Genomic DNA, 144,179 nt, shown 5'->3' on the forward strand with positions numbered 1-144,179 from the left:
CTTTCCTGAATTTGCTGTGAATAAAATATCCTCATCGTTCTAGAGAAATGACGCCATTTTGAACTGATTCTTTTTCTGCAAGAAAAATCAACTCCCCCACCCTCCCCAAAAAACTGCGTTTGTTCTCTGAGGGAAAATGATGAAAAATCTGGTGCAACCACGGGTTATTTCTTGTCAGTGGCGTGGATATTTTCCTGCCACAGCTTAGGCTGTAATGGATCATTCATATAGACCAGTACAATATAAAGCTGTGTGCTGTGGTCTCTTGGTTGAGTAACACATGTTATAAAACTTTAAAAACAGAGCATTTACAACCAGGGACATAAAGACGTGCTTTTAAAATTGTAAATACATATTTACAGGCTTGTGTGGTAAACCAGAACTTCTCTGGGAAAAATGTTCATATATCACAACAATTTACACACTTCTCTCCTTGAGTTTGTCAGTTATTATAGTTAATACCACTCTAAAAAAAGCAGCAAAAATAAATTGCACAAAAGTGACCTCTAATAACCTCATTGGTATGCCTTAAAGGCACTAAACTCAGCAGCATCTGTGCCAGAAACTCCGTACTTAATTTAACTTACTGTTGCTGGAAGTCGAGTGGGTCTCAGAAGAACTGATTGTTTAAAGCAGGATTTGGGCTGCGTGGCAAGAAAGCTCTTCCTCAGCAACAATCCTCAAGTGACCAGTGAAAATTCATACAGTAAGTGTGAGCTTCGACAAAATGCCTAACAAAGCTGCACTGGGAAAATCAAGGGCATATCATATTGGTGCTTTAAGACAGAGTACATTGGAGCTGGGTTTTATTAGCACTGTATATGCATTTTTCAAATGATCTAGATGCTGTCCAGACACACAGGAAGATAATTCCTGTTTGAAAGAACCGGGTTTACCATACTAATACTGGATGATGAGAGGAAGGAGAAAATGCGGAGAGAAAATAAAAAGAAAGATAACGTGCAAAACTAAAGTGAGACAAACTGATTAGAGAGCTGTATGTGCACGCCAGCTTCTTTGAGATACACGTTAAGGCCAGGAATCTTAATTGCTGTGCTATTTGACCAAGATTTACCAAGCTGCCTAGCAGATTTGGATACTCACTTCCGACTAGTTTTAATGACTAATGAGAATCTCAGTCTTCCAAGGCTGCTGTGAAAAATTTCAGCCTTCGTTTGGAATTAGTACATCACATATTTCAAGGGGAAATTATTGCTAGCAAAAAGCTCAAGAGGGGACAAATCCTAGAGACTCTCCACAATGGCACAAGCTCTCCCCACAAAGCCTGCATCTCAATGGTCTCACAGTCTTGAACTGGAAGCATCACTTCCAACATGGGAGGGGATGTAGCTTTTTATGGCTCATCTAGTTCTTGGCATCTCAGCCTTCCCCCAAACCACAATTGCACTTAGAAAGCCTCCAATAGGGGTTTATCAAAAAAATCTGTAGCTAGATAATTCAAGATCCTGAAGACCTTTTCTTTCCAACTCAAACAACATGTAGCTAAAACATTTTTACGGTGACTAAAACCAGTGTTTCTTGTTTAAAGCTTTTGTATTCGTTTTGAATAGTTTTTCATCAAAACTATAAAAAAATCAACTGTTTTCAGCAATGTCATACATATATATTAATATATATGTCATATATTATATGAAGATATATATAAAATTGATCCTCTTTTTTTGACTTTTTCAGGGTGGTGGGAAGGAGTATCAACCGGGCACTTGTTTTTTCCTAACTAATGTGTGCATACACAGACGTGTGCTTATCTGTGTGGAGTGCAAAGGCAAGGAGAAGAATAAATTGACTGAAATAAGGGGGAAAATAGGACAATCAACCCCCTTGGCCTCCTTGAAAAATCCCAAACCCAGACGCTACATTACCAGGGATCCTGCAAAAACTTGTCTTGATGTAAGGAACCCTTCACCTCAGAGGTGAACCCTGCGGGGGCGCGGAGAAGCACCCCTGCCAGATGATGCACCTGTGTGTGATTGTCACCATTTTGGAGCAAGAGGTAAGAGACCTTTTTGCACTGCCTTTTACCAGCTGACCTGTATGGTTCTGCACTTGTCTTTACTGGCTGCCAGCTACCCTCATGGACGCCCTCTCTACAGGACCATGGAAACTAAACTTGCTTGTATTGAGGGTCGCAAACACCAGCGCCATATTTAAGGAAAAGCGTTGCTTGACGCTGCGCAGCAACACGTGCGTTTGATACTCTCACTAAGTAAATAAATCCTGACCATAACAAGAGTACCAGACTGGCAACAAATGTAATGGCAGCTTTCGAGAAATGGATGCTTGTCCCTTTAGGAAACTGGGCCATCAGTGCATTTCACAGAGATCACTTAACGGGTGGTCTTCCAATAAAAATGTGGGTCCTGACGCGCTTTGAAAGCAATGGCATCGTGCCCATTAAAGCTAATGGTACAAAGTCAAGAGACTGGGGTGCCCACGGACTTCAGACATGGAAACCTCAGCAAAACCTACCACTCCCTTCAGTGGATTTCTGTGGGATGCCCAGTTCTTTACCCGTTGGGATGTGAAGTGGAAACTAAAATGATGTAACAGTCTTTTCAGAATTTAATTGCATAGTATGTTAAACCCCTCTGTGCTCTACCAGAAAGAGGAGACTCATCCAGACCCATCAACTCTCTGAACACAGTTAATCTGCCTGCAAATGTCTGAACATCTCTCCACGCTATTCCACTGGCTGTTGATGCGTGGGCTCCACGCGGCAGGGGACCTGGAGATCACCCTCTCACCAGCATCCACAGTTCATCACTCTCTGGAGAAGGCAGGAGCCCTGCTCTGTGCTCTCTCCCTCTCCCTCTGGAAGGAAGGACAACATGACAGAAGCACGCCATTGCTTCCAGTAGAAGAAACCGCTGTCCCTGTTACCTACTGAGGAACCGGTCTCACCTCATCTGAGAAAAAGCAGGAGAGGACAATGCTTGAGGATTACTTCACCTCACCTTTTCCAGTCAAAAGTTCCTAGTACCTGAAAATACAGAGAGTTGCATTTAATCAGAGTCAGCTTTAAGATTAAGTAGTCAGAGTAACTGCCCTCTTATGCTGAGCTGGAAGCAGGACAAGTCAACCAGCGAGTGCTGCACAGGAAAGAGATGCCCATGATTTAACTTTTGTTCGTGTTTCCCACAACTAAATGGTCTATGCTGCAGTTAGGGATGTTAACATTCCATTAGCAACCACTCCCATTATTTGGGAGGTAGTAAACTTCATCATTTTACTAACTTTTCCCCCAAATGTTATTTTTTTTTAAACACATTTAACAAAGAATAAATTTCAGGCTGCAGCATCTTGATTTCACTGGCACTCATTCTCACCTTTAGCTTTACACATACCAGTATAATGTTCCTTAGCTATTACACCACTATAAAGGAGGTGATTATCTGCATGTTACAGGTGGGGAAATGAAGGAGCAGAAGACAGTGTCGTGTTAAAAGTCAGTCAAGAGGGAAGCAATTCAGCTTCACCAGTAACACCAGACCAGATCATCACTTTGTCCAAGCCCATATAGCTTCATCATGCCGTTTACCTCGCCACAACCCCAACTAATGCTTTTTGTATGTTATCATGGCACTGCAACTTTGCATTGGAATACTGGTCTTTGGGCTTCTGGCATCCAACCAAAGCAGCCAGCCAGAACGCACATTCCCAGGCGTACTTTTTTGGTCAGAGCTCATATTTGTTCAGCATTTACCCATTCAGCCTAAAAGATCTCCAAGCACTTTGCCCACTACTATGATGAGACACAAACACCAGCTGGAGACAAACCCCATCCTTTCAAAAACTACCCCCACCTTCAAGCTCCCCACAGGATCCAGAGGAGCAACGCCCCAGTCTGAAAAGGTCATAATCAAAAGCAAACTCTCCTTCCATCTCCCATGAGGGTAAAGAGCTGACTCTGTCCTAACAGAGCCTTTTGATCCAGAGGAAGTAGCACACATCACTAGAGAAGACCTTGTCCCTTGGGCTTGATTTAACCGACGGCCCCGTTTCCGACACAGCTCTCCCGCTTCGTGCCTGCGTTCTGATGGGTGACCAGTTACAACACCAGTAGCGAGGCTGGGGTAGGGTCTGCAAGGGGCTTGGCACCCCTTGCCCGCAGAAACGCGAGGCAGGTGAGCCCTGCGCGTCCCCCCGCGGCAGCGCGGTCCCCGCACGGCTGTACCTGCTGTGGGTGCCGTGCAGAAGAGCCTAGTCCTTGAAGAAGTGGGATGCGGTGCAGCTGGATTTCTTGCCTTGCCTGGCGCTGGGCGCAGAGGAGGAGGGACATCTAGAGGCCATGCGGAGCCTGTAACTGTACAAAGAGGCAGAAGAAACTCATACACAAGCATGAGGGTACTAGGGGGGAAGCGGGGGTAGAAAAACCGCAGACACATGCTTTAGGGCCCCATAGGGGCTTTAGAAAACTATGAGGAAAAAACCCTACACTCCACCCACACTGCAAGTACTGAGAGTCATTTCTGAAGGCAAGAGGGGGTTTTTGGGCTTGTTCTGAACTTACCCTGTTAGTTTATTTAAGTAGGAAACAGACAACGTCAACTGGAAGCAGGGTCCAGCCTCCCACTCCATGTCCCAGGCTCACCAACTGGGACAGACAAATCCACAGTGATGTAAAGAACAATTAAAAGAGTCACAGTCTATTTTCTCAGGACAGTTCGTATCAGGTTTTAAAATACATATTTATGGAAAAAGAATTTTACTTTACATAAGCATCTGGTCATTCTTCCCCAAGGTCAAAGCCTACAGTACACTTCTGCCACTAGAGCACCGGCAGATGTGACAACGGCATATACAGGCCGGTACAGCCAACACTGCTACAGCGCCTTTATTGCAGATGAGACTTTATTTCACTTCAAATTTTAAATTGACTCCAAGAATCCCAAAGCAAAGCTGGAAATCAGAAATTTTAACTCACAGTTTTAATGGTGATTTCAAGAACCAAGCCTGCAAACATGAGCCAAAGCAAGGGAAGCAGCAAGGCTTATGCCCTATTCTAAACATGCAATCCCAGTTCAAAAGTATAGCCAGGCTAAATTTCCTTACACTAAAAGATAAAAAAAAAATTAAAAATCCCCTCTTTGTTTTTAAACTCGTCATCTTTTGCTATCTTGCACATACTTGTACCTCCTCGGTGCAGGCAGATGCATGTCTGCTCCTCCTCGCACCTGAGCACCCCCATACTTGTGGTAACTACATACCTACCTTGTATATGCAAATTCCTCAGCCAAAACCAACTACTTATGTTCTTCCAAGGGAACATCTTTTGAAATATCAATTTATTACGTAACATGTCTAAGAAAAGTTAAAAGCCAGGTTTTTCTCCAGGTTATTTTTAGAGTTCAATATACACCCTTTAATGGAGATTTAGCTGATTGTTTGTCCTTACATACAGATGCTGTAGTGCAGTGTAACTGCGAGTCAGACATAAAGAAGTGCAAAATTTTCCATTGCAATAGAAAAACAAAACCACAGAAATTTTGAAAAGTAAGCAATTCAATTATTTCCAAATTAAAATGTGTGGTTAAAAGCGTCTGCCAAAGTTTTGTTATTGTTACATGTAAATCATACTCTCCAGCCTTTGTGAATTTAACACTGAAGCATTCATCTAGTGTGTAAGAATCAGAAAGTGGTAATGAGGAAGTCAACAAAAGCCAGATTTTGTTGTCCCATATAAGGACTGTTACCAAGGGAAACAGCAGAATATCCTAACTAAGTTTAGTTTGTTTGGCTTTAGTTCTTTACTGTAACTACAAGAGAGAAATTTTAGGGTTTTTTTATTTAGAACATTTCCATTTAAGTAATGCTTAATGTAAAAAAATTAATTATACGTAAAAGTTCTTCTACAATCAGTAACATCTGTGTGTTACTGCACGCAATGAGCCAATGCCTAGATCCTGTGGGAAACCTAAAAACCAAAAGCCTCAAATACAAAAAGACACAAGTATCTGGGCAAATCTGACTTGCACTTTCAAATGCACACCCCTTGTCCTCCCCCAGGAACAATAGGCTAAAGGGATCTTTCACTCCCTCACCTCATCTGCCTTTAAAGCTAAGAGATCATTGGCTTAGTATTCAGAAGCTAAGAATTAGAGGAACAAGATAAAAAGGGATTGTTTTTCTAGATAAAAATTGAAATTGAGTTCTTAATGGAGTTCTTACTGTTGCCTTTCCATCCTGCACTCAGCCAGCGGACACAGAAACCACAGGGCAAGGCACTGACAGCCGCAGAGCAGCGATGCTGGCTCTACCAAAGCGGTGAGGAAACCAGTGTCCTCCTCTGTACAGATATTAACCAAAGCAAATCGGTAACTCAACTCTTAAAGAGCCTGTTCAAAGAAACGTGGGGATGTCTGGATGTTTTGGGCGTAACTCCCCGGGTTTGCAAGGCAAGCTAACCTCAGAGGGGGAGGGGAGCGGCAATACCCCCATCGCATGTAGGCACAGTTATTGAGACTGGTATTTATAGCACTGTCACTTTGCACCTGCTTTCACCATCACCCGTGCTGGGGTAACTGGAGACAGGCGAAAGGAAAGGAATTCTTCGACACCCTGTGCCCGTCAGCCGAGCAATAAGGAGTTTGTTGGGAAGGGATGAGGGGCTGTACCCCAGCCCCATCCCACCACTGCGCACAGTCCACGCCCCGGGCCAACCAACAGCGCAGACACAGCACACCCCACGCTACAGCCCTCTCAAACCCATTGTTTAGGAACAGTCCTAGCTGGAAAAAGGAAAAAGAAATAAGGAATAGCATCAGAAAACATGCTACGCTTGCAAGACAAAGGGCACAGAAACTAAATGTTAGGCAGCGGGAAGGACTCATCTACACTGAGTTTTCTCTGTCAACTTCAACTTTCAAATCAGGATAACCAGTTTTGGTAAATGTGCTAGCTATACCATAAATTAAAGCTAAACCAAAAGTTAAATGGTGCTCTTTTTTAACATGTAGACAGGGTCTAAACCTCTCTCTCTCAACTGAAAGCATACCCTAACTAAACGGAGACAAATCACTGACTTTGGTGAGACTCGCTACAATAAAAATGCGCTAAATCCCAGGTCTTACAGTCTTTCATCCTTGGATCTGAAAGTGTTTTGCAGTATGAGTCAGTACCATAATTCCCATTTTTCAGATGCAGAACTGAGTCAGAAGGGAAGCGATTTGCCAAGGTCGACCAGAAAATCTGCAGTCCTAAAGCGGAGGCAGGAACAAAGGCAAAGGTTCCCCCATCACACTGCATTACTATTCCCCAAGGTAAACTGTCTCCTTAAGAATACTTAAGAGGTTTCATCTTATTTGTCTAAATCAAATTCCTACTGCCATATAGCCTCCTAGGCCACTGAGCCTTGAAACAAGCAGCACACACAAACTAGGCAGCTAGTAAAAATGCCAGATCCTGGCACACCCCCTTCCATCAAACATTCTCAAAATACATTTGGTATTTTTAATGCAAATTACCTTGTCTTCTACCACACTTGTGCAATTACCATTCTTCCAAGTTGCTGGTTTAGTTCAAGTAGAAACATCCCAGGAAAATAAACCGCGTTACTTGTGGGAATGAAGACTGGGGTGATCTGATATGGTTGCTGGTCACAGCAGTGAAATCCAGTGAACAGAGCAAAGTCATCACAGTATGTGATAAAACATTTAAGTAATCCAGGTTCACATTTTTACCTCAATTAAGGTGTTTTTCTGGCAGGGCTTATAATTCTACGCTCCTAATCTAAAAAAATCCCCTGCATACGGTCCAAAATTTCAGACACGCACACTCCACAACATATCTCCAACAACAGACATGTCAGGGACAGACTATCAAAAGTGTTTCCTACTCTTAAATAAAACAATGTCTAAGCTGACACAGACTGGCTTCTGAAATAATTGACTGCCTAGGAAAAACAAGATAAAGAGGTGTGGATTTTTAAGCCTAAATTCTTGGCTTTGCAGTCTTAGGCTAGGCAATTTTACAGGCCAGAAGGCAAGCACGGGGGGTTCTGGGGTGGATAAATGAGATTTCTGGGCCTTCTGCTCTCAGTAAGTACTAAAGCATCGTGTTCCTAAGCTAAGTGGCATGTACTCTCTTGCACTAGCATATTGCTTAATGGGAAAGTAAATAGATGAAACAAGGACTTGGAAAAACATCAAAGACAATTACATGAACAATTTTTTTTTTAGTTGTTGTTGTTTTGGTTTTGGGGTTTTTTAAGTGAGACAAAGTATTTAGCAGGACAGAAACGTGCGGATAAATTTAGTTGAGGAGAACATCTGTCTTCTGCAGAAGAGTCCTGCCTGTGCACAAAACCCAGGGAGCAGCAGAAAGCAAAAAGGATCTCAATGTGCTGTATTGCGGCTATTTTGAGACTTATGTGCATTTACTCATGAAAGTGGTGAAAAAGCTGGAACATGTCAGGATTTTATCTTACAATCATGTGATGCTAAAGGACATAAGATGACTATTATGATTTTATGGTCAGACCTGCCACAAATCCGAACTGGAAAAACCTGTTACTGAGATCCTTTGCATTCTCAACTTCCAAGAAGATACCCAGCAGCACTCTGTAACCACAGGGGTTCAAAGAACTTAATACCTTTACAGCAGCATTGCTCCCCCACAGTAACTCCAAACTGGTTTTGTTTCACGCGTGTGCTCTAGAGTTCAAGATTCTTCATTGTTGGCTTAGTTCCACTCCCAGTGGAATCCTGCTGCAAACCGCTAATAACTTCAGTGACGAACACCAAACCAGCATTGAGAACTGCTGAAAAACGTCTCACACCACGCCTACAGCCCACCTGGGGGACCACCTAACATTAAAGCATCAATACCATTTTACTTAAACATAACTCGATTTTCACAAGCAACTAGTGATCTAAAGTAGCCACTTTACAGGGATTCAGCACTGCAGATGGCTAGTGAGCTTCTCTGGAAAATCAGTCTCCTTGGTGGTACTTCAAATTGAGCTCAAAGAAATTCTTAAGTCACTTTAAGAAATCTTGGTCTAGGTCTATAAATTTAGAAGAACAGTATCACGCCAGCAATTTATCTTCCTGCCCTTTTAAAGCAGCACCGAGCATTGTGTGAGCCAAAAGGTGAAGAACATCGGCTTAAAAATAGCCGTACTCAAATATGACTTATACACTGTCAAGTAATCTAATCCGATAATTTAATAAAAAGTTTGTATCTACTGAATTACACTCATGACAGTAGAAAAGAATGATAAAACTTTATAGGAAAGACTGTAGTTGATTTTTATTTAGCTTTATACAGAAATGGTTACTCCAAATGAGTTCAAAATGATCACTGAAGGCTAGCAGAACTCGTATGACCCCTCAGTCCTGCACACCTCATTACAAAAAAGGAAACCACAGAACAAAATGTACTTTTGATTTAAAAAGATGAATGTGTGAAAGCATTTGCCATAATGAATGAGGACTACAACTTCAGCCAAACTCCAGCGACAACGGAGTGTGGAACTCTTCAAAGCAGCTCAATGATGGAAGAATTATTTCTCATCTTCCTACACTGCAATGTTTTGCAGAAATCACAGTAGCTAAATTAGGTGTTCAATAAACTCTACCATCAAGTCGCAGGTGGAACACGACTACCTGCTACGTACACACCATCTGTACAAGAAAGCGAGTTTCCTTGGTCTGCCTGAGCACTTCCAAAGCAAACTCCCCCCAAGAGCAACACCGGCGCTCACCATTCACCACCCAACAGCAGTCAGGGCAATGGCTGAGCTCTCTTCTGTTCCCACATGCTGCCAGGCCTCCAAACGCCCTCAGCAGGTACCACATCCTCTGCGATCTCAACAAAATCACTTCCCTGAAAATCACCATTGTGTCTACGTTACCGCAGGCATTTAACTGCCTAAACTACAGAAGGAACTGAGGCAGGCTCTGCTGAAACAGGCCCAGAGAGGACATTCTTCTTTTTTGACTGACACAGGGCATTGTAAGTAGTGTAAGTCTTGATGTTGCCGTTCATCCGAAAAGCAGCACACCTCTGGCGTTTAACACCACCTTGCACCATACAGACTGAAATGCTGAGCCTGTATTTCTGAAAAATGGAACATCACCCGCTGAATAATCAAAGCTGTTTCTCACAACCCTGTGGCAGTTTCTGGGAGTGCTGTCATCCAAAACATGACTCAGAGACCCTGTTTGGCTTGTGAAACATCAGTCTTACAAAAAATAACCAGAAATATATAGACAAACAAAGTGCGTGTTGCTGATTATGTTCCAAAACGCACTCGAGCTTTGAATAAATTAGGAAAACGAAGCAGCTACCTATCTCTTAAGAAAAAGCCTCCCTCCAACTTGATGCCTGCTCAAGCTTCCCTTTTTCAGTGTTTTACTGCCTTGTAACTGAAAAAAAAAAAAAGCGGTATATCAATGCTCTGTTTCAACTACATGCTACCAAAAGCATTTTTAGAGATTAAGAGAAGTAAGTGTGCAGGATCGGGAAAATAAGAATGAAAAGTGACGAGGTAGGCACGGGAAGCAGTAGTAAGAGGTGCCTCAGTAACAGTAAGGCTTCCTCAACTAAGGAAGAGGTTCAGAAGCAGTCAGTGGCTGAAGAGACTGTGGTCCAGAGACAGAGCAGGACTCCAGTACCTCCTGTTCCTTTGAGTTCCACCAGTGATCTCATGTTAAGACACTGGACGCTTTACACCAACAGCTTCCTTTCCCACTCTTGGTCTTATTATCTATTTGCATTTTAAACATTTGGGAGGGGACCCTTGCCTGACCCTGTAAGTGATGAGCCCAAAGTAGCATCAACTTCAGCTACAGCCTGAGTGTACCTTGGTATTAATTTCACTCAAAAACTACCTGTAAGACATTACTTAAATTGCAAAGTCAAGATGCCAAAGAAAGTTTAGGAAATGGCATCAAGTCATTCATACATACGGAATAAAGACCCACTCTTAATAACACGAACATTTTTCATTGTCTCCTTTGGTGTGCAAGATGGACTAGTAACCGTACTCTTAATATATCATGCCTTTCTTATAGTGTTTTAGTTGCATCTTGTTCTGAAATAGAATTATTTTCCTCACCTTCCCACTCTTCCAAAAAATACTGGAAAGTCCTACACCCACTCTCTTCCGGCAGAGCTGCTATTCACTTTTGGAGCAGCTCTTCACTTTTGGAGCAGCTCTCCACTTTTGGAGCAGCTCCACCCTATGAATTAAGTGACGTGGTCTCTATCAAAAAAACCCAAGAGTATGAAACAGTATCATTACAATGCATCAGATGTTATGCATAAACAGGAAACTATGGATTTTTACTGCAATCTGAGTAACTTTTTTGAAATCTCTTGAGCATTTGAATCCGTGCTTTATTCCCAAGTGTTTTCTAAAGCATCTCTTGAGTAGCCTTTAGCTTTCAGTTCACTAGACATCAGGTAACTGTCCATTCATAAAGTTCAGATGAAGCAATCCACTTTGAAAAGTAATTCAGATTATTGTACCTCTGTAAGTGAAGACCTAAAAGAATTCACATTAAAGTTCTCTAAGATTTGTGTAGCCAACAGTTGAGCGCTTTTCAAAACTCCAGCTACGGCTTAAAGACACCAAACACAATACGGTATTAATTCTGCAAGTATTTATATTCTATTTTAAATAGTGTATAGGGGTGACCCAAAATCAGCCTTGCTCTACTGGTATCAAAGCATCTTCTGTTACAACTACAAAATTTCATGCTAGTTCCAAGAGTTTCTTTCTAATTCTTTACCACTCTAATTAAAAAGAAGATGTGGAAGTTTACCTCTTTTTCGTAATTCACTTACCACAAAAGCTCAGATCCAAACCAGCATGCACTTCTTGTTCAGAACCTACCCTTTAGCTCATTTTCATCACAAATAGAGGTACAGTATCATGTGATTCATACAGACCACACATTCAGTGAATAAAAGCTGGAACTAGTATGTAAGGTCTTCTTTTAAGTCATCTTTTCAAGGTCATTCACAAGCTATTTCTCTGTCACAGGTTATCACTTGCAACTCAGCTTCTTAGCTGAACTTAACTCCAGTAAAACCTGGAACTGGCCCCATAGTTTTGGGAATGAAGTCACAAACCTCAGTAAGTGGAGTGCTGCTCATTTCTACATTTGAAATTGAAAATTTACACATCAAACTGACAGGATCTAGTTTTCTATGACATCTCCCTGAAGAAAACCATCAGGAACCAAACTAGAACTTTAAATAAAAGGCTTACAATACAAAATGCCGACAAAACGCAGCACCAGAAGTACACAAGCCCAGACCAACTACAGGTAGCTTACACAAAGGGTCAGGAGCTTGCAGAGCAAGGCAGGAAACACCACATGCAGGGGGCCCAGCGGCATCACCTGGAATGTCTTGTAAGGCCTGGGACTGAAGACATTTCAGACATTCTCTGATACGAGCTGGGTTTAACTCCTAGCTGGGGGGACGGGGACAAGAGAGGCAAACACGTGTTAGATCTCCCACCTCCATACACGCTTCAGCATGACTGTTTTTATTAAACTGACACTGCATTTGATCTCGCCCAGTGTGTCAGTTGGCCTCTGTAAACAGGACAAGCTTAATTGTTTTCACTGCCTCTTTGGATGCATTTCAAGAAATGTCAGCACTTTGTGGGCATCGTTACAGCTTTATTGTTGCATTCGGATCATAGAGAGGCCGTTATAAAAGCCATAGAAATTCAATTATGCAGATGAGAGGCAATGGTAATAGTAACCATAAAAGTTGTACATTTCCTATCTGTGATGAGTTGCCTATTCAGGAATGAAACTTCTTCCTTGAGGATCAGATCTCACTGTGGAATACAGATTTCCATCATACAGCACTTCACTGGAGAACTGCTGTGTACGAACCTGTGTGAGCACCTCAGCGCGGCAACATCCTTGGGACACAAGAAGATTTAATATCACAGCAGAGCAACAGTAAAGACAATGGCAACAGGATTTCTGCCATAATATTAAGGGATGAGAGAAGGAAGCCGGTTTATTTATGATCAGTTCACTGCTAGACATCCCTAACCAATCCTTACAATTAGCAAGACTGCAGTAAGACCAAACAGCAACTGGTATTTCAGTTGTCAGTAACAGGAGATGTGAAAGGACTAGTTAAGGGTAAGTTTATGTCCCACCCCAAGTAACTTCAAACCTATAGGAGAGTTTTCACCTTTTTTTCACGTTTCCTAATTCTTACAAAATATCCAAATACAGCTATGGGTATGCAAAACAAAATGTTTTCACTTAGGTAAATACAGTAAAAACTCATCAATAATAAAAATCTTCACTGTGACTGTCCTACCACCTAACTGGTGCTGTAAACTAGACTAAGAATCCACGTCTCTAACTGTGGGGCAGCTACCAAACTGCAGCGTGTACTCTCACAATGCAGATGTGCCTGCAAAAACACTCCATGAACAATGTTAGAACTTCTGCATCATTGTACCAGATCTTCCCTGCCAGTTAAAATTCAGGGAAAACTTTGTTATGGAGAGGAGAACACATTCAAGGAGTGACATATCACATGAGAAAACAAACAGGGAGCTCTGGCCAAAGAATCTTACTGAAACAGAAGTATTAATTTGAATAGACAACTACATAAAATATTAACTTACTACTGGATTAGTAAAGAGGCTAACAAATTGGCTACTGTAATACTATTAGTCTTAACGATGTGACATTGTTTCACCCAACTGCCACACTAATACGGACACAGATGCTTCCAGCTCCACTGCAGGAGGCAGAATGCAAATCTTGGTTGTGGAATAAAACACTCCAAAATTCTCAGTGCCAAAACTCTACATGTATTTTTTTAAATTAAACTCTCTCACCAGTTTAAAGCATATAAAAATAACACATTATAACACCAGAAGAAGTTGAAATGGTGTGTATCATTTTAATTAAAATAGTTTAGCTTTATTAACTGTGTCCACAGTTAAAAAAACTAATCTAAGACTAACTCAGAAGTCTCAAATTGCCATAAATCTGGTTCAGTGAAGTGGGTGTAGCCAACTAGAGGACGCAAGCACGCTTAATTCCTTCTAGATGTACATGTTTTGTTTTTCCTGGTACATCTGGTTTCCATACAAAAGGCAAGTTTCCCACAAGCTTTTACAAAATTGACTTTATTGGTTACAGTTATATAAAATGTGCCATGATAGTCCCATCTAGCTGGCCATTAAGTGCTTGCCCTTAACGCCACAGAGACTCTTTAATACATCTGCAACTTCCATCACGTATTGCATGCTGGAGGAGAATAATCCCTCTTCGGTTGCTTACCTGCATTTACAGTATCTTCAGCAAGGCTACAGCGTTCAAAAGCAATGACAACCCCACTTTTATGTCAAATTGTAATTTTTAATGTTTCCATTAGAATAGTCTTTATATCACTCTCCAATAGAATAAACAATTTAACTAACAGCAAACTTTAATACAGGAACATGCGCCAAGATTAACAACCCAAAATGAAAACAAAATGAAATTAATGTAAAATGTAAATCACATATAGTACAATTGAAGTGTCCAAAACAATTTAAATAATTTTAAATATTTTATTTTTTTAAACTTGCTACAAATGCTTTATACAATATTTCAACATAAAGTCCCCATAACAGAAATGTAACAAAATGGGAATGATAGTGAAAGTGAAAGTTAAAGTGGCACAAATTCACCAAACAAGTATTAAACTACAAATTTTAAGAGGTAGATTACTTTTTAAGTCAAGAACAAAAAATAAGAGGGGTGGATGCATAAAGAAACTAGTCACTTTCCATCAATTCTGTCATTAATCTTGAAAGCTACATGAACACATGACAAATGGTATTTCCATAAAAAGCTGTTATGAACAACAGACCAATTTGTTGTCTTAAGTTATCAGAGTAATTATATATTTAACTTTCAAAATATACAGGTATGTAGTCCTGGTCTAGCCTTCTTATCGATAAAAAGATACACTGCATTCATTATATATACGGTATTTAGAAATTGGTATCAGTATTTCATTGCTATATAAAGTTTCATTTGCATGTATAAATAGGAATTTGGAAAATCCATAAAACATCCAAATCAGGCTTTTTCCCATTGTCTGCTGGACATCTAAAAGACTCAGAAAGTGAGGAGAAGGTAGGAAGAAAAGGAAATTCTGTCGTGCTAGGCTAGCCTCTACTGATTAGTTTAGACAAAAGGATTTAAGAAACTTAATACATGACAAAAATACTTTGAGTGCAGCAACATTTGTTGTCCCTGAATCTACACTGCATTATTGACAAAACTAAGGAACCTGCTTTGCCAAGTATACAACTGAGCTGCCTGTATGCCAGTCACGAAGGTACGGACAAATCCAGGATCTAAGCAAACACGAGAGCAAAAGATTTGGTTTAGTTATTCCCACTATTTCACTTGATGGTTTCGTGTGGGTTTTGTTTTGTTTTTAATAGTACCCTTCTTTCTTATCTGAATCATCCTGTAGCCCAGCATGTGTGTCAGGCACGAAATAAGAAAATCTATGCCTGCCACTGAATATTAGCAAGAAGCCTGCAGGCAATTTTATGATTGAGAGTCAGCTTCAGCTGGTTTCGCAAGCTTGGTGGATTTCACATCCATTGTCGTAGTGCTTATCCTAAGTTGAGCATGCAACAGCTCTACCATGTCATTAAGGGGTTTTTTTGTTTGTTTTGTTTTTACAGGAGATTCCTAGAAAATAAAAAACACAAAACTGAAGATAAATGACAAAACAAACTATTGTGAACGGAGTATGTTTACACAGAAAAACTGAAAGGTGAAAAACAAGTTTGGAGACAAATATTACATGAAGTCTTGAAAAAATATTAAGAATTAAGATTTCCCGGGGGGGGGAAAAAAAACCCTACAGTGCCTACACAGAGTAGAATCAAAGTTAGCCTGTGCTGACATTAGTGTATGAAGGCAAAAGTCTTCATACTATACACTTGATATAAAAAAATTAAGAAAAGAGTTTACTAGACAATCTAGATTTATGAACATTATTTCAGAAACAAAAAGCAAGAATTCTTCTAGCATAACTATTAATTAAAGACTGCAAGCTGCCAAAGTAAACTAACAGTATTTGAGACAGTCAAGGAAATCTTACCCCCAGGTAAATTGTTATTTACCCCAAATAATATTAAACAATTTCCATGTGCGCAGATTTCCAAGTACTCTTTATTTTGCTTAAGGTCAAATGATTAATTTAGATGGAAAGATGTGTCATTCTGGCTTGAAATTCTACTGATCTGTTCTGGCATCATGTAACATAGTTTCACACATAACATTGAGAGAGCAGCTGATGAGAACTAAGTAACATGAAGATCTTTATGTCCCAAGAGAACAGGCCTAGAAGACATTTCTTGTTCTTTAAAGGCATTTTTTACACCATTAGTCTCCAAGTAACATTCTTCTCCTTCAACACATCCTAATTTGGGTATTGACTATTTTAAGTCAAATTCCCCTCTAGGCACTTGGAAATAATTCTGTTATATTGAATCTTTACTCTACAAAGTATTTCCTCAAAATTTCCACCTAGGAGGTCTTCACTGTAAGACAAAAGCTGCAAACAGTTTGGATTTTGACACTTCTTAAACTCTGCTAGGGGACACTTCTTCTGAAGGAGGCTCCCAGTTCCTGCCCCTCCTCCACTATCAATTATTTTGATAAAGAAATACTACATTCAGCCATAAATCTGGTGTGAAGCACAGCCATGCGCTGCAGTTACCAAACCCAAAAGAACTCTTCATGACCAGTGAGCTTTGTGAAAGTTACTCAGCAAATCAGACACTTGTTTCCAAGAACAGCAGGGCAGGAGCACGCTAATAAAGGTTATAAACACTTTGCAAAATATCCTATTGATTTGAGAGACTACATGAAGACATAAGTCGGGACTCAGGCACGTAGATTAAGATTTTATTTATTTATTGAAGTATTACCCTTTCTTGTGATTAAAATGCTTCTTCTCAAAAACAAATAGAACTTTAATTATAAAATTTGTTTATACTGAAACATAAAGGCATGATACTTCTAACAAATGTACATATTCGTGTAACTTCTTACACGTCTATTTCCCTTATATTAAGTATTTAATGATCTGACTCAGTTAGTATGAACATACATTTTTGAAGTATTTGGTCATGGTTTGGGTTTTTTTTTTTAATATAATAGGCAGAGAATGCTTTTTATTAAAAAACAACAATGCAAGTTATTTTAGTGAGTAAAAAATGCAGTCACGATTTTTAGCTTAGCGAACCGCCATAAACTAAATCTAGAATGATTTCGGGCCACCATATCTGGTAGACAGCAAATACAAGGTCAATGTCTCCAATAACATTAAGTTTAATGACGTTAAGTTTATTTGCACTCAGATACTGACATTTTTTTCCAGAGTTTTCAGTTCAGTTTATAATTAAAGACATTCTCTATACAAATTACGTATTATTTCATGACAACATGACAAAATGCATCAAGTATGTACATCATACCTCAGCACGACTGAGCTACTTAACCGTGTTGCGGGAAATGCAACCTTTGTTTTATTTAAGTATGAGAAACTCAAAAAAGACCAAGAAAAATTGGCAAAACAGCAAGCAACGTGTTCCTGTGTTGTTTCAACTTCAAATTAAATGCTTACCTGAAATCTTTTAGTTCTTGCTTTGTACTGCTTTCATCTCTTTTGTTTTCTGCTGCCTCTGCATTTGCTGCCTGCTGCAGGCTTCGTGTAATAGGTCCTCCAATTCTCTCTCTACATTTTACAGTGAATCTGTCTGCCTTTTTCTTACTCGCCACAGCAGACCTACTTGGCAAAACAGCTTTATTATTCCTTTGTATTCTGACGTGCAATTTCCGGGACGCTTTGCTTGAGATTCCAGAGGAACTGTTCTTAGCGACCACCTTAGTTTTTTTCCCATCAACATGAGACATTTTGGACACTCTTACAGGACTAGAGTTCCTTAATGACGAAGATGAATTTGGCTTTTTAGACCGAATGGGAGGTACAAATTTAACGTTTTGTTTTGATTTGAAGGATGCCGAGGGAAGCTGGATTTGTGAAGGTCCTGAGGTTCGTGCTCTTGTCTTGCCCAAGTGAGGCTGCATGCTTTGCATTTTGATTTCTGCATCTGCTGTTCGCCTACGCTGGCTGCCGCCTTTTTCACTGCTTGCAGGTGAAGAACTTGCACTTTTTTTTGAAGAATTCTTTTTAGAGGAGGGAGAGATGGGTTTTTTGGGACAGCTGTATGATGCATGTTTGTTCAAACTTCCAATGTAAGTAAACTCTCTATTACAGTAGGGGCAGATGTGAGAGTCTGACTCGGATGGATTATTTTTCAGTTCTGCCTTCTGCTGGGCAGATTTCTTTTTTTGCAAGATAGCTTTCTGGACAAGTTGGTTTTTCTTTTTCAATGCACTTATTTTTAGTTTATTTGAGGACATTTTACTAAGCTCAACATTGAAATTAAGTCTTTTAGGCTGACCCATTCGTCTGAAGGCATTCTTTCCAGGGCCAGCTATAACAACCATGCCATTCTTAGGCTGCACTGTCTGTTTCAGTGGTACAGGATTTTTTTTAGGTGTGTATCTCTTTTTATCACTGGCAGACGCACAGGCCAATATGTGTTTGTGTAACTCAGGCATGTTATCAACACTTTTTCCACATTTTGTGCATCGAATGGCAGTAGTAAAAGTCTGTGGAATATTGTGGGTCGTGAAGTTTGTTGCAGTAACTCCAATACCCATAGGATTACGATGGTGATACTGAAACGGAGGGGGTTTAAAGCTTGGGTAGTGTTGATTGAGGCCCATACGAACATCTGGATCTTTAGATTTTACTCCAGAAGCCATTATTTTTATAGTAGTATAAAGCTCCTCAGAAGAATCATTTAGATCTTCATCTTCCTCCTCTTTAGAAGGTTCCAAAGAATCTTCTGGCAGGCTCTGCATGTGCTCCACGTTCGCCTTACTGGGGTCAGTAAAATTCTGGGGTCTCAAAGTCCCACTTTCAAACTCATGATGTGTGCACTCTTTGTCTGGATGGAGATCCCGCTGATGCTGTTGCAAATTGCACAAAAAAGCAAATTCCTTTTTACAGACCGAGCAAACAAAGATATTTCCTACTCCATGAAGCAGAAAGCGATGTTCTGACAAGTCTGTTTTATCCCTAAAAAGCTGTACACAGAATTCACATTTGAAGGGCCATTCTTCAGCATGAATGGATAAATGCTTCGTTAGGTCTTTAATGGAAAGGAAAGGTGATTCACAGACATTGCACACAAAGCTTTTATTGAATGTTTCCTGCACTACTCCTGATTCACTTGAAGTATGAGGATCTTCTCTTGCCTTCTCTTGTTCATTTTCAGCTTCTTCCTGTTTTATTATTGGGAGAGTGTTCTCAAGATTATCAGCAGAGGAAACAACAGAAGAAACTACAGAAAGAGGAGGTGGAGATGGAGACGATGAAGATGAAGAGGAGGAGAAAGAGGAGGACGAGGAGGAGGAAGATGAGGAAGAGAGCGTAGGAGGACCAGGCGAAGCTGCAGAAATAAGAGGTTCGACAGAAGGAACAGGAGATGGAGAAGGAGAAACTGTAGGTGAAAGAACTGGTAGAGGGGACTGGGTAGTAGTGTTAGAAAGTGGCGACGGACAAGAAGAAGTGTTAGTGGCGCTGGCAGAGACGTCTGGAATTGGTAACGGCATTGTTGGAAGAAGGGGAGGAGGTGACGTAGCAACCGTTAACACGGGCGGGCAGGGCGGTGGGGAAGGAGGATTGGTTGGTGTTAGCAAAGGAGGCAGCTGGCACATGGAAGGTACAGCAGGTGCCTGTGGCGCAGGGGAAACAGAGGAACTAAGGGTCTGAGTGTCAACAGAAGACGATGCAGCTAGACTGGGATCCATGTCAGGTTCTGCCTGAGGCTCCAGGGATTTGCTTGGGCTCGCACTCCTGTTTACGCCGAGTGTGCTGTCGGTGGCTGCATCCGTCCCGTTATACTCATTCAGCAGAACCTTCTGTAACATGCAAGTGGTTGGTTTCTTCTTTTTAACACCACTACAGGTTGGCTGTAGGGAATTTTCTTTATATTCCCTAATTTCAGCATCGCTGCAAGGCTTCTTATGCACACTTAAATCTAAAACAGATTCCCAGGGAACCTGATTCTTATTTTTGACATCAGACCTTTGTTTCACACCACTAGATAAATCCAGTGGCTGCTGGTTGCACACACTGCCAAAAGTCGGAGCTGCTGTCCAGTCTTTTGATATTTTATAGTCTTCAAAGCAAAGAGGGCTCGAAGTCTCTTTTTCCTCCCTTCCAGTCAAGCTCCAAGCAGGTGAGTTGCTGTGGCTTTCTAACTTTGGCATTTTTGAACTCCGAATATTATCATTCCACACAGTTTTTCCCTCACTTGATTTGACAAAGTCTCGAAGTACTGGACTGTGCTGTGGAGAACTGGGAGGAGAGCTGGTCCTTCTTTTAAATCTACTGGATACCGGAGGCAAAATAGGCGATGATGTAACAGAAGGTCCTAGTTTAGGGATTTCACTTGATGGAGTTATCTTCTTACTGTCCTGTGTCTGAAGAAGCTGTTTTAATTTTGATGACAAATAAACACCTTTTTCTTTATGAAAAGGTAAGCTTTCTGTTGAAATGCTAAGAGGAAGATTTAAAGAACTAGTAGGAGTTATAGGTTCTGGGTCTATTTCAGTTTTTATTTTTGGTACAAGAGGAGGGCTGGCAGTTCTCCTCTTTTTGGATTCATTGCTCCCACTGCTAGAGGGCTCCTTAGGAGGTTCGTTCACATGTGCTTGCGTAACCTTTAAATTCGGGGAAATTTCCACCGTGACTGGACTGATTATACAATTTAGTCCATATAAATCTGCAGAGTTGGACTCCATCTGAATCACATCACAATTGCTAGTGCTGCTGTTGGACTGAATTTTACCATCAATGTAATAATTTAAGTTTTCAGAAATATTGCTGGAAATATCCATAATATAGACATCATCTACTTCACCTTCCTCTTCTATTTCTGTACTTGCAATATACACGCTCTGGACTGGCGGCGCCTGCTCTGTCTGAAGTGGTGGCTCTTCAGTAAAGAATCCTTTTCTTCTGACACCTTTGGGAATAAGATGACGCTCATGAACCCTACGCTGGTGCCTCCGCATGTTGGTGTGAGTTCCAAAAACCTTTTTGCAGTATTTGCATGGATGCAATTCTTTGGGCTCCTTGTTTTCCTCAGCAAAAGCTGAGTTAGACATTTCTTGGGAAACTTTCTCAGAATCCAAGACAACCGTCTCTTGCACAAGACTAGAAACGTTCAGGTCATCTTTAAGACCATCATCCACAATCACTTGGTTATCAGCAACATTATCCAAATGTTGTGATGACGTCAGTGTTAAGAACGGTTTCCTTTTTGGCCCTGCCTCATGGCGTCGCTCATGTCTTCGCCTGTTAATTTGAGTACCAAAGGCTTTCCCACAGTATCGACACTTGAAAGCATGGTTAACAGTAGATATGTGGATGTGCATGTGGCGTTCAAGTCCTTGCTTTGTTGTAAACTTCCTCTCACAATGCTGACAGGGAAACATGAAGGTTTCCTGAACATCACCATTTGAGTCACCTCTTGCTTTCGGAATTTTCACAACAAGTTTCTTCTTTGGAGAGCTTTCTGGAGATTCTTCTGATGTACTCTTTTGTTCTTCCAGAGAGTCCAACTTTTCTTCACATATCAAAGGCATTTCAGCGTTTTCTTTAGAAAAACTGGTATCTTCTATCTCCTCCTCATCTTCCTCTTCATCATCATCCTCCTCTTCATCATCATCTAAATCATCTGATGCACAGTTTATTACTTCTCCTTGTTTGTCTTCGGTTATCATTTGTGGTTCACTGGTGGGACTAGGGATCATCAGCTTTGGAAGAACATCTTGATTTACCATTTCCTGAATCACGGCTGTTTGTTCCAGGGACAGTACAGCGGAAACCGAAGGCGTTTCATCTTCCTCTTTGTGACCTGATACACGAAGTATGAAAAGCAAAGCATGAGACATTTTTACCAAACACTTCAAAGTACGCTACACCTTTCTTCTACCTTCTCCTCTAACACAACATATCCAACATTTATGACCCAACACAATACCACTGCTTCTCACTGTTGCAATTCAGTACTGAGAGTAAAACTCTGTTTAGAAATTTCTTTTCTGGAACTTCAGCAAAAAGTAGGCAACAGCCTGTACATAACAGAGAATCTTTGGATTCACACTGTGTTGCAGAAGTGGTTACATGCATAGAGCAAGAAGTTCCTCTCCATTCTCTAGCTGGGGCACAGTCACCTGGAACAGTGGTGCACGTGTTGTGCAAGCAGAAAGGACCACATGGTGAAGGAATGGAAGAGTCATGGGTCCAAAGAAGTTCAAGGAAAGAAGCTTGAAAGAAACCAGTACCTATTCAGGGCTTTAAACATTATCCATTACACAGCAGTGGCAAATTTTACATTCTTGTAAAAACAGACAAAAACCTACGTATTTAAAATATATCTTTCAGGCATTTTTTACATAGATACTATGTGAAAAAAGCCAAGCCAATTTATAAACAACCTTTGTGGATAATCTTTAGGACAAACAGCATGCTTAGCAAGCTGGTGCATTAATACTGCATTTTTTCCCCATGACACTGACTTCTGTTAAATAGCAATAAATAAAGACTGCACAACTAAGCTCCACAGACGTTATTTTAGAATAAGCACTCTGCTCTACTCTTCTATTCTAAGGAGTTTGTATTCATGTCTAAATTTTACAGTACATTAGAGTTGCAGATTTAATGACATACTTCTGATATCCATGTTCCTTACTAAGAAAAAAGTTTCAGCAAACAACATAAACATGTTCACTTCACTACACTAACATATCATGCTGACACACTAAACACAACACAGTGTCCCTTGATTTAAAAAGACAGAAGGAAAAAAATGATATACTTGAGAACTCACTCTCTTTAGAATCCCTCATATCTGCAGAAGCAGAATCCAAATCAGCCTTTTTCTGCTTTGTATCCACTGCCTTCTTTCCCTTGTTTTTACCTTCCTGAGTCTTTTTCTTTCCTGAGAAATAAAAAACGAACAGTTATTACTCCTGCTCAACCATTTTTGTTTTTCATATTTCAGTGGCAGAATTAAAACACCCAGCTTTGGAATATAACACACTTCTGTAGAAACCCTGTTTTCCTGAGGAATACAAATGACAGATCAGTAAAAAGGACAGCATTCAGATAAAGCAGTAAGTCTCCAGAGCCCAGAAGAAATTAAAAGTAAAGATAACGAGTTTCTAAAAACCTAAGACTCCAAAGACACTTTCAAAGCAAGAATAGACTGTAACAGAAATGCATTGTCCAGAGTTAACCAGCTCAGATCATACAGTTGCCCAAAACCTTCATATAGCTGTTAAATTACTGTACCTCCTACAAATATATGGAAAATATTAAATTTCTTCATATACTATTAATCCTTAATGTTAATTGGAAGACCTTATGAAGTATAAACCCATAGGAGCTTCTCTACTTGTATGAACATTCTGAATAACAACTTGAAGAGAGTTACAATAAAAGCAATGAAGGAATAACACTAGGAATAAAAGCAGCACAATCTCGATCAACAAGGCAAAGACAGTAAAATCAAATTAGATGGAACTGGGTAACAGTAAAATATAAAGATATTTCATCGTGTTCACTAACAAACAAGTTTGCTAACGCCTTCTGTCAGCAAAAGTAAGAAGCACGTATTAGTTTCACAGGATGATGAACACACCAAAGATTAGGGCCAAACGGCATTATGTGAAGACCTAATTAGTGACGCAAGATGTAAAGACATTGAAAACTTCATTTACCAGTGTAACACAAAGTTATACTGCTAATTTTTCCCATTAATCTTTAAGATTCGGTCCTATAATATATAAAAATTATGGACTATGTAATAACAAATGCACCTTCAAGGTCTTCCAATTCAATTCACTGCAGAGACCATATCCTCCATACAGACTGGTTACTTCACATACAACACCGTGGTCTAGACACCAATCTCCTCTGAAACTTTGCACGCTACCTCTTAGGAATGGGAATCGTCCAGAAGCAGCAACCCAAATTCCTCCTTTGCTTCCTCTGACACACAAAATGCTACTTCTTAACACACTGACCTTTCCACCATAGCCCTAAATCTATCTGTTACTTAGAAGCACGTTCTTCCAACTCACAATCCTGTCAACAAGTTCCTCCCTTCTTCCCTTGAAAACGTTCTTCACATCTTGAGCCAAGAAACTGAAAAGCCTTTAAAAAAAATGTTCCTCTATTAAAAATGGAAATTTCCCAGTATGCACCCCCTCCATTAGAACAGATCAGAGACGGGTCAGCTTTAAAAGGAAACGCTTGTTTTTATTTGAACATTCTATTCTACCCAAATCACTATCTATATTTCCTCTCAGGGCACTCAGTTTTCACAGGCTCTCCCCAAATTCCAGTATGTTTCAGTTTCAAGTACGTAATTATCTTTTTTTTTTTTTTTTTTCCATTTTCTTATTCCAATTTAACAGTTTTTAGTCTGAGAAACCAACAACAGTCACTCCAAACGAAGTTCTGTTACCTTTGGAAAATACACATGCATCCTTCCTACAATGAACTAGCCAGTATCTCATAATATCCTCAAATATTCTAACATCCCAGTGTCTAAACCTGCCACAATGAACAATATTCAATTGTATTTTATACCAAACACCTGCAAGTTGCCAGAAGATTTAGCACTATCTTAGTGTTCACACAGGCATAAGGAGTTTAAGCGCATCTTTACCCAATAGGCTACTGAATGTCCAGTTTGAACGTAATTTTTTCTTATCAGCACCTCTAATGTTTGTAATTACAACCGGTAGCACCAAGACCCAAGCAGGAAGAATTTCAAATCACTTTCCAGAAATATCTGCCAAGTCACCTGAAATCGGTCTTGGAATGTACAGTAACACAATCAACAGTTCCATTTCTAGGTAAAAGGTCTAAATGTAAAATTTCAACACAGTCCTAGGGAAACAAACATGCATCACAACACACCTTAGGAGCGATGTAACAAAACGTATTTAACAGCTAAAACTTCACGAGCCATCAGCTTTTTTGAAGACCACTTATCATTTGAAGACCAACATCAGTATCTTGACTTCAATGACAAAATTCTAGATTCATTTCTCATCTCTACAGGTAAGACTGGAAACAAGAAGGAAAAGATTGGTCCACAGGCCCCTCTCATCTATGCCAAACTCGGCCACGGCTAGAGACAACTGTTTACTAGATGGTGTAGCATATAATGGTATTGCAGATGAAGTCATTGGGCAATTCTACATCTAATTCTGCAGCAGCACTGAATTTCAGCATAATGACAGGTTACTGTAAAAGCCCTCAAACCAAGACCCAATTACTTCTTTCCTATAACAAGATTAGAAATATACTGCACTCTTTAAAGTGCGAGGTAAAGCATGTAAAAGCAACAACAAAAATCACTCACAAGTGCTAAAGTGTGCATTGGTTGTCCAAAGTGTCGTCTGTTTATAGAATATAATATTTATAGTACCTCAAATCCAATTATAACCTGGGAAATCACTAGAATAGCAGGATTTGTACACAAAATTGAGTTACTTAAGTCACATACTTCCTTACGTTACTGATGGAAAGGAGCTAAGTTGCAAGTTCTCCTGCCACACTCCTAAGGAAAAAAAAAGAAAGAAAAAAAAAAATGCAACCTGCTCACTGATACAGCTGGAAATGCTTCCAGTTCTTGTGGCCTTTAAGCATAAACGCATTGAAGAGAAGATTTATCTAGCACCTACTTGCCCCTGCTCAGAACAGCAAGCAAAATTGCTTGCGTACTTACATAATTTCAGACGCGTCAGATGGATTTCTGACAAATACCAACTAGAGACACCAACCAATTTTTAACATTTTCCTTTTACCAGCTTTAGTTTGTTCATTGTCTAGGTTGCAGCTTTTTTTGTAAAGGTTAGAAGAATCCACTACACTGAAGCATGGCAACGGCTGTCCCAGATGCATCCATGTCATGGCCCTGAATGTTCAACAGAAGATGCCCAGGAAAAGAATTTAAGAATCAAGGAATACCAAAGCAATACTTCCCTGGTATGCTCTCCCAGCTTCCACATACCTGGAATTCAGGAACTTTTGAAGATACTTACTAGCTTTTGATAGACTTTCCTCCATGTGTTCTCAAAGCGCTTTTTAAATCCATATAAAACTGAAAGTTTGCATCATTTTCTTCATGTAGATTTTCAGTGAAAAACACAACCTACTATTCTGATATAAAGGGTATCAATGAGTAGCCCGAGGTCTGTCCCTTCATTTTCTTACAATTTTAAGACGTCAAGAACTAACATGTGTCTGCAGGAAGGGGAAAATTCCTCAGAATACAGAACCTGGTGGAAGCCTGAGTATAAGTACACACGTGCACTTACCATCAGGTTCCTGAAGGGTCCTACATGGCTGCTACTGCCAGCTGGATCCTCCACTTGGTCTAAACAAGAAAGATACAGGAATGAAACACAGGGAAAGTGAAATGGAAACAATGACAAAAGAATAATGAAGGGCAGAACTAAATATATGTGTACGTGCATTAGAAGAATTGCAAAGAAAGATGCAAAGGAAAATGAAAGAACAGATGGAAAGCCGCTACTTGTCTATAGTGACAAAGATCAAAAGAGGAATGCATCGATTTGCCTTCCAACTTTATTTTTAAACACAGTGCTTATTCCTTCCCTTTCCTTCACTTAAGTTGTAGACAGGTCAGCACAAGCATTATCTCCCCTCACACCTTTACAATACCTGTATGACACTTAGCACAAACGCTGCAATAGGCAGAGGAGCTCTCGTGCTACTGCCAATATCCAGACAATCAGCTGGTACTTGTGCTGCACTCCCACTTACTTCAGAGGGACTTAGGACAACAGAGTTAAGAATTTAAGAGAGAGAAATAATCTTTATTTGCCCATACTTCATTTCATTGATCAAACCAAGACATCTCAAACCAGCCTATAGTTATCTGTGCTTGTATTTTTGCTGTTAAATAAAATATGAACGGAACTGTAAAGACACCGAGTTATTTCTGGTACGATGTGATACACATACTCAGATGCCAGGAGAGAAGAAGTTAAACAGAGTCTTTCCATACACTTGGAGCTGAATTCTATAATTAAATATTGCTAAATTGTACAAGATGCTACTACCTTTAATAACCTTTAAACGCAGCATAAAACGCGTTCACAGTTAAGATCATCAAGTAAGAAGGACACACATCTGCTCTCCAACACTGTTCTGATCACTTACAAGAAATACGAAAGACAGACATTTGCCTCCCCCAGAATCCTGGGTTAATAAGGGAAAAGAATTACTGGTATGAGTTTCCAGTATTCCTTTGAAATCTGTAGTAAACAACTAACTGCAGCCCAATAACACAGCTACCTCGTACCATCTCTGCACTGTTGCTTAAAAGTACCACAGGTACCTGCCAGATCTCAAGTCTCCTGCACCAGCAGAGAAGCCACCTCAGAGACCACCTGGAAAGTGCGTGTAGCCACCTTGAAGGGGTATGGCTAAAGGGAAAAGCACCAATTTGCATGTTATACTCTGACAAACAGTGACCATCTCACGCACTACACAGTGTAGTAACATAAACTCACTAGTCAAATCCCTTTGGGACTGGTTTAGATTAGGGAAAGTTTGCATCAATCCCATGCAGTAGCTGCTATTATTCTATAAATCAATTTTTAATTTTTTTTCCTCCTATTGAAAAAAAAAAAAAAATCAGTATTTTGTCACTGGAGAGAATGAAATAAAAATTAAGTGTATATACAAGCTAAAAAAATCCTGAAGTAAAATCAGCAGAATATAACTGCATGACCATTTCCACATTATTCTGATTAATCAATTCTAAAATGCTAATGCAACTTGATTTTTAATTTGAGAAACAGTTTGCTGTGCACCAGAATGCCTCTTTTCCTGCATCCAGAATACTGGTAGTTGTCATGCTTTTCAAAGTAAATTCCTTCAACCTTCAGGCATCTGTAAAAATCTGACTAGTTGTTTGTTCCAGAAGACAGGCTAGAAAAAAATTAATGCCTCTTACACACAAAAAAGCCATATCCAAAATAGCAGCATAAATTACTCCCAAAAAATTAAATCCAAATTCTGTTAGCTGGAGGAGCATGAAAAAAATACAGAAACATGTTGCAGGGATTTCTTAGAATCTTGCCCAACTGTGACTGTTACAGCATATAAATGTTAAAGACCTTACATATTTAATAAATGGAATTGATTGAAGAGTAAAGGAACTAAACACCAAAATAAAAACAGAAGTATTGAATTCAAAATGCCCATTATGAAGATGTGAATACTAAGGCTGTTCTTTTAACACATTTTCCTCTGTTAGCATGTAAGTGTCTTCATTTTGCCTTTTTTTTTTTTTAATTCTACCATTAGCCATGGTTCATTACATAGAGAAATCTTGTTTACAAAACCTTTCATTATTATCTACCAGCACCTGCTCAGACAGCAAAGCCAAATCATAAACCACTTGGCTAACTAAACAGCAAGATACCTGCATGTTAAGAGCTGCTTACAGTCACTGAGAACAGCTAAGAACTCTTGTCATTTAGGGAAAGCTGGTAGGTATGACATGTCTCATATATATAAATATATATATGAGGACTATTCATATAATCATGAGGATTACAGAAATTTGCTGAAAACATGACCTCAAACCCACAAGGTTCTGCAAATATTTTATTTAACGATCTAACCCAACAGCCACATTTCAAAGTGTATATAGGGGTTCACTGCATAGTTAGTCATTCATTTTTGAAGAGGGGCTGCATGTTAAGCACTGCAGACTTAAACCTCTATCCCATTACTGCATCAAACAATATCTGACTCACAGCATCCACCATCTCACAGCCTATGGTAACTAAATCATCTTCAAATTGCTGTCCAAAGTTTCAAGTGATCTAGGACAAGTGAGGTTATTCCACTACATTGTTCAGAACATCACTCTGCGAATTACTGTAGGAAGAGAAAGCAAGAGTAAAAATAGTAGGGATAAGTCACAAAGCTAGTAAATACTAGGCTAGGAATGGAAAAGATTACAACCTTGGAAGAAAAAAACCTCAACAATTCTGCTTTATTAAAACACAGTTATTTAAATATTATGACATCAACTTCCAATATTTCTTACATAATATTATTGTTAATACAATATACCAAAGTTCCTTTTAACTATTTGCATTTAAATACTGCTTTGAAACTCGATTAGAGCAAGCTTAGCTGAAAAACTCTGAAGTGTCCTTCTGAACACACACGTACATTGCTACCTGTGGGCGGCGGGGAACGTCTTTTGAACTCAGAAGCTTCCAACTTAAAACAAAACATGAAACCACTGCTTACCAAATGCTTTGGGGAAAAATGTTCTTGTACTGGCAAGAAAAATTACTACAGAACCTAACAGGATGACTCCCAAGACCCCAATATTCAAGAGCTGCTATAGAAAGAGCTTTGGTGGTAGATCTTTTTTTTTTTTTTTCCCACAGACTGAATTGGTATGAGTCAACCCAGAAAAGGCTTTTGGTTTTGTTTTACTGGTGGTGTAAGGTATGCTATACTAGGAGCATTTTCCACTTTGGCTACAGAGATGCATCCCACTCGTTGGTGTGCACAGAGAAAACCCTTTCTAACACCCTCTGACAAAATTCCTCCCCCAGGTAGGACGATATCTATCTCTCCAATGCAGAAATATAGACTGGGTATGACAACATTAACTGACTTCTCTGTTTTCAAGACTAAATCTTTCTAAAACTGAACATTAAAAAAAAAAATAAAAAGGATGCAGAAGCAGCAATTTTTATTCATATTCCAGCAATTCTAAGGGTGAAATTCAAGCGATACAGGGCACAGCTCAATTTTTGAAACAAACATCTAATTAAAGTGGATGCCAATTAAATCCAAATGGCTACATATACAGTATCATTAAGAGGCCCATTTCAACAATGCTGTCCAGTATGCATGACAATGTGCAGAAAAAGACATTTAAATGCCTTTATCCCCCATTTTCCTCAATTCATCATTATAAATACTTGGCGGGGCATTTTTTGTGCAATACCATTATTAAGTTATCAGATACAACTAGCTTATGTGGCATAATTTTAGGTACTGTTAAGCACATGAAACGCTAAAATTGACATGAGCTGTGCTGCAGTGTACAAAAATTATCACAACGTTAATTTTAAACTCTGACTCCTGAGAATCATGAGAATTTAGAGCTACAGAAGATCTTAGCTCTGTATTGTCAATCTGCCCAAACCTAACATTGGGGAAAAAAACCTAAAATCTGAAAAAAATCTATAGCTGAAGTCCCATCCCTGTACTACCAAACTGGGCATTCAACCTACGCTGGCCTCACCATTCTCCACTGGGCTGCCTCCTCCCCCAGCGGGAGGCTCCTGGTACCTGCCAGGCCTTGTGCTGAGCACAACCCCGCCGCTGCTCTCGCCACAAAGACTCGGCAGGGCACTGCCCTTGACCTGCGCGCGATCCCCCTGCAGCTGAAATGCCAGGGGCTGCCCACCCTTGTCGTAGTTCAGCTCTCCACATTCTCTCCCCACAGGCTGCTCGGAGAGGCAGAAGTAGCGCATGCACACAGTCTATCCTGCAAACAGGGTCACGGGTGTCAAGTGATCATTGAAGGTCTCCAGGAGTGATCTTTCAAAAGCAGAAGTTAAGGAAGTGAGGTCTCCGAAGAGAAACTGCATGCCCCATTGTTCTAGATAATCTATTTTCCCTCCCTATAATTTGAAACTCAATGACCAGTAGTACTACTGCTGTTTGAATACCACCACCACCAGTAGCAGAGATAAACGGCTGCTTGCCACCAAGAACAGAAGCAAACGCAGTGAGCAAAGGTTCTGGTTTTTTTTTTTTTTTTGGCAGAATTTGCACCTCCTCTTCCTTAAAAAGACACTTTCAAGCTTACACAGTAGAAGCAGAAGAAAGAGGAACAGAATGAGCATGGAAGACAAACTTCACAGTAATTCTATTAATATCAAACTGCCTGTTGTATAAATGTATTGCTACACATTAACCATCACTTCACATACCAATAGTAGCATTTTAATCACTGCATTTTCCAACCAGATTATAACTCTTGCAATAAAGTCTCGCCTTGGGAAGGTATTTCAATGCGCCTGAAGACAGATGCACATACACCTAACTGTACACGTGTACTAAAGCATGTTTGTACCAAGCACCAAATATCCATTTTGCAGAAAAGAAATAGAGCAATGCATTTACAGAGACTGTTAACATGACATTTGCATAACAGATGAACTTGTTGCCATGGAAAGTGCAAGAAAATTCTGAGCTGGGCTATTTAAAACACCAATTTCTGCAAATGTTTGGCAAAGCCTCCAGTTTAATGATAGCACTGAAGATCATGTTACCATATCACAACACAAACTCCTTAAATTATATAATAATCTGTACAAGAAACGTTAGCATGGCATCACAGGGTTTGCCATGCCAACATAAAGAAATGATGCAACAGTTTGCAAGAAGCAAAAGGAAATATATCGCCATTACAGGGAGTTCTTCTCAAGCCCAGAAACATTAGCTGAAGCTATTCTCAAAATTCAGATCACAGATAAAAAAAAAAAAACATATATTTAGGCTGAAAAATTCTACAGGCGGGAAAGATATCTTAAAGGTGTGGTATTACCCCAGTCCACAAAAACTGAAAGAGAAATTGTCTCCTTAATACACTTCAGATTTTGTACATTAAACTATGTACCATCACTCTCTAACAGAAAGAGGGGCAAAAAGTAGTTGGTATTATCTGCTTGCAATAGTATGCCATCCACAATTGCAGCATCTCATTCAAATCCTTATGATGTTATGCCTTCTGACTAACCTGAGTATAAATCACAGAAAGTCTTAAGTTTATAGGCTAGAAGACTTACTCATCCATAATGACTTAAGTAGTACAGAATGTCACCTAACAATTACAAAGCATGGCAAACAAACATCCACAGGGTTTAATTCTATGCAATTTTAACCCACACAAGAGCTGCGATGAAACAATTAAGTGTAAATAATTAAACACAGAGCTTTTATCTTGGCAAGATTTTAGTGTTATTTCAGCCCCTACACCAATATTCCTAAAACTAAAACAGGAGATACAGAGCATACAAATATGCAATCAGAATTTCTCAATCACTCAATGTAGTTGTGTATTTCTACCTCCTAACGTCCCTAATAACACAGCCTCCCACCATTCACCACAAATCCCCAGCAAGTTACTTGATAGCTAACCACAGCTACCATTGACATAGCCAACCCATTACAGAAAATCTGATAAACATTCTTCTCTGTAGTTATATTCCATTAGCTTTTATTTTGCTAAGTATTAAAATAAAAGAAGCAGCCAAAGAAATGACAGCTGGCACACACATTTTCCAGAAATAACTGGTGTTCTCTACATTTAGAAGTTTTTATGTACAACTTGGTTAAAAATAGACCATCCACATTTTGTATTTAAATACCGAGAATCAGTCAAAAGTTAAATCTCTGCTTTAACGAATGAGCTTTTACTTGAATCCAGAATATGTTGCTTCTACATTCACTATAGCTCTCCCTGAAGTATTTTTCTGACCCTCAAATGAAGCTACACTCAGTTAAGAAATAACATCCATGTTGACAGCATCACTTACAAGATAATGCAAATGAAAGACCTCGCACAACTACTTGTACCAGGAAGTTTAACATGATCACTATTAGATCAGTCTGCCTTTAACTGTAATAAATAACCCCAATATCTGTCATAGCCCTGTTTGGATCACTAAACATTTCAAAGGGCTAGATGAAAAATACCTGGGTTTTTCAGCTAAGTTATCTGTAAGGGTAACTACTTCGGACTTTACCTGCCACTTTATTCTGCTGTTTGACAAACTGGATATACTCAAATTCAGTAGTGGTCATAGCAATAGGTGACATCCAAAAAAAGAAAAGGAAAAAAAAAAAAAAAGAGAGAGACCGTGGAGTCCACATGCAGACCCAAAAGCTAACGCCCTTCACACACTGCTGCTAACAGTGGTGCTCTGCTACGAAGAGCAATTTGCTCCACCACGCCAAATGGAACTCTCGAAAGGTTAGCGAAAAGCTGCAACTGCATGGAAGACCAAAAATGCAGTTTATCCAAACGTTTGTCCAGACAGGGGCTATGGCTTTACTTGGAGAATGCAGCTGCACAAGGGCTACAATTCCCAGGAAACAGGACTGCCTTTGTATCCAACCCAAGCGCTGGGATTACTGTGACGGAGTCTCTACCACTGAGGAAACAAGAGCAAAGCCTCCCACAGACGTAGGATCTGGACAGTGCTGCTAGCACCAGATTAAATCTCCCATGTATAAAATTAAACCCCTCAGAATTGCTACTCAACGTTTTTTTATTTATATTCACTCAAACTTGTCCTCTCTTGGTCATTTCTACCCAACTGAATCCTTGCTTACTGTACCTAAAACATGTCATCAGAAATTTTTCTCCAATGGAACACTAAATTATTCTCAGCAAAATCACCCCCTTCTGTTTTACAATGTATTTTATCCCCCTCCTTGGCATACATTTCCAGTTTTCTTACTCTTATTTTTCTTTGGTACAACTTGCAGAGGTAATCTTTACTTTGGGGGATTCACTACGGAAAAACACATACGGCACACAATTTGTTGATGAAATTTTTTTTTAATGTTATTAACAGCAACATAATAGATTCATATCTTGCATTTCAAAAAGGGAAAATTTCTTTGGAAAACAGATTCAGCAGTATTTCCCATAGTGTACACTCCCTTACAACCTTGCTTTTACCAGCGCAGTCCAGTGCCAAGGTATCAGTTTTGGCAAGCAATACAAGCTTGCCTTTAACAATATTTCTTTTTTCTGTACAGTTTTAAAAGCTATTATTTACTGCAAGCATAGCATTATTAACTTCCCTGAGCTTTTTGCTCAGGCATCAAGAACAGTGATAAAAAACCAATATACGTCAAATGACAGGTACTCCTATTTGTACAAGGTAAGGAAAACAACATGATTAACAACTTAAGCGGAGATGCAAAAATGGATTACCAACCACCTACTACAGTAAACACAGTGTGTGTTTCCATTAGTCCCCATTAAAGATACTGAAGCATTTTATGAACTGAGTTCCCAACCTAACAAGGAATATCTTTAATTGTTAATAAGCAGCTATTGCCACAACACATTTGCAGGCATGAAAACTTTGCTTCTCTGCATCTGTTAAATTTGAAAAGACTCATCTCCTTCCAACTTCAGAGTGACAAACCAAGGTTTTACGGCTGAATACCGCTGCAGGTCCTTTCCAAAATATAAAAGTAGATAAAGGAGGAGTGTAAACATCATGTAAACTCATTATGTTAATGTACAATGTAGTCCTTGAATGATTTTTACCTGTTCAGAAATTGTGAGAGACTTGCTTAGCTTTCTCTGTGAAATCGAGTGCTTCATTCATTTCAGCTGCACTCCACTGGCATTTTCTAAGATACATGCTTTTCCGCTTCCTCTGATAACAGAGGATACACCGAATTATACTTCGAAAGGAACTCTTAACTGCAACACTCACATTGCCCAATCAGTGCATTTCTCAATACGTAGAAGAGCGCGCTACAGCAGCAACATTTGGTGCTCATGTTAACAGAGCCAACAACAGAAGTTACTAAACTCATAGTTTGCCCCAAACCAGACAACAGCAAACAGGTATCTGCTTAATTTATGAATCAAGAAAGGTCAATAGGCTCATAAAGTCACTACAGAATGGCAACTTCCTCCATTTTTCAAATAAAGTGAAAACAAATCCGTCAGAGCACAAATGTATTTGTCTTCTGCTCAGTTGACTGCTACGTTCAAGATTAACCTGTTCAGATCAAATTAGACTTCGAAGCGTAGAAGTTTTTTGCACGCATCTTTTCATAGCATAAAATGTCAACTAAAACAGAAAATAAAAAGAAAATGTTACTGAAAAGTAACTCGGACATTCTCAATTGCAGGCAAGGACAGCAAAAACACAGCTCTGGCATATGCGAGTGGGGAGACTGGAGGCTGACACTCAACAGTTAAGGATTTGGTAGCTATGAGCGAAGTCTCAGCACAAAGTCCACTCTGCTTCTGCAATCCCTGCCAAGGGTCCGTAAGATCTGAAACACTGAACTCTTTGCTCTTTACCTGCAACTTGAAACAGAACACTTCACAGGAAAGTCAATTTTTTACTTACTGAAACTTAGTATGACCTACTCCGTGGTAAAAGCCCAAGGCAACTCTAGTATTTGGCAGCAATATCACAGAGGTTTCCTTTTAAGAGTACGACTCCACAGCAAAGGTGTGCATTTTACCATTCTGATACAAGCTGACTGCTAGAGAGAGGTCAGCTATCAGTTCAGGTGAGTTGCTTCACATCAGAGCTTACTATCTAGACACTCGGTTTCCAATTTTACTATGGAAGTTTGCACTGGACTTGGCTCTGAGTAATGACGATGCATGAGAAAATTTACCAAAATTTGTATAAATGAAGTCACTCTCAGAAACACTAGGTCTCTCCCATTCAACAATCAAATTGTTTCTTGCAGACTGCCAAATAAGAATCACATTTGACTAGACTCAAGCAAGGTATCTCGCTCTCAATGCAAGTTAGAATAGATGTATAGCTGACTACCCATTTCCATGGCATTTTGCAGTAATAATAATCAAAATGATAGATTTTCAGCTATTATAAAACTCTCATTAGAGTAAGTTTATGTCAGTCTTCATATTAATAAAACCACCTCTTTGAAGTTCTAAAGTATTTATCATAGTCTATCAAATGCTCCTGCAGAACTCTGACAGAAAGTGTGACAACAAAATTAAGTTTTAACACCAACCCTGGTAAGCTCCTAAGTGCTTCTGAGAGCTTCATCCTAAATAACTTTCATGCACTGGTGATCCAAGTAATTACTGTGCTTGCTTAGTCCAGGGGAAAAAGTCTATTAAAGGTAAGTAAATATTTGCTAGTGAGTATCTGATGGTCAGACATCATCTAATTTCTTAGCTACAAATGTTGAAATACCAGTGAGTCTTATTTCAGTAACTGTTAAATCCAAGTAAAAACTTAGCTATAACATTTCCTTAAGGAACTTGACAAAGCAAGTGTAGGCCAGTGAGAATTCTTCAGAACAAAGTCATCCCTGTCAATCTGTACAAGGCTCTTGGCAGGAATAAGAAAATAAATTTGAAGGTTTGACAGATTAAAAAAATAAATACACTCTGGTCTGACAACTGTCTTTCCTTTTTTGTTCATTTGGAAAACGTACTAAATAGTTAATAAGTGGAATATAAAATTACTTTGGTATTTTGCAGTTTTGTAATCCAATAATATGAGAATCTTCAGAGAGACTTCACAAACATACATTACCTTACAAAGGAGATCTCGCAAAGAAACATACAGCCACACATACACACAAATGTAGTCTGCGTCTCTTCCCATAAATAAACCAGCTATCAAAACTCTGTATGCACACACCCGAAATTAAGTTAAACGTGCTTGTTTATCCCCACATAATAAATTACACAAGTCATCTGCAGATAGGCCCCCAGTGTAAGATGTTCCCTGTAAACAATTCAAGTAAAATAAATGGTTGACGCAAAATTATGGTAAATTGTAATAAAAACAAGCACTAGAACAGTTCAGTACCCTTAATGATGCAGAATCAATATGAATAATAGTGTTCAAATGGTTTTGAAAACATGAAGCATAAAAAGAAAACATCTAGAAAAAGGCAGTAAAAATGATTAAGAGGTATGGAAGATTCTCATTACATGGAGAACTTGGAGCCATCACTAAATTAAGACTCAATTCAAGCTAGAGGTAAATAAAATAAGAATACACTGAAAGTCAACCACTGACTTTACCTTGTATCCACCACAAAAGCCAGAGTCTCCAATTACAAAATAAAAAAAAAGAAGCAGGAGATTGCACAGGAGGGTAAGGAAACCATAGAATGCACAAGTGTCTGGTAAACCCTCAACTTAACATGAGGTAACACAAAAGAATTCAAGAAAGGATTATCCACCTGAATAAAACTCATCCAGATTTAAGGGAGACAGCAAACCCAAACACTAATACAGGTAAGGCAGGCAGTAACTCCCTGAGTTTGCTCTCTTGCATGCTATAACCAACAGGGCAACTCTAAGTCACAAAACAGGTCACTTAAGGGAATAGGAAAAAAATAAAAAGCACTTGTTTCACTCTGGAAAACAGTGCCTGTTCTCCTGTTCTGCTGGAATTCAACCCCTTCCTATCTTGGAACATAACCTCCAAATCCATTTATCTCAAAGCTCTTTCCTAAAACAGTAATCACCACATTCTCTCTGCATCTTCTACGCAGAAGCATTTACACAGTTCTGCAATTGAGGAGAACATTCTAAGAAAGTTTTGGAAAATCCTAATACAGTAAAATATTTCTGCGACGAAAGTAATATTTCAATAGAAACATAGTAACTTTTAACTTATTTTCAGGAAAATTAAAAAAGTATTTTCTTAAGAAAGGAGGAGGATAATTTCAAAACACACTAGTTTAATTAAAAAAAAAAAACCAACAATACCAAGATTCTTTTCTTCCAAGTCACTCATGGTTCCAAAGCTAACCCTGATCAACAGGAAAAAACCCATCGATTAATACTGGAAAGCTCTTCGGTGCCTTATTTCACTTCCCACTGTAAGTCAAGTAACTGAAGACAGCAAATTAACAAATTTGCTAGAAAATGCTGCAACTGCGGTCAAGATGTATTTTGTTTTTTTTAGCTTGCAAAACACAGTATAAGGAAGCGTGCCTGAAAAAGCAGTAGTAGTAAAGGAAAATATGGAACACTTCAGAATTTGAATAATCAAACAACCCAAGAAAAATATTTTTACCATGTTAGATAAATATACACATTTGCTCTATCCAGAAGGTAATAGCTAGAAACCTGCCAACTTGTTACAATCATGAAGGCCGTATTGTTATTTTAAGTTAAGGACAAAAATACCCAGAGATAAAGTAACAGAGAGAGCACGCAAGGTGCTTGCAGTACTTGTTCTAACCAAGATCTGATAACCAGCACGGAGTCCTTACACTGCATTCCTGACCACCTTCAAGCCCTTTGCTAAACTCTTCTTAGAAGAAGTTCTGCTTTCTCAGTGGCATCGCCAGGCAGACGCTGGCGTAGCCAAAGCTGGGGGCCCCGTACTACAAAGATCAGGACGCCTGAGCCCACTGCTGGTACAAACACACCGTGACACACCGATACCGGGGACGGTCCCACTCTGCCCAGGAGCACACCGACACCACCTGGGGATTTCCATGCCCAGCTGCACGCTCGGAAACTTTTCAAGCGCGTGTATACACAATAGCACATCTGAGGCTTCTGAAGCACAACCAAACCTTACAGCCTTCCCTAACCTTGTAATTACAGCACAGAAGTAAACAAGTTTCCCAATGTTCAAATAAATATGATACACCCTGACTAAAGCAAAAACACTGATGTTTTTAATAACCTGGGAAACACCTGAATGTTGTATTTCATATATACAAATAAGGCCTTGTATTCCCAAAAGTTTGTGCTTAGAAATATAGAGTTTAAGGGGTCAATACATGCAATTTAATGCTGAATTTTTTTTTTTTTTAAATACAGATAATTTTTTTACCTCTGAAACGAAGGCTTATCTTCTCCTATTCTTAAACCCGTAGGCAGGAGCAAGGCTGGAATGAATCATACCAATTTCACTCTGCCGTTCGGGAAAGCTCAGAGCAGCAGCTATCATAGGAACTGGGGGCGTTGCTGCAGAAGCGAAGATGGGAATTTAAAGTAATATGAGTCTCCTATTCAAAGGGCCCTGTTTATGAGGGATAAAAGAAAGTTTCCACTAGTTAGAAAAATTCAGATATATCAGATATTCATCAGGCAGAAGCTGCCATAGACTTCCCTTGACATCCCAAATGCAGCTTTTTAACTGGAGTTATAAAATCGTTCTTGTAAATCAGTGTGATTTTGGCAAATCAAAGTAAACCTCATTTTAACGTTTTGTTACAGATGATCTTGTTGACCTTCTCCTTCCTCCCTTCTCTTTTCCCAGTCACTGGCTAGGAAATTTTGAAGCCTTGAGTTCCTACATTTTTCATTAAACCTACTGGAAAAAGAGTTTAGGTAAGAACATCATTTCATGTCATCCTTGCTACAAACGTACAACTTGAGGAACTTTAACACCCTTCTATAAGGTACGTTCCAATTAATACACAATCATTTCTCTCACAAGCTCCTTTCTGTTTGGAAATAAACTTTTTAACTTGTTCCAAGTACAAGTCTGCCTAAAATTCACTTAACTTAAAAAACAGATAATCAGGGCATCATTTGGCCATGATTTCCATTTGTGATTACATCCAGATGGCAATCCAAGGCCTACCTTTTGTAAACAGGATGCATATTTATGTGACTCTCAAGTGCAGCTAATTTGGAACTAAGTGAGAATGCCTATGAAAGTACTGACAAGAAACCTGCAAGGATTTCCACTATCACAGAATTTAACTTGATTATTTCATCTTTAGGTTTCCCTTTTCTCCATCAGCAACTGACAGCTTCAGCAATAGTCACACTTATAGACAAAAGAAAATCCAGAAAATCCAGTGTAACTTTTATTATGACAGCATTTATTTAGAATCTGTGAAGCAGAAGCCTGAAGTTGCACTTTGCATTCAGACTGATATAAAACAAGGCATAATAATTATTTATAACAGATGATAATAAATTCATAATTCACCCACCTTAATCTCATGATCTCTGGGACAGTATTATTTACTAAGAGTTACCCTATAGTTCATGCTTTCCCTGAAATCTGATAAGAACTATGGGAAACAGCAACATCACGATAGCAGTAGAGCCATTTAAGGCAGTAAAGTTTTAAAAGATTTATTAGCAACGGCTTGAGACTTTAGAACTGCACTACAATAAATAATCACCAGGGGCTATGCAAGATAGAGGTGAACCCAATTCAGGTGTTCTGCCTGGGCTACACTAGAGGACTCTATTTTAAGAGGTGACACAACTGGGTTTTTTAAGAGGTCATTTCGTTTGACAGACTCCCACTCAAGTTGCCCTATGCAGCACGTGCTTTGGGTAAAATGAAATTACAGACATTTCCCCCCCTGCTCTAGACAGCCTGACCACGTACAGAGAGAAGATACGAAAGAGGCACATGCAGTATTCACCCCAGACAACAGGACGAATTATGCCACTGGGGTTTGCTGCCTCGATAAAGTGCTAAGCGGAACACGGCTAAGACACAAATACAGCTGAACAGCACAGAACCACTACCACAGAGATATAAATAAGCACAGGAGAAGTACAACATTGACCTCTTCTCCCCCCTCCAAAAAAAGGTGGTTTTTTTTTTTTTTAAAAAAGGCATTATTCACAAGCATGTAGCAGAGCAAACTTTTATCTGATATAAAATCAGTATCTTTCTTCCTCCGAGAACAGACTTTTGATCTGCTACATAACCCATAACAGAATCTGCCTAGATTATTTTAGCACTGTTTGGTTACATTTTGGAACCTACTTAGCACCTTAAAGCATATTATAGCCTGACAAAACCACTGGATATTTTTATGTACGACTATCTTTTTTCTTCTTTTATTTAGTTAGTGAAAAGTTACTTTTGAAAGGAAGACTGAGTCTAAAACCAGAGACTCCAAAAGTATTCATCCTGAAGGAAACACTCCTCTTGGGTACTACTGCTTACTACTACCACATATTACTACCGTCATATATGAAGGAAGAAATGCCCCAATCAGAGAAAAATATGTCCACACTACTCCTCTAACCGACACGTGAATTCAACTCTAAAGTGAAAGCCAAGGTGTTCTCTTTTTCTCCTTAGAAAGAGAATTAATGAAAAATTTAGTGCTAATGCATTTGATTTGAACAAACTTTCCTATAAGCTTGGCAGGCAGGACAGAAGCATATTAACTACAGCCTGGGAGAAGCAGATGATAAATGCTTAAGAAATAAAGGAAATTTCAGAAAATGCAAAAGCAACCAAAATCCAGATCATTTTTCTGCTAGTTGCCGATCGTGCACCAGCAGCTGCTGGCTCTTAACCATGCAGTAACCATGTCAAAGATAACAGGGGCTGGCTCTGATAAAAATCTTCAATGCTACCCAAGTTCACCAAGTTGGGTTTCTTGGTTGGGTTTTTTGGGGGGGTGTATTCTCCCCCTCCCCAATACCCTTTTATCCTACTAAATTTCTTTCTAAATGTCAAATGCACTCATCACCTTAGCAACAACATGCAACGTTTCAATGCATAAAAATAAATCGGTAAGAACTGCCTCTCTTCCTCAAAGACTCCTAAGCTGTTGTGCATGGTAGATGAAAGAGGTAAAGGATTTATTCCAGCTATGAAAACCTACAACCAAGCCAGGAGGTAACTATTGAACGTTAACACCTGGGAGATGTAAAATATTTTGAACACAGACTACAAGAACGAAAACATGCAAGACATTAAACTGCTGAAGAAGTTGTGCAAGTAAAGAGCAGGCGAGTTTTGAGAAATACAACGGAGGCACAACCTTCTGCAAACATGTCAGAGAAGGCTGGTACGTAGAGGAGAATGCCAGGTGCCATCCTAAATATGCTCTAAAGGAGATTATGAACCTTGTGTCAGTAATCACTTCCAAACAGAGGTCAGATCAAGGTCAAGGAAAACAGTTCAACCTGTACTTTGTGCCTACCCTAGACTCGGTCAGCTGCTGATTCTGAAGTGCCATCTCAACTCCACACATTCAGTAAGGCCCACCTCGTGCGGTAAGACAGTCTCAACTGACAGCCTGTGAGGAATCACTCAGAAATAAAGAGTATTCCTACTGCAGCATGAAAAGTTTTACAGTAATGAAAGCCTTGACTGATTGGGCACAACACATCACATTTTTAATACCTCTGAAATGGTCACCTTTTCTGATACAACCAGAGTTCATTAAATTAATTGCAGAAACAAGACTATTTGTCAAATGATAGACATCTTAGCTGTCCAAGGACAAGGCTTAAGATGCATTAAGAATTCAAAAGGATATTTGTTTCACTGAATACAGAGTAATTGTGAGCCATTTAACAACTGCATGTTTTGAATAACTAAATTATAATACACTTCTCAAATGATGTCTTGTCTAGCCATTTCTAAGGCATTCAACTGTCAGTTTACTTTTCTGGAAAACGTGTTTCTAAAGGACACAATTATTCACAGTTGTTTAAACTTGGCAGTTCTTACTTAGTTCTATTTTCTCCTCAACGTGTAAGATGACAACCTGCAACACAGGCCAAAATAAAGTTTATTAAAAAAAAAAAGAATTAATCGATTTGTTCAAGTAGCTAACAAATTAAAGTTTCACAACCCTCCAGAGGAGCTACTCTCTACCAAGTTTTTTAATTGGTATTTAATCTAAAAGATTACCTTGCACTGATTCCCAATTTTTCACATGCATAAAGTCACAACATCTTCATCTCCCATCCCTCTTTTATCACACAGATAGAATTATTTTTTTTATTACTTTTTAACCCTGCTCATCACAATTTCCGTTATTCTCCCATAAAACCTCAACTCCAGGTTTAAGAAACTTCCATATCCAAGAGATACAGCTGAATCTGCAAAAGAGGCTGTATGAGTAGAAACCATTTTAGAATCCTAACTGTAGCTACTGCTCTCAAATCAGCAGAAAAATATTATGTTTCTTGTAAGAAAATTGCTGTGAATTGCAAGTATTAGCAGATGTTACTACAAATACTAAGATAACCGGCAGTAAATGTAGAGGAATAAAAATAATTCCAATGGAACCTACTAAAACCAGAACTATACAATTTCAAAATATGCAGGTATTGGAAAAGAATAAAGCAGACACCATGAATTGCCTTATCTTTTTACAGCATAGACGCTGAAACTTTAATCATAACAGTTCAAAGCAACTAAATATTAAGAATTTGCTCCTTCTGCTTCATGATACGAGAGTATAATTCCCTAGATAAATTGTTCTTGATTATTCCCAAATGCTTCCTCTATACTGTGCTTGGGGTGGGTGGTTGTTGGTTTGTGGGTTTTTTTAGTATTTGTGAGCCTTGGTGAGGAGCTAATGTTTCTAAAACGGGGGAAAAGACCTATTGTTCCTAATAACGACAGTCTGAAATCTGTACATCCCTTAACAGTTACAACTTTAAGCCTACAGAAGAGCACAAACCCAAAACCCAGGAACCACCAGGTTAGTTTACTGATATTTTTATCTAGAAGTTCACGAATGCAAATAAAACTTCTATGCCATGAAAAGTTACCTTAGAAATTATTCTGTCTGGCTTTTCTGATTTATAATATAATCAAATTCTTTCAAGCTGTTTTTCTAGCCTTTCAGGTAAATCAGAGGCACACAAATTCTATTTGCTAAGATAATGCACATTTAGGAAAAAGCCTAATACAGCCTCTCCTTTACCAAGCATCACTTACATGCGTGCTAAACATGGTTTTCGTTACAGGCAACAAAATAAAAATCAGTGCTTGAATTTCAGTTTGCATTAGCCTAACCTACGAACTCCTGTTCAGAAGAATAACCAATTGTGTTGCACCACTTCTTTCTCCCAGCCCCCTCCTCAATCTCTAAAATAAAAAAACCTTATATAATAACCGTTCTCCTAAATACTTGAGCTTGTTCCCAATATGAGTTCCACAGTCAACTGCACAACTAAGATCAGGCCCTAAATTTTAAGTTAAAAATATTTACAGTTATGACATTTTAAATATTATCTCCTTTCCTTCTTTGGTTCGTTTGTAACCTCCAGAGAATTCAAAAACATACGTATTCACCTACAAGAGGAATCGATACCCTTGTACTATAATGTAAATACTTCCTTTTTATATTTACTCCCTGTAAGTGATAGCTTCTATTGCGATTTTGGTCTAAAACGGTCATCAAAATGTCAGTTATATAAGGCCATGCGTGGAGGCACATGCACTCTAAAAAATATTGCTACTGAGCTAATCATGGAAAAAATAATGGATGTCTGGTTTGACACAGAGATTTACATAAAGACTAATGTGTCTATATCCCCCCCCCCCGAAATTCTTCTCCCATCCTTCCTCCTCTGCCAAAGTCAGCCAAAAGTAGTCATCCACGCTGCCTGCAACATTTCATAACAAGATCACCCGTACCCTAAAAATAACAAGAAATTAACCCCCATGGAGAATAACAAAGCCTTACTTTTTCATTTGCACCAGCCGACGAAAGCAGAAAACACCCCCCGTGCGGAGCAGAAGCCCGCTCGCTCCCCGGCGACCCCTCGCTCCTCTCCCTGCCTGCCCACCACGCCAGCGGCGACCCCACCCTCACGGAAAGTTTAGTTTCGGGCGGGCGGACGCAGCCGTGCGCGCTGTTGCGCAAAGGCCGCTCCCCCGCGCCGGGCGAGCCCCCCGAAACGCGGCGGCGCTGCCCCCCCTCGGCACGGAGGCATTTTCCCTCCCCGCGGAGCGCCCGCCCGTCGCCAACAGACCCGCGGCTCTCCCGCCGCCCCGGCCAACTTTTCCAGCCGGGCCGGGAGACACCGCAACTTCCACGTTTCGCCCCGCGGCCGCCCCCCCCCAATCCCCCCCCCGCCCCGGCCCTCCCTCCGGCTCGGGAGGCGGCGGCGGCGGGGGAAGGTCACGGCGGCCGCCGCCGCCGCCCAGCCGGCAAAAGTTTGCGGGTCGCCCCCGTCCGCCGCCGCCATGCCCGGCCGCCGCGGGGTGCGGGCGCGGCGCGGCAGGGAGGAACGGGGGCCGCGGCGCGGCGCGGCGGGGAGGGCCCTACCTTTCTTGGCTTTCGGGGAGTGCCGCCGGCTCCGGGCGCTGGCTCGCTCTTCCTCAATAGCGGCGGCTATCTCCGGGTCGTCCTCCCCATTGTACCACACCAACAGCTCCTCGCCGGGCGCGATTGGCTGCCGGGAGAGAAGAGAGAGGCGCGGCGCCAATCAGGCGGCGGCTTGTTGGCGGCGGGCCGCGGGGCGGGGGTGCGGCCGCGGCGGCGCCGACGGCGGTGCCCCGCGCAGCCCGCGGCGCCCCGCGCGCCACGGGTGGCGCCGCCCGCGCCCCCTGCCGGCCGGAGGGCGCGCGGCGTGTGCAGCGCCGAGCTCCGCCCCCGTGTCCCGTCCCCCCCCCCCCCGGCCCGGCTCCGGCACCGGGAAAAACGGGCGGGAGGCGCGCGGGAGGGCGCCCCGCCGCCGCGAAACCGGCCCTCGCCGCCAGTGGTGCTCGTTCATTAACGACACAATAACACACCGTCGTTAAGGAGCGCCGGAGCTTCGAGCGGGAGCACCCCAAGTTTTGAGTTGTCTCACACCGGGACACGGGTTTAAATCCGCCCAGCCCGAGCTCACAGCAGCGAATTCCCGGTGGGTGTTGCTGTGGCTGGTGACAGCCGAACTCTCAGGGAGGCAGCAGCATCACCCGAGCCAAACACAGCTACACCACCACCACCCCCCCCCCCCACCCCCCCCCCCGCGTTAATGACGAGTTCAATAAGTGAAGCTGGAATTCGGAACAAAATCTGAAGATACAGGAAAAGACTGTCGCAGGGAAAACAGATAATTACTACATGTTTAATAGACCCACTTAACCACAATAATGAAAGATTTGTTTGCCATTCCAAATTTATTATTTCTCATTTTTTTCTAATCCAATCAAAATATTCACAGGAAAGGCCAAATTCGTCCAATAGGCATCACTGCAATTACTACTCATTCCCAGCACTGTCACTGCACTGACCAATACTGGTTTCTCTTGATTATTCCACACGCTCCTTAAAACATTATCAGACTCAAACTAGTAAGTGCCCAAGTTCGCACACTAAAGATGCATTTGTACCTATTTTTTAAATTGTCATCATTACCTCTCCATTGCCTGCAGCATTTATCCAAACCCAAGAAAATTCAACTTAAAAGCCTTCCTTCACCTTAACTGCAATCCCCCTCTTTCCAGGGCTTAACGAACATCTGGCTTGTGGAGAAGAGACACTATTTTTAGAGTCTTTACATGAGAGCAAAGGGTATCCTCACATTATTATTTCAAGTCTGAAGCCAAAGGGAATTTTTGTATCAAGAACAATAGTAATATTTGTTTCTTCTAAAGCACTTTTTTTTTTTTTAAGAAGTTTCTCACAGCATTTGATAAAGACGATCGTTATCTTTATAGCCCCAGACACTGGAACAACAAGAGATGCAAGATCCCAACAACTATGTTAAGTGTTTAAGTTATAATATAAGCAAAGCCTACGGTTTGGCTTCCTCAACAGTTCTGGAGGCCTGATAGGATAAATAGTGGTAAATCTATTTGCATTGTCCCATTTTGCAGCTGTTTGGCAGCAAGGAATGAAGAAGAGCTGTCTGATGCAAACAACTTATCATCTAAACAATATAAAAACTCAGAGAAAAGAGCTGGCAAAAATTTTAGGCAAAGCAAACAGAGTATGATAACAAGCATGTAATTTGTTAGCTGCATAGCTGGAACTAACATTCAATTTGATGAATTTCGGTTTTGGTGTAACTACTCTAGAATCTAAATCAATCCCTCTCACCTCGCACTTCTACAATGAGATGCAGCAGCAGCTTCAAAAACCAGACAATTAGAACTGCTCCCTCCCGAGCAATACAGGTGAGAAAAGGACTACACTGACCAAGTGCAACTTCACCGTGACTCTTGACGCTGGAGACCACACGGCCGTCTCTTACGGATGACACCCTCTAATAACAGCTCCAAACCCAGCCTCCTCCAAACTACTACCTACAGATTGTTTGTGTAGTAGCGTTGGGTTGGGATAGCTTGGTTAAAAAAGGTGTGAATTTTGGAAAGGCTCGTTAGGTTAATAACTCCCACACACTTTTTGGTGCTTTATGGTTTAACTGCCCCAATTAGCATTTGTTAATCTGAACACTTTCTGTTCAAAAGGTTTAAAGTAATATCAAAATTTATTATTGTCAAGAGTAACAGCCTAACAAGCTACATCCTAAGAAGTCCTAGAACGTTGTCTAAAATTCAATTCATTGTAGATGTACAAGCACCGCAACAAGTGTTGTACAGACTGAGACAGGCATTTACCTCTCTGACCTATCAGAGCATATATTCTTCACCACAGACACTGCACCTTACTGTGACGCTGTGCTTTTACACCTGGCTGTAAAATGTAAGCACAGTGGACAGTTTGTGGCATTAGTACTTGTGTGCGTTTTTCACACTGTATGCAACAGGGAGGTTCTTGAGGAGTTATAAACCTGTTTGACAAAACACTGTTCCATAAACAAATTAATTTCACCTTAATCAAGGACAGTTTCACAGCCAAACTTACTTAGAAGACTTTTTCAAACTGAGTTTTTGTAATTCTTGAAGAAGTAAAATTGCAGCAAAGTTCTGTACCATGTGCAGAACAACACTACTCAACAAGCTCATTTCATCAGGAGAGGCGGGAAGAACTTCTGAAACCCTGTAGTGAGTTTAAGTTGTTTCATCAAAATATCACAACGCTCATATATGCATCCTGGGGAAAGCACATGCAAAGCAGCCTACAAATATCCTCAGTCCTTCAGTAAAGATGAAGAGAAGATGGAAGAGAAAAATATTTGCTTGGGCTCACTTGAAAGTTCTATCCTATTACTATTTATTTACAGCAGAGAACAGGGAAGTCAAAGCTCTGTGCAGCTTTGAGGTTCTTTTACATCAAGCAAATTTGGACTTTGCTTATCTTAGCAATGGAGCTTGGAAATCAGCCTGTTTAACTTACAAATTAGAAACCCACATAAAGCTGAAGAAAACCTTGGGAAAAAAATAAATAGTGATGATGATATTTTAAATGCCTTGAGGTAAAGCAGAACAAAATGACATACAAGTCACCAATTCTCCTTTGAGGGTAAATAAAAACTGTGCTGTTTATTTATCACCAAATGGCATTCCCCTAAATTTATTAATTATGATAAAGATCAGGAAGGAATCATGTAGGTATCTGGGCTGGTAAATTTACAGCAGTTTTGAAGTGGCAGTGTATACACCGTAACACATTATACACAGAAAGAGAGGGATGTTTAAGATGTTATTTAGCACATGCTTTCTTTTGTCTCAGTTATCGGTAAGGTGTGATGTGAATCTAAAACTCTAGATAAGGACTCTACAAGAACATAATCTCTGACACAAAAGGTGAGACGAAAACAAACCTTTAAATAAAAAGCAGACATATAAGCAACCATATTTTGTAAAGAAAGCATAATACAGCACTTTTTTTTTTCCCCCCAAGGTATGAATTGTCCCTGCAGTTTTTAAGGTATAGGATAGTAAAAACTGATAAACCAGGCAATATTTAAATGCTTTAATACAGTAACTTGCCCTTGAGACCACACATTTGAAATCTCCTCCTCTACATTATACTTCTATACTGTCAGTCACCTGCAGCTTAACTCCCAATTTCTTCACACTAACTTTTATTTTAAAAGCCTGGTTACTATAAATTCATCACTCTAAATAATGAAAAGTAAGTTTACAAAACACTAGACAAAACAAGCCTTCTTAATGCCTTCCTTTGGTTTTCATATTCTTGGAAAGGACAAGAAATTAAACCGAATATCAGATTTAAACTACAAGAATAGTCCACTTCTGCAATTCAAAACCACAAAATGTCACTTTCTAAATCTTGACCTGATTTATCAGTATGCTGACTGAATGCTCAATGTTTAACAATAGTGAAAACTGTCCAATTTCACGTCAAGTTTTCACTTCAAAAATCATCACAGATGAGCAAGATCAGAATTTTTCTTACTTGTCACTTCTCTAAAGGGTAGAGAAGACAATAAAATATGTTGAAATAGATGGTTTAAAAATAATTGGCATATCAGTATGCACTTCTAACAAACACTCATTATTACAGATTTGCGAGCTTCTTTTCCCAATATGGAGCAATGTTAAACTTTACATGATAACCTAGTTTTGCATAGTGAAGCAACTCAGACCTTTCTACAGCCACCTCTTAAATCACCTGTGTCACGGATGTAATGACAACCAAGGAACAGCAGGAGCAGACCGCTGAACCACGGCTGCAATGCTTCTGGGACTAACTCGGTCCTGGACACAGCTTGGGTGCTTTTGAGCAGCATGAGGCTGCGCTTACTAACCAAGCCATCCCACCCCAGCTCATGCAGGACTAGCTTGGGCATGACCACACCACGCTCCTGGAACCGAGTCTACACGGCAGAAACAACCAGCTCAGCTCCCAGGCCCCTCTGTGTGCAACACCCAAGCCCAAAACAACTCGGAGCTGCTGCTGCCTCTAGACCAGCCTCTGAGAGGCAGAGCTGCAAGCCTCTGCGCAGAGGCAGCCTGGAGGTGACGCCGTTTCTGATGGAACACTCCCTCCAACTAGCATACGGTGCAGACATGAATTTCCAGAAGCTTGACTGGGATTGGTATCACAACACTGAACTGAAGCTCATAAACAATCCCACAGCACCCACATATCTAAGCGGTTGCTGCAGGGGCAAATAGAGCCTGCTGAAGACAGCTTTTTGAAGAACCCCTTCACAGCCCAAACTCAAAATCTCGCACTGCAACAAATCCCAGACAGATTTTTAAACCAGCAGAACTGACCCTTATAGGCTACTCTAACAGTTTCCAGAAAGAGCTGCTTCCCAGCATGATCTTTTTGGCAAGACCTACAAGGATAAAATTCATCAGGTCGCAAGAGAAGACATTCAAAGGAACAAAGCGTATTTCAGATGCTGTGGCAAGGTATTTGTTATTCTGTCAGCAGTGCCCAGCCTCTTTTAGAGGTACAATTATTTCCCAAAGTGCAATATTATCCATCAGAAAACAAATTTGACATATATGAATGCTTGTCTTTATCAGGACTAAAACCTTTGCAGAGAAGATTCAATGAGAGAGAAATTTCTATGAAATTTAAAATGCCAGAGTGACTCCAAAAGCTCACTTATGTTAATGAACTAGTGTGACTATGGGCAAAGGCAGAGGCAATCCAAGATAAAGTGTCTGGAGAAAACTAAGCTGGCTACAGATTCACATTGGGAGCCTGCCCTCAGTGAATAAACACTGAAGTGCAGGCAATAGCCTGGCTGGCCATAGCAAACCTCTACTTGAATACTATCTCAAAGCTGTCAGAAAGTCCAGAAAACGTCTAGAAGTGTATTGGGTTTTTTTTTCCATCTAGTTTGAGTGACCTAAAATATAACAGCTTTACATATTGCTATACTGCCCTATAAACTTCAGAACTGCATGGTATAAACTCATTCTTTCATTAAGTGAAGATGAGTTACTTATAGGTGCTGTTGGCTTTACAAGGAAACTTAAGAAACAGCGTAACAGCAAGGCTGCATATACCCAAACCCCACAAAATCATTTTAAATAAAACCAAAGTTGAGCTATATATACTCACTGCTAGTAGATTCTTTATCAGAAATTCAAATAATACTTTATACCCACAATATTCTAACACTAACAATACTCTACCATTACTTATAGTTAAATCATTTTTTTCTTTGTTTGGGAGATACAATGCCCCAGGAATTACACCCTTTTTCCTGCCCCCCCACTCTCTGACTAAAACTGGAATGGTATAAAACCAGGAAAATTTGTTTCATGAAGCTACATATAAAAGTGTCTTGACAACCACTCTGTCATACAACGCAAAGACCATAAAAATAATTGATTCCTGCAAAAATCCTCAGTAGAAAGTGTCTCAGGATCTACAGAAATAGAAAAACATTTATTTTATGTAATCTGCCGTGGTTTTTCATTCCGATTTGTATCAAATTTGGTGCTACAGCAAATCATTAACCAACAGGACAGACTCACTGTTCATACGTATCCCATATTTTAACAGTAAATCTTGATGTCAACTGTATTAGCACAGAAGAATTTACACCAACGAAATGCAGCATATGCAAAATTTTAATTATATTTCATAAAATGTTTCAAAATCTGTTTAATACAAATAGTAAAAAAATAGGATTTGAATAAAGGGGAATAAAAAGTATTAATAATAGAAAGTAACAGAGGAGTAACTGAATCTTCAGACATTGATACCTTTAAACTTTTGTAGTATATGGTCCTGTTGATCTCCAGAGGAAAGAGATTTTGCTCCTTTCCTGAACGTGCCCAGTTTATATACCGCAGCCAGTTCCCTTTCTCTGGATCAGTTGCATCAACACACATCCACCCCAAGTTTGGGTAATACACCTGTAAGGCAAAAACGGCATTAAGCGAATGGGCAACTGTCAACACTGAAGTGTACAGGCACTGAATGCTACACAAAGCAGCAGCTATCATCTAAGGACAGAGATAACACAAAGAATACGAGCAGAGGCAGGGGTCGTACTGGTGAGGGGAGTGTTGCTGCAATCTTGTTAGTGGAACTGGTGCAATTGGAAAAAACACACCCACAACTTTTGGCCTGCAAGCCCTTCTCTGAAGATTTCAAAGCTCAAAGCAAAAATACTTAAAACATTTTATGCTTTCTTTTCAGTTTGGGAAGCCTGAAATGGTCCTCTAGATTTTGCATTTAGTAAAGTGATTGATTTTAAGATGCAAAGGCAATAGAGCTTTATTCTTACTATCAGATGAATTGTGAAAGCAACTATATAGAAGTTAAAACAATTTACTTTATTTGGAAAGGGAAGGCACAACTTACAGTAAACCTTTTTTCAGGGTATTAAAGACAATCTTAACCTTTCAGAAATCTTGTGATCACCTTAAAAAAACTGACCATGTCAATAAATCTCTGCATGTTCCAAGACACTGTGTAAATTCTTTGGTTTCCATTCTTGGGGAAAAAAAAATTTAACACCTACTCCTGTTTTATATTTGAAGACAGCTTGCAATAAAGCAAGGTTACTGACATCTTCAGTATTTTCTGATGACAGCCAACTCTGCTTCTCTTTCACAACATGTTATGCATCTCCCACTCTTCTGATTATAGTCCAAGTCAGATGACTAAGAGCAGCTACCAGTGGAAGTGGATGCTATACGATTTTTTCCAAGCCGAAGAACACACCACTGTTCGGCAACTGGCAATACCATTCTCCGTTGCTCTGTCTCAGAACACAGGCATACTAAGAGGTACACAATGTCTCAGAAATATTGAGCAGCTCAATATTGTTAGAAAAACAAAAAAGGAAAGATATGTCCAATTTGATTCCATCTTATTAACTGCTTTTTTCCTTTTGGTCAAGTCTATAAATATCAGCCTCTGCCTGGAAAAGCTCCTTTCAAAACCAGCCTCCCTAGCTCATTACCTCCTGCAACATACACTTAGCACCACTGCAGATAAGGTATAAACTAAAATTACAGTTTCACTATAACTTTCCCATTCTGTTAAACAATGTTGAAGTTTTTTTATTGTTTCTGATACTTACTTTACAAGTAGTTCTAAGTCTTTTCAATGTTTCACATTTTCAATTTCAAATACACTTGTACAACTTAAAACAAGAACCATTTAACAAATTTGACTTCTTTTGTGGTGATATACTATTAGTGTAATAAAAGAGAAGTTTACTGATAAAGGTAAAGTTTCAATAAATACACCAAAATAACCTTAGTTCCTTTCCAAACAAACAGAAAACATCTCCCTCACTTAAACTATTCCAGCATGGATTTCATCAGCTGACTTTTGAAAGAATACTCATCAGCACACCCAGCCCTTGCAATAAGAAAGCATAAACAAGACTGTAAAAGCAATCCCGTTGGTGAAAATGGAAGAGCCAAACAATGCTGTGGAAGACCAGATTAACAGATATGGAGTATACGCAAAACATAACACTTTATTGCTTTTTTAATATACTACTTTATTATGGTTTCATATTACTTAAACATTTTTATTACAATAAAGATCATTCAGCACAGTTGTGCCAGTCACTCCGAATCAGCAGATGGCATTTCCCTCAGCTTTCAGTCACTTGCCATCATTTTCCTATCTGCGGCTTTTCTCTGACAGAAAATGAAAATATGTTCACATCTCCACCTCTCTCCTCAGACACGGCAAGCATACACTGACACACAAAACTCCTCTTTTTCAGACTGATCCTCTCGCATGACAGTTCAAAAATCACTAAACTTGACAGGAGATACCAGCTTTTAGAAGCCTTACTTTTTCTCCAGATTAACTTCACTAAAGAAACAAACGGGATTCTTGTGGAAAAGGCTGTTCTCCTAGGTGTATCTCCATATACCTAACTACTCCCACACAACACCATCCTTTTACAAACCATATTTTCTAACATTAAGATTCTGGAGTAGTGTCAGATACCAGCATATGGGGCCAACTGTTGTGGTCTCATTTTAGCTGCTTTTTTCTATTTCCAAAATCAGTATTAAAGCAACACAGAATTACTTGGAAATCTAGCAGGGAATCCCATTATGGCCTGCATGGCAAACTACAAAACTTCGTCACAGCTTGTTTGCAACTATCTGGGGCCCCCAGCACAAGAAAGACATGGACCTGCTTGAGCGGGTCCAGAGGAGGGTCACAAAGATGCTCAGGGGCTGGAGTAGCTCCCCTGTGAGGACAGGCTGAGAGAGCTGGGGTTGTTCAGCCTGGAGAAGAGAAGGCTCCAGGGAGACCTTATAGCGGCCTTCCAGTGCTGAAAGGGGGCCTGTGGGAAAGGTGGGGAGGGATGCTGTACTGGGGAGTGTAGTGATAAGATGAGGGGTAATGGTTTAAAACTGAAAGAGGAGAGATTTAGATTAGATATTGGGAAGAAGTTCTTTACGGTGGGGGTGGTGAGACACTGGAACAGGTTGCCCTAAGAAGTGTTCAAGGCCAGGCTGGACGGGGCTTTGAGCAGCCTGGTCTAGTGGAAGGTGTCCCTGCCCATGGCAGGGGGGTTGGAACAAGATTATATTTAAGGTCCCTTCCAACCCAAACCGTTCTGTGATTCTATGATCATTTCTCAACACAAACTTAAAAAAATAGAGACATATCCACTGAGAACATTCAAAATCCAGCACTGAGAAAAACAATTGCAAGGTCAATAATTTACTTGACTGATTCAATCTCACTAAGTGTTCTTGTACCAGATCAAAATTGGAGATATCTTATGCAGTGGAGTTTGTGATAATAGTAGCTCAACGCAACAAACACTACACCTGAACACTTCATTACTTTCCTGAATGTGAATTTGCATTTATAGGAAATTGTTCTAGATCAATTCCTCTGATAGGGCTTAACATTAAGCTTTGTATATGTATCCAATGCTTTATATAGTTCAATTTTTGCAGGCTAGAGGCCCAAACTATCAATACTTTTAGCCTAAAAATCTGTAAACTAGCAAGCTCTGTTCCAGAACATGCTATGCCACAGTTCCTCCATCTCCCCCCGCCTCCTTGACCACTCACTTTGCTAAAGCCATTTGCTGTATGTGTCTTTCGAAAGACTGAAGTCGTCTTTGGAAGTAGTTATGAACTGCCTTAGACACTGTAGATAGGATTCAACTCCAGATTAAGCCACCTACATTTTGAAATCTACATAACACCCAAGGTCTTATGACTATCAGTGGAGCTTAAAGAGCTATTCAGCTGTCCAGACAGTATTTGCTCCAAGGCAAGCCCAAACACAAGCAGCACAAGAAATACTGCAACAGTTAAGAACTTTTATAAAACTCCAAAAGCAAAACCAATTCCCATAACAAAGCTGGTTTTCAAAGAGCTAACTAAACAAGGAGCACTGTGGCTTCCTTAAGAGATTCCATATCCTCCTAATTTCCCTAATTTCATAAGCAGCTGACAGTACTCAGTTGCAGAAGGGATATCACTCAGGGTTCAAGCCAACAAAGCAAAGCTTCATCAGCAATAGACTCTTGAGGGGAGGTGTGATCCACAGACAGCATACAAGAAAATTAACACAGCAATGTCAAACAATGCCAATACTTTAAAGCTTTGTAATTCAGAACGGTTGCTCAATCCAAGTGTCTATAAATAACTGTTTGTAGTGGCAGACATTGATAGACAGCAATTATTTTCCATCCTGTCTGCTTCTAAAATCCCTGGAAAAATTACAGGCTAAACACAAAATATTGACCTAGTGACAGGTATCTTTTTGCATTTACAGGCTGTTTCTTACCTCCCACATGTATACATTGCTCTTAACTTGAGATCTTTTTTTCTTGTCACCAACAAATGGTCCAAACTTCTTGCCTTTTAAAATTGATTTTGTTGCCCAGACACCTGGAGAGACACATATCAGTAGTTAAAACTAACTTATCTCAAGCAAATCTTCTACTCACAATACATAATTCTTAATATCATTACATGTGTCTGTCTCAGACTGGGGAACATTCTACAATATTATGATCACAGTAAGGAAACTGAAGTTTACCAAAATGAATTCAAGCAACCCTCTCCCTAAAACTCACTCCAATCATGAAAGGTTTAAGCATTTACCTGGTTTCATTCTTTGCTCATGGGCTAACATACCTCTGAAGACAAAAAACTACCTTGATTTTTCTTGTCCTTCAGATGATATTCAAAATACCATAAAGGCATTACAGGTTTTATATTGTAAAGTCCCCAATTTCAGCTGTTTTGCTGAGTAAATATGTTATTAAAACAAAAATCCTGTTTGTTTTCCCTGAAACAATGCTAGGCAAATGAAGCCCTCACAAAAGTTGGGACGCTAATTAATAGTGTATTTTGAAGAAAAAAATATTTAGGACTGCTCTAAATATGTGCATCTGCCCATAAATTTATTGACAAGATTCAACAGAACTGAAAACGGACAGCTGCATTTCATATTTTATAGCAGGAAAACCAAGAACAGATTGATAGACAATTGGTAATGTAACATAACATTCTCATTCAGACCATGCTAGATCAAGTTCATACTAGAAAAGATTAACCACGCTCCAAAGAGCTTATAACACTAATGCATCTTTTGTCAGGCTTATTCCTCAAACTACCAGCTTTCAACACTGAGTATCTAGTCTGTAATTCTGACTTCCATCAAAGTTTTCCCACATTAAACTCTGTTAAAAAAGAAACGAAGCATTTTGCACATATTACAGAAACAAACACTGGCTCCACGTAGCAGCTTTCAAGTCTGCACTGAATCTGTTCCTACAAATTAAACTTTTTACATGGATTTGATTGATGCAGGATTCTAAAGAGGGAACAGTAAGATCGTTGCAAAACGCAAAACTGATAAAGTGCTATAAGCGAAAACAAACCAGTGAAGTAACATTGCAGTATTTTCATAACCTAATCCATTTGCCTTTTGGTCCACCCTTAACCCCAATTCTGATGTTCTAGGAACATCATCTTGGGATGCTGGAGAAAATCAGAAGCTGTCCACTCTTTCCAAGAGAAATTATTGCAGGTAAATGCACCAGACATCATCTCTACCCAGCACAGGAGGGCACCGAACTCTCACAGCAACTGTAATTTATGTGAGCAAGCGTAAAAATCTTCATTCTCTTTTCACAGTTGTAGCACTCACCAAGTCGTGTCTTGTCAACAGCAGATGGGAAGAGCCTCACATCCTCAGGAAGCCCCCTAAGCACATGCTCAGGTACATCATCTAAGGTCTCCACAGCCACTGTAGATTCAGTTGTGTTCTACAAGTCAAAAAGCCAGAAGGGCCACGATCATTAGCAGATAAAAAAATAGCAAACCAGATGATCAACCCATACAAGCTACAAAAACTCCTGACTTGAAATTAAAGTAAAATTTCCAAATTGCCATTTCAACTAAGGTCCCCTCTCCATCAAGATGCTAATGTAGAAGTATCTTTCTATCAGAACATTCAAGTTTTCACTATTATTTTCACTACACTTCTTCATGCTTTCATGCAGAGTTCTAAGACCACATTAGAGATAGACATAAACCACTGATAACTACAGTTGCTGTAAACATTCTTTTGCTTTAGTTAATGGATGTGTTTTGATTATAAGCAGTATACAGTAACTAAACCTAACTGAAAGGGTTTTCATGTATCTCTCAGGCCATTTGCCACTTCATTCATTTTCCTTGGCCTCTCTTTAAAAACCAACTCAAAATTCTCCCTTGAGTTACTTGGAGAACAGACCTAAAGGTATTTTAATTTTCCTGTCCAAGTATGACTTACTGTGTACTACAGCTATACACTACAGCACTACTACACTGCACCTAGAGATGAATGAACAGAAAAGTATCGTGGTTCTGCACCTTGGAAAATATCTGTATTTTTCAGAGTATAGTTTCACATGAGTTCAGGCTTAGTGTTTGAAACTGCTCATTAGTATGGCAATCTAAAGCTCATCCATGGAACAGTTTTCAGTTGACTTATTTTTACTGATCATGAGAAACTACACTTAACAAGTAATTAGGTCAGTAATAGCACTGTTACATGCTACATTACGTTAAGACAACATTCCTTTGTGCCCCTTCTGATTAAAGTTCTTCCAAATTTTAGACAAAATACATTGTAAAGTTGATCTACCTGCCTAGTCTATTATGCTGAGACCTCTTCAAAAAAGTATCACATGTTCATAGAAACAGCCCTAGAGTTTTAGTATCTATGAGCTAACACTATAAAAATCCCCAGTTTCTTAAACATTCTATTGAAGCATTAGAATTACTCTGATTACACATATTTGTAAGCTACATTTAATTCTAGTTTTAAAATTGACAAGTCAAATTTTTCAAAAAAGTATATAGCAGGAAAACGAAACATACTAGCTCTTACATAACCTGTCTGGAAAGTCTACCTTAATTAAAAAAGTAAAGGAGGTAGATTAATTTCCCCTTTAAATTACAGACAGCTACAACAGACCTAAGCTAACACTCAGACCTAATATTTTCTGAAAATAAGCTACAAAAAGTTTTCATTATTTCAAGTTTCAGCTGTACACTAGATCTTAAATACAATCTCTTCTGCTAGAAAATGACTGCTTCTGAAAGACTAGTATATTTAAAAGCAACACATGATGCTTTTAGCAGAAAACTTTGTAAGCTGCATACTTTTTTGAATACCAAATAGTCAGAAGATGAGAGAAGTTGTTAGAAGTGTTTCAGGACACATACATCATTTGTCCAAATTATACTGCTGAGACATGTTACTGGCCATTAAAGCAACGAGAGGCAAGTGAACTGCCATGCTAAAATACACTGGTTTGATTAAAACAGTATGCAGCAAAACAGCCAGAAGACAGGAAGAAGAGGTTTTTTTCATTTTATTTCATAACCATCCTATTGACAGTTTTTTAAAATCCTGGTTTCCTACAAAGAATAAAACAGTGAAAGACCTCAAAATAGATGCAAGCCGATCCTGCATTAAAGCATCAGCAACTGCGTTCCATTATCTTTTCTTAACACCTGGACATTCCGCTTCAAATTCTGTTTCAAAGTGTAGAACAAATATGGATCCTATAAACCTGCCTGAGCCAGCAAAGCAGTTTCTCCATTAGGACTCTCAGCAAGTAGACTTCAGTAAAGGTCAGTGAAATCATGTAGGCTGGACTGGATCTGCTTCAGAGGTGTGCCATATAGCTCATCTTTTTCATGACTGACAGCATTAATGAAAAGGATGACTGAAAAAACATTTAAGTTTTTTCAACCATCTGTTTCATTTTCTGTTCAACTTAGCATAAATTTCTGCCCATAAAAAGTAATGGTGACCAATAACAAGAAAAAAAAAATTAACATTTAAAGGCATTTCTATTAATAGAGACCTAGGAAATCAAATGCTAGAAGTTGTTAAGTTCTAAAAATATTTGTACTCTATACACAGTTCTCAGCATTTCCCATTTTCTAGGTATTTTTTTATAGAATCCTTCAATTCTTTTAACAGAAAACTGAGATACACTGCAATTTTCCTGAGTATACCCTAGTTTGTACTATTTGAGTTTGTAACGAAAGCTAACTGGTATTTCAGCTTCGAGTATAAGGACAACTCAAAGTTTCAAAACAAAGGGCAATTCCAGCTGCAGAGCACATATGATCTGAGGGTCCAGACCCGCTCATGCAGCCTCCCATTTTCATTTTGTCAATCATTTCCTAAGCACGCACACAGAAGTTCCAAACGAAACAAGTGTGCATGACTCTATGCATAAAGGAAAGAGTGATGTAAAGCCTCAGTAACAGGAATAACTCGCCCCGAAACACACAAGTAATGACTTTGGAAATACAGTGCAAAGCCAGAACATCAGCTACCCACCACACTGAGGATAATTTCACATACATTAGCAATTCTTTATTTCCCCTTTTCAAATGATGACTTCCAGTCATACTCAATCTAATCGATCCCCAAAAAACAACCTAAAATACCTTCTGGTATTGCCTTAGGTGAAAACGTATCACTTGTAAAAAAGGCTAAACAGAAACGTAAGGAGAAAACCATACCCAAAGCTCCGAGAAGCACATACAGCTCACAAAAATGAAAAGTTATTTACCTATTGAAGCGAGGATGTTGCAGACAACAACTACTCCAATGTATATATTCGAGCATGCCCTTGGGACGCACCATCTACTCTGCCCCAAACGCGAATACATCCTGCACTACCCAGCACCGAGGGTCAGGTGGACAAGCTACTCTGCACATACTAGAGACTAGTAACGTGCCTAATACCCTTACAGTAGAGTAGCTGACATGATGGAGCTTGTATTTTAACGTACTTCACAGAGCTACTACCGTGTCTATTGTTGTCTTTCTACTGCTCTATTTACAACCTACAAACATGCCATCTCGCTCCAAAGACTGATGTTAAAGTATCTACATGCAACAAATTGAATAAGCTAAAAGCAGCTTTTAGAGAGAATGAAGTGTTTTAAATAAAGTCATAAAAGTTATTATTTCAGTATCCTAAATGTTATTAATCATAATTCCTAAATAAATCATTAGCTCAGAATCCTTAGCCAGCAGGTTAGAAGTAATACAAAAGGTTTTAAGGTATTTTTATATTAAAGTTTGAAAGGCAACAGAAAGCTAATAAATGATTTATGAATGTCTAGTAAGTGATTAGTTCCACTTTAAAGAGCCTACAAGGTTCAATAGGCTGCTTATAATATTATTCATACCATTATGTGTGTAACACAACAGTAAATGGTACGCACACTTGTCACTGAACAACTAGCTCTTTATTACCTAGTTATAGTCAACAAATTACTACTCCTGCTAAAAATCACCACTCCTGCTAAAAATCACCAGAATTTCAAAGTTACCAGCATGCGGCGTTTCCCATAAAACCTGTCCAGATTACGAAAGAATTGCGCTTGGTGAGAATGAGGCACACGTTGAACCACATGCAACAGCCCTAAAAAAAGTACTTTCCCTTTGACATCAAACTTGGATTATTCTGGTCGGAAACAAACACCGGGGGTGACAGCAGTAACTACGCTAATATGAAGGATGCTATACTTAAGCTCCAAACAAGCTTTAGGAGGTGTTAAACTGCAAAATAACAACAACTTGGGCAACACTACAGCTGTCCAAGTAAAGCTTGACCTTCTGGAAATTATTCTTGTTTTTACATACAACCATAAAGCAGAGATATGATAGCACTTTTAATATACTGAGTAATACTCGGAGCATTTTCCATTGAGCACTTATGAAATATGTTATGCTGAAAGTTTACTGGAAATACATTTTAAAATCTATCTCTATAGGCTATTAAATGTAAGGTTTTTTTATCTCTAAAGCAAAACAGCTAAAGCTTCTAAACCCTTTCTACTTTGCACCCACTCTTTGTGAGGCTGCTGCATATGGCAATTATCCCCTACATTTATGAATGTGACTTGCTGAGTTAAGTTACAAGAACATGTCTTCTGCCAGCTTAAACAGCAACGAGAAAAATGATAAAACTGAAGTCACAGCAAGGTTATTCTATTGCTGCCTTGGTAAGCCCTAACAGCTGCACAGGCACATCCTAGAGAGCTATTTGTAGGGGACAAAGACCCCCAAATTGGAAACCACGGAAGGAACAGAATGCCAGAAATCCCTTCCCATCCAAGAGAGTGCAGAGACCAGTGGGGGGAAAAAAGAATTCCTTATTCTTTAGTTATAATAGCTGAAGTCTATTCAAAGTAGAGCAAAGTTTTATTTTGCTCCTCCAACCACCCAAAAGGAAAAATAGTGATGAAAGAAGTCTGATTTTCAGGCATCTGTTAGCCTTGAACTGATAGGCAAGAATGTCTCATCAGACAAGAAAGAAACACACTCTCTCAGCGGATCAAAGAAACCCAAGTATCTTTCCAGTACATTGCCCCATGATTTCATTAGGAGAAAAACAAGCCTATTTTTCACAGCGGTATCTAACAAATTATATACAGGCACAGATGAGGGGACTACAGGCAGTGAACAAGGCAGCTATGAGAATGACACACTTCAAGGTTCAAGCTAACAAAAGTGGGGTGGTTTTTTGGCTGGGTTTCATTTTGGGGTTTGGCTTGTTTGGGGTTTGCTTTGGTTCTGGGTTGGTGGGGGGCGGTTGTTTTGGTTTTTGGTTCATTTTGGGTTTTTTTTTTTTTACAACCATAGCTAGATGAGCAGTTAAAAATATCAAGCCTGCAAATAAATTTTAACCTACCACAACTTTAAAAATGAGACTCAACTGATTTAGACAGAAGCGTACAGCACTGTCATATCCTCTGACGTGTCTGGCATATTCCTTAATGGCCACACCTCCTTTTAGCCATAAATATCCCAAAATTGTTCTATCATTTAAGGAGTTTATTTTTATGGAGTAATATACAATCAGAACTTTATTTTGCATCTACCTACATCAATCAAAGATTAGCAGCTACATGCAGAGAACACAGCACTCTTGACTCATTCGATGCCTGTCATATTAATGGATATCATGAGTACCAGAAAACCGAATATGGTCTAGTACATAACAATACATTTCACACCTCAAAGGAATGGTAATAAGTAAGCAAACACTATACAGTAAAATAAACAATTTAGTTCAGTCAAATCAGTGCAATCTTGTTTTATTTACAATTTAAATGCAGCTACTTAAAACATTTTCCAGATCACAATTTGTCCCCAAGGAATGTCTGTCTACCAAATGAAGAAATATTGTATTTCAATCACTTTTCCACCAACACTTAATCACATTTAAATTGATTCTTCTATTTAAAAAATTCACCTCTTGATAAGGATAGTGTACTGGTGCATGTCCTAAGCCAACTTTTGCATTTAACTGAAGTCCTAATACAGTATTTTTCACTCACTCCAAGACTGCAATTTTGAATACAAAAGCACTTGAAGCCTATTTCACTTTTAAGCTTCTTACTCTGAAGTTCATCAGAAATATTACATTGCTCACATTCAAATTAGCAGGGGTGAAGTGACTTAAGAACAATGCCAAAAAAAAAAAAACCAAACATTTGAGAGCTGAAGGGGTGCGTTAAGTGAAACTATCTTTTCCCATTTGCTTTGAATTCAGAGTCAAATCACTTTAAACACATCGATTACAGAATTTTTCACACCACTTTCAACATAAATGCACCTATGGACCAATCACAAACCAGACTATAATGTTACAAGCAGTATTTAAGCGGAGTAGGAACTGTACCTGAAACAGCATGTATACAGATGATCAGAGAACAGAGTGAAAAGGAAAAAAAATCATCCTGAGTGATGTGATGAAAGACAAACACTCAGTTAGCGTCATGTTCTGGTGGAAGCGGGATTAAGACAAATGAAAAGATAAATTAAAGTATACCATTGAAAAGAGAGGGACATGGCAAAGAAGCTACAAGAGGTAGTTGTGAAAAGGAGATGGAGTGACTAAGGCAGACTGCTGATGCACACAGCCAGCTAGCAGAAGAAAGGTAAGTCAGAAGCAGAAAGGACTCTGCTTATCCAAGAACCTTATCTGGCTACCCCTCTTTGCAACAGTTGCAAATTAAAGATCTATCAGAAATATTTGAAATACTTATTGAAAAATTCAGAGGGAATGGGGGAGGGACCTTTAGTACAAGTGCAGCTCTGATTTGTTAACGTACGCCTTCACCATTTTTTAAATAACTGCCCATGCAGTTTTCCAGGGAGCACACAACCTTCCTCCTACTCTATCCTAATGCCATCTGAGATGCAGTAAATGCTGCCTATCAAAACCCTCCGTTTACTTGTTTGGGGTTTTTAAAATAAATTATTCAGCATATTCTGAGAAAGTATTTTACATATAAAATGAAGACCTCTCTCTAAAACACACAGAGAATGCATACTGTCTATCCTGAGAGAGCAATCTTCCAAGAAACTCAAAAATATTAATCCCAACAGCTGCTTTTTCTTTTTTTTTTTTCAATCCTCCTTCTCCTTACTACAAAGCAGCCTTATCAAAGTATTTATGAAAAGGTTTTCCTTTGCTACTTCAAAATTTCAACCGGATAAACAACAAAACTAGCAGTCTTTTCATATAAACCAAATTAACAACAGCCCAGTTAGTTTCAGGGTCACTGAAGTCACACCAAAAGCAGAGGTAAGCAGAATGAAAGAAATACAAGAACGTAACACTTGAAAGGTGTTTGGCATCAGGCAAAAACATTTCTTATACAGACCTGGCACTACAACTTGTCAACAGTGAATGAAATGACAAGGGCACTGCAAGAAAAAACACCACAGGGTTGATGCTAAATACACACTTAATACGAATGGTAATCGAACAATTAAAAGCCATACGAGCTCTGTACACTTTGGAAACTAAACGTGAAAGCCAGAAACACCAAGAGGGACTCTAAGCTACTGCAACTATTCCCAGAGGCAGGGTCATCTCATTATTTAATTGTAAGATGACACACATCACAGCTCTGCATAAACAATATTAGCTGTTGTAATAAAAAAGATGAAGACTTTGTTTTCATGCAGCACAGAAATGTTACGGAATTCTAGAAACAGGCAGAGGGGATACGGACACACAAATGGGAAGGAAACAGCCCATGGTAACAATTACAGATTAGGATCTACAAGCTTTCAGAATTTTAGCAGAATCCAAAGCTTATCAGAAGGACTAAAAAAGCAAGATTATTACTCAAGCAGGCAGAGCAAGAGACTGTTCGCTTCATGCCACTGAGCGCATTTAAAACAAACCTTACAAGTGAAAAAATTACAAGTCTCAGTAGAAATAAATTGCAAACCAATAGTTAACCTAGCTACCCCAAACTAGACTACCAATGCTTCCAAGTGTGCTAATGCAAATGTTACTTGTATTATACATGATACTTTATATTTGTGTATAGATATAATACAAATCTGTATTTTTACAGTACGTATTTCAAGGCTTTGATGGAGATTATATTTTCAATTTTTTAATACTCATATATATATTGAAGATTTTTTAGTTTAGATCAGAGGAAAAAAGCAACAGGAAACATCCCACCAACCCATTTTGCACTGTAATCACTTATATTATGTATATACTTCCCTAACTTTGATAAGAATGTACTTCATCAAAGTGCTAACTGTATTCAATGCTGCTGGTGATCAAATAAGGCAGTAAAGGGCAATAAAAGCATGCATTAGACACAAGCATCATTAAAATAAGTATACAAAGCATTTTACATGACTGCATACAATGGTTGTTTCTGGCTAAGAAAGCTTCTATTCATAGCCAACTTTTTTAACAAATTAAAAATGGCATTCCTTCAGCGTAATATCCTACGTTCACATTCCCACACCAAAGGGATTTCGTAAGATCATCCAAAGAGAGAAGTACTTAGAGAAAATTTAACATACTTTTTTCTGTATATTTCTTTAAGCAATACAATCATGCACGATAGACAAACAGATGTATAATTCCTACTTGGACAGATAAATGCAAAATAAAATCACGTACACTTGGCACTGATCAAAACAACACCCTCCAGTCAGGATATTCTTGCAGCTGTAGAGCACTGCGTCACAAAAAAATTCCCAGTCTTTTCATTTGGTTCTAGGGGAAACGCTTAGGGCTCCAGAAAAGTGTGAAACTTTCTGATCAATCAATTTCTGTCACAGATTGTTCACTGGACATTTGAAAGTGATTAAAACAGGTAAAAACAAAAGGAAATCTTCAATTTTCAAGCACTTTTATAAGGATGCGAATTATTACCAAAAGCCTCAGGACAAAACAGGTTTTTCTGGAGAGGTGTTCTTATAAAAGGTGCCCACAGTAATAACGTACATGCTGCTAAAGGAAATTCACACACAAAAACCTTACATCCATGAAATAAAATAAATCTCACAAGCATACAGAGCATGGAAAGGAGGAGCATGAAATTTAATGACACTGGAGATTTTAAGGAACATTTCTTTTTTAGTGGATGATTTACTTTTCTTATTAATAATTAACTGTTCTAACATCTAAGTGTTTCAATAAAGTCTTACATTTATACTCACCTGATTCATTTTGAATTCCTGTTGTGTTCTGAAAAGATACACACAACAAAGAAACTCCTTTGATTACATGAGCCCTAAAAAGAAAAACAGACAATTGTAACACGTACCTACCTACACATTTACACGGAATTGAAAGTACACACAGACCTGCAGTTTCTCTTCCTAAAGCATTTGTCACAAAGCAGCGTATTGCCGTGTAAAAAAAGAAATCTGCTCCAAGCTATAGTTCTCTTATTACAGCTCAAATGTATATGAATAATCTCCAGACGGTTATTTACGATTAATCTTTCTCCCAGTTTTAACTGATGATGCAACAGAAATGTGCCCAAGGAGGTTTCATTTGTTTTTTAAAAAAAAGTCAGCTTGTTCAAGACTGAGTACTTTTAAGAACTTTAGGAGTCAGATCTCTTTAGATTTTAGTATCAAAGCACTGTGAAAGATCTTAAGTGGTCGCCAAATTTACAAAATGCATGCATTTGAGTCTCCACTCTCCTGTATTAGAAACAGAAAATTCTTCCTTAAAATTGGGCCTTTTATTAAGGTATTTTATTATACTAACACATTTGGCATTCTCATTTAACAGAAGCCTGAGATTTCAAAAGGTTTCCTAGCCCAAGTAGGCACCAAATTTGGAAAGTCATGACTTAAGACAAAACTAATCAGAGCGACACTATATTTAAGAGCCTACTACATCAACTCACTTTTTTTTTTTAAATACACGTAAAAAAGCTTTCTTCCGAGCAACACTATCCTTTCCGGTGTCATACAGAATTTTCAATAAATTAACAATAAAATTTTTTGCAAGGTAACTGGTACCTAATCACTTAAATCACTTCATTCAAGTACTGTTATTTCTTCCCTCTCTTTAGTTTTCTTACTATAATAATGATTAACTGATCTTTACTAAGTACTTGGTACAAATACTAACATTTAATCTAAAATACATTCATGCAAAATATACTCCAAACAAATTTCCTATCATCCTTCACATCTTTGCAGTGTAAGAATTCTTAATGCTGTGTAACAACAGTGAAAATACGACCAAGCTTCATACAAATGTTGCATTGCTTAAGAAATTCATAAGAAAAGGAAAAACTTCCTCAAAAAGTATATTTACTGTATACAGCTCTTCCAGGATTAACTCTTTTTGTCCTGATACTTCCATAGTACATCAGCACTTTGACTAACAGCTGAAACATCTGTATTTCAGTCCCATTTTTACAACTGATTCTGTGGGATTTACAGTTTGCCAGGAAAGGCCAGTTACAGGATAAGGAGCTCAACAATCTCAAAAATCTGAACAGCTTTTAAACATCTGAAAAAAGGCATTCCTTTCAGCATGTACTATTACAACCCTCTAACTTATTCCAGTACATTGGTCAAATACAAATCAATTCCTAGGAATGATACATCCCAAGCGTTTGATTTTTCTAAAATTTTCTCTAACACTGACGGAGAACATAGCCACCACCAAGAAACTACTGAACACGCAGGGAATGCTCCCCAGGTTTCATTATTAGTTACAGTCACTCCTCAGATCATTAAAACTTGCCATGACAAAAACGTCCCTTGGTTCCAAGGTTCTCATGCATCAGCATGCAGTTGTTTCTCACACATCTACCACATACCCTTTACCTCCCTCAGCCTATCTTCACTCATTTTCCCTCCTGACCAATATGATTTCTGCTTCACACGTTTTTACGCAAATGCTTTAGGCAAATGGTTTCTGCAATGTGGTCCACAGACTGCCCGTCATCTGCTGAAAGTCGCCTTAGCACACGGAAATGTCGATTAAAGAAAAAGCAAAAGTTAGGAGTCAGTAAAAACTTCATACTTGAGAGGAGGCCTGAACAACAGAGAAGAATCCAGAGCTCTTTTATGCATTGTTCATTGGGACAATACCCACACAATGTCAATTTACAAATGAAATATTTTGGATAGCAAGAGAGGCATCAAAACATTTCCTAGTGTGAAAAACAACTTATTTTTAGTAGCAAATGTCTTGTTTTCCTATATTTGGCTACAAAACAAAAACCAGTTACTCACATAAAGACAACAAAAGGAAGAAGCTCTTATTGACAAGATTTTAGAGCACAGCCTGACGAGCTACTATGGCTGTAGCATATGAGTGTAAGTGGTTATTGTCTCCAGATGACTTTCCTACCTTTTCTCCTCCCTCTCACTGAAGATTATCAGTCTCTCAATGACAAGGGCTTAACTGTTCACACAACCATTTCTGTCATGGTTCTGGAAGGTGATTTAGAAAACCTGCTGTAAGAAGTGCCCATATGTTACGCTGTGGTAAATGACAGTCATCTGAAGTACACACGTCATTTTCAACACTGAATGAAAGACGAAGGCGTTTAACCCAAACTCCAGGTATGTGACGACAGTAAGGACTTAAAGCACCATCTTACAGAAGCAAACGTTCCACACCATCACTACTCAGCCACTAAACAAAGGATTTGAGACAAGTAAACATCAATTAAGCAATGAGCTGAAGGGCTCAATGCTAAAGGAAAGTCCTGTCAAGCTGAAAATTCCTCTAAGCTGAGCTTTCTTTAAATGAATCAGTCACAAATTTGAAAAGCAGTCAAGAACTTTTTAATTTGTTTCATTTGAGTAGTAAAAATACACTTTTCTTGTATTCCATATACCAATTCAAAATTATTTTGCTTAGAATTAATTTTCAAATCATTTTCAAAACAAAAAATAAGCCTGGTATTTTTACAAATTTTATAAATGCTTTATTCAGCTTTTATAGAACTGGTTATATCCAAAGCTCCAATGGTCTTACTTAGGAGAAGATGATAAATCTTAACATCCTGATACATTTAAATGGCCACATAACACAGTTTCAGCAGATTCCTAACAGACTGCACTACTCTCTACTCTGTCAGCTACAAGTTACCAGAGGAACCAATCAACCATAAAATTACATGAGAAATTAAGCTAGAGTAAACCGAAAGCTCTTAATTTAAAACACAGAGCTCAACTTAAAATTTTATACCTGCAGCTCTGACAAGTGGCATGTACAAGCTCTCTAACTGAAAAAATGCCTGAAAATATTTCCCAGCTTTTTTCTTCCCCCATGTTACCTATTTGGTTAACAATGAACCCAACTATGTGGAAAGCAAATTAAATTGCACTGGGGGGAGGGGGGGGGGAAATTAAGACTATATACAGACTTAGGTACAGTCACTAGCCTACTCTCTAAATGAAACATAAGAACAGAAGACAGTCTGTAACACTAAATTTGTGGTTTAACTTCTAGCACGCAAAGTTCATCAAAACCAAGAAAATAAGAAACAAATTCTACAACTGCTGCACAAATACTAGTTCCTCGTACAATCAGTGACCACCACCAACGTATTTACTCTTGTCACTGCAAGCAGAAACCAGCTTTCAGTTCATACGCTAATGACTTCTTAGCTACAACACAGTCAAGTCCAACGGAAGATTTTCCAGGAAAGCCCCGAAGAAAATTATACTGCTCTGATTTGTCATCAGCGGAATTGTGATAGATTGAGTTTAAAGAAGAGATGATGACCACATTAAATCAGTTTTAAAGTTAGCAATAGTCTACAACTGTGTTAGTACTCTGAAAAAGTCACGTCAGCAGCTCCATCAAATAGAGGTAAAAACTATTTTGATTCAATCTTTCCTTCAGACTCAACAGCAACATATACCTGAATATTGTTAATAACATCTACCTCAGTAAACTCTGAAGATTCACCAAATCCCTAAGAAAATATAAAGGTTTTATGACAAAAATGAAGCATGCTTACCAGCACAGTAACCTTAACTTTTAAATTCATTTCCAGAAAACATTGCCAAGTCATATTTATTTCAAACCACCACCTACTACTGTATCTCATGAGTACAAACATAGGATGCCCTTTCTCAAGACATGAAAGCATTTGGGAAACAAACACAAGAGAGAGAAGATCTACTGCATTGTATAATCTCATGAGTTTCAGAAAAGTCTATTTAGGAAGGCTCATAGTTAGGCAACAAACTATATTTATTTAGATAAAAAATATACAAAGCATTTGTACTTAAGGAAACACTTGAAGCAAAAAATATTTTGACCTTATTTCTGAATTCTATGCTTAAGAACTTTAAATATTCCCTTACAAAAAATATAACTCGTTGGGAATAGAATTTGCAAACAAGAGCAAGCAATTTTATACAAAATCAAAATTACAGATCACCTTCTCCAAACTAAATCAGATGGTACTTCTAGTAAACATCCCTGGGGTTTATTAAATATCCTATCTTTTGATTTTATAAGCCATCTTTACCGTTTCTGTATGTGGGGTTTTTTTTTTTAAAAAAAAAAAACAACCTAATTTAGAATCAAAAAGCACTTTGAAAGAGAATGTTGCTTCCAATTCAGAGAAACAAAAAACAGGCATAAGAGTATGAAACCTATTTTGGAAGCTGAAAATAGGACACGCATTACGTCACTGCTCCGGTAAAAACATGTTCATTACAGAACCAGGAAGAAAACTTCACAGTCTCAACAGTCTGCTTTCCTAATGACCAGGGGTTCAGGTTGGGGTACTACACAGATCTTTGGCTTTTAGTTTTCAGTTGCAGCACAACATTTTTTTATTATTTTTTTTTTTAACATCAGGACGTCTACATTTTTTCAATTCAATACTGAAATACTCTAATCCACAAATTTTCAACGTACTAGGTGAAACGAAGCTCGCAAAAACAAAATTAAGTTCACGTTAACTCTGAAAGATTAAAATATGTATTTGACAGAAACAAGAAACACTATGGTGCAAAGACATTTTCAGTCACTCAAGACTGCCAGCATAAGAACAGAGAAAAAACAAGGAAACAATGATTTTTCTGAACACTAATCTCATACCTATTGCCCATTAAGAAAAAAAGCTTTGCTCACTGCCACGCAACCATCATACCTTCGAAAGGTTTATTCAGATAACCAAGAAAATAAGCCAAGAAATCACCAACACAAAAATAAAATCCGAGTTTATTAATTAAACAGCAACTAGTCACAAGAAGTCAACAGAAAGTACCAAGTCTCTAACAGCTGCAAATACAGAGAAATACCATTCCAATCTTCAGACATAAGTACTTTTAATTCTACTTGCAAAGAAAGTAAATTCAAATGAAAATTTTCCCCAAAAAGGTATGCCAATGCAGATATTCAACATACACGAGTTTATGAACGCCAGCTATTTATAAACCCCTGACAAAAAACATACAAGTAGCAGTCTCCAATCTCCACCAGTAAGCATCATGATTAAGGTACTGTGCTGTTGGTATAAGCCATAGACTAAATATTTTTCATTTTTCTGGTTGAGATCCTCATTTGAAAGTCTTGCAAATAAACTATTGACTGGATACCAGTGACACAGAAATACATTACTACACTGATCATCTCTAAATCTCTCTGAACTTGTTCTCAAGAGGTAGCCAGCTAGTAAGCAACAACATTCAGATCTCCTTTTTATATACCATTACTTGTTTACCCCTAAGGATCAAGGCTTTTATGTAAAACAGTAGAATGGGGACATCACTGCACTGAAGGATGGACTTCAAGAGCCATTTTACATTTTACAGAAAAACAGTAGTTCACTTAGACTTTCTGCTTTACTTCCCTTCTATTTTCAAGCAAGCATTAACGTAGAAAAATAAAGATGTGTTATACAAATGTACATATGTACTTCCAACATCCTTCACCCATCTTCCATGCTACTCGGGAAGAAGGCTCTTCTTTGGCTCCCTATACCTACACTAAACAGGCATCAATTCATGAACCTCCAAACAGCGCACTTATCATGACATTTCTACCTAAGATATTTTATGCAAAGTGATTTGCCTTTTATTTAACATAACTAGGGTTTCACTGTAAGTGAAACTTGGCCTTATTTTTATGGTCTATGCCATAGGCAGACAGGCTGTTGAGACACTTCTGCCCTAGCAAATCCTGGGAGCTACATGCTTGAAAACCAATAGGTACTACTACATGTTTCTCACTGCTGCCTCTACAATTCCAATGGTTCTTTTGTTTCTTAAAAGTCACTCCCCCCCATCTATCAGTGACGTAGTTCTCTCTCTCTCTCTGAAGAGTGCCAATGCTATCACTGATTCACCATCATGTGTTCCAACAGTTGGAAGAGCTAGAGGCCTCTCTGTCTATACCAAGGAAAGCACACCTGAATTCTTAACACGCACAGCATTTTTACTAAAATGTGGCAAGTATCAAAAGACAACAACGTAGTAATTACATACCACGCTGCTGTACATCTCCACATCTACTTAGTATGTGTGAATAAACTGCAAAAGACTTCGCATCCAAATAACATGCCCGAAGTCAACAGCATATACTGGGAATAGCAAGCTGAAGTTGCATCAGAGAAGCAAGCAGTCCCGTTGTTTTCAAGAGGTGTCCACTGTTGATTACTCAAGTAAGAGAAATGTCTCTTACCACTGAATGATCAGACAGCAGGTGCAACCACATCACCTTCCTCTCCTTCTTCAACAGTTGAAAACCATTTAAATTTTTCTTTACTATTTCAAAATGGAAATTATGCAGCTTCATATGCACTAGAAAGTGATAGTTATCAGCAATGCTCCACATGCTGCTCTCACTTCAAATATAAAATGTATTTGAAGACACTACTCTCGATCTGTCCTAAAGGTCTTACACACAAATTTTCCCTCTCACCCACCCATTCTGCCCCACAGTACCACTGCATCATCACGAAGAAATCTCTGATTTATGTGACATGTCCTTAGGAAGGCCATTTCCAGTGAGGAAACCAATTCTGAAATTAATTTCTCCAAGCCCCCGTGCACCCCGCTTGGCAGGCCCTTCATCTCCAGCAAGAAATGACTGTGAATTCCCAAAACTTTTGAAGACTGCGTATTACGAGCTATTCAGAAGACAAGACTGTCTCCCACCCTCCGGCTGGCAGCAGTTACAGAGCTCTGCTTCACCAATTGACACCTCCGAGGCAACATTTAAAAAAAAAAAAAACAAACCAAAAACCAAACAAAAAACCTGAAAAAGCAGCCCAGGGGATGGAGCACCATCTTCCAAACGGCCTCTGCCGCCATCCTCCTCCCCGGCCCTTGCTTTGGCTCCCTGGACCCCCTCTCTCCACAAGGCTCTCCCGCACCCAGCCCCCGCGGGGCACAAGTCCCACATCCACCCCTCGCACCTGCAGCCGCTGCCCGCCCGCACGCCCACCCTGCGGTCAGGGCTGCCTCCCCCCGCCTGCCACCTTCCTCCGGGCCCCCACCCCGGGGCGGCTCCACCCCCCCGAAGGAGGCTCCTCCGCGGGCCGTGCCGCCGCCGCGGTCCCCTCCTCCCGCACCGGGCCCCCTCCCAGCCGCGCCCCCGGTGCCGCGCCGCTGGCTCTGCCCACCGCCCCCACGCCCCGTCCCGCCCTCCGGCGCGGCGGCGCCCGCGGGCAGCACGGCGGGTCCCGCCGCCTCCCTCTCACCTGCGCCGCTGCCGCCGCCTGCGGCCCGGCTCGGAGCGGCGCGGAACGGCCTCAGCTCCGGCACCATCCGGGCGCCATTTTGTCTCCAGCCTCGGAAGTGACGTTGGGGGGAGGCCAGCGGGCAGGTCCCCCCGCCGCGGGACCCCCTCCGGAGCGGGGCCGCCCCCCGCCGCCCCCCGCACCCCTTTCACCCCCGGTGTTTCCCCAAGACCGCCTCAGCTGATCCCACCTGCCGGAGCCGGCCTCCCCACCGCGGCCTCCAGCCACCACCCTCATCCCAGACAATGAGTTGTGGCGAAGAGCAGGTTCTCTTTCCCTATTTCTTTTTTTTTTTTTTTTTTTTGGTCTGATTTTCTTCTTTTTGTAGTAATGCGGCTCCGCAGGGAGGTGGTTTGCTGACTGAAAACGAAAAAAAAAAGAAATCGGTGGCTGAGGGGAAATTATTCGAGTAACTGGAGGTGATGCCTGGGAAGAGCCTCACGCCTGAGGAGGCGCGGGCGGTTTCTCTGGGCTGGCACTCACAGGCTGAGACCCATTTTTGCCGCACATCTATTGTGCTGTCCCCTGTAAATCAAATTTTTCTCACTGTAATTTCAGAGCAAGAACCTGAGAGGAAAAAAGCCACACAGTCACCTCCAGGGAGATGTTTGTGTTCGTATTGCAGGGCAGAAGTGTCTCCCTTTCTTTAATTTGAAGAGCAAATCTCTTTCTTGAGTTTCGTATTCATAACACTGTCAAAGACATGCAATCCTGCTGGGCTAGGACTATTTTTTTACATGGCAATGTTAAGAAATTGCAATTTTTCCAGAGGAAACCCCCTGACAAACCCATAGGAGATGGGAGACATGAATACAGTTACAGATTAGAGATCTGAAGTTCAGAAGTGTTTTAAATGTCTTTGGTTATCTTGTTTTCACGTTCATTGGGCACATCCATCAAGGAGTAACATTAAAACTGCCAATAAGCCTGGACACACAAAGTGCTCACGTAGTGCCCGGACAGAGGAGTCCCATTCCATGAAGCTAGAAGGTTCCTTAGCAAGTAGCCAAGGAAATCACCCAGCTACCCACTCTTGTCAAACTGAAACTTCTTAAAACCATCCACCATATTTCCAACGAACGTATCTACAAAGATAACCTGTCAAGCCTGAGGAAAATGAACACTCTGAAGCCAGAGAATTTGAATGCCTCTAGGATAAGGCTTAATTTTGCTGAGCAACAGCAGATTGAGAAATAACAGGATACAGTGATCTTCCCACCTGGAATACACGGGATGAGTTTATATTTTAAAATGTTGCTTAGGTATGCCAATATCAGTTTTGAAGCCTCTAGTTTTAGTAGTGACAAATCTTCATACAAATACTTTTAAGCTATTTTAATGTGCTAGGCTAAATTAATGTAATTTAGTTGTACTAACATTTAATTTTATAAGTAAACTAGACTAATCACATCTGTGTAAGTTTTGGGGTTATTTTAAGACAAACCAAGGCTCCCATTTGATGTATCAGAGCCTTATACCTACAACAGAGAAAACAAAAACATACAACAAAAGACACACCATATCAGCTAGAAAACAAACCTTTCTACCTTCAAAATCAATTCTAAGGTTTCCCAAAAGTATCACAAATAATACAAGTTGTAATTTTCCTCTGCTGAACATACTTATAGCTCTAGAAAAAGTTTCAAAAAAACCTCAAAACACACCCCTTTTAAAAAATAAACTAACCTACTACCTTCTTCTTTCTTCTACTTTTTTACCCTATATTCAAGAGATATTGAGATTGCAAACAAGTCAGTGTAGGTATCAACAAGCTAATACAAAACCTGATAGCATTAATGACAAAACACTGATATTTTTAACTCTTTCTTTGAGCCTACTCTTTTTATTTTGTTTTTAAAACTTAACTACTACAGTATTACTGTTTACTCAGTCATTTAAGACCAAAAGGAGTAAAGGCTTCTGATCGAGCACTGGTACTACTTCTATTCTTTCCTGGTCAAAACTGTACTGGTTCTTCAGAGGCTTGATTTGAAGACTCACCCTGCTGCTGGTTGGAGGATGTCCCTTTAAAAGTCATGGTGGAAGGCCACTGTAGGTTTAGTTGGGTGAGGGCTAGAGGGTGAAGGTGTCTTTGCTTTCAGTGAGGCTTAATGTCTGTCTTCTAATATTTTTGTTTATTTTCTTACAGGTTTTGCTTGGTTTTGGCTTTTTGTAGTGGTAGAGCAGGAATGTTGTATAGCTGACATTATTTTTTTGGCTTAATGGAAGTTTTAATTTTAGAAGATTTTTGTTATATTTTAGTATTAAATACTCATTTCTAAACAGCTTTTTAATGGGTGGTTTTTAAACCTTAAATTGTTTCTACTTGCTCAAAACCATCATTTTATTTCTTATTGTGTAGGAGTGTAATGCTAAACCGATATGAAATTCTTTACAGCTGTATAATCAGCTATGAAGATTACCTAGCTCTGTGTTGCTTTTAACACTCACTACTTATTCTAGTAACTGTTTTTTGTTGTACTCTATTGCAGGGGAAGAAGGGACTCTTGAAAAGCTGGAGCTCTCAAGTAAGTAGAAAAAGTTTTGTCTCGAGTAGCTCATTCCGACTGTTTGCTTTTGTGTATGTAGTTGCTACTAATACAAGGCTATAGTTTTATGATAACAGAAGCTGATACTTTCAAAAAAGTTCTTATTAGACTTTATAGCTTATTGGAAGGCTTATATTATATATGTTAGAAGAATTCTGAATGCAAGACAAACTCTTATCACTCAAACTTTAATTTTTTCAGGTTGTTAGTTAATAAGACTAACTATGAAAAAGCAAGTAAAAAGAAAGAATTTAAATGTTGAAGAGCTTGCTAATTGTTCTCTAAGATAGGACAAGTTTCTAGATTTGTGTCTGTTTTATCTACAAACTAAGAAGCTCACGCTTGTATGTGTTTCAAAGAAGTGTTCATTTGCTTCAGTCAAAATTTTCAGTGATAAATAGTAATGTTGTTTCTATGTCTGTATGAAATGTAATTGTCATAAGCATGTTATGACTGCAAAGTGTTTAAAAAAAAACCAACTTGTCTGATGCTCTCAGTTTATCAGTAATTTTGGTAACTAACTGTTGCAGCATTACTATCAGAATGAGCTTTGTGTAATCCTTGTCTTCCCATAGTTATTCTGAAGTCTTTGCTCAACTATGTTATTTGGTAGTAAATATACTGTTGTACTTGTATCCTATTTATTTCTACTCCTGTACAAATGGGTGCACAGTCCCTTCTAGGCTTGGTGTTTGCAATTTTAACTTTGAAACATCCCCCAAGACCTTTCAAAGAATAAAAGGGTACTCGGTGCATTAGAGAAGTTGCTTCTGACCAAAAAACCCTTCCTTTCAAATCGTAACCATCACTACTATATATATAGTAAAAGGTTCTTGTTTAGTACTGGGTAGTATAGTGTTTCTATTTATGTATTAACAGCAGATTCTTTTTCTTTCCAAAATTCAGGATGACAGAAGTAATATGAAGAAAAGATAAAAGCCTGAAAGAAAAGTGAGAGGAAAGAGGTAGGGTACTCCTGTCTGCTAGAAATCTTATTAAAAGCTTCCAAAATACTGCCCACAGCCCCTGCATCACAATAAGGAATTAACAGTAAGAATGTCTGACAACAAGGCAATTATCAATGCTCTAGATCTTGTTAGGGTAAAGATGAGAATGCTTGTAATGAGTAGTAGCTTGTGGGTGTAACAGTAAGCACTAACCTGACGAAGTTGGTACAGGAACGTCTACTGTACAAAATATAATAAACAAACACCCAAGGGATGCAGATAAGCCACACGGCAAATATAATGCTATCTATGTCAAATGCTTGGTGAATTTGTTATAAGGGTATCCTTGAATAATAAATGTTGTGTGTGATAATGAATCAGTTGGAAAATACACACTTTGGTTTTGGAATGGCTTGAAATAACTTGACTGTTGTTGTTAAGCTGTCTAATAGTAATATTGGTCTCTTTAGCTGTCACAGGGACTCATTAAACCAAAAGACGGTAGACGAGAGGCAGTAAAATTGCTTTGTAAAATCCTTTTATTGTTCATGCAGTGACTTGTAATAGATTCAATTCTATTATCTTCACAAATCTCTACTGCCTTTTGAGACATGAGAATAAGGAGTAATGAGGTATCCACAAATGCAAACTTTCACTTGATCTGTGAAAGCAGACTTCAAGATTGGGACAACTTGAGGCATAAGACATGATTTGTCACCTCAGTATTAGACACATTGAACAACAGGGTTTTCCATTACACTGTTGCGGGGGCCTCACTGGTAGTTTCCCAGCTTGGGTATTTTTGGTTCATCCCATCACTCCTACACACCCTGCAAAGCAGCTGTGCTTTGCTCAAGTGTTAATAGATGCTATTATTTTCCAACTAGCTGTCACTTAACCAGGTTCTGTATATTTAGTCTGCTTGCTCCGAGTGTGAATGAAATACCGCTGTACTTTCAGTACAATTATTTTAGATATGCTTCTAATGTAGTCACTTATGTCCCAGACCCATAATCCTGTAATCAAGTTCTTCCTTGTTTTCCTGTTGGTTATCCAAGTTCCAGATCATTTACATTTTTTTTGCTGCTGTGATTCAATTAATATATAGCTTTTAAAAGTGAAAGGTGGACCAGAAAGACACTGGTATTTAATGCCTTTTCTTTTAAAAAAATGGGAGCTATGTGAGGTAGTTGAATCTGGTATATGTCCTGATTAAAAATGTATTAATTTATTTCATTAATAACTGCTGCTTTTAACAGATAGAATGTTAGGTGTTATTTCAATACTTCACTTGAAACAAAGCACTACCAAAGGGAAAACCTGGATGAGACTCCCTCCCATTTTGCTGTAAGACCTTACCAACAATTGAGATGAAACTCTGAGGATATGTAGTACAGGCAGTATGGTTTTAGAGCTATGGTAGGCTCCAACAGGACAGTATCTTTGTCAGAGTTCAAAGCCACATTTCTTTCTGCAAATAATTAGTGTTTATCTCAACTGTGATGACCAAAGTACTGACACAAATGGAGTTTCTTATGTGGATAAAGGGATTTGTAGTTTAGGAGTGTTGTTGTATGCTTACTTTCAAAAGATGAAAAGGAGGAAGAGGAGTAAAATACTGTTTTATCTCTGGCCTGGGATTAATGGTGCTAGTTTGGACTCATTAAATAGTAGAAACTCACATTACTTATCAATATTTTAGCATGTCATTCTTGATGTAGAAGTCTTCCATGTATGAATCCTAGGGCTCTCAAGCTGCTCATTTAAATTGTAAATGTCCCTATGGAGCTTACAGCAACATGCTACCTTCTCAGAGAGAAACGCTGCAGCAGGCCAATTGCTCCTTGTTTTCAGAGGTAACCAAAACCAGTGAGGCTACAGAGTGGCAGCATTAAAAAGGCTGATGACAGACTTTGGCTAGTTGTGAGAGCAATGTGACAGAAACATCCATTGTTACAATAAAAATACAGCTTCCAATATCAACCTTGTCTCAAATTCTCTTGTTCTGTCACTCAGTTGCTTCCTTGTAGTATTCTTCACTTGTATTGGGGCACCTCTGTGACCATTAATGCTGTTTTTCCAGAACCCATCATTCAGTCACCCCAAACCAGGAACAAGCTGTCTAGTTTTGGTGTAGTCTGTGCTGGTCTTTGTTCCTCTTGCCCCTGTTTTTTGCTGGATAGACTTCTCCATTTTCTTTGCCTGAAAGTTTTTGCTTTTGCTGGTTATGTTGTGCAGGCACTTGCTGTGCTTGACATTTAGGTAGATCTGGCTCTGTGTGTTCAAGCCATCTCTATTTTCCCTGCATTTACATTGAGAATATATACCACCTGGTGGTGTTCCAGTGGACTTGCACTTCGATTTACACTAGTTCTGGTGGCCAGAGAAGCCTGCAAATCTTTAGTTGCTTAAAGTTCTGAACCCTTCAGTCTTTTGTATTCTGAAAATATCAACATTGCTGCTATTGTGCTCATAATGTCAGCACACGGAGACAACTGTTAGCAAATTTTTGTAAATCTGGATGTATGACTGAATATGTTCAGGGTGACTGAGAAGGTGACTTACATGGTTAAACAGAGAACTCCTTGGGTATAGAAGTCTTAGTGGGCCATGGCAGGGGAGAAAAAATCTGGAAAGGTTTTTCTCATCAGAGGGCCCCAAATAGCCTTGAAACTACCTAGACCCAAGTGACACCAGTATGGCAAATTCTTCTCTCACTAATTGGAACAAGGTCTCTATTATCAAAACTTTCTGTGCTGTTCTAGTTTGTCCTTACAAACATAGGAGACCATGTGCTTCATGTCTTTTCAGGACCACTTTCTGGAACTGATGATATAGTCATACATGGTTAGTCTTAGATATTTGGCTTCCATCTGCATGCTCCAAGTGGCCTTCCCACAATTCCCATATGACTGACTTTAGCAAAAAGGTAACCAGGACATCTGCTGGGGCAGGGTAATGCTGTCAAGTCAGTGAAGTCACTTCACTACCTCTTGATCACTGGCTGTGCAACCTAAGGCTTTATTTTCTCCATTTTACAGAACAGATAACTTCAGGGCAAGCCTGAATAGATATGCTTCACTTGAACGTTGCCCTCTCTGGAACTTGACAGCTGTGGCAATCATTGGTCCATCAGGTAACTTATGTAGGACTTAGTAGCCATTACCTGAGTACTACTCCTGCAAACTGGCTTAAATTCATCTGTGTGAATTCTACCAACAGTGACAAAGGAATAAAGATAAGGTTTATATAAATTTAACTGACATTGGATGGCATGCATTGCAAACTAGAGCAGATGTTTCAAAACTGCCTCTGTAAACTGATTCAAAGACTACAGGATTGGGTCCAGAAAATAGATGACCACGAGTTTCTTAGCTGAATTGATCACTTGAATATTTCTTGTCTTTATGTAAACGTTGAGAGATGTTGGCAATACTCTGTGGAAGGGGAAGCATGATAAGAATAGTGTTTAACTCTTCTTTTGGCTGCCCACTACAAGCTGGCTCTGAGGATGATGTAGCACTGAGTGTGGCGAAAACATCTGGTTGTTGTCTGTATTACTGCTTCTTCCAGCCTCTAACTGGATCAATTAAAAAGACTTGAGGTGCTGTATAGATGGGGTAGGCATACTCTGTGAAACCGATAATGTAACTTTGGGTTTGTTGGAAGCATTTTAAAAATAAAATCAGGCTCGATGGTTAGGAGGTGATGTATAATAATCTGAAGCTTCTCTATTATCAATGTGTTCACTTTTCTTGTAAAAATGCTTTCAGTAATTCTTACCACTAGCTGGTGCTAGGATACAGTTTACTGAGTGTGCAGTCATGGTGCATCTGCATTATTAGCCTGCAGTGAGGAGTCTGTTTTTGTATTCTGCTTGTGTATTTCTTTATATATTGCTTCTTGTCAGGTGTATCAAATCTTGAGTCATTCTTGTAGTTCTTGCTCAGTTTTCTGCACGAGATGCAAGCACGCTTTAACTTCTCAGATACCTCTATTGCTTTCCACTCAATCAAGCATGCTTATTGTGGAAGGAAGCTAATTATTAATCATGACAAAATGGGCTAGAAAAATCCATCAGGAAAACTGTTTTTGAGTAGCAGCTTCGTAATTATGAGTTAAACATTTCTTAATTTCAGCACTTCTAGGTTTAAGTGAACAGATGGCAGAGTTTGCCTCCCTGTGAGCTGTGGTGAACAGCAATGTATGTTTTCATAATCTCATTAATACTTTGTCTCATACAAAGAGACATATCTTGGTGCCAGGAGTAGTTTCCTCAGGCTAAGCCCAGCTCTGGATTGTAGAGGTAACTTCAAAATAGTGAAAGAATTTACATAGTTTACTCAAAGCCAAAGCTGCCTGTTAAAAGAGCAAGCTGTATTTTATTATACAACTTATTTTTAAGGGCTGGGGTTTGGGTCAAAATCTCTTGTCCACCACTTTCTAGAGCTATGTCTGAGTTGAGAAGTGGACTTTCCTTAATTCTCTCTGTAGAAACCGTTTGTATGGGTGTAGGTAGGAAACACTGGTGGTTCTGCAAATGGTTTTCCCTTATTCCTCAGCAATTAGCATCAGTGCTAAGTGAACAGGAGAGGACTTTCCTTCAAGAAGGAAGCTAGCATGTGTTATGCTATGCTCAGTTATTACTGCTTCTTAAACGCTTGCATTTTTTTTTTTTGCAAAATGGTAGGAAATGAGGAAGAGCTGATGTTCCCCTCTCTCTTCCCTTGAGTATACCTGCTGAACCTGCTAATTCCTTCCCTGTTTCCTGGATAGGATGAATCAAAAATGTCATGAGGCAAAATATCCACAGCACTCCAAAGGAATGTTATTTGAGAATGACATGGCTGATAAAAGTAGGAAATGGAGTTGCTTCCCACCTCAAATGAGACATACCTTACTAATTTCCTAAGACAAACATCAGTACATTAAAATCGCCTTGATAGAAAATGTTAGTCATTCCAGCAGGAGGGAGGAAGTGTTTTAATAAGGATTTAGGTTCATCCACTTCAAGTCAATGATTTAACTCAGTTGCTGGTCAGTACTGCCTTTAAGTTGTTACCAGATGGCAGTCTTATTGTAGGGAAAATTGGTTGAAGGGCTTGTGTAGTGCAGAGAAATCCATTTTCTTAAAACATTGGTAGCTTCCTGTTCTGCATAGGAGAAAGGAGAAAGAATAAAGAGGGGTTCTCTGAAGAATAGGACAGATTCTTTCTACCATTTTTCCCCTCAAAACAGAGGGAGCTTGAGTTTTTACCCAGGTTTTGTTAGAACTGTTGCTGCATTGCATCAGTATCACTCTGAACTGAGCTCCCTCTTCCATTGGAAGATAAGGTTGCAATTACTTTCTGCTACTGCAGCTCCTTCCTAGATTACTTTCTGTTGGGAAAACTAAACTTGGTTTATGCCAGTGTTGCTGTACCGTTTCAGAAGTAGTCCAGTTCTGAATTAGATGCAGAGCACAAGACTCAAGTTTACTTGATAGGGCTGTGTTAATGATGCTTTCAGAAAGATGACCCATGAAAATTTTTCTTTACCTTTTAATTTTGCTAAGATAGATTTAGCAATGGGGAGGGGAGAGGTGCAAAAATATTTGCTGTGAACTCAGTCTTTGACTAAAGCAGTTTTTCATTTGTAGAGAAGTACATTCTGGGATTTTATGTAACTATAAGCATAAAGAGAAGCTATGTTACTGATGTGCATCATGAGGCATATTACAGGAACAATACATTTGATTGAGGTCTGCACTTCATGTCAAAAGCCAGAAAATACTCAGAAATCGTCAAAGCCATCTGACTTTCTAATAGACTATAGTTACTATATTGAAGGAAGTTTGCTGATGAATACAACTCTAGTCTAAAAAACCAGCACATGGCTTAGTAACTATATCTGGAAAAGCTGAATCTTTCTGACAGTATAGTTCAGTATTGGTACAGTTTGCTGGAAGGTGTGGTGGACTCTGTAGAAATCTTTCAAAAGCCTATCTTTTTGAAAGCTATGTTCTCATTAAACCAAATTAATGAGCATGGTTGGAGGTATGTCTCTTGAATTTCTAGACTGTAAGCTTAAAATCAAATTATTCTCTTTGGGACAGTCTGTATGTGTTTTCTTACTGATTCAACATATGTGGTGTAGAGGGAGGGTCCGACTTGGAGTGCTTTGAAGAGCAACTCTTCTCTACCCTTCTGTCCCAGTCAGTATTCCTTTATCAGTTAAACTTGTTTCTTTATTTCAACTTGGATAGAACTTGCAGTGGTTTAATGTAAGGGAGTGCTGCCTTTATCCTTTGAAGAACCTATTTCAGAAGGTTCTAAGGGCAATTGATGTAAAGAACAGCTCATCTATATCCAAGTGCATTTAAGTCAACTTCAGGGTTTAATGTTTCATAATTCATGAGGTCCTGATTGCATGTAAAAATAAGGATATTGTATTTCTATGCAGTAGAACACTCTTAACACTGCAAGAGCAGCCTAGGATGAATTGAGTTGTTCCTTATGCTTGTATTTCTGCTGTGAAATCCCAGAGAATACTTTCGAACTATGATTCTATGACAGTCTGAAGTGTAGACCAGAGAAAGACCAGACTGATGACCTAGAGCCCTTGTATACCTGACCCTGGACAAATGGTTTGAGACAAATTTCTAATCTGTCAGAACAAAACATTTTTTAAGATTTATTTTTCCACTGATGCAAGTTTAACTGAATACTGAATGTGGTTTAACATCTGAAATAGTCCCCAGAGGTGGGCAAGTCCATTGTTTCATTTTAGCTCAGTCTGGAAATGTGAATGAAAAATTAAATTTTAGTGAAGACAATGTTTTGCAGTTCTCTCCTCTCCCTACTCCTCTATTTTCTGCTTTTTTTTGTGGATGGCACTGTTTGGTTTTGAACTCTCAAAATCATTCATCCTTGCTGAATGCTTTCTGGAAACAGAACACAACCTTGAAAATGCATGGAATGTGCAGCACTCCTTGCCTGCTAAGACACTTGCCAATTTAGCGTTTACCAGAGTCTGAAAATCTGACTTCTCCAGCCTGGAAGAGCCTAACAAGCTACATGACTGAATGGGGATCTTTGTGTTGCAGTCCAACTGTTTGTTGCAGAGCAGGGGGAGCTGTGGGTTTGGTCTGGTGCCTAAATCCACAAGGCCTGGACAAAGACACATGGCTAGTGTGATGCTGGGTTTGTTTATACGTAAATGCCTCCATGCTGCAGCTGTGAAAAATGTACAAAGCACTAATTCAGACTTCTCATTATGGTGCCTAGTGTCAAGTTACGTATCCACTATTACCTTCTGCATCCGTCAGTAGTTGTCTAACAAAACTAGATGCTGAGAACTTCAGTATGATTAATACTTCAGGTTAAAAAAGCTGTCTGGAAAAGGTGGGTAGGGTTAATCTGATACTTCACCTAGTTAAGTAGGTGAATATAAATAGGCATGACAATGTCTTCAGGCGTGGTATAAGCCAGTTATGACTTAAGCAAAACTTCAGGTGATGGAGGAGAAAATAACTTTTAGATGGAATCAAAAACAATCAGAGCATACTCCTGACCTGAGGGTTCTTGGTAGATTCAGTAAGTTGCTTTTTTTCCCCTGTGTCCTTTGTTGCCATCTTATATTAAAGACTATTAAGGATCATGTTACCATAAAATATAATGGAGCATTGCTTCATTTGAACTAATACTAAGCTGTGACGGGACTAATGTTTAAAGATTCCTGGGTTGGTGGCTTTTCTCTTCCCTTACCTTGGCCAGTCACTTCATCTGTGTATCATACTGTCCTGAACTGGAGGTAGTACTTGCTGTCTTCATGTGAATGATACCTCAGTGCTTTTCGGTTGAGAACTTCACAGAAAGTGTTAATGTGCAGGTGGTACTTACTTTTTAATGAAATAGTATGTGGTTAAGATACTTTCAATAGCATACTGCAGGTGCTCTTAAAATAGTAATTGCATTTAAAAGCAATTGCTTCATGCTTCAGTTGGTATTTAACTATAAATTAACATTTTTTAAATGTATAGGAGTAACTTGAGATTTCCATAATTATTCTGGTTCATACCTAATTATTGCTAGTTTTATTGAATTCATTCTTCTGACATTTTATGTTCTTATAGTAAAAACATGCCTTAGATGAACTCTAAGGATTGCTGTACTGATGTTTAGAAGTATTATAAATATTGATGCATCAAATCATTGCTTTCATAGTATGCTACTGCTGTGTATCTTCCCTACAGACACAAATTCAAGGAGACAACTATGTTTATGGTATTTTTTAGTGACATCTGGCATTCTCACAGGAAGCCTGGTGCCTGCTTGTCTGTTAGGGAGAGCCACATTCATGACTCAAAGCCAAGCTGCAAAAGGGAACATTACTGTTACTAGCTATAAAGGAATGAATGTGATCATGAGTAAGGACTTAAAGTTAAAAGCAAGTGTTGATATATTGAATGTTGTTCCCTGGGAATAAAAAGCAAACCTGGCCAGCTGGTGAAAGTATGGAGCTGTTGTTTCCTGATGTGTTCTCATGCATAGGAAGTCTCCTGACCTTGGCTCTTGATTCTGCAAGCATGTATACTGATCATTCATTTCAGCTTACAGAAGTATTTGCCCTAGGACAATGTGCTGTTTGACTTCTTGCAAAGCAGAAAATGTTCCCTTCTTCCACGTAAATTCTACCAAAAAACATGTAGCTTGTGTTCAACCTACCTTTGAAGTCCAGAGCTAGTAATAGGAAGCTAGATAATACCAGTCAATGAAAGCTCAGTCACAGAACGCTGCAGTAGTTTGCATCTGCAATAGACCTCTGCACTGATTTTTTAGTCGATATTGCTAGAATGTTTGTATCATGAAGTTAAACAGAGTTAAGAATTCTTCAGTAGCATGTAAATACATAACAAACATGACTAAGCTTTTCATGAAGAATCTATTGTTTCTTGAGGTTTGCTCGAAGCTGAATGGACTGTTCTGCACTTGAGATTCCTAGTCAGCATGAATCATCAGAATACTAAATGTATCAGTGCAGCAGCAGTTGCTGTTTCTTCATGGTGATAGAAGAATGAAGGACTTTGATTCTTCAAAGCCCTTGCTTCCTTTAGCCATATACTGAGTATCCTGTATTCCAGCTGATAACCAGTAGGAAATTAACATCTTCACATTTTTGCAGGTTCAGATTTAGTACAGCACAATCTTTCATACTGAGTCTGTAGTGCTGGAAGCCCCCCAAATAATGTTTCAGTGGAGCATGGGCCATTTGGTTAGGGGTTGATTTCACTGAAGATTAATAAAACTTTTCTTAAACTAGAGGGCAGAATATGAAGGCACAGCAAAGACCACAAAACTTAGTTGGTAAATGAAGTTAAAATGGCCCTTAGGGAGAGATTCTGGAGTAGTTTACTTGAGCAGAAGGCAGGCTGTTCAATTCAGTTGGTGTTCTGTACATGATCCAGGAAAACTCCCCAGAAAGGTTGTCTGCTCTAATGCAATGCAGTTTTGAAATGGGGTCTTGTTACTTCTGGCTTAACCAATATTCAGAACTGGCATAAGAACGGTTTTCTCATTTTGTGGTATTTGCAAGTTAGCAGCAACTAGGCTGATGCAGAAGAAACTTGACATCTGTGCTATTCCCTACAATGGTTGAATAATTCATAATTCCATATGGCATGTATTTGGTCAGACATCAAGTGCATCTCGTGGGGCAGTTTCCAGTACAGACAAGAAATGGTTAAATCTGGAGAAATTACTATTCTTTTACATTGCCACAATAAGAAAAAGCTGTAATCTTCCTGCTTTCATATGAGGTTACATGCATTTTTAGCTAATTCATACAACTTAACACAAGCAAATAGAACAGTCTTGTATGAAACCTGGTCATAACTCTCTTTCAAAAACCAGTGGGATGTATGGACACTTGGAAACAAAAGACTGAAGTAATACGAATTGGTTGTAGTCAGTGTGCTAATGAGATCAGTAGCAAAATAATTTAGGAAAATTGAGGGAAGTTTAAAACATTTTATAAGTTTTTTTCTAAAGAAAATAAAGAACAACTGTTGTAAAATAAGACAATTTACATTATAATTTTTATTTCCAAAGATTGGTATGATAGTTCATGGCACATGAAAGAAACAGAAAAGCAAATCTAGATAAGTTGACATGCTTAGCAATTAACTGACCATATGGATTATCATGATTTTTACACCAAACACTGAAGTGCCTTAAAGCTTAGAAAACATTATGCATGGCAGCCACTGACATACAAAGCCTTTGCTCTGAATTTTGTGCATTCAGGTACTGCTGGATTAAACATGCCACAGAAAAGCTGAAGACTCAACTCACTAACATATTCTGATCTAGTGTTGCGTGTGTGTTATCAAACAAGCCAACTATAGCTAGAAAATGAGACAGTTATAAAGAAAAAGATTGTATACAGTAGTTCAAAAGCTTCTGTGTCAGCTCTAAAGCATGCTGAGTAACTGGTTAAAAAGTGACCCATCAAAATTGGGTATTTTCCAAGCACCCTTTAATTCAGGATGTGTATTTCAATCCCTGCATGTCTCTGCAACAAGAGAAAGACAGGAAATTCCTGGTGCAGCAGTCAGATGAGCAAGCTTTCACTTGGTAGGTCAGTTCCAGCTGGGCCTACCATACTTTGCCACATAATAATGTAAGTATGAAGAGCAGAAAATCTGTATCAATAGTGGAAAGATTTTAGCTTCCAATATCTAGTATTTTCTAAATTTGTAAATAATTGGTTCTCTCTGAAGCCAATTCCTCCTTTTTGATACATCATTTGGTAAATAAACATGCCACAAGCACTTAACCAGCCAAAAATACTTAAAAGATTCTGGGTAGGTGTTTTTTTTTAAAGACAGGCATAAAATGTAATGTGCAATAATCTTTGGTAGCATTTAAAAATCAAGCTAGCATATATTACCTGCAAATCACATTTCAGATGTAAATCTCATTGCTGCTGGGTTACTGCATAATCTTTTTCTTTCTTCTAGTAAACTCCTGGTTAGTAAAAATCCTATGAAATGTTCCATGCTCTGTAGTCTGGGGCAGGGGAGGAAAGGGGGAGGGAGTCCTTAGACTTGTGTGGGATCCCCATAGATCTGGAATTCTTTGACCATATTTTCCATGGATCATCTTCTCACACCAATAGAGAAATAGTCTTTAGTTCTTATAAAATAAGCACTTGTATTTTCTGGCGTAGAATGGCATGGTTGATTGTTTCAACTATTTTCAGGGCCTGTAAAATGAAAAACACAGACATTTTATTGTTGTTCGTAGTTACCCAGTTGTGTAGTTTTGTGATCTTTTTTCCTCCCTCTCTTTGTCTTTTCTGTCACAGCTTTATTTCTCTTCCCAGTTGATATTTTGCTTTTTTCTAATGCTGGGTCAATAGTATATGTTAAATATAGGGTGATTTTCTCACTACTTTGGAGTTTGTAAAGCACTTCAGATTTGCATGGCCCCAATGAATCTTATTGGTACCAAAACAGCTTCCACAAATGTCGAGAGTAGCAAGTTAAAGATCACTTGTCAGTGTTCACATGTTTTCCAACGCTTCCAGAAGCTGGTTGTGTAATACTTCATAGTGAATTTTACCTCTGTGCAGTAGAGTAATCCAAAGCCCATGCACCTGATGGATATTATAACAGCATGTATGTAGTATCTGACAAATTTTTTTGAACCATGTGAGGGCGTTTAGATCACCCACATCACATTGGAAGCTCTTGCTGAACCAATAGGCACTGTGTAACATGAAAATAGGTGATTTAATTCAAAACAGAAGCATTAGACATTTCCAGAGCGATTCCTGTGACCTTGCTCAGAGGATGATGCTTGTTTGAAAAGCCTGATTAGCAATTTACTTACGAGTACCTGCCTGACATCTTCCTTACAACAGCAATTATTATTCCTGCAAGGATTGCGACTGCAACTATGATTCCAATAATTATTCCAACCAGTGCAATTGTTTCCAGACCACCTGAAAGAGGAAATCAGGAATGTTAACATATTTCTCATGGGGACCACAGATAAGAGGCTACTGATAGAATTGGCACTGTTCCGCTGCATCCCACTCCTTGGGGAAAACTTCCTTATCTTATGAACTCTGGAGTGGGTTTGGTGAAGTCAGCAGGCTGTAGCCTTTGGGCTGGAGTGCTCCATATGGATGTGGCTATGGAGACAGCAATCAGGTGAACCAGAGGAGGCAGATTAGGAAACAGGTAGTGGCTCCTCCTGAAACCTTTATTTAGGAATAACATGGGTATAGCCAGTGACTTCTAGAAGGGTGTTGCCTGGCAGTTAAGTTCTCTGGTGTCTTTATAAGCAATTCTTCTGTTTAATACCTTTTTCAGTTTTCTCTTGTTCCCCACTCAGTCCACCTGTAAAGCCAGAAAGAAAATAATTACTTCATTACTCACTCTGCTGGGTAGAGAGCTTTGTGTCCCAATTTATAATGCCATATCCAAGGAAAACTTGTATTGACTATGTCACAGTGGTTTGAGGGCTGTGTAATAGGTTGTTCTTCTGATAGGGAGTGAGCAAGTGAAAAGCTTGAGAGAATGAGTGCAAAGAGCTCTCTGAAGTAATAGTCATTAAAAACTAAGGGACTGATTGTGATCTAATATGCTAGTGAAACTTAAGTGTGATCACATTAAGATCAATAAGGATATACCTGGTATAAAATAATTGACAGAAATCAGATTTGAATTCAGACTGATTTATGCTGCTTTTGCCTTGGTCTCAGTGTATTTGAACTATTCTTTGTCTATTGATAAAGGCTTTTTGTCAGTTTAAAAGTTCCTGAAGTTCCTTAGGTAGTTTTTTTGTGTGTGGAAGACTGTACAAAATCTCTTGAGTACACTTCTCTAATTTGGGAATTGAATTTGTAGCTGAATCCCCATCAGAAACAGGTGAAACACAAATGCTACTTCTAATTCATTAAAGTATGTTATCCTAAAACTTTAGCATATCCTTTAGGAAAAATCTGAAAATTCTGTCTAAAATTCAAATCTGCTGATCACTGCTTCTGTTATTTAATGGTAAGCCAAGAGAAGAGGTCTATACTCTGAGCAGAGACAAGCAGGCTGGCAAAGGAGAGAAAAGCACAAACTAATTTTAAACAAATGTCTGGTTTATTGAGGGACATGAAACTGCTGTAGAACATGGAAGCTTCAAAAAAGCTAGCCAGAAATAAATGTTTGCTCATAGCTCTTGTCTAGAGGAAATTGGCTTAGGCTGCTTGGGACATAAGTAATAAATAATATACGTACTATAGGACTTTGTGGAAATATAATTGCCACTAGATTTGATTTGACTGTCTGTTTCAAAGCAAAGCCTATATGCTAAAAGCAAACTGTCTTGAAATGTGATTGACAGGCTGCCATTCATGTGAATTAAGTTTATCACTAAGGTATTCTGATAGGTGAATCTGACATACTTATGAGCCTCACAGATTTCCAATGTTTGTGATCTGAGTTTTGAGTTTGTACTTGAGGTAGTCTGCTCTGAGCATCTGTTGGCAACAGCTGCTACTATTCACATAAATCGGAGAAACCGTTCTTCACTTATTTAGGCACCAGGCTAAATTTGCATTTAGTTATCAAAAAGTTGGTCTGAAAACAAAGACCTCTTTTCTCATAGCTGCTTATCTGATGATTTTAAAGTGAGACTCATTAAGCTTACAAGCAGTCATCGATACTGTCACAGGACTGGAGTATCAGAGTAGAAACTGAAACGCGTGGAACAATCCTGGGCCAAAAGCCCTATGGAGCATGTGCCCATTTATTTGTGCCCATACATTCTTCTGCGCACAACCAGCCCCAAAGCATAGGTCCTCAGCAAGCTCTTTGGAAGACAGTTAAGCAGGCGTAAGGTAAATGGGTCAGAACGCACTTTTTCAACCGTTTTGCACTGAGCTGTTGCTCCTTGTCTATTGTATGGACATGGGTGTAATTTGCTTTGTATGTGCATGACTGTCGTTTGTGTCTCTCCAGGGAAGCTAAGGCAGACAACTTGACAAAAATCGAGAGGGCAGCCAGGTTGTAACGGTTGATTTCTGTGTTTGAGGATCTTTGAGTTGGTCTGGAAAAAAAATAATTTCTGGAGAGCTGTTTGGTTTTCATACTAATCATCTGGGAAGTGAAGGCTTCAGAGTTGTTGCCTGCCTTGGGGTAGAACTGACAGTGCACTGGTGAACAAAATGCTATAGCTACCCTTACCTTTGTCAGAGCGCATCTGTTAGGGTTAGGATGTGGAGTGAGTATTAAGGAGTATTTTAGAAATTTTACTTTTCCCTTTCAAAATTTAGCAATGCTACCTTTGTGAGAACCTTAAACTTGGTATTTGAATTTTCCAGATACTGTTTAGTAGATAGCAGTACATCTTTGATATAATAAAATAGAAATGAAAGATTTTTTTTTACCATCAACACTTTCTGTGTTGGCTTCGTAACCAGTAGAATTGTCACTGTCTTCTGTTGGGACAAATGCACTTTCTGTGGTCATCAGTTCTCCAAACTCAAAGAGATTTGTTACACTGTGTAGTCTTGTGGGCAACTACAAGAATTAGGGGGGGGGGGAGGGAAAAGAAAACCTCAGTAAATTCGGTCTACATGTAGGAAATAAGCATTTAAATTTCTTGATCTGTCAGGTGCCCTGTGGATGCTTTTTTTTTACCAATCACTTGTCATCTTTGACTTGTGTACAGTGGCCAAAAAGACCCACCAAAGCAAGCTGACTTGTCTTTCCAGCTAGAGGCTTTCTAGATCAGATAACCTCTCAGTTAGGACTACAAAAGGCATAGGAGAGGACTGCAGAATAATGCAGACTTGCCTTTTTTTGTTCTTTTTACACTAGTTTGTCAGTTTGGTTTCACTGAAGCTAATGGAGGGATACTGAATTAGAAGAGGCAAATGGCAGTGAGGAGGTTATCAACACTTTTTACAGCACAAAACAACTGCCAAAAACACTTTCAACTTTTTCACCTTCAACCTGATTACTTGTAAAGCAAAAGCATTAGTGTTAGATCTTTTTTGTGTTAGAACTCAAGGTTATTCTTTATAATTTATAATGGTTATTCAAAATCTAAGTCACAAGTCTAGACCAGGAATATGAAATCAGGGTAACCTGAAGGAACCTTTATTTAGAATGATACTTACCAGTGTTGGTAATTCTTCAAATTCAGTGTCATTTCTGTCTCTGAAATCAATTGTTGCACTTTCTTCTCCTTCTAGAACTGAGCTTGCTGAATAAAATTTTAGAAAATGAGTTGAGATGTTACGATTTTACTTGTCAGTCACATGTTCTGGCTACTTTGATGTGTAACTTGTGTTCAACATGGGATCGAGGTGGTGTTCTATCTCCCTGCCCCTGTACACTTAGGCTTGCAAAATTATTTGGATTAACTTTGTATTTGCTATACTCGTGTACAAAGCTGTAGGACAAAGAGCTTAAATACACATCACTTAACCCTGGCACAAGCTTAAAACACATATTACTAAACACTTTGTCCAAGAAAATAATTCTTTCTTTTAAGAAAAGATTCTCCCCTCCCCCCAGGTAGACTACTCCAGATTTCAAGTTAAGCATTAACTTATGTATTTGGATAAATTACTTCAATCTTCCATTTTCTAAAATAGTAAGAGGTTTCTCCTATCTTTCAGCTGAGTCCCAGCTGTACCCTTTATTTTTAGAACTAGCATTAATGTTTATGGGTGTAGCTATAGTTCAGAAAATTCTTACACAAGTCTATTCAGAGAATTTTCTAAAGTTGCAAATCTTACTTGCCATAATTTGAATTTCTTAAGTACTAATATAAGGGCTCCCTTTTTATTCTAGACTTGTATGTCATGTGGTCTCTGGTATAACAGACACCTAAATTTCGGCCCACACAATGCTCTTTCTTTATAAAGAGAGCCAGACCTCAATGGGGAAAATGAGATGGAACAAGGTAGAACATGAAAGATATGGATATGTGAAGATAACTGGCAGTATCAAGAAAATGTTGAAAACAAGTGTCGTTTGAGGAAGTCTCTTGCTGATTTGTAAAACTATGACCATGCACAGTATGATGTTAAAGTAATGTGATATATGTTGGGAGTTTCGAATTCATTGTGATTATAAAGCTAGGTGAGGCTGCTCTTCTGCTGTTGCCTGGAGTATGAGTTCTGCTAATTCCTGATACCAGTGTTTACTAGCTCTTGCTTAAATGTAGTAGGCATTGTCCTGAGCAAAGCTGGGGGGGGGGGGGGGGGGGGGGCAGAAATCCCTAAAAGTTCTGAAAAAATCTTTCCTGGATTCAAATTTTGCATCTACCTTCTATTTATTTCAGCAATTGGAGCAAAAGTTTGTCCAAACATTTTGAAATCCAGTTTATACCTTTTCAGCATAATACTGAGTTATTGCTAGGAACTACTGCTGTGGTAGCTGAAGGTTATGTGAATGAGAGCCATCTTCATGCTCTTCAAAAAGCAGAGCATTTTTAGGGGGGGGTGGAGAAAACCCTGCGTACTCACATATTTGCCTGTGGTGTATGTAAGGTAACAATTGTCAGCTGCTAATAGGTTAATTAAGAACAAAGAACACCTAATCCTTTTGTCCTTTGCAGGACAGTTTGATACCTCCTGACTTGGTAAATAGGGAGTGGTAGGTGGGTAGTGCTGTGTAGTGCTCTCTTCAGGGAGGAGGGCAGCTATTCACATGACATTTAAAACCAGGGATTTACCATACCATTTGAATATTTTACAGAGGAGAAATATTCATGATCTATTTTTTATTAAATCTTAGCACTGTTTCTACTAATTTTACCTGGTTTTTATTTAGTGATCTAAAACCATTCTCATATCTGCATTTGAAGTTAGGCTATTTCTAAATTGTTGGACTAGTTCCAAATAGTAAGATTATTTCTTATGAAAGACTTTAACACTGCTAAATGCACCCTACTTGTGTAGTGTGTGACAGAGGCAAGTAAACAGAATTTTTGTTCTGTGACTGAAATTAGAAGGAATGGGCATTTGCTCAATATCAGTCAAAACCGAAAAAAGGAGGGAATCACTTTGGATCAGCTGTACATATATCACTTGGAAAATATTTTTCTTTTAAATTAAAAAGCCAATATTTATTTTAAAATTAGTAAAAAACCAAAATGCACTGACACTTCAAAGGAAATTTTTCATACAGGGGATAATGTTTTGACATTGGAGAAAAATACCTTTCTTTTTGCTTGAAACTCTGAATTCTACTGGAAGCTTGCAAATACTTTTCCTTGCTCCCAAAACTCATTTTTGAACCAGACTAAAAATTTTTCATTCATCTCTAGCAGTGTAAGAGTGAGAGCTTTATCCCATTGCCAAGAGACTAAACACAGATCTAAACTTAGATTTCTAATTCCATGTTTACTCAAGTAAATAGAATTTTATATTTTTATACCTTTATAAGCCTGAATAGATACACTTTCTATTTAAGAGCCAAAAGGGTGTGCAAGTAGTACTTTAGGCACTAACAGATGAAGAAAGTATATTCATGTTATGCCAACACAAGGCCTAATATAGTGGCTAATTAAGCCAGCCAGTCTCCCCAAAATCGCCTTACAGTCCATGGAAAGACTAGAACAAATAGTTATTGCAGATTCTTGGCAGTGAGGGACGTGTAGAAAATCTATTTTGGTGCATTTGCCCTCTGTACAGTGATTGACAAAAGGAGGTGGCCCAGATTAATCTTGCCTAATTTTAGGTTCTTAATAAAGGTGCCTAAATAAGGTGTCTGCTTGCCCTTATCTTCTTTTATAGTCTGTGGGGAAAGATAAATACTTCTAGAAGATAATTCAGCTCACCTATGATTTGGGTCATCCTTAGTAGTGCTGCCTTTCCTTAACTGTAAAGGGGAACTAGAGTAATATGGCTCCCCTAACTTCCTAAAGCTCACAGATTGAACTCATTTCTGTCAGTGTGAAGGTCTTGTCCCAGCCCTGTCCAATCTGCATGATCCTGTGTTCAAGCTGAGGTCCTGTACTTGCTGGAGAATAGTCCCTGGCCTATATTTCTAGGTTTGTTTTTCTGGACAGACACTGGAGGTGGTCTGAGTGGTAGTTAAGCTGACATTACTGATCTATTACCAAATAAAAGGCTGGGAGGGAATTTATCAGTGTGCTGCATTTGTAGGGAGGAATATTTGATACTAGACAACTTTGTCAGAAGAAGTCACAATAAAGTAAAAAATACTTAAATGAAATTCAGAGAAACTATTGGACTTGAAACTTCTTTCCCTGTACGCAGTCCAAGGCATCTATACTACTGACATCAAAGACTGCAGATGGGATGTAAGGGTGTAAGTGCTTCAGCCATTTGTTGCTTTCATCTGCTGTGGGCCAAATGTAGCAAGAGCCATAGGGTTAAGTACTGCTGCTGCACATGTTCTAATATTATCTTAGAGGAGGCTGTAAATAAAAACAGTGCCTCACAGTGCTGTGATTGTCTCCAAGTAGTGCTGTGGCCTCTGCTCTTTGCAGCTATACATTGCTGCAGATGTGAATTAATCATTGCATCTCTTTCTGCCAAAGCTCCAGCTGGGTGTGTTTCAGTTCAAAGTCCCCAGCTGCTATCAGGCTGCAACTTCTCACACCAGGAGAAAATTTGATGTCTTTAAAAGTTTAATACTGCTTTGAAAACATCCCATGGTTAAGCATCTCATGACCCACTTAGGGGAAGATGAGCTCACTGCTCATTGTTATGCATGAAGTGACAGTCTACTAGAAAAACCTCTTAGGCTTGCTTTCAAAGCACAGTGGTTGTGTTGGAAAGGAGGGTGAGTTGTTAAAACTGTTGTTTGTTAGCATTTCTTTCAGGTATCTCCAAAACCAACAAAGATACTTTTGAAGATGTTATAGGATCTTGTTTCTTTCCTGGCAGTCTGAATAAATCCAGACACGAGTGGGCAAAGGCTAAGTGGGTTGTAAGCCTCTATTTTAGCTTAGTCCTTGAAATAGGAAGCCCTCAAAATAGAGTGAGTTTCCATCTCTGCGATAAGAGATCAGTGGGTATAAATGGCAAACCTTAAAGGATTCCTTCTAGCAAGAACTGAAATAATCTTTATTGCTCATTGCCCCTCTGCTCCTATTTAAAAAAAAAAAGCAGCTTCAGTTATTTGTAACAGCTAAAAAAATTAACTAGAAGGCTAACAGTCAAAAAAACTTAGATCTTAAAATTCAAGTTTATTTTAATCTGTATCTTATCAAAATGATACTTCATACAGCTGTGCTAGATAGGTGCTTTGTGAAATGCTTCTCTAGAAAAGCAAGGGGAAAGCATTTAGTGGCATGGGTCACTTGGGACACTCACTCTTCTCTTTGGGATATCACTGAGCTGACTGTCTGGGGCTGACAGTTTTTAAGTACCTGCTTCCTAAATTGTTACAGACCAAGTGGTGGCGTTTGAAGGACTGTGTATGTACGGGTGTGTTAGCCATCCTGTTTTGGTCAGATTTTACTCAGCATTTATGTCCAGGTACAGGAATTCCCTTTTTGAGGAAGCATTCCTCACAGACCTTCATTAGATTGAGAGCACAAAGTGAGTCTTGAAGTCAGTATCTCATTATGGAATCAGTTCAGTAATAGTTCAGTGGAAACTTTATTCATGGTGGTGGAAGCTTAACAAAAATATGATTTGATAAGGTGTCTGCCTTTTAAATACATAATGTCTCAGCAGCAGCTCAGAAGTTTTCAGATGCAATTTTGTCTGTTATTTGTCTTCATATTCAATTCAAATGTATTCCAGAGTCAGGTCCAAAACCCACCTCATCTGCTTAATTTTTTTCGAAAGTAGTTTTCCATTATTTTTCTAAAATTGCTCAAGCATTTTGGGGCATTTAAAAAACAAAAGCATATAGGTGTGTCAGGGTTTTTTTTTGTGAAATGGTTCAACAGTGCCAAATCCAGGGTACAAAATTTTTTGGACTTCGAAAATTTGAGGTTTTGAAGAACATAATATAGTGGATTCTGGATTTTGCCTTCTGGATTTTGAGCCTTTGAACAGTTAAAATTTTCAGACTTTAGAAAGGCGAAGAGGTCTCTTAATGAGAACTGAAATTCTCATTTGTACCTGTGGCTCCTGCAAAATTCATGACATCTGCAGTATGACGACTTTGTATCCTGAGCCTGTTTGGGATCACAGCATTGGCATTTTCTTTTTCTGTTAATTCTTTCTGGAAGCTGGAGTAATGTATTGTGCCATAACGAAATGCGCTGGCATATAGGTGTCTAGATCTTTTTGTTTTTCAGGAGAAAGTGTATACTGTCTAAATCCTGAAGTGTTTCCTGCAGTTTCCTTATGCAAAGACTGACAGCTTTGCTTTAGAGAATGAAGGAAGCTGGATGAGAAAATACCATAACTTTGGAAAGTATCTGCCAGTTGAAAAATGGTCATGATGCACAAGGAAGGATTTAGCGCAGCCTTATTTAGAGTATGACTGACTCTGTTCAGGTATTCCATGTAGCTCATGATGACAATATTTTGCTGAATTGTCAGAAACATTTCCTTTGGTCACCACACCCTACTACAGATGGTTTCTATTGCTGCTGCTGGCTTAGCCAAAGGAATTAAGCCAGAGTTTAAAATGCACGGTGCCAAGTGGCAAAGAACCACTCAGCTGCTTCTGAAGTAAATCACATGTCTTCTGAATATTCTACATTGCACATATCTAGGACACACACAGAAAAACAAAATAAAATATATTTTAACTGGGCAGATACAGAGAAAAATAACTGCTCTTCAAGGGCTTGCTATATGTGTATGACCCACAAGCCAAGTTAGGAGACAAAGCCACAAGAGGAAAAGGTGGTAACTTACTAAGCTCTCTTGTGCGTGATAAAATCAGCCACAGAGCTGTGGGCATTAAGAAGGAAGAGACTATTTAACTACATTATGGGACATTCCTTTGAAATATTCCTTGCAGAACAAAAGATGATTCTCCTATGGTTTATGCTTTTTATGATGTTTCTGTGTCAATCTCCAGTTTCTCGTCTGGTAAGTACACTGAACTCGGAGTTGTTGTCCCATGAATGTGGGATAAAACCACTTTCTTACTGATATTTGCTGCCCCATGACCCTGTGGCAACTCTTTGCAGGCTTACTAGCAATTTTGTTGTTCTCTCTGAGCAGTAAGGGTTTGATTGGGGCAACAAGATTGGAGTTGTGATCAAGGTGTCTCTCTTAGGTGCCACTTACTGAATGATGCTAAAACTGCAGCATTAGGGTACTGTGTTTATCCACTCCATGGCTGACAAGGAATGAGCCTTGGAGCTAAGACAAGGAGAAAAGTACAAAATTTTGTGTAATGGATCAGCAAATTTTATGGAGTGTGCAGCAGAAAGCAGACAATCTGTGTACAAATATTGGTATATGTAAGTGCAAACAAAAGGAATTAAGAAATTACTTCTAATATGGCAATAAGCCAATCTTTTCCCTGAATCACTTCTTTCCCAGAACTCTGAGGCTTTAGCCATATGCCTTTTCACAGCTGCCTTGATGAAGGTTACTAACCTCTTGTATCTGCCAGCAGAACTGTTTGCATGATCATTTCTGAACTCATTTTTTTGAAACATGCATGCTAAACACTACCTGGAAACGGGCTAGGCTTTCGTTTTGTTCACATGATGATTTCTAGCTGGCTGGTTTATATTGCTGTGCAGCAAGCAAGAGCCATTCAAATATGTTCATTCTGACTTTCATACTAACTAATAACATACTAGCTAATATTTGGATGGGTTTCATAGTCATAAAAACATTTTAATATGCATTTGGAATTAAATCCAAATTGTCCCCTTTACAGATTTAGCAGCATCTCATATACTACTCAAGGCCTTCTAAGAGTATGTGTTTGCCTGAAATAGTGTAGACAGCTGAATTTGCCCTCAAAAAGGATTATTCTGATGCAATTTATGCTGCATATTGTAGTGTTTGTAAACAACAAAGATGGAAAAACATGAGGAAGTCATAAAGCAACATGAGAATGTGCTCAGCATCGCAGTTTCTCTTTTCTTTGAGAATCTTTGGCCAAGCTTCTGACACAGTGAGTTGGAAATAAATAGTGAATTTGTCTCTTATTTTTCTCATGTTTCTCTTCAGAACATCCCAGCATACCTATACTCCCAATATTACATCTTTCTGAAATGCTGTGTAGCAAGTAGTGCACCACAGAGCTATGCAGCTTTGCTGCAGCATTATCCCGAACAGAGGGCAAGGGATGTGCACGCACAAATCACAGGAGGCCCGTTCAGAGGCTGCCTGCCTGCAGTGTGGGTCTGGGATGCAGGCAGTACTAGGACCCGGCAGCATTTGGGTTCCATCCTGTAGTCCCTGACCACATCCAGACAAAAAGCAAACAGACCAACAAAACAAATGTGTGACTGAGACAGACCATGTGTTAGGGCTGGGCAAACAGTAGTCATTTCTGTGGGACGCATGTATGGCTCGCCTCAAATGACACGAGGAGGAAACACCGCGTGCTCCTGGTGGAGCCCTACAGCCTGCATGCTGTGGGCTATCCTTCCTTTACTGTTTCTTTATTATCTATTAAAATGCTCTCTAGCTTCACAGATTTACAAGTACTAGATCTGGGGTAAATGCATGGGTTCAGTGGGAACTGTTGAATTATAGGAGCTGAGAATCTGGCCTCTCGTTTCCAGTTTTCCCTGTGCAGCCTGAGTTAATGAAAGGTCCATTTGTAAGCTTTGAAATATGACTATTTCCTTTGCTTGTAAAGTTACACAGATTCAAAAACTAACTTTTGAGATCTAGATGGGCAAGCCTCTCTGCTTTCCCAATGAAGAGGGGAAAGCAAATTTTATCAGTTCTCTGCTGGTCTTTTACCAAGACACTGCAAAATACAAACCCACTAATTTGCAGACCCACTAATTGAGATGCAGCAAGATGTTTTGTCCTTTTTGTGATAATTAAGTTTTGGGTATTGGATGTGTAGAGCTAGATTCATATGCTAATGTAGTTTACAAGAGGCATATATGGGGATATACAAGTGCACTCATTCATGAAAGGTTTTGTCATCCTTATTTAGTAGAAAATGGGCTCCCTTTTGAGTCCCATGTGACTGTTCATTTACTACCAGCAGTTAAAGAATTTGACTTTCAGTAGAGTTGCCTGACTTCATTTTTTAGTTTTGTGTTCAGGTAAATCAAGATACTCTTGAAAAAATCCTTTCTTGTGGTTTTTGTCAAGTCTGTTTTCTATGATTTTGGAAAACACAGAAAACTTTTTAGTCTTTCATGGTTGATTGTAAACTTCAATTTAACTTCTTACCATATCAGCACTTGGAATTAACCTGTCCATGTGCTTTCAGTCCAAAACAAATGTGAAGTAACATGACCTAGTATAAACCTGTTAAGTTTTGAGACTTGCGTAAGGAGCTATAAACTAGTATTTGCCTCTAGGTAAGATCAGGCATGTGGACAGTGGATACAGCTCAAGTGACATGTGGTATCTTGTTAAACAATCATGTTAACTTTTGTTCATGTTATGTGACAGCTAATAGTGTAATCTCCTTCTCTGCAATGATACTTGCACCATGGGAAAGGTTTTGAATTAGGAAATGTGTTGCCTCTGTAAAGCACTCATTTGAATGCTGGTGCTTTTAATTTTGATTAATGTTGTGCCCAGAAAAAAATTAGGCCAACGTTCATTTTAACTCATTTGGTCTGATCCTGTGTGCAAAGACTCGCCTGAGTGTTTTGTATGCTGGACAGGATCATGGAAGGATGAAAGTGAATCTGCTGATCGATCAATTGGAAATACTTTAGTCTAAAAATTGATCAGCTTGTCTAGAGCGCTCAGGGCTGTCCTTGGTTGTAAGAAAGACAGAATATTCAGCTGTTTCAGTCAGGGTTTAAACCATGAACGGGTAACACAAATAGAGCATGTGTGAATGTTCTAAGTAGACAGCAATATAAGATTTGTTACTAGGTTTTCTTTTTGTGTTTTTGCTAATTTTTGCCATTAATTCTATTTGGAAGCTCACATGTGAAGAGTGAAGTGAATAAGTTAATTCTCTCTTCTCCTCCACATCAGTATAGTATTTTGTGCTTTTACAGCTTTTATGTCTTGCTTTGCAACCCAACTAAAGGAGCTTTTATCCTTTCTGACTTTGAGACCAAATATTACTATCAAGAGTAGCACAAACCCAGGGAACTTTAACAGAAATCTTCATTCATTTTTAACTTACCGATGTTAGGTGTAATTCACGTGTTCTTTATGAGCAAAGACTTCTCCCTTAAGATTCATGGATTTTCACTGAAATGTTGGTCTTAGGTTGGCTGTTAGTTCTGTTGTTGGGTCAGGGGTAACTGCTATTTTTCAGTCATGTTTCTGGTTTACAGTTGTCCTGAAATGGTTTCTGTACCTCTGGCATTTTTGTAAAGTTGCAGCAACTCAAAGACAGCAGATACTAATGAAACTACTCAAATTGGGGATCCCTACCTAAAAGGGGAAAAATGCTATGCTTAAAACTAGGATCAACAGCTGAATTCAATTTATTTGGCAATTCAAGGGGGAATTTGAAATGAATAATAATCCTTTTGGAAACAGGCTTCTTGATTGAAACAATCCTGCTTTTCTTGATTCAGTCTCAATCCCTAAAAACAGGGTTCCCAAATACAACAAAAGGGTAGCTGCAGATTTATTTATGGTCTGATCAGGGTTAAGAGGTATCGGAATCTGATAAGGGGACTTTTCCTCTAAAACCCTTAGGCCAAATTGTCTACCACAGAGGTTCAGGTATCTGAATATACCCGCTCCACCTCGTATTATACAAGCCAAAAAAGTTCTTGCATTTTCACTGTTAGTGCAGGCACAGATTGCCGAAGGTGGTGCTGTCATTTAAGTCAGTTCTAACTTGTAATTGCTGATGGTTATCAGTAAACAGCAGTGAAACGCATGCTAAATGTTTGGGACTTGCTTATTTTATATCTGGAGCCTGTTCTCCTGGTGAGTCCTTAGGAGGTTATCCTAAATGACTGGCTCCATGGGTTGAAAGTTGTAACACCCAAACAGACACAGAAAGCCTTAAATACACGTTCTAGATCCTACTGTAGTGTTCAGTGCAAACTACACTGGTAATAAAACACAGGCAGAATCTTGCAAGCAGGAAATATTTTAATACTTTTCTGGTCAGTAGGGTTTCAACTTGATCATTGCTGGACTTCTCTGAGTTGAGAGAAAATATGCTTTAAAAAAATCCCCAAAAGCCTGAAGATGAAACTTTTTTTCCCTGTAATTCTGGTATCCTAGAAACTGCTTACGGTAATTCTACAAGGTGGTGGTGGTATTGCCTTGTTTCTAATGGGTTTAAACTTTGGTACATTTAATATTGATGCTTTTTAAGGATAAGCTAGCTGGGTGAGACTGGAAAGCAGTATTTGTGACTTGCCTAAGATCTGTTGATTTTTAGATTTTGTGTGAAATTTTGAAGCGTAACTCCAAACTTCCAGCCTCATATTCTGACATGCAGAACACCAGGATTCCCATATATTGATACAGCTCCATTATTTCCAGCAGAATGGTATTGTCACCAGGCCAAAATCAGGTCATAAGTTTCAGTTAGGGTCCCCAACTCCAAGGCAGATGGGCAGATTTATGCTTTGGAAGACTAGTGGGTTGAGTTGCAGGTTATTGTTTTCAGAGCACTAGCACTCGGAACATACTCCGTAGCAACGGTAGCTGTATTTCGCTGCTGCAGGCATATTTTCTGTTTGCACATACATCATACATCAGTCACATTGCCTGGTGGCAAATGAGTCAAATACTGCCCAGAAGGACTGAGTGTGATGTTCCTGGAATCAAGTACTGATCAGGGTAATTCTGATTTACTGTTAACAAATCAGACTCTTCTCCTTTAGCTGTCAAAAGACTTAAACATCTGTTTTACCTGGAAGTGTATATGGTATTTTTCTTAAAAGTCAAAAGAAATAGTTTGCCAAATAAACTTTTTCTGAGTAGATACATAACACTCTTCAAATCTTAGGTAATAATTCTTCCTGGTTTAGTTTTCCTCACTTGTATATATTGTTTATGGCTAAGTTAGTATGAGCAAAACCCTGCATAAGGCTCAAATTTGAAGCTGTTGTAGTGCCTCTAAGTACAGAAGCTAAACTCTGGAAGGGAAAGATTTAAGTCACTTCCATAGTCTCACCACCTAAATGTCAGTTACAACTGAATTATTGCTTGCAGTCTCCTTTGCATATATTACAGTGAAACTGAAGCCATTTCCAAGGGCCGTTAATGTAATGCCTTCCCTGACTGCTCCTATTGTCCCTTACACAGACATAGACACAAAATTCTTTTCTAATAGAGCATAACTCAGCCCATCTGAAAAGTTTTGATGTGTTTCTTTTCTGATGACATCCATAAAAGGTGTCCGGTAGTAGCTTAAGAATTCAAAAGAAAGTTTTATAAACACGACAGAGCAACTCTATTGCCTATGAGTAAGCACACAAACTGTTAAATTACAGGAAATGACTGGAAATAATTGTAACCAAAGTTTCTTCTTACCTTCTTCAGCAAGTGCTATGAAAGCCACGCTCCCTAGAACGAAGATGAAGAACTGAACTTTAATAAACATCTTTGATCTGCTCAGAGAATAGCTTTCCAATCCTGAGACCAGATGGATTCAAATTCAGATTAATTTTTTGAGGCAGGGAAGAAATGAGATCACAAAAAGAAATCACTGCAAAAAATACTTTGGTATTCCAAATATTCGTTTAACTGCTGTAGTCTAAAGGGGGAAGCTTTTCCCAGATGACAACTATACAGCTAAAGAAAATTGAGTGGAGTCGGCATTATTTTCTTTAGCCAAGGGGTGGGAGCAGCCTACGGTGGTCCTCAAAGAAGAGCCAGGCCCGCCCTCTGCACTCTGTTTGGTCAGTACTAAAGTTATGATCTCAGCCCAGGTTTAAAGTTACAGGAGCTGTTGTGGCTTTCAGAAGACATTTATTTAGCAAAGGGGGAAAGGGTATTTAGGCAGAGAGGTGTTCAGCGAGTTTCCTCCCTTCTGCAAACTGTCCTGAAGTATTTAAGGAACAACACTAAGCATTTTCCCTGTTATTTCCAGCAGTGAACTGATGTTTTCTTTCATTTCAGTCTGAGCTCCCATGTTTATCTGAGCAAGTGTGGTAGTGAATGTGCATTTAGGGATACTGGAATAGTTTTAGGACAGGTTATTTAATTCTACAGTAAATACTGTCTGCATTTTTCTGCATGTTTAAGTCTCTTTCAGCTTGTGTCCTCAAGTGACATCCTGACTGCACTCTAGCATTTATCTCTGTCCATAGGCTGGCTGGCCTCAGCGTGCTGATGTCCCCCTACAGAGATGGAGGGTCTCTCCTTTCCGTGGGCAGCCGTTAGCAGCACAGCTGTCCCACGGCTGCGCAGGACTGGGTACTTTTTGCCTGTGTGTGTTTCTGCGCAGCAGCGTTGCGTGGCAGGTATGCGGGGCTGGATTCACGCTCTACCAGCGTCTCTAACAGATACTGTCTCACAAGTAATGGTTGTTAGACAGGAACAGGGGCTGAAGCAGGACTTGGAGCAATGATTAATATCAATATTTTTCTGAATCTTCCCTTGTCTTGGGCAAGTAATGATCTACTATTTTATATCTATTTAGGAATGTGGTGAGTTTTTATTAGTGCTCATGTGAACGACCTACCAGTGTGCCACATAGCTGAGTGGAAGTATGTGACCTTCTCTGTTTCTGTACCTTGAAGTCTGAAGAGTAGCAGCAGAAACATGGATTTGTTACCTTTCTGCTGACAGTTGTGGAGAAGAACCTCTGCAGAAGAGTGGTGCAGACTTGTGGGAGAGGTTTTATCTTTATAAAAAAAAAACAACCCAAAAAACCCCACCCTGGACATATTTAGGTGGTTTTGCTCAGTGAATGTGAAGTCATTAAGACCCCACAAGGTTTTGCACTATAGGAAGCAAAGCAAGTCTAAGTGGTGAAGATCACTAGGAATGTAGGATGAAAACGTTTAATGCTAATGCAAAAAAACAACAGGCAATATTGGCTTATTGTCTTTAGAAAAACAGTAAAATTAATATTGTCACATGCTAACTTTCCGCATGTCTTGAATCTTAAAGTCTTGGATTAATTACTCCTTGATAATGCTGCTTCAAATTTATTTAAAAGAATGTTTGCTTATTGGGAAATGCCACTCATGAAACTGAAATTTGCTAAGGGATTGTGTCAGTTTTAATGACATATTTTGAAAAATCAAAACAAATAATTTTTTTACCCTCTCAGAATGGAACATTTGGAGTTCTGTATGTATTTTCAGAACAAAAAGTGAGTGTAGTACACTGAAAGACAAACTGGAACAATGACTTTTTAATGTTAACAAATTCTCATCAGGAAGAAAAGGTATTTTTAGGATTTCATTCAATTTTTTTCAAAGGTACTCTGAAGACCTTTCATTTTCGTGATCATTCATACAAGCATATTTGTGTCAGGTTCAGGAATAAGCCTTTCTAAGGAAGGATAAGCTATTTGTTGAATTAAATAATTTCTTCCTCTAAACTGTACTATATTCTGGGTATAGAACTGGAGCTCTTGAGCTTTCAGGAATTAGAGATATCCAAGTTCCAGTGGCTACTTCAACACTTTTCAACATTTTTATTCTTCATGATAAGGAGTAGTTTCTCCTATACTAGCCTATTTCTTCTGCTCCAGCCTATTCCTCAAAGAAAAACTCTTTAGATAAATTTATTGAACTATGAAAAATTTAATAAAATCACCTTCTATCATGCTATCAAAGTGCAACAAAGGGAAAGAAATTTGCCTGCAGATGCAAAACAAGTTAATGAAAAAGCTAGGAATGTCGTACTAATTGTCATCTTGGGGTGAAATTGTTCCTTAAGGACAACCATGACAGGAACTTGCCTTCTAGGGAGGAAAGCATGTTGCTGAGTAAGGAGATTAAAGCTGGGAGCCATTGCGGAGCCCTCTGCTTTAGAACATCAACAGAATTCTTTCGGAAGAGCCCATATAACCTTGGAGAGGGTATGGAGCCAGAGAGATAGGAGGGAGCAGTTTTCCTCTGAACTGTACCAAGTTAAGGGGGTTTTAATGAAACTGTAGTTCACTGTATTATAATTCTGTTAAGCCAATAAATATTGTGAAAACAAAGGAGTTACTCTAAGGTTCTGATTTAACGATCAATCTGCATTTAAAGTGGCACTTAATTGTGTGGTCTGTTTGTTTCAAAGTAGAAGGTAAGCGCATCCCTGTATGTAAGCATATGTCTTTGCTGATCAGTAGTGGAAATGCTCATGGGCTCAAGTCCTGGAATGAAATGAGGTTTAGGTCTATGCAGAGATGTTGTAATTTGGTCTTTTTTGTTCTGGGCATGTTATGACAGTTCCCACAAATTGCCAGGATATGAGTGCATGGGTCACCCTCTCTTTCTGCCAGGCAGCTCTGTGTTTTTAATCACAGTGGTTTAAGGGAGGAGGTGGAAAGGGTCTAGAGTACAAGCAGCGCCTATGTTTTCATTTCATAATCTCTTCTTTCCGGCTGACAGTATCAGTCATTTGCAGAGTCTTGAGAGGCTTAGGCTGTCTCTGGTTCAGTAAGAGCAAAGAATGAAACATAGCTGGGGGAGTAGAAAAATAGTGACTATGTCCTGCAAAGCATTATGCCTCAGTGGCAGAAGCTGTGTGGGATGATCTGTTTTCCCCTGAATCAGCCAGTGTTGCTGTATGAACCCAGGAGCACCGAAGTCAGTGGAAGACTCCCTGTTGTCATAAGTGGGCTTTGAACCAGGCCTTTGAACAGCAGCTCCAGTATCAGCGAGGGCAGCCTTGCCACTGATTCTGTGTAACTCTGCCGATGAGGGGGGTGTCATGCAGGGGGTAGGTGTAGGCAGCCTGATTTCTGTGGCTGCTTGCAGTGTTGGGGTTGGTCAGGCTGCCCAAGAACACTCTTCTGAAAGTGTAGTGCTTTATGATGATCTCTTCTCTGATACTGGTTTGGCCTTCTAATTGGCAGTTTGGCAGTTTATCCTGGAATTGATGGGGTTTCTCTGCTGAATGAAATGACCTGTATGTGTACGTTTAATTCATTTACATGATCCAGAAAGTAAGGAATACTACGTAGGGCAAAGTGTGCCAGTGAACTCTGGGGACAATTCTGATTCAGCTTCTAGGGCAAATGGGCTGGAGAGGAGACTGTTACAGAGCTCCAGGTGTAGCATGAATCTGTTCTTTGACAACAAAATTATTACCACTTTCCTGAAATATCTCAGGAATGATTCTCCTTTTTGCTACAGCTGTCTCTGAAACACAAGGAAATATATATATTAAGGACTAAACTTTTTAGGGATTTATTACCAGAACTGATGTTTAATTTTTTAGGAACCCTTTGAGGACACCTGCGTCTTCTAGGACTGATGTTCAGAAGTGCCAAGCATGCAGAGCTCCTGTAAATTGTATGAGCCTGTGTACGCTTGTGCCTTCTGCAAACTGAGGCTCCAGTGTCTCAAACTGGACAGAAGGCTCCTATGGTTTGGGGGTTTGTATCAAAAGTTGCCTAAACATCAGTTATGAAAAATGCAACTTATGAATAGAATTCATTTTCTATTTCCACTTTCAGAAGAATTTATTTTGTGGACATTCTCTGCTTGTGACTTACACAACATTTTCTAAGACTAAATCTACGTAAAGGATTCAAATTTATATGGTCAATTCTACACAGCATGGTTTGCTGGAAGATTACCTCACAGTAAAGCAAAGTTGCCTTATTGAAAGCAGGTAATGAGAGTTTGTAGCTATCATTCTGGCTCTCGTCTTTTTCAAGTAATAGAACATTTCCTCAGACTGAATCGGGTGTTTTTGTATTTCAGTACCTGCCAAAAGGGGTGGGCTTGGCTGCAAAGGGAAAACAGGAAATGGCTTGAAAATTAATAAAGCTTGCAGAAAACAGTTTTTATGCTTCTGACCAAATATTGCAGGGCCCACAGCTGCCCCTGGGGTACAGAAACAGGAAATTTGGCAACAGAAAGAGACAGTATCTTTTTTGTTGGAGCACATTTGCAAAGGATGTCATCAAACTGAATGCTTAATATACACTTTTTGAGGGTATCTTTAGTAAAAGAGTAGGAAGGAAAAATATGAATTTACTTTCTATGTACTGGAGATGTCGTAGGCTAAGATTTCATTTGTACTGGAGATGGTTCTGTGGAAAGAGAAATTTTAGCAGCACATGGAGCTGCATATTCATGGAAAATTCTGTTAGTGAGGCAGGCAGATGTCAGGACATTCAAATCTGTCACCATGCTACAATCTCTTACAACCTGCGGGACTTTGTGGGACAGCAGAGGGGTAATTTGGATATTCCTCTTTCAAGAGAAGAGATATTTATGTGGCCTTTTTATATGTGTATATAGAGAAGTCACCTGTGTATGTACGTGCATGTACTTGGGTCTACATAGTGGACTTTAAACTGAGAATATGGATGATTAAGTTCCCATCTTATGGGGTTATTTATATGGAAGACAAAGATTCATAGAAGGCTTTTGCAGACATACAGACCCTTGCCCTCAGAAATGGCTGTTACCTTCCCTTATTTGCAAAGAGTTAAAGCTGACATCCCTCATATCTCTTCGTTGATGTGCATAGGCCTTAAATAGCTGTGGCTTTGTGGTAGCTTTTGGCTTCGAGTTGCTGTGCTTTTAGCTTCTAACTTCTGGAAATGTGTTCAGTATGCAAGATATGAGAGTACATATTAGCTGCTATCTTTTAAAATGGAAATCCAGAAGTTTTTTGTTGGGCAGGAGTCAGGGAATGGGAGAAGATGCTGCTTTCACCCGATTTGTTTTGGGCGGCCTTTCCTGACTGGCAGGGACACCATTTTGGATGTGAAGTCTGATTTGCAGCTGACAGAAGAATTCTGTCATTTACTGTCATTCAGTAAAATGTGTCCTGTAGGAAGAGATTGGTATTAGTATTAACAAACTGAAATATTCATATTATGCAACTATTTAAGATAAGCAGCTATAAATCAAATCCTGTTCCTTGACCATCTGTGCTCCTGACTGTAAAATATTATATGCACAGATGTGTGAGCAACCCTAGCTGTCAGATGTAGGGGAGAGGTTATTGAATCAGAAAATTGCAACAATGCTTGAAGCTCAAGAGCTGAAGCCACAATAGTAATGATATTTATCAGTCAGTTTTAGGGATGGAGCTAGATCTTTACCTGATGTAACTGTGTTTTATCAGAATCGATATATACCAGTGTTCACAAACCAGTGCTTCAATCTATGGGGCATAGAGGCAGCTAAAGTATTTTATGGTCTGATAAATGGGCACACACTGAGTCAGTGCCTCTGGGCTATACAGCAGGCTGATGGAGAGACAGCAATTCTGAAGCAGCCAGATCCCATCCTAGCCAGGAAATTTAGATGTATTGAATTGACTCTGAAAATAAACTAATATTTGAGGCAAGAGAGGTAAGCATCTACACTGGCAGGAGTGTCAGTTGAGATTTATGGGCAATTGTTCTTTGCACAAGCTGCTTTTTTACATGATGCCGTTTCAGTCAGTCCTGAAAAGACTTAATGAAAGTGGGCTGGGAGAGGGAAAGGGTGGAGAGGGCTGCACACATCAGCTTGCTCTTACATAAAACTACTATGTAAAATGTCAAGATTTCTTTTTGATGTTTCAAAGTCTGTGGTTTGATGTTGAAGTGACTTTATTTCCTGCTTTTGTCATTTCAAAATTGAAATTGTTTTGTTCATACTATAAGGTTCTTCATTAGAAGCAGATGAGTTGGGGCAGTTTAACACAAAAGCATGAATTATCTTTTTAAATTAAGACTAACACCATTGCCTACCCAAAGCAAAATACTGGTGTGAAGGGAGCGGGATCCATTTGGTAGACAGTCTACACTGCCCTTCTCAAGAGGATATGTATATTGGTTGTTGATAAAGCCCCTTGGAGCTGAGCTTCTCAGCTGCTTTCTCCTGAGAGGGTTAAGTTCTTTGGGGGCACAGTCCTGAAAACATTTCATGGAATGCAACAGGTTACATATGGTGTACGAGCTGATTGTAGGGAGCGGGCAAGTTCCTGAGGACATGCTGGAGTTGGGATTTCTGTCAGTGAGTACTTTATCCAGAAAAAAAAGTCTTTCCAAAGTCTGCCAGCAGTTGTCTCTACGTGACAGACAATGGAGTGACTCAGAGTTAAATATGGAAGCCCACTCTTTACTACTTTTAAACCTGTGGATGACCACCATGTATTTAACAAAAAAATTATAAGGTTGACGTAGGTTTTCTTAGGTCAGGAGTGTTCTTTTAACTAGGACAGTTTATATAAGGAAAGCAACACAGCAATGGAGCCAAAAGGGGGGAAACACACACACATACTGTGTACTCAGTCTCTCATTTATTACAGAATAGTTCTGTGAGTTTGTTTATTAATACTTTCAGGGACTTTTACTGCTTCTATAGTGAATTTATACAGAAAAAGCCAATGCCTGCCGTTAGGAACTTACATGTCCTAATTTTTTTAAATACACATTGTGTTAGTGTGCTGAAAATACACCAGGAAATGTTGTAATGCTGACAACGTGGCTGAGATCACACCTGCTTGGAATTTGAGCAGAACCCAGCAGAACCTGGCAGCCAAGCCATCAGCTCTCTGGGAGTCTCAGTGTGGGGCAGGATTTGCCTGGGTTTACAAGGAGATGGACGGACCAAGGCACACACAGCATGTGGATGCAGCCTGTTTTTCTGTACATGAACAATTGTCTCTGAATAAGTTTGTGTGTCTTTAATGTACGTGGATACATGATAAATTCTACCTCCATTAAGTTTCATGATAAAATTACCATTTTGACTCTGATCGTAGGGAGGAATCGCGTATAAACGAATGGTTTATTTTCTGTGTACAAAAGCGTGTTCCCAAGAATAAGCAGCTTCATGAAGGAAGTGCAAAGATGAACAAAAGCTGGTAGAAACAATAGTTGTTTCAAATGGGGGGAGGGCAGGCGGGGCAGAAAAGCAGGCTGGCTGTGGGGATGGATACTTGTGAATGTGGGGAAGGAGGGAGTGTAGAGTGGTGTTCTCCAGTGCTTTCCTGACTGACACGTTTTATGGTCAGTGGTAACTGGGATTTACCTGCACATGGAAGTGAGTGTACACAGTTCTCTGCAGCCACCAGAGGGAGCGAGATGTTCACAGGTACTGTTTAAAATGCACTCACTGCAGGGCTGGGTTCCACCACTTCCCTGGTCCCAGTGAGGAAATTGAGCAGAGAAATATGCTACAGACAAGGTTTTGGGCTGCGATTAATTACTTTTTTTGCCACCTCTTCAAGCAGCACCGTGTTTTTCCACCTTGGCTCCAAATGGGTATGAAAATACATGCTTCAGTGAAGGGTATGGTGAGAGAAATAATAGTGATTTTTTCAACAGTAGAAACCATGGGTTTTCTTGAAACGACAGCTGTTGTGACCCCAGCTTACCTTCTGACTGGCAACCAAATTCAACAGATAGCAGCAATTTGAAGAATTTTATTAAGGGGCAAAGCATACCTCAAATGAAAATGAAACCAAGGACTGAAATCAGGGCGGGCATTGTGAATGTTTCAGCTATTTTGCAAAAATCTGGATTCATTCACATATTGTTCCACTGACATGTAGCTGAATCATGTACTGTAATCTCTTGAAATACTATACCACAGAATATAATAAAGGGTCTCAACTGCAACTGCTAATGCTTTGTCTAGGGGAAATACTAGACTAATAGCATGGCTTTACAAATGTTTTTGCCAAATGTTTATATTATTGGATTGTTTTCCTGAAAAATAAAGTGAATAAGTATGATAGCACTGGAAACAGGAACAACAGAGGACAAAAAAATCTAACGAATGTTGATCATAGTTAAGACAATAATTGGATTCAGGGCTTGATTATTCTCTGAATTACACTAAATCATTTATGTCTGGATAAAATGAGATGATGACTTGAGACTGGGACTCCACCCCTCTACCCATTCTGAGTGTAGGTAGACCTAGAGGAATGTGATAAAACTGGAATTCACTAAGATAGACCTTATCTTTGCATCACTGAAACCATTGCATGAGATCACCTTTTGTGATATTAGCTTGTCAGTAATAACTCGAGGGAAAGAAGGGAAGGCAGTTCAAATGCAAGATTATCCTATGTAAGGGGTAAGCTAATTCATGCTTTAAATTAGGAAATAAATGTTTTATGCTTTGCTCTGTATTTGCAAGACCTGTCTTGCATAAACTCATTCTAGGACACAAAGAAGAATGATAGTCGCACTCTTGGAGGCCTGCTCACCACTTCAATAGCCCCAAGCCATCCACATGTGCCTTTGGTTCAAGGCACTACCATATCGTTAAAACATAAATATTTAAAAGCCTGTGCCTTTTAAAATGGAAATGCTGAAAGCTTTTGAGGTGAATATCATCTAACTTGAAAGCTACATCCTGTGGCTGCTTCTAGTTATTTCCATATGAAACAGTGGGGAAACTGAGGCACTGAGTGCTGTAGTGACTCTTCCAAGGTCACACAGTAGATAGGAGTGGAAATAAGTATTGCAGATTCTCCCTCCAGCACCAACACCGTTTCTATTCTGTAAACTATTTCATTAAATATAAGTAGTGAATTAAGAGGGTTTTTTCTTTATTGGAATGTTAGTATCTTCTTGGTTTTACTGCAGGAAACTGAATTAGAGGACCATGATTCATGCATTTGTAGGCGTAGGCAGCTGTACACAAAGTACAATACAAAGAATATTAACAATTTTAATTGCCTGCAAGCACTATTGGTAATACAGCATCTTTCATAGCAAAGATTACTCCTAAAATAAGGGATTTAGATCCATATGTCTTATAGCCAGTATAGCCCCTAAGTCTTACAGCAGTTGTATCTGTTCCCATGTTTCAAAAAGGGAAGCTGAGGCCCTGAGGTATTACCCTGTAAATGTGAGTAAAGGTAAAACGCTGGGTTTAGATGGATTTTTTTGCCTTAGAACATGTATCTAGGGCATTTGACCTGTACCTTATTAATGTGTAGAATGTTTATGTTGCATAAAACTCTGTGCACAGAAATCTTCCAGAAAGCTGCTCAGGAATTATGGAGCTTTTCTCAGCTCAGCAGTTGTGACCCTGCATCCTTCTGCTTTTGCCTTCTGTCACTTAAGGTAACGATGATGTCCCACAAGGCAATGGGCGGTACCAGATAGTACCTTTTAAAAGTAACAATAAGGTGTCCGCTCTGCTGAGTGGTGCCCAGCAGCTGTGTTATCAGTGACAATATTTCGGTATGCTGTATTTTCTGAGAAGTGACAAGTCTAAAAGCAAACTGAAATTCATTAGGGCTTTCTTGAGCACTTGCATTAACTAATCCTTTTTTTAGCATCAAAAGTGCATCTAGAGTGATTCATCTTACTGCAAAACTAGTCATTAAAACACTTCTCAGTGGTACTACTTGTAACTGTATTCCTTTGGCCATCCCACAGGACAGCACGCACTACCTGCTTGGGATGGTAGCCAGGGGAGATGCTCTTCTGGATAATGTGTGACTTCGTATGTCGTTTCAGTGAAAAGGAAGGGCTTGCTCTTAGGGACCCACAAGAGCAGTGTAAGAAAAAGTAGTTTTAAACCAAATGCCCCTCCCAGCACCATCAAAATCTTTCATTGTAAGTAACTTCAAACACTCCGAAGTAACTTGCCGGGGGGACTGCACAGACGCCCTGTCAATGCCTTGACAGCTCTTCTGGGCCTGTGTCCACAATAGTCACGTAACTGCTTTGGCACTGATACAGCACTCTGGGGTAGCTTTGAATGACTGGACTGCTTATGCACCTGTAAGAAGTTAATTTCATCTTCCTCAAAACAAATAAAAACTTGATAAAGGAAATGCAGGAAGCCAGATTTGTATTTGCAGGGAAAGCAAATAAAGTGTTTATAATGTAAAATCCGTATCGGAAGCAGCTACACACATATAATTTAGCAAGTGTTTTCCAAGCTTCAGCAGAAGGAACTAAGTAGTTTGTCCGTGTGTCTGTGTCAAGAAATAAATTGGAGCCTTTTGTTACACTTAGATAAGACATTTCTGGCCATAAGTTGTAGGAGATGACTCTTGGAAAACTCAGAAGGTGATATCTTACTGAGGAGTAACATAGAGAAAGTGTAAGAATTAACAAATCCCTGGTTAAAAACTGAATATGCTTTCTAAAAAGAAAACAAGTTAGCAGTTAAAATTCATTTTTCAATTTTATGGTTTTTGACAGTGTTTTGTTGGACATTTTTGGCTTCTCTAATTTTAATCTGTAGCCATTCTGTGATCCCTAAAAATATCTTTTTGCTTATAGCACAGCCTGAGAAAATGGAGAATATAGTACATTCCATGTGTTGCCACATGAACAGTATTTTTACCTTATCTTCTGTGCCATTAACTTCTTGAAAAATTTACAAGAGCTTGAAGCAAACATACTTTTTCTTCTGGATTCCTTTCAAATTTGAGATTTAAGAGACTTCACTTATTCCATTTTTGTGAGAGAGATTTATTTTTGGTATTACTAAAGAAAAAAAACCTATGTAGAACCATCACAGAGATTGTGATGACGGAGGATGACGCTCCATACTGCTGGCACTGATGCCTCTTAACTTTACTGACATTCCCCAGGGAAGATGTTCTGGGTTTTACCTTCTCCTGGTGATGTTTCTTAACTTTATCTCTGAAATAAGGAAGCCCCGAAGCTGTAGAAGACTGTATAAGCAGATGAATGAAGGAGTTCATCCAAACATTAAACACACAAAACGGGTACAGCCCCTGACAAAGGGCAGGGAGTTGGCCTGGCACAACAGCACTGTAGTAGTGTGGGACAACTCCTGGATGCTGGAACTGTGCAGCCAAGTACTAAGATGCCTCCCGATACGAAGGGTCCTACGGAAGTTCTAGTATTTAAAACCACTATGTACCACTGCAGCATCAGCGTGCGGGCTGGAAGAAGTTGTGTTAGAGAGAGCAGCTGTGCTGGTGATTGCTGATGCCCCATTCAAAGTGTGACTGTAATAAAATTCTGGAGGTTATGTCTGGTATCACTGAGCACCAGAGCAGTACCCCCAATGTGTTGTCAGTGAGGTGAGTAATTTCTGAAGCCATTATGAAAGCTAGTCGTTGTGATAATTAGCATTGGTTATCAACTTGTTTTCGAAAAGCAAATCCAGAGGCAGTGTTACAAGGCTCCAAATCTCTCCGTTTTGGGGATTGCTGCACTCGCTGATATAATTTCACCTGACATTTCACCCATCTTATTAACAAGGCGAGTGAAACGTCAGAAGGCATTAAGTCAAAGTACGCTGCATTCCCTAAGGGACACTATACTTCTGTATAGCCAGGGAAACTTGTAAGAGGATAGAAAGATCACTTTAGAGTGAAGGCAAGTGAATGACCAGGACCATCTACCATAAACAGGGCTGGAGATACTTCGCTTATACCAAGAGATTGGTGACTATAATGAGTTTTTGTCATCTTGCAAACATTCTTTGCATGCACTAAAGCGTATGGGCCTTTTCAGCATTTACTTTATACTTTAAAGGTAAAAACAAGTCGTTTGCGTCAGGGGAATTTCATCCTGTTGGTTCAAGGATCTTTGTCACCGTTTTGTTTGGGTTTGTTCTCCATGTAGGTATAAAAGAACTAGGTGTTTCTTGACTTTAGAAAGGGAATTTGATTTATTTAACAGGATTAAAAAGGATGACAGATCTGTCCACAGAAAGAGCACTACGGATAAAGCGTAAGGGCCAAATTTTCAGTTGCTTCTGTTAGATTGCTCTCTCTGGATTTCTATATTTGATTTTTTTACATTTAAAAAAAGGAACTGCACAGGCATTCATTCAGATGTGGACACACACACATATATTTGCACGCCCTTATTCTGTCAGTTTACTTCTGTTTGAACATAGTGTAAGATTCTAGTGTTCCTTGTCTTGCCTCAAATTCAAATGTATTGTTTGTTGTCCCTTTGTACTTCTTAGGGCTGTACGGTTCCAGTGCAGAGGTGGATGTGTTTTTGTGGAGCAATTATTTTGCAGAAAGCCAGTTCAGAATTAACCTGTAAAACATGGAATTGCACACTTGTGGGAATGGTGCATGTAATTTAATGGGTGTGATGCGCTTCAAAGGGCAGTTTTCAAGCCCTATTTTGAAATTAGTCTGATCTTTTAAGGACTTAGTTATATTTTTCATGAAGTATTTTTATGGTAAAGGACAACAGAGAGGGGTGTACCGGTTTCCATTATTTCTATCACTGAACCGATGCTTGGAATTCCCACTGACACCAACATGTGTTCGGCACTTTAAATCCATGAAGTGTATGCAGCAATAGTCAGTTTGGTAGATGGGAGAAGTAAGCACAAATGACCATCCTGGGGTTTTTTCTCTGCATTAGAAAAAAGATCTAGAAGACTTAGCCTCTGGGTTTTTTCCCCTGTTGTGACTAGGTTGTACCGTATCAAGTAAGTTAATACAGCCGAGGACAGTACTTTGTAATGTCTTTGAAATCCCTTTATCAAAGCAAACGAGGGAGTCGTTAAAAGACCTGGACCTCCAATTAAATTAGCCATGCCTTTGTAAATGGAAGTGTTTTCTTGCTGGGTGTATATTTGGTGTGAATTTGCATAAAATCCTTACAAGTGCACCGTTTTCTCTAGTCTGGAAAGGGCATTGAGCCCATTACTGTTACAATGTTAATAGGAAAATGAATTCAAGGCTGTTCGTTTGTTTGGGGTTTTTTGGTTGTTGGGGTTTTGTTTGTTTGTTTTGTTTTTTTCACTCTCTGCTGTACCATGCAGACCTAATGATCCAGAGGGGTTTTATACTCAAAGAATATATATGTGGTGTTTTTATAAACCTTAGCTGTCAACTGTTTTAATTGCTGTAAATCTAACTGCTACTAATTGTAAATCTAATCATTAAAACAAAGAGAACCCTCCAAAGTGTTTTCTATAGGTGGCACAGAGTACAAATTAAAACTATATACTTCCTACTGAGAGAATACAAATTTACTTCCCAGATATTTCAGAATAATTTCTGGATTCCTTCCTTGCAGGAAAGGAAAACTCGCCTCCTTTTCTCTAGAACATATACCATTTGTCATACTTTACCCTCTGTTCAGCCAGATTGCAGTGGTGCGTTCAGCCTCTGAATGCTTTGATGAAGTGTTTAGCAGTTGTTCGCTGTAGAAGGGCTTGAAAGAATGAGTGTGGAGTGCACGATTTGGAGGACATCAGTTCCTGAGAATTACTGTTTTCCTGTCTTTTGAAGCAAATATGCCATGTGTATAATGGCAATCATGGGTTTAAAATAACAATCTACTTAGCTTTACATCAGAGCTGAATTAAATTTCATGATACCTTGGGGCTTTGAGAATTTGCTCAAACTTTGTTTAGCTTCAGTGCTTGAAACTTAAGTGCAGGTTGAAACAAGTTTCAGATATGAAAGTTATGTTTAACTCCAACTGCTACTTTCAAGTCACTGACTTTCATAAGTTTTCTTTTACAAATCATGTGTTGGATTTCTTATCTATATATTTTTATTTAGAAACTCTGAGCTTCTAAAGACTCTTAGATCTCTGATGTCCCTGAGATTTTTCAGATCTTGACAGACCCATTGGTGAATCTGACCAGGTAAACAGTGTTTGAGGAGAAACCAGAGACCAGCTTTACCTGTGACTATTATGTACAAGAGTAGCAGTGGATATACATGAGCCTATCGCTGTTCAACAGCTTAGGACAACTTTCACTTTTAGTTGCCTTTAATTTGCTTTAAAGCTGTGGTAATTCTGGACCAGTATGTAAACTATGTAGAGGGCAAGCAGTTGACTACTGTAGTGGCTGGGTACAAACTCCTTCCTGAGGGAAAAAGGAAATACCATTTACACTGTTCCATCTCTCGCAAATGCTTTTAGTGATTGTAAATGGTTTAGAGTAAGATAGTGACCACATGTCTCTGTAAGCCACATGGTCTGCAGCAGATGATGGAAGTCTTTTGATGGGTTTAGGCTGGTCTCATTTGGCTGCTGAACTGCAATGTCTAAAGTTTTCAAATTCAATCATTGCTGCTGCCACATTGATTAATTTTGATGTAATTTCCCTCCCAGTGGCATGACAGCAGCAGTGAAGGACTGGGCAGGTGTAATACAAGCTTCAGTTCACTTCACAGTTTCTGTCATCTCATAAATTGTAAGACAAAGGAGTGTAGCCTTTTCCTCTTTTGCTTTTTCAGTCCTCCTTAGATGTAAGATCAGACGGAAAACTGTCCAAAGGTGCCCCTTGGCTGTGTTCATAGAAACATGTCTGGTCATAGCAGGGGAAGATTTTTCTCAACAGAAAAAAAAGCATTAAAGCCAAAATGGTAAATATCTGAATAAAAATGTGACTTCTGTTCAGAGATGTTGTTTAGCACTTGATTCCAGTGCTAATTAACATACTGCTGGTCGGGTTTGAACATTGGTTCCCATCACACAGTGCTAATGTATCGTAATGAGGAGGAAAACCCTTTGCAATAGTTACGTGCACCTGGCTCAGCAGCCTCAGACATGACATGTACCTTAACTCAGTGAAGCACAAGCCTGGAATAATAACTTCCTTCATAGAAAAATATGCTCAATTAGCTGCTCAATAATACGAATGAGGATGGACAGTTTTCAGTTTCTTGTAAGTAAGGATTTATTGGCTGAGATCTCAGTCCTTCATGTGTGTCTGTGCTATGATTGCTGTTTCATTTTTTTCCCATTAGTCTAATTTGGGAAATTTTGAGCACTTCTAAGGGGACAGCTGGAAGTTTCTAAGGGAAAGATGAAACCTCTGTCGTTTTTCCACAAAGCTATTTCTTCCTTCGCTAGGCAAGGAAGTGAATGGTTTTTCTGTTAGCTTCCTGCTGCTTGCCAAGGATACAGTACTGCAGGCACACTAAAGATCCAGGACCAGTGTGGCTTGTCACTCCCCGTTTTGTTTTTAGAGATTTCTCTTAGAAGTATCCTGAAGAGAAAATCAAAGGAAAGGAAAGCCAGGTCTTTGTGGTTTAGTCCAAAGCCTGCCTACTGTTGTGCTTATTCAACTCCTACATCCTCAACTGGGAGGTATGGAGAGAATTTTGTTTCGCTTCCTCATTCTCCACAACAGGATTCGACACAAACTCCTCCATAGCTCTTTATGAAATTGTTACCCTTTTGTTTCACAAGCATGTTTTTCAGAGCCATCCTGTCCCTGTGGCCTTAGGGGAGCCTGGAACCGAGGATCGTAGGTAAATGAGCTGATAGTTGACATTTGATCTATGTGGGATCCCATCTGTGTGGAGAGAAAAAAATTATTTTTTTTTAATTTGGAATTAATTTCTAATTAGGAAGCTTGTGCTTTGCCAAAACTATATGAACTAAAATTTACCACTACAAGTACAGCAGGTGAGAAAGCTGAGGGTGCTTTGCTTGGGAGTACTGAAGAAGCATAGATGATAAACAAATCCTTATTTCTGAGGCTGCTCACTGGAGCAATTTTATGTTTTACCATAGTGTCAGTTGAAGCCAAACAAAGTCCTGATGTGCATTATCTATTGTGATGTGCTTTAAAATTTCCACCAAAAACCCCTCCACAGATCTAGACCAAATAGGCAATTGGTAATCTGTGATCTAGTGTTACCGTAACAAATAGCCAAAAGGTATGACAGGCTGTGCAAGTAGAATGGAATTCAAATGACTGGAGCAGCAGGACACGATGGGTTTGTAATTTGGCCTCTCTGACTTGGTGCAAGGGGGGAATTAGAAGCTTGCTTTGCTGCTTGCATTTGCTTCCCTTCTCAGGTCTATGCATTAGTTAGGCTTGCTCAGTGACACCTCTGCTGTCTTAGTGTACGTCTCTAAAAATAACATATAAGAACACCACCTGGATTATATCTTATTTTCTTGCATGGAGCGATTGGGATTTCTTTAATCAGCCACTGGAAGAGGAAGAAGCGAAGCTCAGAGTTTAGGTAAACGATAGGAGTTTGGTAAAGCTTGCTAATAGCTTATTGGAAGAGACCGGAGTGGCTGTGGAGTGACCGCTGTCCTGCAGGGCACAAGAGGGTGCTGTGCACTTAGTGGAGAGCCGGCTACCCCCCTTAGTAGTACAGGTTCCTGTAACTGACTGATGCAAATAAAAGATTAAAGTAGTAAAGATTTCATATCTTATTGAGTAGTAAGCTTTGCAGAATCCCCTTCCTGCTATCCAAAATTGCCTGAAATGTCTGGCAAGTGAATGAAGCTTCGAAAAGGTTCAAGAGGATGTCTGTGCTGTGAGGTACAGAAATAAGCAGTAGCTGAGGAATGAATAAAGCTGAACAGGCAAAATGAAGCGGGAAATGTTGTACAGACAAAGACAGGTCAGGAAGAAACTCTCTGAAATCAAAGATAGCGAGAGAAAGGTGTCAGACCATGGCAGGTGGCCTGTGATGGCAGGCGCTGCAGCTGGTCTTGTGTAGCTGAAGGTCTGTGCTGTTACGCGTTGGCAGTGAAACTCTGTTTGCCTGGATGCTGTAGGAGCAGGGCCAATGTTTGACAAACCTATGGGATACCTGTCCCAAAATATCCAGAGCCCAATAGTAATCCCTAGTCTCCTGCCAACCCCTTCACAAACATCTCGAGCAGGAAAGCTCCACAGATTCTGTGGAGAAATTGCGAACTCCATATGAGCTTGCAGAATAAGCTGTCAAGGTAGTGTTGCATACAGTGCTTCCCCTGTGGGGGGTAATATGTACAGAATACACGTGAGCAGCTGAGCAGAAGGAAGGTCTGTGTCTTACAGAAAGGAATGGTAGCTTTAGCAGGGGCTGGTGGAATTTTTAGGGAAGCTGAGTCCTGTTCCTACCCCTGCCACTAACATGTTCTTGGATCTTTCACAAATTGTGCCTTATTGTCTGTAGTCTCCCATCTGTGAAACAGGCATAATAATGCTGAGGCATCTTTGAAAGGCAAATGTCAGAGTCTGATTCTGTACATTTGATAGAAGAAGGGTGGGTCTGCATAGGAGAAGCTATAGGCACCCTTAAGTCCTGTGTACTGATAACTTCACTAAATAGAGAGCGAGATCTCGCTAGATAGTTATCATTACTACAAGATATCAAATCAGTTCTGCTTCCCATGTTAGGAAGAGCTTTATCTCTGACCTAAAGCTTCGACTGAATTAGAGGCAGGAAAACCATAAATTACAGCAGGAGCAAGTGTTTTCAAGATATGGCTTTAAAAGTTTAAAAAGCATCAATTCTGTGTGAGAAATACCAGTTGCAGTTACTTGTTGACGCTGAATCATTGAATCCTGACCACAAGAGTTATTTTGCCTTTTTTTTTTTTTTTTTTTTTTGATTCAGATGTAGCCTGTCGAACTTCCACTTTCTCTGTAATTTAAGGGTAAATATTTTAACTAATCATCTCAGGAATTTAATTGGGCTTTGCTCTGGTGATTTATAGAGGCAGCTGTGCCCATTTCTTTCTGGGTTGTGTTTTAAAAGTAATTCAAGACATGAGACACCTGGAGCAGCATGTGTGTTTATGGGAGGGATCTAGAGGCTGGCTCAGGGTGGTTTAGTTAAAAGACCTATGAATTAGAAACAAGGTGTGTTGCAAAATGTGAGAGAGGGGTGTTCAAAGGTAAAACACTTCCTGGCACGTTCATTTGCCAACAGCAATTCACAGAATTGCTGAGGTTGGAAGGGACCTCTGGAAATCACCTAAGCCAATCCTCCTGCTCAAGCAGAGTCAAAGCAGGTTGCCCAATGCTGTCTCCAGTTGGGTTTTGAATATCTCTGCAGATGGAGACTCCATAAACTTTCTGGGCAACCTGCTCCAGTGCCTGACCACCCTCACAGTAAAAAAGAAGTGTTTTCTTGTGTTCAGAGTGTTTTTAATCTGTGCCCAAAGCCTCTTTTTCTGTCAGTGGGCGCTGTTGAGAACAGTCTGGCTCCCTTTTCATTCCGTCCCAGCACTTTGGTGTTTCTATGTCCTTACTGATGGAGAGGTTGATAATACTGCTTTCATTATTTGAGTTTAAGTGCTGGTATCTTGGGAGGATAAGCTATCTTAGAAGGAAATTTCTGTACCGTCCTGGATGAAAGATACTCTGATTTCGGTTATGAAATACTATCTTAGGTTGAGATTACTGTCCTCTCTCTGACCTAGGAATGGTCCAAAGGTGTTTGACTTTGTGCTCTAATCTTCAGGACCCATGCACCCAAATACTATCTGTCTTTAGAAAAATCTTTCCTCATAAGTGCATAGGTGTGGCCCAAGTACTGGAGTCCCCTTTCTGTCTGCTTACACAGTGTGCATGAAGAGGGAGGGACGGAGTTAAAAGTTAAGCTTGCAGCTGGCAGAGGACTTGCCTTTCTGGGTGTGGATTTGGGGATGTCAGAAAAACACAGATGCCTTGTTGCAAAATCATCTCCGCTGTCCCATGGGGGACAAGCAGATTGATTGTCAAATAGTTCAACTCCCTGAAAATGAAGGAAATCTGTTCAGTTTTAACTAGCTGAAGATTTGGTCCACAATTTGCACTTTTCTGTAGCCCAACAGACACAGTGCCGTATTAGAAAGTAGCTGTTTTGGTCATTAAAACAGGAAGGAAAACACCCCTCGCTTTTAAGATGATATTTGTTGTTGCTCCAGTTAGGTTATACTTATTGGTTAAAAGATAATGAATGAGCCATATTTAAATAATGTTAACATGCTTGCTCTAAAAGCAGAGAAGACATCCAGGAGCAGCACAAGTCGGCATTCTCTGTCTTTGCCCCCCCCCCCCCCCCCCCCTTGCTGTTCTCCTCCCTGTTTTACAAATGAAAGGGAAAACAGACCTTAGCAGTCAACCAGGATGCTTCCCTGACCCTTGATTGCATTTCTATAGGGTATTGGTCACCTTGATGTAGAAACAAAATAATTTCATCAGTTTATTAACTGAAGGGCTTTTTAAGCAAAGCTGTTGCTGTCGGAGTCACAGGATCAGGTGTGATTTCCCGTTTGCTGGAATATACAGCAAATATGCAAACAGGCTCTTGGCTTTTTTTAGCTCACAAAAGCAAGGGAGTCCTTTGAAAGATCCTCCGTTTACCCAATCATCGCTTTCCCTTACACTGTACAGCATTATAATATTCTGACAGTGTAAATCCTCACATTTGCCTCCCTCCCTCTTTCCTTCAGTCCCTCTCCCTCCCCCCTCCCAAGACTGCTGCTATCGGATCTGTGATGATATGTGATCTCCTGGACACACACACACACAAGTACCAGGCACTGCTGCTCAGCTGAGCAAAATGTCTTTCTCTTAGAAGTGGTGCTCATCACAGCTTTCAAATCCTTGACGATGTTGCCATGCTTTCCTTTCTGCCTTCTGCCTTTTTCTGTCTTTGTCTGCCTGCTTTTCTTACCCGTGGGTCATTTTTGCCCTGCTGTCTGTAGCTGTATGGACTACCACACCATAGATTGCCGGGATCAAGGACTCCCAAGTGTTCCTAATCCATTTCCATTGGATGTACGGAAACTTCTTATAGCTGATAACAACATTCAGGCGATACCAGCTGATTTCTTTATATTTTATGGAGATCTAGTCTATTTGGACTTCAGGAATAACTCCCTCACCTCTTTAGAAGAGGGCACTTTTAGCAGTTCTACCAAACTGGTGTATTTAGACTTAAGCTACAATAATTTAACACAGCTTGATGCTGGGATATTCAAATCAGCAGAAAAACTGATAAAATTGAGCCTTGGAAACAATAACCTGGTGGATGTGGATGAGGCTGCTTTTGAGAACCTGGAACAGCTCCAAGTGTTAGAATTGAATGACAATAACTTACAAAGCCTAAACGTGGCAGCCCTAGAAGCGCTTCCCTCCCTGCGGACTATACGCTTAGAGGGCAACCCTTGGGTCTGTGACTGTGACTTTGCCAATCTTTTCAGCTGGATACAGGACAATGCATCTAAGCTCCAGAAAGGTAAAGCTCGGTGGCTTACAGCGCAGTGTGTGTACGTCTCTCTCTCTGTATGTGTGTCTCGGAGGGAAGGAGGGTTCTTGGTCAGATTGTCTGTGTGCTGCCTGCAGTGACCCAAACTGAATTTTGGTCAAACTGTAATTGCATGCTTTCAACAAATGAGTCCATTAAAATGATGTTGGCTTCTTTTTAGCAGCTGGTCCTCCTCCCAGTTAAGAAATAAAATTTAAAAATTAAGCCCTAATAATTTTGATTTACAGACTAAACTTACATAGGCAGTGAAAGAGCCTTTTCAAATTCATTCAGCCCAGAGCTGGTTCTCTTCCAGACTTCATTTTCTCGCTGGTAAATATATTTTCTACAATAAGCCCTTTGAGCAGCTAAATATTCTGTGCCAGCTCCTTAGGAAAACTGATTTTTCTCTCATTTTACTGATCAGCTATAAAACTGCTACAGAGGAGTTAAATCCCCATTTTATGCAACTGTGATTTTTCAGCCCTTTCCTGAAAGCATTTTGTTGTGATACTCTTTGTTTGAGACACTCTTCAGTAGCTTGATTTTGGCTCTTTTCATTAAAATAGCACTGCTTCCAATATAAGGAATAAATTGAAATGGCTCTGGAACACCGCAAAATGCAGGACATGTAATTCTGGTATTTGGGACAGTAATTTTCAGAAAAGCATGGGGGGAGAAAAATAAGTATTAAAACTGCCATATATAGGGAATCCAGACTCTTGCTCCACATTTCCCGCACGATCCCAAAGCCTCTCTTAATCCAGCTTTAGCAGGATCATCTCACAGTTCATGCCTCCCAACAAGCACTGAGGCATAAACTCATGCCACTGAGCTGCCCAGCTGCTCGCAGAAGGCAAACTGCTTGGAGCGTAGAAACTTTGTAAGGGCTACAGAGGGTGTGCAGGTATGGCCCGACGCGAAACCACCGGCGTCCGGGCTGTGTCTGAAGGGGGCTGCCTGTGCAGAAGATAAAGGCTGCCTGTTCAGATAAAAGGCTGGTGGAGAAGAGCTCAGGAAAATGGGTTGAGGTCAAGTAACCATTTCTTTGAATTCAGACAAAAAGGGAGAAAAACACAGTAAGCCTACAAATTTCAGAGGTCTCTTCTCCCCTTTCTTGATCATCAGAGTCTGTATTCAGTTATTCCAGTTCTTCCTATGCTCATGACCTTGGGTAGCATTTTTTTAATATACTCATCTAGGTCACCCTAAATTCTTAGCTGTTTTAAGGAAGAAGTCATCGGAGGAAAAAGTGTTGAGTTGTTTTTTTTTTTCTCCTTCCTCAGTGAAATTTTCATCTTTCTAAACCAAACCTGGGACTGTTCTCCCACCTTCCCTCATGCTTTAGCTAAGGTTTGCTCTATTTGGACCAATCTCCAATGCTAAACATCAGTTCACTTTCCCTGTGCTTCCCATCTCTTTCAGTGAACTTCTAACTCCTTCCCCTTTATCCAGACTTTGTTCAGTTTGAGAGTCTGTCCCAGCCCATCTTCACTATGGGGGTGGTGAGGCTCTGGAACAGGTTGCCCAGAGAAGCTGTGGCTGCCCCCTCCCTGGCAGTGCTCAAGGCCAGGCTGGACAGGGCTTGGAGCAACCTGGTCTAGTGGAAGGTGTCCCTGCCCGTGGCAGGGGGGTTGGAACAAGATGATCTTCAAGGTCCCTTCCAACCCAAACCATTCTGTGATTCTATGATCTCTTTTCTCTTCTGCCCCATGAGTGTTTTAAAGCATATATGAACTTGTGTCTGGAAATCTCAAGTGACTGAGCTTTCCCATAGTATCACCAGTGTTCCCCAGTGTCTTGCAAGCTTAGGCATGGTTTCTTACAGCAACCTCTGTCATCCGCAGTTGTGTTTCAGCCAAATAGCTAAAAAAATTACTACCTCGTCCGGGTCTTCTAAACTTCTAGTTAGATTGGATTTGGGAAGACAAGGAGGGAAGGAGCAAATATTCAAATAGTTGCTTTTAGCAGAGCTGCCCCACTCGCATGGCCTAAGAAAATGATTTGCATTTGTTCCCAGGAGCAAGTCCCCTGATACCTTTGCCGCCAGTCGTATCAGTGAGATCTAGAGCATGTATGCAGAAAAGTGTGCAAAGTCAGCATTTTCATGCCTTATTGTGAGCTGCTGCCACAAAATTACTGGCTGTCTCCTTTAATAAAATAGCAAAACATTATTCATGAAGGTGAGGGCAAAACTAAACCCAAAAATAAAGAGTGGCTCAGTGACATTTCAAAACCATGTGGCCAGAAATGAGTGCCTTTCAAAACAACTTTTGGAAAGTCAGTGTAAAAATGATTCTTAGGGTTATGATTTGATTGCATTTTATATCCAGTTTCCAGTTTTTAATGAAGTTGCAATATTATGCTTATTAGGAACTAATTGCATTAGTGTTACTTGTCTGTTTATACTTGTCCAAAGCCACGTTAGCCTGGCCTTTCCTGGGAGGGGTGGGAAGAGCATCTCCCTGAAAGATTCAGCATTCAGACTCCCTGGCTTCCTCCTGATACTGCTGTAAGGCTGGAGACAGAAGCATTCTTGCAGCAAACACATCAAGATAAGTAGGGCAGCAGGCATTATGTCTGGAAGTACAGCGAAAGAAAAAGATTGGAATACATTTTCAGGGCCCAAGAAAAGAGCTTAGCTGTCTTGGCTGCATGCATTTCCTTTGTAATTCTGCAGCAGCTCCTGCATTTGCATTGCATGGCTTATACAAATGGAAAACGGCAGGAGGGAAGGACTTGGCTGGTGGTTTTTTTCTCTTAATTTTCTTTAAGAATCAGCTGTGATTTGTAGTACAGAACACTTCTGTGACAGATTGATGTTCTCCAGCATTTAAATGGCAGACTTTGTAACCTGGGTTTAGTGAGAAGGGGAACAGTGTGGAAAGGTGAATGACAGTGACCTTGCATAGGTGATCCCCAGTCCTGGCATGAAAAGTACGAAGCACTGCAAAGAAACTAAAGGCTCTGTACGCTGTCGTGTGTCTTACGCTGGCTTGGGATGCTTCAGGATGGGTTAGACAAGAAAAGATGCGGCAAAGCAGAAAAGCAGCGTGCTGTAGCCGTGCTGTGGATGAACTGGGGTCTAGGGGTCTAGGGCTGCCATTTGCAAGTGTCACTGGAGCATAGCAGTCCCTCGGGATTCAGAACTGGTAGCAAGAAACAGGAGGTAAATGGCTGGGAGAGAAATACATTGGCAGATAGATTTAAGTTCTGGGCATTCATTTTGATTCCTCTCTTAAATAACTTTAAACACTTAAAATAGTTTAATGTGCCCTGTCTGCATGTCTGAGAGAAATCGCTCAAACTGTTAACTATTTACTAACGCCAGCCACTGCTCCTCCACCTTTTAATTTTAGCACTGCAGTAAATGGCCTGTTAATCAAAGCTACCCTTGTTTTTCATAAAAGAAATACCAAGTTGATTTAAAAATTGGAGTTTTATCAATGTGAACGGAAATCTCAATAATTGATCCTGAAGCGCTCTACCTCTGTAATTAAGGCCTCTGGAAAACTCAGTGACCTGAACAAAAGCCATACTTCAACTCATTAGTTTTGCAAAAGCCAGGTCCATTTACTTTCTGGCACGCTACCAGAAATAGCTTGTAAAGTTATAACTTATGCTGACCCGTCTGACTAGCTGACTGTAAAGCCTTTTCCCAGCTGAGCTGCCTTTGCACATCTGACTTGTCGCTTCACACAAACAGCTGGGATTTGAATCATTTTACAGATCCCAGCCTCAGAACCTCGGCCATATTGTTACCGAAATACCAGACCAACACTCTCTAAGACCAATCTGTAGGTATTAGAAAGCAAGGCAGTCTTTATTACAGCGCGGGGCGCGCAGGCGAATCATTTCGCAAAGGTGAGCGCGCTTTTCGGTTGCATGGTTACAGCCTTTATAGACCTCTCTCATGATACGTTCATTATCTTTACTGAAAAGGCTGTGTATTCTAATGATTTCCCAGAAATATTTTACATAGGTTCCTTCCCCTTTGTGTATCCTCTGTCAAGCAGAACTAAATGGGTCCGTGGTCCTTCGAGGGTCTCTAGTGGTTGTCCGTAGTCTTCCTCACCGTGTCTTCTAGTTGAATCCCCCATCTTGAGCACAAGCCGGAGGCCCCTTTTCTGATGCAACCTCTTGTTTGTTCTGCAACCATAACAATCGGTCAAGTAGATTTTTGATGGGCTTCCCCTTAACATGTAGCCTGGTAGATAGCTTTGTCTCCTTGATGTCTCCTTGATGTCTGGAGATAGCTTTTGAGGGAGCTCCTGTGGTTCCTGCAGTTTCTGTACATTCCTCTTTCATCAGCAAACAGGCTGTGCAGAGTTTCAAGACACAGAGTTTCACATAGTTTCACAACCCCTAATTCAAATATTAGCAAACCCAAAACTCATGCAAAAGTAGAAAACTTCACTAAATTTCTAAATAAAGGCTTAATTGGCACTAAGTGAATATTCTCACATGGCAGATTTGCAGGCACGTTTATTAAAGAAACTGCACTAAATTTTTGCAATCAAACTCAGCACTTTAAAACAGCAAACCTATTTTTATACTCTTGAAAAGATACTAAACCCAGCATGTTCATCATACTCCAAACCACATTTTTTTCCCCTCTGATTTGTGTATTAATTGATTAAAATGTATGTAGTGCAAAGTAGACAAAGAACTGTGAAGATCAGTGGAATGGTGGTAAGTGGAGAATATGTATAACAGTTGTTCTTTTTCCTAAAGAAAACCAAGTGTTCGCTATGTGTCAAAATGGTTAAATTACAAAACTTATAAAGGTTTTCTGTAGAAGGCTGTTTGATTTTACGGGTATTTGTTACACCTGAATGGCAGTGTGGTGGCAAATGATCTACTCTAGGTGGTCCTGCTCTGGCAGGGGGGTTGGACTAGATGATCTTTCAAGGTCCCTTCCAACCCCTAATATTCTGTGATTCTGTGATATTAAAGGCTTTCCATTAGGAGGAGCGTGGAGATTAAGAATATTGGGTAATTTTTTGTAAGTAGAAAAGTTGGAATATCTCTGTCTCTCCAAAGATAGGCGTAAACGCTTTCATGGGAAATTTTACTCAATGGGGGGCATGCAAACTCTCAGAACAAAAAATATCTTGAAAGAACAAAGATCTAAGTTGGTCTTAAATGTATTACACGATTTCCTTGAATTCTTTGCATATCTGAGATGTATGCTATTATGTTCTGTCCTCTGCTTGCCGGTATTTGATCCATCATCTGGAATGTTAGAAAAAGCGATTGACAAGGTGGAAGTTCTCTAAAGTGAGAATTGAAGAAAGCAGAGGAAGAAGAGAGTTTGTTTGGATTGTGGGAGAAGATGTTAAGGAAAATACAGATAAAAGCAAGAGAGGTACTGAATAAAGGGAAGGATGATTATAGGTTGAGTTAAATAATTTTGGGGCATAATATTTCAAAATTTCGAATTCAGTGAAGTCTAAGGAAATTTGGCATTCATGTTTTTTAGATCAAGAGTCACCTTTGAGATTTCAATAGGAGCTGGAAATCCTGCAAAAATACACTCAGTAATTTCTCATATTTGGAAGGGCTTTCCTGTACTTTCAGAGCTTGTTCTGTATCACGTTATCTTGGCTAAAAATGCACTTTTCCTTTCTTGCCTCATCTCTTCACTTACTTTTTTTAGTAATACTGTTTGAAACTCGAGGCTCATCCAGCAAAAGGTTGTTGCTGGTGCACATGACCTGCAGAACTAAGGTTTATGAACGCATACGTTTCAACTTTTAAATACAAATGGCTTTGGAATAAATTTTTGGTGAAAGATGCTCTTTAAAAGTAGTGCTTAGCACTGCGAAACATGTTCCTTGAACCCCTCTGTGGGTCTCATCTAGACAAAGGGCTTGGGTTCAGATAAAACGCATCTAACAAGAAGGGGTACGAGTAGTCTGCAGTGGCTGCACTGAACGCTTTGCAGAGATCTCTGCCGGCTTTTGCTTTCTGTGAACGTGCTTTGGGCAGCTGTGCCTGTGACCTTGTTTGCTAATGACTAATGCATTTTTAACATTACTTTCAATTAGAGTTTAAGTATTCCTTGGAGTGTGACTGTAGTGTCTCCTTTCTGTCATCTTGCCCTCATTTTGCTTCTTACTTTTTACTTCTCAGTATCTTTGGAAAAACCTTTTTGGGAAGTTGTGTAGCATTTCTGGGATTGCAAGAAAGAGTCGATGTCTATGCTGTATGTTTTAGATGCAATGGTGTTTTCTCAACCTTTTGTGCTTAATACATCCTCTAAGTTCCCTGCTATCCATTGCAAGAATGAAAAATTTTGCTGCCCTCTATTAGAACAGTATGAGAGAGACTTTTAGCAATTTGATTAAAAGGTTTAGACTGAGCATTTTCATGAGTAGCCTTGTGTACATTGGTATTTCCAGAAAGACTTGAAAAATTCGTTCAGAATTGAATTGGCCAGTGACAGAATTACAACTAGATTTGTGCTGCCTCTGTGATCTATCAAGGAAATAAACGTTCCGAATGTTTGAAATTAAAAGTAGCACAAGTTTAAGTGAGGATCGGTACTCCGTGTTAGGCTTCCCTGTTACAGACAGGGTTAGCTGGCACAGTGTCAGTACGCTATCCTCCTGAATGCTAACGTGTACATTCACACCAGTAGAAGCAGAACTGGTAAAAGAAGCCTGAAGAAGACAGAACTGAGTCCACTTGCAGAACGGTATCTTAAACTAAGGTAATCGCTGAACTTTAGTGGAAGGAAGTTCATTAGTGGCAGCAAATCCCATGTCACAACAGAAAGGCTGTAGCTAAGACCATGTTTTCCTCTTCATTTGGTCAAATGTTGCTCTGCTTTGGAAAGCTGTGTGCACAAGACTACAAATTTTTAAGATACCCAAAGGAGTTTTTAATGCCAGTACTGATACTGATGCTGTTTAGCTGCTTTCAAGAATTCTGTAGCTAGTACGTCCTCAACACAGATAGGTAAATTCTGGTCAAGTGGCATATCTCCAGGTAAAGACTGCCTATGCAAAAGAATAGGAGAGGAGGATGGCGGTGAGAGGAGGTAGGAAAAAAGCAGGAGCAGGTAACAATGAGACTGTAAGCAGCCTTCTGGAATGGGAGACTCAGACTGAATTGGGTACTAAAAGAAAGCGGTTATAAGATTCAGAAGTAAATCACTGTAGTGAGAAGAATGGACTGATTTTTGTAACACTGTTTAGAAAGACTGTGCCATGAGCACATCCTCTCTTGCTTCTCAGGCTCTTTCTGTAATCCCATTCCAATCTAAGATCAATAGATACTAAATTTATTCTGTAAATAAAATAATGCCTTGCTTCAGTGGTCTAGGCCTTTATAGTAGCCCTGGGCTCACTGAAAACGTTAAACATTGTCTTCAAAACAAAGCATCATAATTACATGAGAGTACAGGCTTCATTTGACCTTCTAATCTATCTAAAAGGCAGTGAAACAACTGAGCGTTTTGTAAGTCCTCTCGACTTATTATTCTTTATCAGTACCTGTTTATTCATCTGCTATGTAGAGAAGGCTGCCTTAGCTTCATGTACTCATATATAACCAGAACAAGCTTCAGCTAAAAAGGACAGACTGTTCTGTCCATTGCAGCCATTCGGTTCTTCCCTGAGTATCGTGCACATGCTTAGCACATCACTAGTACAGAACATAATATCCGTTTTTTTTTTGGAAAGGAATTAAAAGCCTTAAGACATTTCACACATTCAGCAGCTTTTATTCTGTTCAAGCAGAAACTCCTAACAGAAATTAGATTCCCTAACAAGCGCATCAAATCTGTTTCTATACATAGATACATACATAAATATATAATTTGATCTCCTAGTCATTTTTAGTAAAATGATCTGACTGTCACTGGCTTTTCCCTCTGTTTCCTCCATTTTAAGGTGTTTTGGAGTACTTGTGTCTTTCAGGGATCTGAAGATGTGAGGACAGCATGTGCAGATGTGAACACCTGATGTTAAACTTTATATTTAGACATTGAGACAAACTGTTAAGTGCCCTCTAATGTTGATTAGGGCACTTAGCCATAGAAAGTTTTATTTAGGGACTTAAATCTAGGCTTCAGGTTTTTTTCAAGCCTTACTGTTCTGATAGCTTGAGGCTATTTCCAATGAAATTTCATCTCTCTTCAGAGTCAATGCCTTTCTCACTGCTTATTAATACATCTAATATGTTAGTAACAGTGTTTAAGTAGACTAAAGAGAACTATAGCTGAAGGCAAAATACCATACAAGAAATAAAATGCCACATTTAAACATTTCAAGTCTGTCAACTGCGTTCAGCAACATGAGAGCACAGCTAAATTCCACCCAAAAGGGCCAATAGTAATTTTACTTTAAAAAAAATTGAAAAAATAGTGTATTAGAATGCTTTTACATTTATTGTGTAGTTAGTAATGAACACGTGTGCATGAAGCTCACTGAAATGTTTATGGCTTCAGATGTTTATTTGGATGCATTTCCTGTGCATACCTGTGTATGTATAAGTGGGCTTTTTCATTATCTCGTACTATTGTACATTGCTAAATGTCGGGAAACTATTTCTCTTGATACTTGTTTTTTGTGAACTCAACAAAGACCCAACAGAATTGAGGCCAATTTTTCTTTTTTTTTTTCCTTTTTTTTTTAAATTCAGCATCCAAAATTGTAGCTGGGAAATCTCGCTCTGAGGGTTAACAGAGAGACTGTAATATTGAAGTCACAATGAGTTTCAGAAGCTCTCCAGTAGAAGATATAGTTAGCATAGGTATTAGAAATAAGCAAAGACAGAAATACACAAGGAGTCCTTCAAAATGGTCGAGTAGACCTGGAGTAAGTGATACCTCCTGCTGCTTGTCTTTAGCTGGAGGAATGCAAGACAAACTCACAATACAATATGTCATCAGCCAACATATCTAGGGAAAACCTGTGTCAGATCTAAGAGCAGGCAATTTCAATGCACTCGATGGTCCAGCCAGTGTACTGTTTGAAAATTCCTGATCAAACAGTACCTGAGAAACTTGGTTGACGTATGGCTACGAAGTTCTGCTAACAGAACTTGGTATCTGGGTTTCCGTGGGGTTTTGGGGATGGGAAGATCAGCACAGTTATAACTTAGGGCATTACAACATTGTCAGTCTGCTTTCATTAATTTACAAGGAAATTATTAGTTAATTGCATAAAACTGGTTTAAGGCTGCATCCATTTTCTGTGAGCTTCATTTTTACAGGGGAAGCATTTCAGCCTCTGACTCTACAAGACAAGTAGGTCTGTGCCTATTCCTTTACAGAAACAGATGCAAAGTGTTTATTAGGATCAGGCTGCAGCTTAACTGTCTACAATTTATTGTCAATGTTTGAGTGCTAGACTTCAGTGGAGTTACAGTCCTCTAACGGTAAGGCATCTCAAAGTCACATTATTCTAAAACTTATTAGGGAATTTCACTGCAATAAATTCTACCTGGAAGCCTCCTGCACCACTTCTTTATAAACACATGTATCTTTTCTGTTAAAAAACCCCATGCCTTTCCTTTTAACACTATGGTTCTAGAATTCCAGCATTTCACACTTCTCGTGTTACATAGAGTATCTATTCCTCGGGGTACAGACCCATATTTTCATCTTACTTTATTTTTTCAGTGTTAAGAGACAAGCCTATATAGAATCTAGCACCTGTCCCTTGACTGGGACTTCAAAGTATTCCCTTTTTAAAAGCAAACAATATATTACAGCTTCTTCAGACGATGCAGCAGAAGGATACAGTGTGTGACACTGTCCTTGGGACAGCTGGAGTTGTTACAGATAATGTGATGGCCCTGACCAAAATAACATAAGCTATATATTTATAACACACTCACGCTTGTTATTTCATTTACAGATTTGTTTGGCATGAAGGAGGAACTCTTTGAACATGTTGTGGGAGCAGTGGGATACATAATTATCATCAAAGGTTTTCTTGCTGCAGCCAAGCAGTAAATATCAAATTTCTTTGAGATACCCTTTAAAAGAAGCCTGGCTGATTTTTTTAAAAGAATAAATTGAACAGGTTCTACAGAATTAAAAAAACCAAACCAAACCACCAAACGAACGATATAATAATACTATTCAAGTGGTTAAAGTGTGTGAAAGTAGAGCACTGAGGTTACACAGTGCTCTCCTGTCCTCTGGAAGTCTTGTGTGTGGGGACAGGTAATTTGATTGAGCCAGTCTATATGCAGCAGAATTGCCCAGAGAAGAAAAACCACACATTATGATTGACACCAGTCACTTTATAGAAGCCATTCTTTTGTTCATTGTTCACGCAGAGGGTGTATGATGACCTGGGATTGGTTTCTGCCCAAGCAAAGAACAAAATTTATTGCTGGGCAGGAATGTAATAGGACAGGTGGAGCACAGAACATCAGTTCTCCAGACACGCTGGATTCTCGTCTCGTAAGGACAACCTACTTTTAAATAACATAAGAAAGTAACATACTGCTATGGAAGGAAGCAGGTGAAGTGGTATTTTTGGTATGTTGTCTCAAGCAGACATGCATGTGACCTTCAGGTTTTGAAGTTTTCAGGTAAGCATTTGCAAGCTCTGGTGCAATAACCACTGCATAGGCTTTGGGAAGAGAAATTCTTTGTGCCACCAGAGACATAGCTGCTAGTCTTACTGCTGTTACGAATGAACAGTCTGCTCCAAATTCTCTTTGGAGTTGAAAGGAAAGCTTCCATTAACTGTGTTGGGTTTTGCAATAGTGTCACGACACAGCAAAGAAACATTCACTGGACAGGATAGACAAATAAACGCTCCTCTCTCCCTCAGTCACTGGCATGTGCTTCCATCGAGTTTTTCAGTCCTTCTATGCTGCTTCCAGCATGATTTTATCAGACTGAATTGTGCGTGGATAGGAGAGGTCAGTTCATTCCCATCTTGTTGAAAGGATGGTGCATACCTAGGGTGGCTGAAAGTATACCTGGGAGCTAGCAAGGCCTCTGTACTGGCCCCTGGTTTATGAGGCTGTATTTTGCCTGTTGGCATCTATTATTCTTAATGACTAAGAATTCTGTGAAAACTTGAGCCTAAGCTCGCACGTTGGAGTGTCACAGAATAAAGCAAGTAGAAATTTCCCATCTAATCTATTTGGTTTGAGAACGTGACCTAGATTCCAGTACCCATGGCTACATGGAGAGGAGCTTTTTTGTTTCTGGTTATTGTATAACCACACTCAGTCATTACAGTACACTGATTCTCGTAACAAGAAATACGCTCTAAGTAACTTGGTGTGTTGCAGATTCTTTTCTATTTGTATTCTGTATGTTGTGGTGTTAGGTGAAAGCATCTGGGAAGTAGGAATAGGGCTCACAGTATATACAGGCTCAGTTTTGATTCATGGCAAAACTGCTGTTGGCAACGGTAATAAGTGGGCTCTTACTTTTCCATCCCTAGGATCCTGAGCAATACTACCGTACTAAGTTATTTCTAGAGGCAAGGGCTGCAGTATTTAGAACTGCTTAGAACAACAGTTTTCTTTTGAAGCCTTTTTTTGCTGTCTCTTATCAGTATATTCTTTTTCTACTTCCTTCCTTGTGGAAGCTTGGATCTGGTACTCCAGCTCATCAAGGCCACTCCACCATGGGGGTTATTTTAAAAGCTGGCAGGTGAGGACACCAGTTGGTCAGAAACAGAAAAAGTAGAGTTGTTTATGGTCACCTGTGCACTCTTCCTTTAGACATGCTGTGAGCATGGCTCAGCTGCTATGAAAACAGTGGTTCTTGTGAGTTCTCAACAGCTCTTGTAGTGGTTTGCTTTACAGACATTCAGTTATATAGAAACTTGTTTTTTCTTGTGCTTGCTACAAGTGAATGGGATTTGTTTAGATGCCGTATTCACTTGGACCAGGGTTTTCTGCCAGAATACTGCAATGATCTTTTGCTATTAGCAAGGACCTTCCTCTTAAAATGAATTTGCGATGTTACATTTGTTCCCTTGCTGTTTCTACACAACAGCAGTAACTGCTTTGATTACTGTCATTGACATCATGTTGATTTATTGAAAGCTGTTCACTTTTTAAAAATCTGATTAAAAAGACACAGGTCTTGGAATTCCATCCTATGACTTTTCACTCCTCCCTTATTTCGCATCGTTTTGAATAGGGAAGGATATCAGTTTGTGTCCCCTTTTGCTTGTCACTCCCATTAACCCCTAGAGTTGCTATTCCCAAGTCTTGAGGAAAAGAAAATATGGACTTGTGAACAGCTCTCACTTCTTTCAATATAAAGGTTTGTACAAAAAGATCTAACACAAGCTATAGAGTGCAATAGTGTGTACTTCCTCTAGCCACTCGTGCAGTCACGGGTGCACTTGAGTGCTCTGCTATGTCAGCTTGGATGCAAGACACCATAGGTATGAACACTGCAGGTTCTGGGTTTCCAAAAGTCTCAGAGGGTGATTGAAACCGTGTGGCTCCTTTACCTCCTGGACCAGTTCCACAGGCAGGAGGTTTCAAAGATCGGCAGAGCAAAGCCTCACCATCTGGTATGCATCGCCAGGGCACTCCAGGCTCAGGGAAACGGTGTGGCGTGCGTTCAGGTGGCAGTTTGCCTGGAGGAAACCGTTCAGCCTTGGGCATGCTGACTGTTGCCCTGTTCTGCTGGCAGCATTGATGACGTTGCCACTGAGAGGAGCATGAGAAAGAGGGAAGGCAACAGAACTTTAGGAAAATACAACAGATACAGGATGACTTTTAGGGATCAAAATTTAGTACAATCATCATTACAAGGTCAAGTAAGTCAGGGTGATAATTGGATCCATAGTAAACTTAGCTAAACCCCCCTCTCAAATCAACAGCTGGGCTGGATCCAGGTAACATCAGGTTTGCAGCACTAACCCTAGGAGCCTGGCTTTAATAGTAAAACATCATATGCTGTTAGCTCTTCAGCCACAGGAAAAATGGGGTTCACAAAAGCAGAGGAAATCTTATCGTCACGCATTCCTTACTTAGAGTGAGGTAATGGTTATATGGTGTAGAGCTGTGTGATGGAAATGCCTTGTACGCTGTGTGCACACAGCAATGCAGTCAAAACCTGGGAGTCTGCTCATTAGCAGACAAAAAGTGTATCAAGTAAACCAGCAGCAGTTCTCATGTCATTAATACACAAGTCTTGTATTTCCCCTTTACATTCATATCCTTAACAGCAAGATAAAAGCAATCTAGCCAACAGCTATAGAGAATTCCCTTCATTATTGGTTCCATTCTAGCCTTGTTAATGTACTCTCCTGATTTGCCCCTGTTGTGAGTGAAGAGGGAGCTGGGCATGTGCAGTGATCTGTATGCTTTTACTGTCTGGTACCAGGCACTGGGTTTTAAATTTGGGTTTTTTTGCTTTCACTATGAAGAACCCAGCTCTAGGCATTCTTCAATAATGCATGAAGGAATAATATCTGCTAGTCTGCATGTCCTTATGACAGAGAGAAAAGGTGAAAGCAAGTCCGTAGACAAACAAGCATCCATTAACTCTAAGTTGTTGTTCTGACTAGAAGAAAAAGAGAACTGTAGTTTTGGAACTACATGGAAAAAAGTCATGCAGAAGGCGCCAAGGTATGAAAGGAACTTCAGTATCCCTGTTACCCTGTTTTGGAGTCACAATTTTGTTCATATGGAAGAGCTGGGAAGTGCTTCCAGGGCTTCAGATTTAGATGCATCCAGTGTTCAACATTTACTTTTTTAAATCCTCAAAGTCGTGGTTCCAGGTCATACCTGACCTCTTGGAAGACTGAAGGTGAACTAACTTAATTTCCAGGAACCACTCAAGGGGCCTATGTAATGGCTTTTGGATAGTGACAGATTTTGTTCCATTTTTTCCTGAATTTTATACAAATTCATAAACTTAGAATTAACCCTAAAACTTTTCTTCAGCCGTTCAGTCTCTGACCAGAGCAACAGCATGCATCAATATTCCACTGATTTGTTTCCCTTTCCTCTTCTTTGCAGGTCTCCATGAAATCCAGTGTTCCCTGCCTGTAGAAAATAGAAGAATCTTTCTGAATGAATTATCTGAGGTCAGCTTTAGTGAATGCAAATTTAGTTTGTCATTGACGGACCTTTTTATCATCATCTTCTCTGGAGTCGCAGTCTCCATTGCTGCTATTCTATCAAGCTTCTTCTTAGCAACTCTAGTACACTGCTTCCAAAGATGTGCTCCCAGTAAAGATGACGATGATGATGAAGACGACAGTGAGGACTGAACTTAGTCTATATACTTAAGTTTCCTTGGTTTATAAGTTACTAGATCATCAGCCAAAGTCTAGGAAGAAAACAAGTAGAGTAAAAGCTTTAAAGGTGAATTAAATGAAATCACAATGTTTAAGCATCCCTTCTAATCTCATGATGGTCACAGGTAGGAATTGCAGTTTGCATCTGACACTGTTAGCTTTGCTTACATATGTAACCTGATGCAATGAGACCGGGTTGCTTTCTATGATCCTTAATCAAACACTGCATTTAAATTTGAAGATTGGAGGAAAAAAGGGGGGAAAGGCAAAAAAAAAAAAAGTTCCAGTGTTTTAAAAGACTAGCTCACAGCTTCCAGATGGTCCTTCTGATGAGATGCAGATTCCTGTGAGTGCTTAATAGCTTGTTCTAAATGTACTTTGAAAAAGGACTGGCTAGATGGAGGCATTTCAGCTGGACAATATGGAAGCAATTTAAAATGGTGTCCTTCCTAGATCGAAGTACTGGGAGATCCTATTAAGCTCACGCAACTTTCTAAGTTACAAAATGCAATTAAAATGATTCCCAGAGTTGTAGAAAGCTGATAGGAAGGTTGGCATTTTCTCTCTACAAATGTTCTCTATAAACATTCATCCTCCACTTAATGACAGCAGTTGCAGGCATCGTTCAGCCAAAAATATTTTTTTCTATAAGCAAATACGATTCTAGGTCTGAGTCACCCACTGCAGCTGCCTGGCACCTCTTTGGTCATGGCACAAATACTAAATATAACACTCCTTTGCATTTTTAGATGCAATGAAGTAAAGGATTTCCCTTCCCTGTAATGCTAGGCACAAGTAACTAACAGTATCCAATCCACTTAGTTATTTTAAAACACTAAGGGCTGTATTCTACTCCTGATTATACTAGAGTTAACACAACTGAAGTGAACACCATAATCCAAATTGGCAACCGTATAAACAAGAGTGGAATCCGGCACAATATGTTTCTGACTGTATTACAGATTTGTCAAAACTCAAGCTCTTCTATATAACGGTAGATATTTTTGTTAAAATTAAAGACATTTATTACAAGAGATTTTTGGAATAGTGCTGGACAGCTTTTTAGGATAAGTATATTTTTAAAATATTTGTAATGGAAATATTTTTTTAAAGCTCTGTATTTAAAGTATTATCTAGAGTAGCTGTGAGGGCTTAAAGTGATGAATAATGTAGTGATAAACAATCTAAGGACTGTATGCTATTATAAAAGAATTAGATCTGATAAAAGTAGCATCTATTTAACTACTGTAAATGCTATGATTTCTTAAAAAACACTCTTCAGTTAAAATATTGCCTTGCTCTGTTAATAAGAATGGTCTTTTGTGGACAGTTGGTTCCAAATCTCTTGTATCTGTTGTGGTAATTTGTTCAAGCAGAGAGGAGTGAATTACGCTGCGTGCGTTAAGGGGTGATACGGCCCGGTGGGTAGGGTACAAGGTTGGGACTCGGCACTCCTGGGTGTTGTCCCCATCTAACAGTGATCAGGTAGAAGACAGATCACTATCTGCCTGTGCCTCAGTTTCACTGCTTGTAAAACGAAGATCTTAAAGCACTTGGAAAACAGTTATTAAGACAAGCGATGCGGGGGCGCTATGTTGGGGCTACGTGTAATGATTGTATGTGTTGGGCCGAAGCAGATGTTGTGCAGTAGGTTTAATCTGATCTCATTTCAGTATGACTTCACCGACATCCGTGGAGTTAACTCCATTGGCTAACAGAGTTTGCAATGGAGCTTGCACCATGCTGGGGTCAAAACCAGGACAAGAGTGTTTATTTCTGTTAGCTCTGCAGCTTATTCAATGCGACTTAATGCTACCATTTTTAAGATTATTATTTCTGAAAACACATTGAAACAGAGTTAAGTAGGACAGTGAGAGGATTTTCTGTATCAATACTGTCTTATTCTATTCTGATTCTTTCAAGAAAAACAAAATGACATGATTTTCACTGTGTAGTGCCATGATTATAAAGAACACAAATATATTTATAATTTCAACACGGGCCTTCATGTGTATTTGTACGTGGGTAAGAAAAAAGGAGGGAAAACATGCCTGATTCTCTGCTTTGTAAGCGGGATTTTGCAGTACGGTTGGAAATACACAACTTGTTGCCCGGTGCAGTTCGTGAAGCATGCTCCTTTTGCAACGAATACGGATATGTTATCAACAGTTTTATATTTAGAGCTGCGTAAATTGTTTGGTCATGGAACGAGAAACTGGGTCACACTGTTTTGTCTGCAAGTTTTATTATGGACTCAAAACTTGTAACCAGTTAGCAGAAGGATTTGTCCTACCAAACTTTTCGGTGAGACATTAGCAAATGTTTCGGCAATTGTCTACCCTTCCTTTGGTAACGAATTTATGGTTCTGTTACGTTATCCTGTAAGGGTGAGTAATTTTGCAGCAGTCACATCTCAAACTGCACTATTTTGACTGGATTCTGCTCTTACTTGCAGGTTCATCCTACCATCGTGCCTCAAAATGAAGATCTAGATTTGTTTATAGTTTGTAGCTTTTTGTTCAACCCAACATAAAGCCCTGATTATATTTGGAACTTAGAACCCCTCAGAACAGCAAGGAACAGACCAAGCTGACACCCACATAATCCAGTGCAAGCCGAAGAGCAAGGCTTAGTAAAGCTTTATTTATGAAGCTGCCATTCTGGATACTTCATCACATCAAAGTAACTTTGCAATGTATGTTTTTTCCAGATAAGAAACCCTAATGATATTTTCCCTTATGAAGTAAAGCATTGAACTCATCCAGTTAGTAATATTTATTTGTTGTAAGCATCAGCAGTTACCTACTATTAATATTGATTTTTGCATAATTCTGGTTGCTAGTAAATGAATCAGAACTTGGATTTAGTTCTTACTGGGATTTTTCTTATTTTATATAATCTTCAGAGCAAAACATTCTCCTGTTGGAATATTGCCAGAACTAGTGATTACTATAATGATCCCTGGAAAACTTTGAAAGCAAATATCATCACGAATAGGAAGTGGCCTGAAGGCTGCATTATTATTGCAGTTTTTACCTCCACAAAGGTAGTTACACGGAGGTTAATCCCATCTCCAGCCTTGTGGACATGGGAAGTGTTCCCGTGTGAGGATGCTTCTGTGGGTGGGATCTAGCGAGTACACACTCCCTTCTCAGACAGCAGCAACCCCCACCCAGTAAGTTTAGAGAAGGTTACAGTGGTGCCAAGTATAAGAGCTGAATTTAGCTCCCTGTCCAATACATTGCTAGCTCAAGAAGCACTGCCTGTAGGTGGTTATAGATGCAGGAGAAAGTTTGTCCTTATTTACAATTTTCCTTCTAAAATGGCTTTGCTTTAGTGGTGGTATCTCTCACTGTGAGAAATGAGCAGACATTTTACCTGCTTCAAGGGGAATGAAAGATACTATGTGTGACCCAGATAAAACGTTGCAGGCTCCAAGAGCTAGGAAGCAGCTGTCACGTTGCCTGCAGATATGTCTCCTTGATGAAATGCTGGATCTTGGTATGTGTGAGGATCCAAAAAAATGTGCAGGAAAGCAAATCTGCATGATGTAATCGAGATAGCCTGACTTTTTAGAAGTGGGCACATTGGTTTAAAAAACCTAATCCACAGAATATTAAACTAAAGATCACCTGAAGCTACCATTTCAACCTCAGTCAGCCAGCCTCTTTTTGAGGCGGCTTCAGTCCTGCTGTGATTCTTACTCCGACGTGAATATTAATGGATCATTTTTTAGAGCAGCATAAAAATGCGTTGGGAAAGTACCTTGAAGGGATGGTTCTGGAAGCTCATAAAGAGGAGCATGCTGCGTGCCCACCTCAGATATACAGTAGGGGGTGAACCATTGTACACTGACAGCTAAAATTTAGCCTGGTGTACTTACAGGTGACCAAAAATGGTCTTGTCTTTCGGCTGTGGGAGGAACTGTGTGCAGTCACGTCTGTGTGTGGGTAGGGTGCACACGGTTGTGCGGTAGGGAGAAGGTGTGTGTATAACAATACTAGAGCTTGCTGTAACTATCACCCCTGTAGACAGTGGAACAGCTGAAGCCTGATGGGGATGCTGAGCCTGAGATGGTCCCTCATCCCTAGTGGAGGTTCCTCTGTGCTGGCTTTCGAACCTGCAGGAGCAACTCTGTGCAGCACCAGCTCTATGCAGGACCTTTTACTGATCCAGCATGTGCTGCCTACCTGCTACGTGAGTAAATTACTTCAGTTTCCAGGGCTGCTAGCTGGCACGTTTCAAAGTTCAGCTTGTCCCCCAAAATAAAGTAGAAAGGTTTTTGATGGCTTCTGAATCTGACCATTCCCCTCAGAGAACAGCGTTATCATTTGTGGTATGACCTGTTTTACTGACCTCTAGAGGCGCTTTGCTGTGCAGGTAAGTCATCGTGATTCATTGTGTTGAAGGTGATGTTGAAATGCTGAATCCTTGCATACTCTTTCCAAAAAGAAACCAGAAATACACATGCAGAGATTAATTTTCTTGGTGAGTAAGATCTGCCACAGACTCTCAGTGCCAAGCAGCCTGTAATACGTATAAACCACCAGAAACATTTCTTTCATGTCCTACCTGTTAACACTGAAGCAATATAATCTTGTTGTAGAATTGAAGAAAATAGCTGTGGAAGTACCTCAAATACATCATCTAATGATAGATGGTGCTTTGTAATAAAAATAGTTAGTTTTCTAATCAGATTCCTACTCATCTTGCCATTATCTTCCCCATTGTGTCTTGGTGTCTGTATCTTCATATCTTGACTGTATCTAGAACAGCAGAATTTTGGTACTGTCTCTGCATGATACAGCAATACAAATCACCAATGGCAGTAACCAACCAGTAGACTAGGAAAAACACAGTTTTGTTTATACTGACCAACCTGTGATTGTAAAGAGTTAGCAGGAAAAAACCTGTAGAATTTTAAGCCGATGCTGCAACAGGAGACCTTAACGTTACACAGCAGAATGCCTGAATGATGGTGTCTCTGTCTAGTTACCATCACCTCTCACACCCCACCACAGAGCTCCATGAAGCCATGTGAAGTTGTGTAACATTGGGTTAGCAGCACATAATGTGCTCTTTTGGGGTTCCTCAAAAAAAATACGAGTAAACACTTGAGAGCAGGCTTCTACTGTTTAGTTTTGTGGGAAGTGAAAAGTTTGCAGGGAGGGGAGCAGCCGATAAGGAGTGAAACAGCTTGGGCAAGAGTTGTTCAGTAAAGCCAAGTTTGCTTCAAAGCAGTGTTGTTTTGGTCTCAGAGCTGCTTTTTCCCCAATTTCTGTTAGCAGTGGTAAGGTCTAAAGGTTAGCCAGTTCACACCCAGGTATGAAGTAGTATAGCGTATTTCAAGTAGAAATTGATGTCAACTGAATTTCTAAAGTTTACTGCTCCCAGCCAAAGCACCATTTGCCTATTTAAAAGCTTAAATTTGAATCTGAAATGTGATGTGTCAGTTGATAGGCTGTACCAAAAAAAAAAAAATCTCTTATCAGCTCAGAACTGAGAAAGTCAAAAACATCCATCCAGACAATGATGCTGGCAAGACACGCTTCAATTGTTTTGGTATGTGAGGTCGTTCTTCCAAGCGGACATCACTGGAACTTAAGCAATTGGCTTTCAACTCTTCCCTTTTTTTTCCTGGTCACCCTGATAGCTAAGCAGAGTACAAGATACAAGCATTCTGTGCCGCATTAGGAACTCCTCTTAGCTGGAAGAATGAGAAAAAAAAAAATTGAAAATTGAGCAAGAAAGCCAGCTTTGTGACCTTTGCTTAAAAATCTAAATGTAATACAGTCCAGCTGACTGACATTCCAAGGCATAGCTTGCTGCTGTTGTGTGTGGGTTTTGCTCTTTAATTAGTGCAAGTGTTGAAAGACTTTGCAGTAGAAATGATGTTTGGTCTTCATGTTATTTAGCAGGGAATGAAATGACTGTGAACATATTTGACAAACAATTCTAGTCTATTTTTGCCTACTAGTTTTTCTCAAATTGAGAAACTGTCCTTCTATTAAGAGTAGATTAGGTTTGCAATCTGCAGTGGGTTAAAGTATTATTCTTTATCCTTTGAAGATCTGGCTTCAAATGTGAATTTGGGTCACAGGAGGAAATGACCAGAATAAATCCCTTAAGGTCATTTTGGTCAATTGGGCAAATGCATAGAGATGCCCTTATTAACAGTATGAACTGTATACTTGAAGATGGGAAAACACTTCTCTGAACGCCAAAAGATTCCATTTAAATATGGCATTTGATGGTTTTAAAAACACAAGGCTCAACAGAGAGATGAGGCAGATCTATTGTAAATATAATTAAAAATGAAACTGAGGCATAATTAGATTGACTAGT

The 144,179-nt window shown here is 39.5% G+C and overlaps 3 protein-coding genes across 4 annotated transcripts; 1 reads left to right on the top strand and 2 right to left on the bottom strand.

Moving 5' to 3' along the window:
- Positions 1-4,221: 4,221 nt before the first annotated feature.
- PRDM2 (PR/SET domain 2) lies at positions 4,222-65,523 on the bottom strand. Of its 2 annotated transcripts, XM_086476130.1 has the most exons (8): positions 65,515-65,523; positions 56,653-56,770; positions 55,282-55,385; positions 51,252-51,404; positions 44,989-45,115; positions 23,003-23,113; positions 17,656-22,027; positions 4,222-4,324 (listed from the first exon to the last, which is right to left on the bottom strand). In XM_086476130.1, the coding sequence occupies exons 1-8, from the start codon at positions 65,521-65,523 to the stop codon at positions 4,222-4,224; spliced, it is 5,097 nt and encodes a 1,698-aa protein (XP_086332256.1). The 2 variants fall into 2 exon arrangements, with proteins under 2 accessions (XP_086332256.1, XP_086332257.1); XM_086476131.1 differs by lacking the exons at positions 4,222-4,324; positions 65,515-65,523 and adding an exon at positions 61,615-61,639 and having other exon boundaries at positions 17,473-22,027; positions 56,653-56,754.
- A 22,882-nt stretch (positions 65,524-88,405) lies between these two features.
- Positions 88,406-103,159, bottom strand: PDPN (podoplanin). Its single transcript, XM_009951917.1, has 5 exons — positions 103,090-103,159; positions 91,699-91,784; positions 90,964-91,096; positions 88,886-88,921; positions 88,406-88,521 (listed from the first exon to the last, which is right to left on the bottom strand). The coding sequence occupies exons 1-5, from the start codon at positions 103,157-103,159 to the stop codon at positions 88,406-88,408; spliced, it is 441 nt and encodes a 146-aa protein (XP_009950219.1).
- A 19,789-nt stretch (positions 103,160-122,948) lies between these two features.
- LRRC38 (leucine rich repeat containing 38) lies at positions 122,949-137,807 on the top strand. Its single transcript, XM_009951916.2, has 2 exons — positions 122,949-123,576; positions 137,554-137,807. Exons 1-2 carry the CDS (start codon positions 122,949-122,951, stop codon positions 137,805-137,807), a joined length of 882 nt encoding a protein of 293 aa, XP_009950218.1.
- Positions 137,808-144,179: the final 6,372 nt, after the last annotated feature.

This window comes from Leptosomus discolor, chromosome 20, assembly GCF_034619465.1.
Source record: "Leptosomus discolor isolate bLepDis1 chromosome 20, bLepDis1.hap2, whole genome shotgun sequence".
Lineage (NCBI taxonomy): Eukaryota > Metazoa > Chordata > Aves > Leptosomiformes > Leptosomidae > Leptosomus > Leptosomus discolor.

Bases quoted from the DNA above. Each gene is read 5' to 3' on its own strand.
- PRDM2 (XM_086476130.1), bottom strand. The intron at 45,116-51,251 runs GTATCAATGTCT...CTCTCCCGGCAG, and splicing joins TATACTACAAAAGTTTAAAG to CCAATCGCGCCCGGCGAGGA. The intron at 22,028-23,002 runs GTGAGTTCTCAA...TTCGTGTATCAG, and splicing joins TATGAGGGATTCTAAAGAGA to GTCACAAAGAGGAAGATGAA.
- PDPN (XM_009951917.1), bottom strand. From the start codon at position 103,159: ATGTTTATTAAAGTTCAGTTCTTCATCTTCGTTCTAGGGAGCGTGGCT. The intron at 91,785-103,089 runs GTAAGAAGAAAC...AATTTTATTCAG, and splicing joins CATAGCACTTGCTGAAGAAG to CAAGCTCAGTTCTAGAAGGA. The intron at 88,522-88,885 runs GTATTAAACAGA...TTCCTCTTTCAG, and splicing joins ACAAGAGAAAACTGAAAAAG to GTGGTCTGGAAACAATTGCA.
- LRRC38 (XM_009951916.2), top strand. From the start codon at position 122,949: ATGTTGCCATGCTTTCCTTTCTGCCTTCTGCCTTTTTCTGTCTTTGTC. The intron at 123,577-137,553 runs GTAAAGCTCGGT...TCTTCTTTGCAG, and splicing joins TGCATCTAAGCTCCAGAAAG to GTCTCCATGAAATCCAGTGT.